This window comes from Lagenorhynchus albirostris, chromosome 17 (assembly GCF_949774975.1).
Source record: "Lagenorhynchus albirostris chromosome 17, mLagAlb1.1, whole genome shotgun sequence".
NCBI classification, from domain to species: Eukaryota; Metazoa; Chordata; class Mammalia; order Artiodactyla; family Delphinidae; genus Lagenorhynchus; species Lagenorhynchus albirostris.
Genome location: NC_083111.1, coordinates 48,692,259 through 48,794,758, shown reverse-complemented (window position 1 = coordinate 48,794,758; position 102,500 = coordinate 48,692,259). Strand labels below are relative to the sequence as shown.

Here is a 102,500-nt window from a genome sequence, read left to right as displayed (position 1 = left end):
TTGAAAATAATTTGTCTTTCCTGGTTTTTGGCTTTTGTTTTGCTTTTAAGTCTCTGCGTGCTAGGATCACAGAAGACTCTGTAAGGATGGTTTAAGTTCTCCTGCAAGGTTTAAGGTGTTATCATGTAAATATTCCAGAGCAGGCTGCCTTGTGGTTTCGGCCAGCCTTGTGCTATGTTGATAAGATTGATTTACTGCTTAAAATCACTTTACTTGGGCTTCCCTGCTGGCGCAGTGGTTGAGAGTCCGCCTGCCAATGCAGGGGATGTGGGTTCGTGCCCCGGTCCGGGAGGATCCCACATGCCACGGAGCGGCTGGGCCCGTGAGCCATGGCCGCTGAGCCTGCGCATCCAGAGCCTGTGCTCCGCGACGGGAGAGGCCACAACAGTGAGAGGCCCGCGTACCGCAAAAAAAAAAAAAAAATCACTTTACTTTATCCAATTTTTACTGTATCCAATTTTTACTGAACTTTTTATGTAAAAATTAGAATCAAAGAAAAAAAAAGGATAAATCTATGCCTTCAACTTCTAACAGGTGGAAGAGTTCTCAGTGCTTTCTGAGAATCTGCTTCCCAGGTTATAATACTCGGTTTGGCTGCAACGGAATTCCCTTTTTCTTAACTTGATAGTTCATTGAATTTCGGAGAAGGTGCGGTTGCAGGCAACCTCTGGCTGGTGAGAACGTTCGCCGGGCTGCCTGTGCCAGAACTGGTTTAGGCTCACGCCATGAACAGGAGACAGTCGCCTAGGACACAGGCAAGCCAAGGCATGTACGCAGGGTGCTGAGGAAGCTGGGAGGTTTCTGCGGCTGCCAAGCCAGAGCGGACACTGCCCACCTTGCAAAGGGCTCGGGAAGAGCCCTGCAGGGGGCAGCAAAGTCAGGCCTGGTCATGCCTGGGAGTGTGCGTGGTGAGGGCTGTGGGCTGCTACAGCATGAAGCCAGAAGCACGCGGTGTGCCTCTTAAGACCGCAGCAAGGTGATCACCAAGGCTCCTGGGCTGGAGCTACAAGGTAGTCAAAGGACTGAGCACTCTGGGTGTGCAACTGGAGAATGAATTTGGAGCTGGGAAGCAGTAAGTTCATAAGCAGCTCAGTCGACCCCTTTGACTTCTCAGCTTTCATATGCACCATTCTACACACATTTCAACGCCTGCCCAGCAAAGAAACTACATTTTAGCAAGAAACAGCTAACCCTCTGATAAGTGAAGTTCTTGCCCTTCCCCCAGGTAAAACACAAACCCCAACGGTCATTGAATCCATTGCTGCCTATATTAATTAGGCCTCAATTTCAGTCTTAGGTCCCACTAAAGACTACACTGTAAAGTTGACCTCCACCTAGTGTTATATAAAATTAAAATGGGAAGGAGAAGTTAGAATAAACACATACATATAGCAGAAAATATGCAAAGCTACCAGCCCTGGTTTCTGTAGTTATTCACGAGGTCAGAGTTGACGTCTATAGCTTCCACCTTCACCCACTTATTCCCTGTTTTCCTTGCCCACAGCCAGAACCCACAGCTCCATCCAGATTCTTTACTGGTAGAATGATTCAATCCTTCCCTTCTGAATGGTCTGAATCCTCAATTGTCCTGCCTTTTTCCAGTTCCTGTAGCTTTCCATTGATCTTTACTGTTGGCATGGAAGTATTGAAGGGAACCTCAGAAAATCTCCTGGGTTCCAGAAAAAATCCTCCTTGCTTCCATTATAAAGGCAACCAATTTCCTGTGGTAACTGAGATCATAACACCAGTAGATTAACATTTTTCACCTGTTGGTTCAGTGGAATAAGGAGTGTAAGATGGCCAGGGGGCAGTCTGTGGTAGGCAGAATTCTAAGATGGATCCCACAATTCCTGCCCCCTGGGGCAAACACCAGTATAATTTCCTTTGAGCACTGTAGCGACCTGTAAATACCACTGGATATCACCTTCATGATTATACAACAATATGGCAAAAGGAATTTTGCAGATGAAATTAGGGTCCCTAATCAGCTGACTATAATTCAACGGGAGATTATCCTGGGTGGGTCCAACCTATCTAATCAGGCAAGTCTTTTAAAAGCAAAAGTTCTATTCTCCAGGATAGATCACATGCTAGGCCACAAGACAAGTCGCAGTAAACTGAAGATCAAAATCATATGTTGGGCTGCACCCCACAGGCCTGCAAGGCTTGTAGTTGCCAGCCTCAAGACTGAAGAAAGAGCCTAGAGACAGCAACAGAGACATCAGTGACTTATTGGACAAGGGATCTTACACACCTGAAGCAAGGTCCTGGAGCAAGACCTCACTGTTTGTGGCAGACAGCAAGCAGGACATCCAGCAGTCTTTGCTACCCGGGGGAGGAGGAGGCTACCATTTATAGGGGGAATTAATGGTCAGGTTGGCTCATAAATCACCAGAGAGACCAGCAGCTGGGGCAGGAAGCAAGCACATAGGCAGTTACTAATTAAGCCCTATAATTAAGGAGATTGGATAGTCATGTGCGTGAAGCAGGTACTGGCTGAACAGGGGATATACAGAGCAAGAGGACAGTCATCTTGAATGGCGTGGTCAAACACTCCACCCTTACATACCCTGTACGACCTTTATAATCTTGGCCCATACTTCTTCTGCTATATCCCCGAGGACAGGTAGGTAGAAGTACAACTGCAACCAAACACCACAAATGCAATACAGACAGTCCAACAGGTGGGCTTTGGAACCAGGAGCTTATCAAGTCAATTTTTCATGGACTCTCAGAGGTTGACAATGGCATTTCGCTGTAGAGCCACCAATCAAACTCATTTCTCAGTGAGGCCACCATTGTCACCCAGTCCACAAACAGATTCCCTTCACTCAGAGTAGGGCAAGCTGCAAGATGTCTAACAGGCACAATATAGGGAAGATCATGACCATTAAGCAAAATACAAGCAGTAACATCATTCTGAGGTAATGCCACCCCTGTCTACGTGTTTTGTCCTGGCCTGCAATACCATACCACCTGCCCACCCTCAGTCTCCACAGCCAGTGCCGAATACTGGAGAGGTGGTGTAACAGTACACAGGGTTAGTATAATGGTGCCTCTCTACAGTAGAGGCCTGGATTAATTACCTTAGTAATCTGAGGTGGGGCTGGGGAGAAGACAGTTGAAATCTGTAAATCCCTTTCTGATCCTATTTCCCAATGGGACATCAAACCCAAACCACTGAAGACTTACCTGCCAGTCCTCAGGGCTATTTATAATATGTTCCCCTGGGGATAGATCCTGTGAAGGGCAAAAATGAGTTGCTGTTCTGACCTGTAGTTGGCAACAGTCCTTCGGTGGTCAGCAGTTGAACTCGAACAGTGTTGACTAGTTACCTCCGGGTTAACATGGCGTCGGCACTGGGATAACTGCTCCTGGGATGTGTCCACGTGTTAAGAGTGAGTTTCCCACCTCAACTGTTGTTTAAGTAGTCTCTTCATAGCCCGGCAGCAGTGGGGTTGTAAGGCAGGTGGAAATGCCCCTGTACGTCCTTTGTATCGGCCCATTCCTGAACTTCATGGCCAATAAAGTAGATTCCTTGGTCACTATCGATGTCCACGGGGATCCTATATGTTGCATACAAATGAATAGTGGTTGTCTGCATGCTCAAAGAATCGGGTAGGTTTTTTGTAATGTCTTCCACCTGTTGTAATGTATCCTAGACTGCATATAGCTGTTGTTCCGTCACACTCTGTCATTGCTCTGCCCCCTTCCGCAGTTGGGACCAGAAGCCCAAGGGCACTCTTGTTATGTTGCTGTTGCCACAGACCTCAACCAAACACTCCCGGGTAACGGGCCATGTTAATTCACAAGTCTGTCTCTGAACTCATATCCCTAAAGCCTGTGTCTCTAATTGTTTAGGGGTGGTAGGTCAGGGGTATGCTTGTATTTTGTAGATAATCCAGGTCCTTGAGTTTTGTCTCTATTCACCAGCCACCCCCGTGCAGTCAGATGAATGAGGAGCACTGGGCTGCTACTTTTAAACTGGGAAAAGACAGGTTCACAGGATATCATCAACATAATGGAAGAAAAAGACATCTCTCATGGAACACAACTACCACCCCCACATGCTAGCAGACGGCCTCCTCCCGATCACCTCCACAACTTTCTGTTTCCCGTCCTTATGTCCTGACATCTCAGCTCCCAGGAGTTTTCTCACCCAGAGACAGCAACAGAGACATCAGGGATTTATTGGACAAGAGAAACTTACACATGAAGCAAGGTCCTGGAGCAACAGCTCACTGTGCGTGGCAGACAGCAGGCAGGACACGGCAGCAGCCTCCACCACTCCGGGGAGAAGGCGGCTACATTTATAGGGTGAATTGATGCCAGATTAGCTCATCAATTACCAGGGAAACCAGCAGCTGCGGCAGGGGGCAAGGAGGTAGGCAGTTACTAATTAAGCCCCATAATTAAGAGGATTAGAGAGTCATGTGAGTAAAGCAGGGACTGGTTGATGAGGGGAGGTACAGAGAGCAAGAGAACAGACATCTTGAGGGCCTGACCATACATCATAGCAAGCATCTTTTCCGACCCAGTGCTATGAGACTAGAAATCAACTACAAGGAAAAAAGTACCCAAAACACAAACACGTGGAAGCTAAACAATATGCTACTAAACAACCAATCGGCCATTGAAGACATCAAAGAGGAAATAAGAAAATACCTGGAGACAAATGAAAATGAAAACACAATCCAAAATCTATGGAATGCAGCAAAAGCTGTTCTAAGAGAGAATTTTATAGTGATACAAGTCTACCTCAGAAAACAAGAAAAATATCAAATCAACAATCTAACCTTACATCTAAAGGAACAACAAACAATACCCAAAGTTAGTTAAGGAAAGATATCAAGATCAGAGCAGAAATAAATGAAATAGTGACTAAAAAAAAAAAAATAGAAAAGATCAATGAAATTAAGACCTGGTTCTTTGAAAAGATAAACAAAATCGATAAACCTTTAGCCAGACTCATCAAGAAAAAAAGAGAAGGCCCCCCAAAATAAAATCATAAACAAAAAGGGGCAGTTACAACAAACACTACAGAAGTACAAAGGATCATAAGAGATTATAATGAACAACTATATGTCAATAAAGTGGACAAACTAGAAGAAGAGGACAAATTCCAATAAAGGTACAATCTCCTGACTGAATCAGGAAGAAGTAGAAAATATGAACAGATGAATGACCAGGAATGAAATTGAGTCTGCAGTAAAAAATCTCCCAACAAACAAAAAATCCCAGACCAGATGGCTTCACAGGTGAATTCTACCAAACATTTAAAGAAGAGTTAACATCTACCCTTCTCAAAGTAGTTCAAAAGATTGCAGAGGAAGGAACTCTTCAGAACTTATTCTACAAGGCCAGCATCACCCTGATACCAAAACTAGACAAAGAGAACACAAGAAAACAAAATTACAGGCCAATATCACTGATGAACACAGATGCAAAAATCCTCAACAAAATATTAGCAAACTGAATTCAACAACACATTAAGAGGATCATACACCATAATCAAGTGGGATTTATTCCAGGGATGAAAGAGATTCAATATCTACCAACCCATCAGTGTGACACACCACATTAACAAACTGAGGAATAGAAATCATATGATCAGCTCAATAGATGAAGAAAAATCTTTTGACAAAATTCAACATCTATTCACGAAAAAAAAAGGCCACCTACTGAATGAAAGAAGATATTTACAAAGACAAATATTGTTTGGTTTCACTTATATGTGGAATCTAAAAAACAAAACAAATGAACAAGCACAACAAAACAGAAATAGAGTCATAGATTCAGAAAACAAACAGCTGGTTGCCAACCAGACTTATCATGGCGATTATTTTGAAATGTATAGAAATATCGAATCACCATATTGCACAAAAGGAACTAACATAGTGTTGTAGGTGAATGAGGTTTCAAAAAGAAACAGACAAACTTATGGAAAAAGAGATCAGATTTGTGGTTACTAGAGGTGGGGACTGAGGGGAGGGGGAAGTGGATGAAAATAGTCAAAAGGTACAAACTTCCAGTTACAGAAATAAGTACTAGGGATGTAATGTACATGATAAATGTAATTGACACTGCTGTATGTTATCTGTGAAGGCTGTTAAGAAACTAAGTTCTAAGTTCTCATCAGAAGGAGAAAAACATTTTTTTCTCTTTTATTTTGTATCTGTATGAGATGATGGAGGTTCACTAAACTTATTGTGATAATCATTTCAAGATGTACTTAAGCCCAATCATTATGCCATGCACCTTAAACTTATACAGTGCTGTATGTCAGTTATATCTCAAGGAAACTGGAAGGAAAAAAAAGTTTCATAAGATCCCATGCTGGCTAGGGTAGGGAGAACAGAAATTCTCCAACACTATTGGCAGGAGTGAAAATTGTCATAATAATTGAGGGTAAGTCACTGATATATCAAAATTTGAAACATGCTTCCTCTTGGACCCAGGGATAATTTGCCCGACAGGCACTCTTGCAGAAATGCCCCAGGACATACCGTGTGTGCAAGGAAATTTCACTGCAGCATTGTTTGAAACAGCGGGAATAGAAAGCAATGTTAAGTCAGTCAGTCACTAGGGTCTAGCTAAATAAATGATGATCTATTACCACAATGGAATGCTGTGCAGCTGTTTACGAGGATGAGGTAAACATACATTTGTCTACATGAAAAGACATTCTTGGGACTTCCCTGGTGATCCAGTGGTTAAGACTCTGTGCTTCCACTGCAGAGGGGAACGGGTTCGATCCCTGGTCGGGGAACTAAGATCCTGCATGCTGTACTAGCGGCCAAAAAAACCCCAAAAAAACAAAAAAAATCCCACCAAAACAAGAACAACAACAACAACAAAGATGTTCTTAATGTTAAATGAAAGATAAAAACATGTTTCAGAACACTAAAAAAGCAGAAGAGTTCTCTTGCTAGTCTGGAAGCAAAACAGCCATGTTGAGATAGGAGGGGCTGCGTGGCAAGGCCCTGAGAACGACCTCCAGGTGCTGAGAGCCATCCCCAGCTGACAGCAAGAGAACAGGGACGTTAATCATGCAGCTGCAAGGCACCAAGTTCTGCTAACGACCACATGACCTGTGCAGAGGACCCTGAGCCCCAGGTGAGATTGCAGCCTCAGCCAGCACTTTGATTTCAGCACAGTGACACCCTGAGCAGAGGACTCAGCTAACCTGCTCCTAGATCCTTGACCCACAGAAACCAGGGGATAAAGACCTTTCTGTTATTTTAAACACATAGTCTCATCTTCCAATTCGGTGGAAACATTGTTGTATCCCCTGGCAGAAGCATTCCCTTATTGGATACTTAGATATCCAAACCAGCAGAGCTCAAAGTTGTCAGGACAGGAAGCAAAAATCTGCAAATGGGTTATAAGATGTAATAGTGAGAGAAGCCACTTGCACTTCTGCCACTTGTATTCTGGCTATAGGAGCGAGAACACCATGTAATGCTTTCTGATCCAAAGCATATACTGCACCTGTAAGACAGAACCCCATTCTTTCAGGATGTTGTCTACCAACTGGTACCATCAATGAGTCCTCAGTAACCATTTCCCCTCTCATTTAGGCCAGTCACTCCCAGGTGATGGGGGATGTGGAAAGACGAGTTAATTCCATGGGACAAGCCCTATCACTGCACTTCTTCGCTGTGACATGAAGTTTCTTGATCAGAAACAATGCTGTTTAGAGACTTACCTGGTGGTCCAGCAGTTAAGACTCTGTGATCCCAATGCAGGGGGGCCTGGGTTCAATCCCTGGTCAGGGACCTAGATCCTGCACGTCGCAACTAAAGATCCCGCACGCAGCAATGAAGATCCCACATGCTGCAACTAAGAACCAGCACAGCCAAATAAATTAAAAAATATATATATATATATATATATATATATATATAAAAGAGACAATCCTGTTTAGAATGTAAAGTGGTGGATAAGGCATTCTTGTGAGTCCATGAATGGTGGTGCTAGCAGAAGCATTAAGGGCAGGGAAGACAGATCTGTATCCAGAATATAGGTCTATTTCCATGAGAACAGACCTCTGCCCCTCCATGATAGAAGTCCAGGGTAATCAGCCTGCCACTAGGTGACTGGCTTGTCCCCCTGGGAATGATGCCATATTAGAGACTCCAGGCTGGCCTCTCTGTTGGCCCATTAGGCACTCAGCAGAAGCACTGGCCGGGCCAGCCTTAGTAAGGGAAATTACATGTTGTCGAATCCATACATAACCTCCATCCTTGCCACCTCAGCCTCTTTGTTTAGGGGTCTATTGAACTAGCACTGCAGTGCTGGGGAAAGAAGCTGACTCACATCCATAGCGAGGTACTTTGTCCACCTCATCATTAAGAGCCTCTTGTGCAGTTGATGGCCTTTGGTGGGCATTCACATGGGACACAAATACCTTCACAGTCTGTGCCAATTCAAAGAGGTCTTAACTAACGTCCTGGTCTCCACTCAATATGTCCTTAATCCCAGTCCCCACTTGTCACAATTTTTACCCATCTTGGTTAACTTCTACCTATCTTCAACATGATTTCATCTAGACCCCCTCTCACCCACGTTTCCTTCCCAGGTTATTCTGAAGCAAATTCCAGGCATCATATCACTTTATCTTGAATATTTCTGTATCTCTAAAATATAAATGCTATTTTGAAATAACCACAATACTACTTCACACCAAACCCCCAAATCATTTTATATCAAATATCTATCAATGTTTAAACGTCCTGAACTACCTCAAGCATCCAAATAAGGTCCAAACACTGAAAAGAGTTCATATCTATTAAACCTTTTAATCCATGTTTTCCTTTTTCTCTTTTGTTGCAGGATATGTGTTGAAGAAACCCAGCTGTCTTTCAAGTTTCCCATAGTCCTGATTTGCTGATTATAATCCTGATATGTCAATTAACATATTCTTCTATCCCCTGTATTGCCTAAAATTTAACGGTTGTATCTGGAGGATAAATCAGATCCAGGTTTGATTCTTTCTTGCAAAACAACTTCTTGGGGAGTGTAATGTGCTTTCCTTCGGGGGCACATAGTCTTCTTCTTATGCTGGAATGTTATCAGTCATTGATGATCATTGCTAGAGCCCTGAAATCATGAAGGGTTGAAAAGAGGGATATCCTATCACTTTCTTCATTTGTTATCTATACCAATATATAGTGCTATAAAATACACACACACACACACACACACACATTCTATAGAGAAATTTTCCTTCATCAACAAGTTGGTTACCCAGAAATACAGTTCATGTAGAGAAAGCAGAACAAATGCTTTGCTTTTTTCCCCAAATTTCAAAGTAACAAGTTCATTTCCTGGCATCCTCTAAGTTGACCAATGAATTTTATTTTAATATCATTATGAACTCATGCATTTAAACATATCTGATGTGTTTCAAACCATTCCAGTTGTTATATTCATTGATGCTTAAATCGTATCATCTCTGCCAGTGAGAACCAATCCACATTGGCTCTTGGATCCTGTTGTCTTTCATAGTTGCCAAGATGTTCCAGGCTCATCTTGTACATTTCCTGCCCCAGAGCTGAAATCACCCATTTCTTCAAGGAGCCTTAGTTCCTTTTAGGAGAAAATGGTATATAGAGATCACAATCTGGGCATTACTAGTTTGGTCATTATTTCTAGGTCTTTTCAGTAAACAAAGCTAGGAGATTCTATTGTTAATTGTTTTATAGGTCTACTTAAGACAAAGTAACTTATGAGTTCATACTGACACTTCCAAGTCAAGCCCAGGATTTACTTAACTTTATCAGTCTTACACCTGTACTTACTTCATCATGAATTCTTTCTGATCACCTCAGCCAGAAGTGATAGGTCTTTCTTTGAATTATACCATCTCTTCAACAACTTTTGTCACAATCAACATATTAATCTTTGATTTGTTATTTTTGTATCTTAGTTTCCCTTCCAAATGGTAAGCAATTTGAGACCAGAGTCCCCGTCTTTTTACTCTTTGTTAAATTAAGATAAAATTTCTAAAGTGCTAGTGCATTTCCTGACACATAAATACCACTTTGTCTTTGAATCCCTCAAAATATGGAACAGGACTATTGTACTAAATTTAAAACATGATTGTCAAAAGGATAAATACAAAATCAGGTTTATCCTCAACTCTCCAGATATAAAGTACCAGAAACCCTGATTTTAGTGGCAATTACGTTAAAGATATTAAGGTTGTTTGAAATAAGTTTTATTTCACAGATATTAAACAATTCTGAACATTTACAACTTATACAAAGACTGGTAGCTTTTATATTTTAAAAAGTGCTACACTAAGAGAACAGGAAAGAAACGGAGACCACAATAACATTCCAAATTATAGGTTCAGGGAATAGGAATATGAAGAAAGTATTTTAATCTTCTACAAAATCCCAAAACCAGTTTTGATGGAAGGAAAATGAATACTGGATCTAAAAACAGTGTGAAATCACACTTTGGTCTGTAAACACATTTAATTTTGTTTTTTCATTCAGATGTACACATAAAAATTATATAAGGGGTCACAAAAATGAACCATTCAAAGGTATAATACAAGAGAGGTAGGGAACAAAAATGAAAGGATTTATTTTGGTAGCTCTTCAATAATGATACGAGACACTGAATTCCACCCCGTAGAGGCATCTCCTTTTGGGTAATCTGAGCAAGTTCCAACCCAGATAGCAATGTCCACTAGTCCGGCACCAATTCCTTCACAGAGTCCTTCCACTGCAAAACAAGGTGAGAATTACAAGTCTCTATAGAACAAAAAGCAAAAACCTTTAGCTCAACTGTATTACTTCAGCAAGCTAGGTTAAATCTACTTAATGTACAGGGAATTAAAAATGCTAATACTTAATAAAGGTCTCATAAAGATAAGTTCTCTTTTTCTTAGCACATAAATATTTTTTAAAGATGTATACATATGCATTCTGTGAAATAAGCTTCACGTGGAATTTTCTTAGAGGTTTTAATCATAAAGGGAGACTTTGTTTAGTTACAGAGATGACCTAAAACAAAAAAAAAGCAATTTATTTGACTAAACAAAGGAAGCCTACACTTTTGTTTTTTTCTTTTTGCGGTACGCAGGCCTCTCACTGTTGTGGCCTCTCCCGTTGCGGAGCACAGGCTCCGGACGCGCAGGCCCAGCGGCCATGGCTCACGGGCGCAGCCGGTCCGCAGTATGTGGGATCTTCCCAGACCAGGGCACGAACCCGCGTCCCCTGCATCGGCAGGCGGACTCTCAACCGCTGCGCCACCAGGGAAGCCCCAGGAGAGACTTTGGAAGTTCCATTGCCTGGGTGCAACCAGACCCATTAAGTCAGCCTTCATGGAGGAGTGTTACCCAGGCACGGTGATTTTTTAAAGTTCCCCAGTTGAACACAAGGTATAGCTAAGGTTGAAAACCACTGCTCTACGGCATTATTGGCTATTTCGCCATTTCATCTAACTCAGTGATTTTCAACCTTGTGATCTTTTAAAAAATACAGCTGCTGGGGTCTTACCCCAAGATTCTGATTCAGTTGATCAGAGATGAGACCCAGGCATCCACATAGTTTTTAAAAGATCTATAAGAAATTCTGAAGTGCAACCAGGATTGAGAATTATGCACAGAAAGCTTGCTATGACCTACCATGATAGTGGACAGAAAACTAATCTTTGGTCTCTAAAGATCTGAGGCACATTCTGTAATGTCCCCATTCTACGTACCAGAAGAAGTGCGATGAATATTAATTGTCGAATTCAGTTCAGGGCTTCCTTGGTCCAAATAAATTATGGCTTCAATAGGAAGAGGTCCTGAACATTCAGCTCCATTGAACGTGAAATACCAACGCTGACAGCATGCGCTTCTGCATTTTAACCGAAGCGAGCCACTGAACAAGACTCTTAGGGCGCTGTTCGAACGCATCTTTGTGAATGTACACTCCTGTCACAAACATAGAAATAGGACTTAATTAGCATTTTCATTTTAATTAAAAAGATGCTTTCAAATTGTATTGTGCATTTTATTTAATGATCCTTTTCCTCAAACTGCATTTCAAAAGCTTAGCTTTTACAGAGGGAAAGCGGTTCTCTGCAAGATGGAAAAGAGACTCTGATATTAGAAACTCTAAGAAAATAGAATTATGGCTTTCTTAGAATTATTCACTCCATTGAGGGTATCTTTCAGTTTTTACCAAAAACAGCCAGTCTTCAGTATTTTAGACCAAAACAGTCTATGTATTGACTTTTCTTTTTATTCCAAAATTATTTCCTATGTTCTGGATACTACAGATACAACAGTGAACAACACAGAATCCCTGCCTAGCACTGCCCATATATATTACTTTGACCTGTTACTTTTTTTTTTTTTAATATTTATTTATTTATTTGACTGCACTGGGTCTTAGTTGAGGCATGAGCAATCTTCATTGCCTTGTGCGGGATCTTTTAGTTGCGGCATGCGGGATCTAGCTACCTGACCAGAGATCGAACCCGGGCCCCCTGCATTGGGAGCACGGAGTCTTAACCACTGGACCACCAGGGAAGTCCCTGACCTGTTTCTTTTTAAGCAACAGAAAACAGTATCAGGAGTAAAGCGTAGGTGGGGTTTTTAGTCTCTACCTACATGACACAACGATAAGACCCAGGTCTTTGCAAAATTTGTTTGTCTATTGGCTCATGGTCCTACTATCTTTTACCCGTAGAAGGCTCCCAAACCCATTCTGACCACTGCTAAAAGGAACTTGAAAACATATTGTATTAATAATCCAGAGTCCATAGGGCAAGTTTTTAGAGAGAACTCAGCCAGCAACTTTTGATGAACTATAAATAAGCAACCAGTCTATCAATGTCAGGTGTTTAAAGAAGTAGGCAACATTTTAACAAAATGCCTTCTAAGAAATCACATGTGAAAATATAACTGGTCACAGTCACCAAACTATGGAAGCTATATGGAAATTCGACCACACAGAAATCAAATGAAGACAGTCTCAAACATTTTTATAGGTAATAGAGCAGACATTAAAGAGCTGAAAGAGGAGCAGGGATAATACACAGATTGCTACTTAGAACCTGAGAGTTTTATGAAAATAAAATCTCTTCTGTTTGCCTGGTGGTAGTAGTGGTTAATATCAAGGAATAATATATTGTGGATACAGAACCATGTACAGAGTTTGTCAACAAAAGAAGAAAGAGGCTTGAAATGGCACCAGCTTCAACTCTGTGCCATCCCAGTGGACTCGCCAGTTACTTTGGAAGCAAACACTAATCAAAGTGTCGGAGTCATTAATCCAAATGCATTGCCAGACAGGCTATTTTGAGTAATTTTTCTCCCTAAATATTACAGAATGATTTTAAGTGGTCATTGTAGTGTATCTCTGGTCCATTCTACTTCGCTTAAGCTTAGCAATTTTAAGCTGGGTCTGCTACCCAGAATAAGGACAAATACCAGTGGACTCCCCACCTCCAGATAATTCCAATCATGTGTTAATTTCTTGGATATTTCTTTCCACCTTTATATCTGGAGCCCCAGCAGAATTTCTTAGACTAATTTAAAATCACTTTAGGACAAGATTGGAAAGTTGCTTACTTGTCCAACACAGACACCTATGCTCTCCCTTTTTGTTTCCATTAAAAAAGAAAAAAAGAGTAAGTTATTTTAAGTATTGTTAGGGTTAAAATAATATGGTGATATATTTATCTCAGAAATAGCTTTATAAAATTAATTCTGAAATGTTATCAATGTTTTCACTAATTCTAAGTTAGAAGTCACACGGTACCCATTCCTTAATATTTTTTGTCTTTTAGTAAAAATAAAATAAAAGCACACTTAAAATTACCACTCAACTGTGAAAACCTTTAAGTTTTACTTCAACTTTAAAATAATTCAGACTTTACTCACCGCAATTTTTCCAAGGTCTATGCCATAATTCAGTGAACTCCACGAACACTGCTTATAGTTAGGCGTCCACGGCTCCTCAAAGACTTCCCTCAGGCATTCCCCCTTTTCTCCTTTGGATCCATCTCGACCTGGGACCCCAGGGGTGCCAGGGATGCCATTGGTCCCAGGGCTCCCATCTCGCCCAGGCACCCCCGCGGGCCCTTGTAAGCACATGCCATTATACTGCATCAGAAAAAAGAACGGGGGGAAAAACTCCCTTCACTTAAGATTCAAAGACTCAGTCTGATCAGAACTGCATTTATTTTGAGGCCTTGGAGTCAAGAATCCCTTCATACCACTTGCCCATGTTCCAGATGAGTTATTTTTTATATATAAAGAACAAATTTTTAAAGTCATTTCTAAAATATTGGGATTTCTTTCCTATTCTTTTTTTTTGCAGACTTTACACACACAAAGAAGAGAAAATGATTTCATTTGCCTGCTTTTTTCTACTGCTCATTAAAAGCATACATAATTTTTAAATGGCTGTATTATAAGGTAGACATAATTTGATATACTGCTCTTTTCTTCTAACCCTACATATTGTAAAGAGACTTGGATTTCAGAATTATACTTTTACAATTTTATGCAAACATTGCACTATTTGGGGATCGTTATTTCTATTTTTTTTCTATCGTTAACATTATTGTAAAGAAAATCTTTATCCACATAGCTTTTTTCTTCTTTTCAATTATTTCCCTAAGATAAATTCTCAGAGATATAATTATAAAATGAAATCTTAACTCAATAGTTATCTTACACTGGCAATATCTCTAAGTTGGATAAGCATACCTGCTTCTCCTCCCTATTTTCACGTGGAGGAAGTGTTGGAACACTTCTGGCCTCCAACCCCACTCAGCCCTCCCCACCAAGAAGGAATAAATAATCTCATTGCAAGTGACCATTAGTCTTTAATAGGGTGGCAGTAATCTAACAAACTCTTAAGTGCTAGGATTATCTCTGTTTTCCTTGAGGGGGTGGTGCAGTAGTATCACGTAGAAGTTGAGTGATAGATTCTAGAGTCATATACTATGGATTTTAATCCTGGCTCCACCACTTATTAGCTATGTGAGACAGAGCAAGTTATTCAACATTTCAATGCCTGTTTCCTTAATTGAAATATGGGGAAAAATAATAAAGATTCTTACCTTGTAGGAGATTTAAGTGAGATAATACATAACATGTACTAGAGCAGTACCTGGCACGTAGTATAGTCAGCCATGATTATTCTCATTATTTCCTCAAGACCATGTGAGATAGTGGCCCAGAGCAAGTGTGTCCACTCCCTTGAGTGGACTAGGACTGGGGAAGAGAGCATTAGCAAACCTGCTGGCTAACACACATAGCCATAAGCCACACACAGCAATATAGTTGCATCGGTGGTAAAGCTGGATCTCCATCTGCCTAATTCTTGTGCCTATCCCTGAATTGGTCAATTATTAGACCCTTCAAACCGCACACCCAATTCATTTAAATTTTTACTTTAACAATCCCTATTTGTATAAATGATCTAACACTATCATTCTCTATAAATATACTGTCCAGTGAGAACAAAAAAAAAATCAAGATTCCTTATATATTAAAATAACTTCAAAGCTTTTTTTTTAACATCTTTATTGGAGTATAATTGCTTTACAATGTTGTGTAAGTTTCTGCTGTATGACAAAGTGAATCAGCTATATGTATACATATATCCCCATATCCCCTCGCTCTTGCATCTCCCTCCCACCTTCCCTATCCCACCCCTCTAGGTGGTCACAAAGCACGGAGCTGATCTCCCTATGCTATTCAGCTGCTTCTACTAGCTATCTATTTTACATTTGGTAGTGTATATATGTCAATGTCACTCTCTCACTTCGTCCCAACTTACCCTTCCCCCTCCCCGTGTCCTCAAGTCCATTCTCTACGTCTGCATCTTTATTCTTGTCCTGCTCCTAGGTTCATCAGAACCATTTTTTAAAATTTTTAGATTCCATATATATGTGTTAGCATACCGTTATTTGTTTTTCTCTTTCTGACTTACTTCACTCTGTATGACAGACTCTAGGTCCATCCACATCACTACAAATAATTCAATTTCATTTCTTTTTATGGCTGAGTAATATTCCATTGTATATATGTGCCACATCTTCTTTATCCATTCATCTGTTGCTGGACACTTAGGTTACTTCCATGTCCTGGCTATTGTAAATAGAGCTGCAATGAACATTGTGGTACATGACTCTTTTTGAATTATGGTTTTCTCAGGGTATATGCCCAGTAGTGGGACTGCTGGGTCGGATGGTAGTTCTATTTTTCGTTTTTTAAGGAACCTCCATACTGTTCTCCATAGTGGCTGTATCAATTTACATTCCCACCAGCAGTGCAAGAGGGCTCCCTTTTCTCCACACCCTCTCCAGCATTTATTGTTTGTAGATTTTTTGATGATGGCCATTCTGACCCGTGTGAGGTGATACCTCATTGTAATTTTGATTTGCATTTCTCTAACAAAGCTTATTTTTTAATTTCACCATCTAGGATTGGATATGGTCATATTATTAAATTCAGTAATGACACTGCCTAGGAAAGATCCTTATGTATCTAATGTTTGCCAGTCAATCTTCTCACATCACCAATTTGATCTTTATTTTGCTAAATGATTTTTATGACTTTGACCAGTGCTATTTTCCTGACTTTAAGAAAAAAAAAAGACACTTCTATTTATTTGCTGCCAGAGAAATAATAAGAAACGTATTTAACAAAATTGCAAAAGTACTCAAAGACACGCTAAAGTATAAAACATTCTAGTTGGCTTTATTTTATACTTAATTTTCATTTTGGTAGATATACTTTAATTTTACTTGGTAGATTTAAATTTAAACTTAGTAGATATACTTTAATTTTCATTTAGTAGATAGGTTACTTTCACTAACAGACATAGGCAATGTTTACACAAAGATTTCAAGTGGGAAGGGAGAAACAATAAAACTTCTGGTATTCTTTGATTTTTTTTCACTGTTATTCCCCTCAGAGCAAAGTTTTATTTTTCTATATATGAGCAGTTCTTAACGGGGACAATTTTGTCCCCCAGAGGATACCTGGCAATGTCTGGAGACATTTTTGGTTGTCACAGCTTGGGAGGGAGAGATTGCTATTGGCACCTAGTGGGTAGATGGCAGGGATGCTACTAAGCATGCTACAGGCACAGCACAGTCCCCGTAACAGAGAATCATCTGGCCCCAAAAGTCAATTGTGCCATGGTTGAGAATTTTTATTCACCTTTTTATCTAAAAACTGCATTTCAGAGACCACATAATTTTACTGAATTCGATTCCACAGGTATTACATCTGCCTTCTTTCACTTCTTTCACTAACCCAGCACACGATTAGTATCAGGTAGGGGGTTCCATAAATGTCTGTGGGAGGAACCCCTGTTTCTTTCACTGGCCACCAGGGGGCAGAGCTTGTTGCACGCTTGAAAGGAAGGCTTTGAAAGATCCTGTACAAAGAAGCTGCTTTATAGAATCTGTTGAAACCTTAATGACTGTGTGGATTCTTTTCCCCCAGCAAAACCAAATCCAATTACAGGATGCACCTGAGCCAGGCTGCACAATAAAGTTTTCCAAGTCGGGCTAGAGTTGTGGGAAACCGCAGGTACTGTAAATCCTTGGAGGGAAAGAAAAAAAGTTGCTAGCTTTATAGGGAAAGGGGGTATTTTGTGTATCATAACGACAGATTCATAAAATGCAGACTGCACATGAACCACATTCATTTGGTACAGTTTTAAACAATTTAGGCACTGAAAATAGAACTGTAGCCCTGAACACACAGTCTGCTTTGTGGAGCAAAATTACATAGCACCACACCAAAAAGTGCAGTGTGGAACGGCAGGAATTTTTTTACAGAGCGTTTGAATCTGGCATAGTTCTAGTTTCCAGGGAGCTTGGCTTATTAGCTCAGTTTACAATGGCAGCTTAACAAATTCGAAACAGTTTTTTAGCAAAAAAATGCCCCCTCTTATGTCCTGCAATGCCTGTAACACTATATTTGTCTGCTTAAAGATTGAAGTTTATCATACACCAAGGAATACAGTGGTTTTGAAAGAATCACTCTTGCTTCAGGGTAGAGACCCACTCTGCCCTTCCCTGGGTTTGTTGACTTTTAGAAGGAAAGAGCTTTAAGTAAACAGGCCTTCCCATAGATTACCCCTTCAGAAAGCACCTGGGCTATTTATTTGCTCTCCTGGTAACTGTCTTCTCCCCTTAGTTCGGCTGTGATGCTCCTACCTGGTGCTCACAGGCTGAAGACCCAGGGTGTCTGGAAGGGCTGCCCATCTGTCTAAACAGAACAATGAAATGGGTCCTTGGAGGGTTAGTGCTGGGCCCCTTCATTTCCCCTTCTGATCGTAAACCCTCTGAACAATTCCTGGCCCAGCTGTGGTCGTCCAACAAAGTAAACTGCAGCCCATACTCCCTAGGAGGATGACCCAACATGACTCACTGTCATCACGTTACAAAGAGTTGGACGGATATTGGGTGAAGATTGTTATTCTCTCCCGCTGGCAGACGTGGCCACCAGCCCCAACAAAGGACACATTGCAAGTCCCTGGCCCAGGCCCACCCAGGAGATCAGATAGCCCAGGGTGTCCCAGGCAGCTCCCTGGCCCACGTTCTAACCTACCCAAGCTCCCCATTCTACTCTCATTGCAGCCCTAACCCTCTCCATCCCTGCGCGGGGTGGGGGTCGGGAATCGATGGGGGCTCAGAGGTCAGAAATTATTGGGCGACTCCCTGTACTCTGGGGCGTCCCACACGACCCGCGGCGCATCTCTGGTTCACGATGGCCCTCTCATACCGGTCTACCTCGCCAGTTCCAGCACTCCACTACCCGCAAAGCCCAGGTCCTTCCTTCCCTGGAGACTCAGGCAAAGCGGGACCCCCAGGCGCACGCTAGACATACACCCCCTCCCCCGTCCCCGCTCGGGGCTCTGTTCCCTCCACCGGACTCACCAGGTCCACCACCTCCCTCTGCCGGAGCACAGCCTTTTGCTTCCCCTTGGGGGTCTCGGAGGCGCTCGACGGCGCCTGCAGCTGCAGCAGCAGGAGCAGCAGGAGGCCGAGGAGCCGCTGCGGGGAACCGGTGGCGGGGCCCTGGAGGCGCATGGCGCGCGGCGGCCCCGGGACGCGCGGAGCAGGCGAGGAGGAGGAGGAGGAGGAGACGACCCGGGAGCCGAGACGTGATCCCAGTCCGGCCCCGCCGCGCTCCGAGGCCACCGCCGGCTGCATCAATGCGCCTTTCAGCCGCACGCTTCCCTCCCGCCCCCCGGACACAGGAGTTTCCCTCCCGTCATAGGTCGGAGCCCTCACCCCGAGCCCGACGCGGGGCGGGCCGACAGCCGGGCCCGCCCCCTCCTGCGGCCGCTCTGCCCGCGCGGACCCTCGGGGGCTGTGCAGGCAGCTGGGATCAGCCCCCCTGCAGAGGCGGGGGAGGGGGTTGGGGTTGGGAGGGGTGGTGCGGATGCGGGTGGCCGTGTTTAGTGAACCACAGGTGGAGGCTTCGAGAACCGAGTGGAGACGGCACCGTTGAAGTGAGCATTGAAGAGGCCCGTGCCTTCACCTGGGTCCAGGAACACCTGGGTCAAACCCTGGCACCGTGGGCGAGCTCTTTTGAGAGATGACGTTTTTGGGGGGCGTAGGAAGGGCTGGGAAGGAGTCATAGATAGCATCAGGTTCTCCCAGGGGCCCATGACCCACATAATTACCTGCTTCACAGAGTGCTAACACAAAGCTCCAGGAACCACATAGTCTTTAACGCATACTCTCTGTCCTCTTGGCAGTACTGTGGAAGTTGATACCTCCTCTGCTTGCCCCATTTACAGACGGGGAAACTGAGACTCGGGTGGTTAGGCAACATTCAGTGGTAGAAGTCCACTTTTGAGCAGTCATTCTTGACCTCTGATTGATAATCAGCTTTTTCTAACCCCCTCTGTCCTCCTTTGTCCATTCTGAAAGAAAGCATCCTCAGAGACCCAGGCCACCCACCAGCTAGGGTCAGGCTAGAGCAGGAGTTCCTTTATACACCACTAGCTGGAGTCAGGACAGGAGTCTTGCCACACCACAACCTCTTGGCAACCACAGAGGTTGCCAACAGAATGGTGATGATGCTGAGGTCGAATTCAGCGCAGCAGGGTTCTCTTTACAGACCCAGCAAGGTTCTGGGAAGTTATGGTGGGCCCAACAGACGGATATGAAAAAGAAGGAACAGTCTGGCAGGGGAGCAGTTAAGGGCAGTTCTAGGAATGTTCACTCCTGGGCCAGTGCCTAAATTCAGGTAAATTCCATTTCTGTTTGTCAGAAGAAACAAACATCCAAATGGGTTCTACAGCCAGGACTGGCCGCATAATATGTGGAGCCCAGTGCACATAAAAATTCAGGGTCCTTTGTTAAACAATTATTAGGAATTTCAAGACAGTGTTAACAGAGAAATACGACAAGCATGGGACCTGTCTTAGTGCAGCCACACGGGCTGCTCACCCATGAAACCAGCCCTGTGTAAAGCTGAACAGTGGCAGCAGTCTACAGGCTGGAGAGGAGAAGAGGGCACCACCAGAGTCTGTCTTCTATCCACAATTCTTGCTGCTGTTACTGCTGCCGCTACTACCACCCAGTGACTTCAGATGGTCCCTTTCTGTGTGAATTTGGGTCGAGATTAGCAATTAGCTAATCCTGTGTTAACATCCATGCATTTTTAATCTACACATTCACATAGTTAATTAAGTTACACTGCAAGATAAGTAAACCAGATACTGTTATCTATATTTCAAAGATAATATAAAATAATGTATAAGTGCTTTACAGCATACAGAGGGCTTTCATATACCCTGTCTCTCAGATCCTAAAATTATCATAAAAGTACTCCCACTATGGGTTTGATTAACTTCACTCTCTCTATGCTTACTTCTATACGTCTGTGGGTTTGCAAAGTCATTTTTCCTACTACCTCTGGAATTTGAGTTTTCTTGGTTTAAAACTTAGACCCATTCTACCATTATAGATTTTTAGTTTACATTGGGGATTATGGATTAAAGTCCTAGGTGCTATTTCCAGAGTGATCTTTCCTGAAGATTTCCAAATGTTCTACATATTTTCTGTTCAAATATTTAACTTCTTTTCCTATCGAACTATTTTTTTTTTAATTTAAAAAAAATTTTTTAGGGCTTCCCTGGTGGCGCAGTGGTTGAGAGTCCGCCTGCCGATGCAGGGGACACGGGTTCGTGCCCCGGTCCGGGAAGATCCCGCATGCCGCGGAGCGGCTGGGCCCGTGAGCCATGGCCGCTGAGCCTGCGCGTCCGGAGCCTGTGCTCCGCAACGGGAGAGGCTACAACAGTGAGAGGCCCGCGTACCGCAAAAGAAAAAAAAAAAAAATTTTTGGCTGTCTCACGTGGCATGCAGGATCTTGGTTCCTCAACTGGGGATAGAGCCTGTGCCCCCTGCAGTGGAAACACAGAGTCTTAACCACTGGACCACCAGTGAAGTCCCACTAGTGAACTATTAATGCATTTCTTATGTCATAAAAACGCCTTTTTTTATAGATTTTTTTTCATACAGTTAGTAACTTTTTAATTTAATTTTATTTTTGGCTGCATTGGGTTTTTGTTGCTGCATGTGGGCTTTCTCTAGGTGCGGCGAGCGGAGGCTACTCTTTGCTGCGGTGCGCTGGCTTCTCATTGTGGTGGCTTCTCTTGTTGCAGAGCATGGGCTTTAGGCGCGCAGGCTTCAGTAGTTGTGGCTCGCGGGCTCTAGAGCGCAGGCTCAATAGTTGTGGCGCACGGCCCCAGCTGCTCCGCGGCATGTGGGATCATCCCAGACCAGGGCTCGAACCCGTGTCCCCTGCATTGGCAGGCAGATTCTCAACCACTGCGCCACCAGGGAAGCCCCCTAGGTGTATCTTTGATGCATCAGTTGATGATAAACATTTCAAAGTATCACATAATCACCGCCTGTCAGTCCAAAATTTCATTTCAGCAGCATTTCTATCTTTGTAAACAGTATCTGTGCAATTATTTGATAATTTTTTCGTATTATCTAAAAAAGTAGTGATAGTAATGATAAGAACTCTTAAACTTCGTATAGTTGAGATACATATAGAAATAAATGGGCTGAAAGTGCCAATTGTTTAGAATCAATGGGACACTTACTAGAATTAAGGTGGAAGGACTTTTGTATTAGTCAAGGTCAAGGTCTAGTCAGAGTAACATAAACCATGCTAGATATTTCAACCAGAGGAGATTTAATACAGGATATTGTATTGTATTTCCAGATGTTGGAAAGCCAGGATGCTGAGGTAAATCAGACAGTTACTGAAGGAAGCAGATGCCACACCTAGGGCTGGAATCCAAAAGAGAAGAGTCTCTGGGGGAGGTCCTAGAAGGTAGAGCTTGGAGGAAGTCCCAACCCCGACTCTAGGGTGCCTAGTTGGTCCTTAGACTTCTGGCTGGAGCGCCAAGTGCATAGTATTTGGACCACCAAGGAGGTCATGGGCAGCTGGTGCTGGTACCTCCGAGGGAGTATAACATGGCTGCTGCCAAGAGAAGCTGGAGGCGAAAGCTGTAGCTATCCTCTGCTGAGTTACTTACTCAGTACTTTTACCTGGTACTTATAAAGTGCTCAATATACATTAGCTATTATTATTTTTATTATAAAAGTAGGGGATTCTGTGTAAAATTAAAGGAAGCCTTGATTTAATAGATGACAACCTACAAAACAATTGTATCATTCAGGATCCAGTTAGGACACAGAAACCACTCCGGGTATTTAAAACAGAAGGAATTTAATGTAGGAAGTTGACCACAAAGGCTAGAAGCTCAGCAGAGGACACGGAAGCAACCCCAGACTGGTCATAGCTATAAGCTGCTACCACTCCTAAGCTGGAGAGACATAGGTGACCAGTCAAAGCTGGGATCATACTGGGCCTGTCCATTGGAAGCTGGAGCCAAGGAAGAGATGAAGCCACTACTAGAGAGGGAAGATGATCAGTACTCTGGCTTCTCCCCTTTTGCCACCCTCCAATTTCTGATGGACCAAACCCAGCTAGAGGAAGAGAAAGGAAGGGAGGGAGGGAGGGAGGGAGAAGAAAGGAAAAGTAGTGATATTAATGATAAGAGCCTGGGAAACAGACAGAAGCTTGGAAACAGCCTGCAGAGGTCAGCCTCCTGGGATACAGAGCAGGGCAGGAGAAGCACAAAGAACGGTACTGAGGGCACACAGCACTGATAGGTCCTGAAACGGCGGACTGAATTCCTCCCTCCACTGGCTCAAGTTCATACATGCACATACAGTCAGCAATAAAATCCAACAGTGTAGTGGCTTCACCTACATTCCTAAATCCCTAGATTACCAGACTGTTCAAATCGGTATTAAATGGTTAATCTCCCCACATCCTGCACTGATAGACATTAAATATACATTTCCCTTACCAGCTCACGAGTGATTGGAATTTTTATAGTCCTAAAAGAATAAAATTTCATGGAAAATTATAGAACCGAAATCATTGATGAAAGATGAGTAAGAGTCCCTTGCCCACGATCGTGGCAAGTACATTCTACATGCATCCTGTTTTATTTGTGCATATGTATACAGCTGGAAACTGGCATCCTTTGCAGTGCTTGAGGGCAAGCCCTGGTCTGTGTTAGACCAGAAGAGTTACACTTCGAGTTACATTTCCTTTATTCTGAGTCACAGCATGCTACATGCTTTCTACTTGGGTAGTCTTGCATTTCCTGTCAAATCTTCTTCCTTTTTCTTAAGTTACCCGAAGCTGTGCACTTTCTTTCCCTCTTCATTATGCCCTGTGTACAGAGGTTTTGAAATCAGCATCCTCTGAACAGACTCTGCATTGTAAGAATTCCTTAGAAAATTCTTCACCGTGGACATCTGTGTTTGAAAATGGTCAAGATTAAAGACGTTTCTGGACAGTTCAGATGAGTCTTTGCAGCCTGTGTCTCTTTTCAGGCACAAAACACTGTCTGTTTTATGACAAAAGAAAGCCAAAGTAAGCAGGATATTTGGAATTACATCTTAAAACATTTAGGTTTACAAAATACATCCAGGTCTCCTGTCTCCATCCACAGATATCCAACCCCATCAGCTAAAACGTGGATTCTGGTTACTTTTTTTCTCCAGCTCCCCTGATATGATTGCTTTGTTGATATAAAGTCAGACCATTGCAATGGAAATTGAAATAAGCCAGTAATATTAATCTCCTCCCTCACCTATCAGAGTTTTTATCAAATGACAAAGCAAGCTGAATGCAGTTTTACAACTCTCAAATCTGTCCAATAGAGGATGCTAAACAGTGACAAAATGGGAATTGACTGGTGACAGGTGAGAGAAAGAGATCAAGAGGTTTGGATACAAAACACGAAATGGGTAAATGTCCAAAGAAAAAACAAAAGTTAATGGAATAGGGTACTTCCGTGGTGGTGCAATGGTTAAGAATCCGCCTGCCAATGCAGGGGACACAGGTTCAAACCCTGGTCCGGGAAGATCCCACATGCCGCAGAGCAACTAATCTCGTGCGCCACAACTACTGAGCCTGCGCTCTAGAGCTGGTGCTCTGCAACAAGAGAAGCCACCACAATGAGAAGCCCGCGCACCACAACACAGAGTAGCCCCCGTTCGCCGCAACTACAGAAAGCCTGTGTGCAGCAACAGACCCAACGCAGCCAAAAATTAATTAATTAATTTTTTAAAAAGTTAATGAATAATTCATTGTCAATTATGGCATAAAAGTTAGTGGTCATAGGACTTACTACCCACTGTGTAGAATTTAAGTCTAGGCAAACTCCCTTCCCATGTTCCTTACCATGATTTGAAAATAACCCTTTGGCAACATTAATAATACTTTGGCAGTATTATCAGAATCATCAGAATTACAGAATTATCAGTGTTATCAGAAACATCCTCTTACCACTTTCGCTTCTAACTCTTGGCTAGATTAATGATTCCTATTTTTATGGACACTGCCCCCCCCCATTTATTTATGGATTCTGTGGAAAGCATGTTTGAAATTTATAGGTGACCCAAAGCTGGAAGAGATTAGCTCAAGTTGTCTGCACTAAAGCCAGATGGGAAAGATCAGCTTTGCAGCAGTTTCTGAGAAAAAGATCAGGGAGGATAGATCTGGGGGTGAGGGGAGCAGGGCGGAATTAGCCACTGGCTAAGTGAAAACCCAAAGAATTGTTATACAGAGGAAAGTCATCTGACACTGAATAATGAGAGAGAATAAAAAGTCTCACTTATTCATTAAACAGATATAAAAGTCTACTCACCCCATCCATATACAAATTTCCTTTGGATCTTAAATTCACCGATTAGATGCTGCCACTAGTTGTGTGTGACTCCCATGCCAGGGGTGATAAGAAATACTCTGGAGCTTGACCTCCTCAGGGTTTCATTGTGAAATCTCTTCATTAGGTAACTGGAGTCTTTGGCACGGACCTTAATTTTTAAGTGATCGCTCCCTCGAGCATCACAGGAAATTTGTACTCGTGTCCTAGTCCTTGCTACCGCTTCCGTTTAGGTAGAATTCTTCTGAGAGCCGGGTCGCATCCTCAGCATCTGCTTGGTATGTCTCCAGGAGCTTCAGCTTCTTGGTAATCCTTTATTAAGTGTCTGATGACATGTCAAGGTTGTGTTTGGAATGTCAGATTCTGGGGCTACCTCCCAGTCCCCTTGCCTCCCCAGCCCATATTCATGCACGTAGACAAAGGCAAAGTCCTGAATTTCTGCTCTGATTATAATTATATGGCTCTGTATTTCACAATTATCAAGGCCAGGATGATGTAGCTACCATAAACAAAGGTAATCTTAGTGGCATTATAACCACTGTAAGAAACAAATCCATTGACAGACATACACTGTCTTGCATGGCGAAGAACTTGCTGGAGTACTGTATTCTCTTCTAGGCAACATGTTTAAGAGGAACATGGGCAAATACAGCACAGGAATGTTTCTAAGTAGAATGAGCATGAGTGTAAGGGGGTTTAGAAACCATCTCAAAGAAGGAACAGTTGAAAAAATCAGAGCATGGTGGCTTAAGAGGAGACAAGATGAAAAAATCTGAAGGGCTGTCACAAAAGGGAGAGAAGAGCCTTGGTCTATTGCACTAATAGGGTGGTGTAAACTTCTCTGAGAGTCATTGCTACGTTCCCGGAAGTGCGAAGAGTGGAAGTGATCATTGAGGATGTTGCTTGCGTTGCAGGAACAGAGGTGCTGTCAGAACGTGCAGTGGGGGAATTCCCTGGTGGTCCAGTGGATGGGACTCCCAGCTTTCACTGGTGAGGGCCCGGGTTCAATCGCTGGTCAGGAACTAAGATCCCACAAGCCTCGTAGTAGTAAAAAAAAAAAAAAAATGTACGTGCAGTGGTACCTCTGTGAGCCCTCCTCTTTGGGGATGGTTCACATAGGGCAATTTCAGTTGATTCTGGAAGACCAAGACTACATTCCGGAAATAGGCATGTGGACAAAGCATCCCCCTACCCCCCAACCTCTCCACCAAATTAGGCTTTCAGAACTGTCTAGCTAGAGACCCAGCCCTCACTTCTTCTGGTCTGCTATTTGCTTTACCTTTCCACTCTATTTTTAAAGTATAGGACTTTATTAGACTGCGGTTTTGAAACTCACCTACATTTTAAAAGCTATTCCTTTCCAGTTCAAGGACAGATAGACTTTGGATTTCAAGACACATGCTGGGCAATACAGATTTATTAATTGAATAACTAAATATAGATTAGCATTCTTCCAGAGGCAGAAACATGAAATGACCCTGTTGTGTGTTCCCTTTCAAGGGTAAGAGCATTCTTTCCTGAGTCCTCCCTGTAGACTTCCTTCCAGTCTCACTGGCCAGGATTGTCTCACATGCTTGTTGCCTAAAACAAATCTCTTTGGCAAGAGAAATTAGCTCTGTGGGGCTAAAAAAGAGACTGTGCCTCCCCTGCAGAGCATGGCTTCTTGGAGGACAATGAACAACATTTGGGTTCTATTAGCAAAAGAAAGAAGGATGAGTGGCAGGCATAGCCGGTTGACTATTGGGTAGGCACCTGAGTGTATCTGCCACAAGATAAGATAAACTGAAACCCTCAAAGTGATAATCTTGCCATTTCCCCCTTCCTGTCAACCTCAGGAAAGTCCTTGCTTTATTTATCCAACCAACCATCAGTCATTTCAGTTCTGGATATCTTTTGGAAATGGGAGATTCCTGGGTGACAGGCTTAGGGCAAAGCACCAGAGGAAGTAAACCCTTAAGTTCAGAGGATGTATCACCAAGTTCCATTCATAGATATTAACCCATGATACCTACTCTCTTCTTGTACTTTTCCTAGTATACAAAGGCCAATCAGAGAACGAGCTCTAATTTTAGGGGAATTGCACCATCTCAGTGTGGTTGCAATGGAATGTTCCTGAGAAGATCCATTTTTATGAGTGTCTTATGCTAAGTCCAAGAAGCTTGCATACATTTTTCTGCTTACTCAGTGTCTTGTCTGTAATGTTTGCTTCCCCCCTCCACAGTAATTCTAATCGCAAAGGAATGTGCCTTTTCCTTCTGGGGTGATCATCTGGGGGGCCCCACTTTCCAAAGAGCCTGTGTAAGCCTGGGAAATGCCACTGACAAGCGAAGGTTTTCTGGTCAGTCATTCTTCCATGGGCATTTTACTGTCTCTTGATAATGTCTCAGATGAAACTTAGGCTCTCCCCTGATGCTCATATTCTTTCCTAGGTTCATTACAGTCTCCATGTTCCTGAAGGATCGGTCCATTGGTAGAAACTCAGTTATTAGACACTGGTTTCCAAATTACTATTAATGATTGCTATCATGCCTCTATTATAATAATCACTATTGTACTTTAGCTCACTAATTGGTTGTTTCCACACCAGTCTTTTTTTCCACTGATGCGGTCGTTATTTCCACGCCAAAGAAGAAAGTATGAGTCCTTGTGATGTTTTCTCCATTTACAGAGTTCTCCACCAATTTATCTATTTGAAAGAGGTATAAGATGATTGCTCCGTTCCTTCTTCTGCTCTGCTTGCTGTAGTTCAGTGCATCAGTAAAAATGATATGTATATGCAGTTTATAAGTTTATAAGTTAATAGTTCTCAGTAAAACACCTGCCTAATTGATCATCACCTTTCATAAAATATCTTTTAAATGTATGTAGATAGAAACTTTGAGTTTTAATTAGATCAAAAACTTTCATGGTAAGTACTTAGAGAGGATAACACACATATGGCAATTAAACTTTAATGTCCTTCAGTGCTGTCTAATTTTTTTATAGCCATATTTTTGGTTCCCCCAAAGATTTCCAAAATGGCAAGGATTGAATCTGACATGTCTTTGTATCTTTGACAATACTTAAAGCAATGTGTGGGGACACATAATAGATGTTAAATAATGTGCATTATATTGAACTGAAATTCTAGCCTTGCCTTCCTATGATTCCAGAGTAGCCAAAACAGATGGGATGAGGATCAATCTCTTCTGAAATCTGTCAACAAAATAAAGTTAAAAATTCGGCTCAACAATGAGAAAACAAATACCCCTATCAAAAAATGGGCAAAAGACCTGAGCAGATACCTCAGCAAAGAAGATTTATAGATAACAAATGAGTGTATGAAGAGATATTCACATCATACGTCATCAGAGAATTGCAAATTAAAACAACAGTAAGGTACCACTACATACCTATTAGAATGGTCAAAATCCAGAACACTGACAACACCGAACGTGGAGCAACAGGAACTCTCATTCATTGCTGATGGGAATGCAAAACAGTACAGTCACTTTGGAAGACAATGTGGTTGTTTCTTACAAAACTAAACATATTCTTACCACATGAGCCAGCAATTATGCTCTTTTGTGTTTACATGAGTTTAAATGAGTTGAAAACTTACGTCCACACAAAAACCTGCACATAGATATTTATAGCAGCTTTATTCATAATTTCCAAACCTTAGAAGCAGCCAAAATGCTCTTCAGTACATGACTCCAAGTAAATGACATTCTAGAAAAGGCAAAACTATGGAAACAGTAAAAAGATCAGTGGTTTCCAGGAGTGGCAGGGTCAGAGGAGGAGGGAAGGATGAATAGGCAGGGCACAGAGGATCTGGTGGGCAGTGAAATTATTCTGTATGATAGTATAATGATGGACACACGACATTATTTATTTGTCAAAACCCATAGAATATACAACACCAGGAGTGAACCCTAATATGAGGTGTGGATTTTGGGCGACAATGGTGTGCCCATGTAGGTTCTTCTATTGTAACAGATGTACCAATCTGGTGAGTGATGGTGATAATGGGAAAGCCTATGCCTGCGTTGGGCAGGCGGTATATGGGAAACCTCTATACCTTCTGTTCAACTTTGCCGTGAACTTAAAACTGCTCTAAAAAAAAGTCTGTTGTTTTGGTTTTTTTTTTTAATTGGGTATGATTGTGTAGAGTAGTATCGTGTTGAATAAGGTCCCCATGAATTTATGGCTCTGGGTCATTTTTTGAACAAAGTCTTCCTAGAATTGCCATTTCCCCCTTTGCAGAAATCACTTTGAATGTGCAAAGCAGATCTGTGTGGAGTGGCATTTCTCTAAGTATGTACAAAACAGTACAGGAACTCAGGGCATAGCCAAAAGCTTTAAACCTGTCATCTAAAGGTTCTGTATCTGTTTCATTTTTTCTCACCAGGCCTCAGATTGGGAAAAGCTTTCAGCTTACCAGTTATTATTCTGCTCTGCCATCCTTCCCCCATGTTTATAGCAGAATCTTCAAGCATTTCACACTGAAGGTTGAAGTCCCTGAAGGCATAAACCACATTTCCTCAGCCAGCTGGTTACTGCTGTCTTCCCTGCTGACTCCTGACCATCAGTGATCCCCAGATGTGCCCACTCTGCACGAACCCTACCATGTCCTCTTACTTTGCAACTCATTTTGCAGTATAAACAAGCTCGAATTCAGTCGTATTGGGTGGAATGATGTAACTCTAGTTGAGATCATCAGAGGTCTGACATATACATTCTTATAATATTTCAATAAACATTCATTGAGCATCATTTTTGTGATAGACACTTTGTGTTGGGGGTTATGTATCACCTCCAAGGAGCTGATTCTTATATCAGTTAAGATGCTTTCAGCAGCAGGTAACAGAAAATTGTGTGGCGTAAACAATAAGGAAATTTCTTTTCTCTATTAACGTGAAGTTCAGAGGGAAGGCTGTTCCATGTGACAACACATGATCAAGGATTCGGATTTTTTCCATTTTTCTGTTCTGCCACTCTTAGGGTTTTGGCTTTGTCCTCACGTCATCACCCACCCCGGGGGGAGAGTCAGTCCAAGTGTCCCTGCTGCATGCAACAATGTTGAGAGGAAGAAAAGGACCATCTCTCATGATGTCTCCTTTTTAGGAGGAAGAGAAACTTTCCCAGCAGCCCCCAGCCCTTTTACATCTCATTGGCCAGAAGGGGGTCACAAACTCAACCCTAAAATAATCCTTAACTAGGGAAAGGTGATAACCACAATAGACTTCAGCAAATCAAGAAGACTCCCCACGTAGACTAGAATTGCTACGTGAGTCAACTGGGGTAGTTGGTAATGAAAACAGATGGGGGAATGAATGTTGAGTTGGTAACCAACAGCTTCTGGTTGAGGACACAGGTATGTATAACAGGATGCTAAAGATGACTGTTCCCTTTTCCTCAGAACTTTGGATGAAGCCCGAGTAGGGGACACATCCCCGCACATTCTACGGGGAGATGCTAGAAATGCCTGTAGTACAACACTTGACCCCTCAGCAGGCCTAGCCTCATACTCACCCCCTTCAGACTATGTACCCTTTGTGTACTCATGGCTCTGGTTGCCTTTGCTCAAAATAATATTTTTGAGATCCACCTATTATTACAAAATCAGTAGTTTGTTTCTTCTTATCACTGAGCAAAATTCCATGGTTTGTTTATCCATTTATCAGAGATTATACCCCATCAGCATTTACCGTTTAGGATGAGTGAGTGAGTGCATCAGCTCCTTTCCAGAGAGCAGGATTTGGCCCCAGGGGCTAGAGCTCTGGGGTGTTCCCACTACAGAGGGATGACCCCCAAGGCCAGGAATGTGCTGAGAGCAGACGACACTGTGCCAGCGAGCTGCTTCCTCCGGTGCAGGGGGACCAGATGCAAGCCCCAGGGCACTCCTGAGGATTCCCTAAGAAGGTGAGAAAGTACAGATTTCCCTCTCCTTATAACTTGTCACCAGGGCTCATTTTGTTCTGAGATTTTTGGGCAAGAATCCAAGTTATACCATGGGCTGCTGCAATGGAATTTTTCCCCTCCTGCCTGACAAAGTCCTGGAAAACAGAAGGCAGAGGGAGACAGGGAGGTTCCCCTACCGTCTCAACCCAGCAGGACACATTATTAGCAAACTCTTGGCCTTGAAGTTAGGAGTCAAGTCCAGTATATCTATTTCAATTCCAATTTTCTGTTGGTGTTACAGTAATCCTAGACCTCAGCACGTCCAGAGCTATGAGCTAAACATTTAATTCCTTTGTATATTTAACTCATGTGGTTATGAGTCACTGTTAATACATTCAACAGATATGCCGGTCTCCAAGCTGAATATACGAAGTCAGGGTTTTAACTGTTTTTCTTAGTGATTTACTCATGTCTGCATACCAGCTGTCCAGCTTGGCTGATCAAAGCCATCTTGAAATATTTAACTTAGAATTCAGTATAGGACTAAAACATGTCAACTATTTCTAAGATCTCTATCCAGAGACACAGATCACGCATCAAAGTCAAGTTCCAAACCAAGTTACAGTAGGAAGTAAAATCAACTATGTATTTTATACATTAATATTAAACATGGAATAAATGAAAATTTACATCATGTAGGAAATTTTCATGCATATAGAAATAAGTATATTGTGTCTTTTACAAAATTAAAAAAAAAAGGAATATTTATCTGGTGAGCAATAATTTTCTTTCTTTCTTTCTTTCTTTCGGCCACACCACGCAGCTTGTGGGATATCTTAGTTCCCTGACCAGGGATCGAACCTGGGCCCCCGGCAGTGGAAGCTCGGAGTCCTAACCACTGGTCTGCCGGAGAATTCCGGGACTGAAGCCTTAACCTGTTTCTGTCTCCAGACAGCCGGTGTCAGAATTGAATTAACTGCTTGGTGGTGTGGAAAATACACCCACGTTGGAACAGATTTTCTATAACCTGCTTTTATTTTTCACCAGTGCTACTTCCTGGACTTCTTTTCCTATGAATATTTAGAGTTACTCCTTGTTCTTTTTTTTTTTTTTTTAAGGGATTTTTTTTTTTTTTTTGCGGTACGCCGGCCTCTCACTGCTGTGGCCTCTCCCGTTGCGGAGCACAGGCTCCAGACGCGCAGGCTCAGCAGCCGTGGCTCACAAGCCTAGCCACTCCGCGGCATATGGGATCCTCCCGGACCGGGGCACGAACCCGCGTCCCCTGCATTGGCAGGCAGACTCTCAACCACTGCGCCACCAGGGAAGCCCCCTCCTTGTTCTTTATAATATTTTCACAGTATTCCATTCAATGGAATGAATTATATAACTAGTTGCATATTTGTAGACACTTGTTTCTGTTATAAATGATGCATCAATCAATATCATTGAATAATATTCTAGTATAAAGCTTATCCCTATCTGAATTTACCTTGATGGTTTATTCAGTTACTTGCTTATAGTCTGACACCCCCTGGGATATGAGCCCCATGAAAGCAGGGGCTTGTCTCTTGTTCCTCATTATATTGCTAGCACCCAGGAGAGTTAATATTATTTGTTGTTATTACTGGGAGCACTTGGACATTTCTAGATCCCTTCCATGAGGCATGAAAGCCGAGGGGAACGTGGTGGGAGGTAGCTACTTCTGCTCTCTCCCTGCCTAGTTCCCTCACTTAGCCACTTAGAACTCTTTTCTGCCTAAGCAGTGCCCTTTTGGAGATTTGCTTCTCTGAAACCTTCAAAGTTTCCAGTCTGAAAATTAGGAACCAGTTCAGGTCTCTGGAATTCCACCCCCCGCCCAGCTTCTTTCCTTTTTACAACTTATCTGGCTGCATGGGGTAGGTGGGGAGCCAGGACACGTTCAGTCACTCACATCCCTAGACCCCTTTGCTCCTGATGGAATCCAATGGATTATTTCCCATCTGTGTATCTTCTTTGGTGATGTGTCTATTAAGGTCTTTTGCCCATTTTGTAAATTGGGTTGTTTGTTCTTTTGAGTTTTAAGGGTTCTTTATATATTTTGGATGACAGTCTTTTATCAGATGTATCTTTTGCAAATATTTTCTCTTAGTCTGTGGCTTGTCTTCTAATCCTCTTGACTGTCTTTCATGGGGCAGAAATTTTTAATTTTAATGAAATCCAGCTTATTAGTTATTTCTTTCATGGATCATGCCTTTAGTGTTATATCTAAGTCATCTCCAAACTCAAGGTCATCTAGGTTTTCTCCTATGTTATCTTCTAGGACTTTTTTGTGTTTTACATTTAGGTCTATGATCCATTTTCATTTCTGTGAAGGGTGTAAGTTCTATGTCTAGGTTCCTTTTTTTTTTGCATGTGGATATCCAGCTGTTCCAGCACCATTTGTTGAAGTATGTGAATTTTTTCCATCTTTACTTTGACCTAGCCAACCCTGATTAGCAACACAGGGTTTCAAGAAAGCAAAACCTGTCTTTTTCCATTTGATTTACCAAAATCTCTATGGCTCGTCTGAGCGGTTCCTCGTTTAGTTTTACCGCCTTCATTTTCAAGACTGCATGCTAAATTTTTGTCTTTGGAGGTCTCTAATAAATGATACCTCCGTCTGAAAGCAACTGAGAGACTGATACAGAAGTCAGACAGATGAAGATAAAAATCCTACTTTTGTTAACATTAAACACCTACCGGAGAATGTGGCTTATTGTGAGAGCCACGTGGGCTCGCGTGTGCTCCTTGCCTCCTGACCCTCCAAAGTTTAGACCTCAGAATGGGTCACCCAAGGGAAAACTGGAGCTTCCAGAACAGACTCATTTGCCTGAGTGTGCATGATGGAGGCTTGATGTGGGGTTTTCTTAGAGGTTCCCAAGCTTACACCCCCCAAACACCCCCCTACATTTAATAGTTATCCATTTTAAACTGGAATGCCAAGAGCACCCTTTGCTTTCCTTCATGAATAGGCTTTTACAACCAGGAAATGATGCTGTTTCCAAATCCAAAGTGATATGGAATACGTGTCTTAGCAAAATATTTTAGAAAACAAAGTTGTATTGTTGTCATGGACCCCTGTTCTTTGTATGAGACACATAATGTTAACTGCTTGGTGTACCTGGAGTCCCGTTCCAGGAGGAGTTTGCCTGCAGCCTGGGGTCCGGACAATGGCTGCCTTTGGGACCTCACCTCCACTGCCTGGAAATGCTAAGGAGGGACTGTAGCACCTGCCTCTTGGGAGGAACACAATCCAACTTGGACACCAGCCTCTAGTTTTGCAGAAACCATAAAACTGAACCAAAACTTACAAACAAAATAGCTCCTGGGAGTTCCTGAGTTCAGGTTTACAGTGTGTACGTAATCTTGCCAAAATATAACTTACCTTTTCTTCTTGGCTTGTTTCTCGAGCTGAACGGCAGACCCAGCAGTGGGAGGCTCTCATGGCCCACAGCTGGGCCTTGTCTTTGGCTGATATATATAGTACTCCTATTGGCACACTTAGTGAATCTTTGGTTTAAGCGTCAGGTGGTTAAGAAGGTTATTTTTGCTCCTGGCAAACATGTTAAGCGGAGAAGTTGACTCACCTGGTCTGGAGGGAAAAGACCATGTCAATTGCTAAAATCAAGACCTAATCCCTTAGCAGTTTAGGCAGCAGGAAGGTACAGACAAGAAACTTATTCCCTTCACAGTCCAGCCTAAATTTGGAACTACTAAGCCAGCTGGGAACGGTTGAGCAAAACTAGGTGGTCCCAAGAGGACCTAGCCAGGCTGCTAGGACAGAGCCAGCCATAAACAGCCAACTTCTTTCTCAGATCCGTGGGCCCCAATCGCTCAGCCCAGGACTCAGGAGCCTGGGCCAACTGCATGGCTCTAAGGGGTGGGTGACTACATGGGGGGAGTCGCTAGAGAAAAGCAGGGGTCTGCCTTCTTCAGAAAGCCACAAACGCCTTAGACTCTCCCTGACTTTCAGATCCCAGACTCTAGCATTCACTTTTGACCAGCTTCTCAACCTGAAACTCATGAACACAGAAACAAGTTGTATGTTGAATTACCTACTGCTGGAGCACTTGAGGTGGTGGTGGTCTGTGTGTAGGGGGGGTGGGAGGGTGGAGGGGTGGTGGATAGAAAGGATTTGCCATTGTGGTTGTTCAGCTGAATTCAGCCTACTGCAGCCTCTCTTCCTTTCCTCGTGTCCCCCCATATCACACTCTGTGGGGCTGGTCCTCTGGTCCTCTGTCTCCCAGTGCTGGATCAAGTCAGCAGGCCTAAGCTTTATTTGTGGGGATGGGAGTAGAGTCTGGGGAAGGGACATTCTCAAAGCCCATATGCTGATTGCCACCTAAAGGTTGTTTCAGGGGCAGAGAGAAGCACAGAAGGGAGGAAGCAAAGGGAGTTTGAACTGGATGAGCTGGTGGCCTTTCCAGATCTCACTGGTGTGGGCTGCTGCCCCTCCCTGGCCTGTAGGTGTGCACATCAGTGATGCAAGGACCCTTGAAGCCAGATGTGGGTGGACCCGCTGTGTCGCCATTAGCTAGACATGTGCTTAGTAGATCTTCTATTAAAAAATTAATTCTTAATTATACCATGTGATATATTAATAGATCTTCCTTATAAACATTTAAACATTACAGATCAGGCTAAAGTCCGCTTTGATCATCACCTATGATGCTGGTCCCCTCCACAGAGATAACCCACATTACCACATTTTCCAGAGTCCCTGCTTATGTAACTAGAGAAAACATACAGCATTATTCTGCAGCCTGGGGGTTGTTCACATACGTGCTGTTACCCTGTAAGTATAGTTTTGCCACTTGCTTTTTTGTGCTGAGCAATATTTTGGAAGGCTTCCATGTCAGCCTTTAGATTTCATGCTAATTCTTTAGATGTTCTTACCTCTTGCATGTGTGAAGTCAGCCCCTTCCGTCACGCTCTATGCTTGCTGAATGGAAGGGACATCATCTTATACTGTCTTTGGTCTCTTCAGGGCGTCCAGGGTATCCAGACTCCGCCCTGCCTCCAAAGTCCCCAAGGCACCCTGTCCCTGAGACAGGACCGGTACCGGTCCACGGCCCGGGGGTTGGGGAGCCCTGCTCTAAGGGACTGAAAATAATTGCATGCCTGCACAGTTGGGGCAAATTATGAACAGTAAGGTACAAAACGACCAAAACCCAGCTTCCACTCACGAGGTGCCAGGAGCAAAGCAGGGGCTGCGCAGGATCCCTGCACACGGCACCACCCGGGGGCGGGCAGACCACCTAAGCCGCCCCTCTGGCCTGACCCACCAGTCCTCCCCCACCCCCCCAATTAAGGGACCAGCCCATCCCGCCTCGGGGGGCAAGCAAGGGCACCTGTTACTGGTTTTCCCTCGCTCATACTGCAGCGTGAGTCTCAGTAAAGCCTTGCCTGAATTTCTCATCTGGCCTCTTAGCAATTTCTATTGATTAAGGACACTGAGAACCCTGGTCGGTAACACCCCAGTTTTGGATGTGCTGCACGCCCCTCTCTTGGTTTTTGCTTTCATAAAGAAAACCTTTGGATCTCTCAGTGTCTGCAGGGCCAGCCTGGAAAGCCCTACCTGGAGTCTCAGAACAGTGACAAAGAGGCAGTGATGACTCAGTTGGGGAAACACAGTCCTCCTGTTTTGTTTTACTGTACTTTTTATTTGCACACAGCCTGCCAACTAGGTCAGCTCTAGAAACACAGTGTGTTATTCTTTTTCACTTGGACTCTGAACTAACAGAGGTGGCAGCTAAGAGGCTGAAAATGCCAGCAAGGGGTTTTGCCAGTGGTCAGCTTGGTTTACAGGCTCTGGAGGTTCCTGTTTTATGAAAGTTTTCATGCGGGCACTGGACTGGCCATTCAGAAGGACTGAAACCACTAGGGAGCTTGTACTCTGCTGGTGACTTTTCCCAGATAAAGTCTGGAGTCTATATATTCAGATTCATATATTTCCTGACCGTGAAACTAATTAGCTCCTAGAATAGGCCCCCAAGGAAATAAACTCAGAACTAGACAGTTTTGCTTTGGTTCACACTGTGGAAGATAAAATGGAGAAGATATTAAGATATTTTATTTCCTTTTGAGTTTAGGAAAAAGTTTTTCTTAATCTCTGTTGATTTCATACCTCTTTTCTCAACATATCCTAAATGTAATAGTATGCAATAGTGTATGTATAAACATAGGTATTAAACGTAGGGTTTAATAAACACTTTGCACTTAGGTATGTTAAAATCCAGTATAGGGACTTCCCTGGTGGTGCAGTGGTTAAGAATCCACCTGCCAACACAGGGGACACGGGTTCAATCCCTGATCCGGGAGGATCCCACATGCCGTGGAGCAACTAAGCCTGTATGCCACAACTACTGAGCCTGCGCTCTAGAGCCCACGAGCCACAACTACAGAGCCCGTGTGCCACAACTACTGAAGCCTGCGCACCTAGAACCCGTGCTCCACAAGAGAAGCCACCACAATGAGAAGCACATGCACCGCAACAAAGAGTAGCCCCACTCGCCACTAGAGAAAGCCCGCACACAGCAACAAAGACCCAATGCAGCCAAAAATAAATAAAATTAATTAATTAATTTTTAAAAACCCCAGTATAAGTGAAACCAAATAAGTAGGAATTATTTAAAATAGGACCGCTGTAAATGAAAATTAACTATGGTATGCATTTGGATGATAGTTTATCTGAAAAAATTTCTCCAAGATGTTTCTATGAAAACTTAAGTAGGTTAACCCACCCTCACCCCCTCCTTTTGTGGTGGAGAATTAGAAAACCTACTTAGAACATTTTCCTGGTTTTCCCTTTTTTTCTTCTCGGGATGGAAAATAAAAACCTCCAATTTGCCTGCTAAAATGTATTCAACTAGCAATCATTTTTTCATTTGTTTTCATTTCTAACTAGTGTTTACAACTTCCAGTTCCGCCTTCTTTTTCTTTTATCACCCTTCTTTCATACTGTTTTCTTTGGTTTCCACTCCTCCCATTATGTTCACAACAAACTTTACTATGCCACTTTCATTACTGTTTAGCTCTGCGTCCCAATGTCTTTTGATACTTTTGGATTAGCCTTTTAATCCTTTCTTCTCTTTTCTCTTTGTTGATTCATTGCTATTGTGAGTTAATGAAAGTGTGACTCTTCTGCACATGATAAATCCCAGTGGCCACTGTAAAAGGTTTAGCATCTGGAATTTTAAGTCTTTGACCTGCGGTGTGAGCAGTGAGGTATTAAAGATTATGCTTTCCATGCAGCAAAGTAACAGCAGGGCTCCTGTGGTTATTAAAAAATTATATCTTTCATTTCCTGAGAGTACCAGTGTTTAACTGCCTTGGCAGCGTTAAAACTTTCCAGCAGTATTAACTGGAAACTCTCACCAGTGGTATAGTTCCGAGAAGTAAGGAAACACTAAAACTGTGATTTTGATGATGGGTGGCAATCACAAGCTGTTTTCCATCCAGTTTTTCAAGGAGAGTGTAGGGCAAGCTTCCTTCTGTACCACGAATAGCCCAGCAGTGATGGATCCCAATGAGGTACTGAGTTTTTTTGAAAGATGGCATTCCATAAAGTTCTGTTGAGGATTTGTGGCTGTCATAAAAAGCAGCGAAATGCTGCTTTATCACATCTTTACTGCTGTTGAGTTCAGCTGCACATTGCTCATGCCAAACTTGTCATTGTAAATGTAAACATATTACATAATTTAGGTTAAAACGTTCTTGGTTAAAAAATGCTACGTAAATTCTTATAAAAATTAATATCACCAGCTCTGAAATAGCAGGCTCTTTTTGCATCAAAGACTCCCGTTCCACGAAAAAGAGAAACTGCCCTTTTCTTTTGAATTAGATGATGGTTTTGAAGTTTGTAATTAAAAATGAATACTTAAAAAAATTCAAGCTTACTGATTACAAATATTATGCCATGGTTGAGACATCATTTGGAATATAGGTGGATATAGATGAAAATTTTTATCCTAAACAAGTCACTAACAAATCAAATCCAGCAGTATATTAAATGATAAACCATGATCAATTATAGTTATTCAAGGCATGAAAGGATGACATTATACATACTAGGAAAAGTACTATGTCACATTTGTAGATTGAAATATTGCTGTCCAGTTGCTCATTAAGCCTGTTTCTTCGCCCTCCCAGGCACACACCTAGACCACATTTCTTAGCCTCCCTTGCACTTAGGTATGGATCCTTGCCTGAGTTCTGTCAAATGGAATGTTAGCTGAAAATGATGTGAGCCAGTTCCGCTCCACCCATATTTTTGTGTGTGCAGTCGGTTACTCTTTGTCTCTCTTCCTCCCCCTGCTGGCTGGGTGCAGAGAATCTGAAGCCCTAACGGATGGCAGCGTCACAAGATGGAAGAGATGGGTCCTTGAATAATCACTTGGAAGGCTACCTCAAGAACATCTGCATCTGTCGTGTGAGTGGTAACAGTTTCTTAAGCTACTAAAATTTTGACGTTTGCTAGAGCAGTTAGCCCCCTTGACTAATACTGATAACAAAAAGGCATTTGATAAAATCCAACACCTACTGCTAATTAAAAAAAATTGTCAAATGGAACAGGATTCTTTATTAACTTGTTAAAAGTATCTACCTTATATCAAATGCAAACATCGTTCTTAATGATGGAGTACTATAGGCATTTTCATTAAAATAAACAAGAATGCCTGCTGCTACCACTATTAATGATTACTGGCTTCAACAGGTGAGAAATGAAATTATCATTATTTGAGATGAAAAGATCATCCACCTAGAAAATCCAGGAAAAATCAACTACAAAATTATTAGGGACTAAGGGACTTTAATAAAGTCATCTGTTACAAAATAAAAATTAAACATTCATATATTTTCTATGACCTTTAAAAAGTAAATTATATATCTTCCAGTATATATAAAAGAGTCATAAAAACAGGAAGATACTACTTAAAAAGAGATAAAATGCTCTGTGAAATTAAAAAATGATAGCCAAAATAAAAATTCAATAGAAATTTAGAAAAGTTTGAGATATTTTCTTAGAAAGAGAACAAAAATTCAGAGATGAACAAAAGGAGAGGGAAGATAAGAAAACTGGAGCATCCATCCAGCTGATGAAAGGGAATTCCAGAGACAAAGAGCAAGCAGAAGGAGGAACTTATCACATACGTAATTCAAGAATATTCCACTGAATTGAATGACAAAACTAAAGCCCATGCTTTACTCGGATTTTGTTAGTTTTTATCTAATGTACTTTTTCTTTTCTAGGATACGTTACATTTACATCATGTCTCCTTAGGCTCTTCTTGGCTGTCACCATTTCTCAGACTTTGTTGATCTTGATAGTTTTGAGGAGTACTGGTTTTGAGGAGTATTTTGTAAAATGTCCATCTGCCTAGATTTATGTGACTGGACAAGTCATGACTAGAATGAAGTTATAGATTTTGGGGAGGAAGATCACAGAGGTCAAGTGCCATTTTCAGCACACAGTGTGAAGGGTACATACTCTCAACATGACTTACTACTGTTGATATCGACCTTCACCTGGTGGAGGTAGTGTTTGTCAAGTTTCTCTGCTGTAACAAATACTCTTCCCCCACACTGTTCCCATAGTGTATTCTTTGGGAGGAAGTCACTATGTGCTGTCCAGACTGAAGGAGTGGAGGGTCTTATACTGCACCTCAAGGGTGGCATATCTTTATAAATCAGTTGGATAAACACCTAGGAGTGTGATTGCCGATCATATGGTAAGACCTTATTTAGTTGTGTGAGAAAACGCCCAACTGTTTTTAAAGTGACTATACCATTTTGCATTTCCATCAGCAACGAATGAGCATTCCTGTTGCTCTGTAACCTCAGCAGAAATTGATGTTGTCAGTTTCTTGGATTTTAACCATTCTAATAGGTGTGTAGCGGTATCTCATTATTGTTTTCTTTGCTATCTTTTTAAGTTATATGAGTTTAATGAACCTATGCCTGGTAATTTAGGAGTAACTCTGGATCTTTTTCTCTTGTCTGATGCTTGTGCCAATTCTTGTTCATGTATTGTCTTTTTGCATACCTATGTTTGATTATATGATGGACATTACATTTGAAAAAGTATTCACAGTGTATGTAAAATGACATTTTCTTCCTCCAGAGAAGATTTTCATCTGTTTCTGCCTGGTGCCTGAGGGTACTAGTCATCCAGAACTACAGTATTCTAATTCCAGGGTTAGAGATTTTTCTAGTCCACCCAGATAACAAAGTAGGGTTGCTTTCCATATAGTTCATCTTACTCCTAGATGTATCCCTTGGAGGTCAAAATTCTGACTCCCTTCTCCTTGTCCTCCAGACTTTGAGGCTGTTAATAGCACTGTTAATGTCTCAGCCAGCTTTTCCAAATCATCAAATGCTCCCTAGGCAAAAGAAGCACCAAATGTTGGGCTTGGCAGTATGAATTTCTCTTCTCCCAGATCTTAACCTGGCAATTTCACATGATCTTATTAGATTTTTCTAATGTTTTCAGGATGATCTTGTTTTACTTCCCACTGTCAGGAGTGAAAGCAGGTCCTGGGTTCCCTTTGCTTTACCCCATATCCCAGGTCTAAAACTGGTTTAAAAAAGTTATGACAAATATAGCTCTATAATTATATTTTGGGAAGAAACTGTGACATAGAGAAAATAAGACAAGTCCTGACTGTCTTCTCCTTCTCTAGTTAAAAAGAAGCTACTGGTAGGGCTTCCCTGGTGGCGCAGTGGTTGAGAGTCCGCCTGCTGATGCAGGGGACACAGGTTCGTGCCCCGGTCCGGGAAGATCCCACATGCCGCAGAGCGGCTGGGCCCGTGAGCCATGGCCGCTAAGCCTGCGCGTCCGGAGCCTGTGCTTCGCAACGGGAGAGGCCACAACAGTGAGAGGCCTGCATGCCACAAAAAAAAAAAAAAAAAAAAAGCAGCAGCAGCAGCTACTGATCTGAACAATTATACCACTTCCTGGGCCAGAACCACTGTGCATAACCACAGAATACTCCACAATCTCATATACAGAGAAAATTTTATTGCTGAAAAGGTCACACAAAGTTTTTGTATACAAAGTTAAAAAATGTGGAAAAGTTAATATTTACAACCTTTTTCATACAGTACATGATAATTTTCTTTTTAAGCTTTAACAGAATGTTAAATAGAGAAAAAAAACAAAAGTATAAGGAAACCTTGTTCAAGGAATAATATTCATTGGAAACAAAATTAAGAAAATTCTTTAATATTTCAAAGTATGTTATATGAAATACATTTTATTCTGTTTATCAGGACTACATTTTTTCCATTTGTTTGGCACTAACACTGCTAGCACATTTCTGAATGTTCAGCAAAATCCTATTTAGCTGCAGAGATGAATTCTACATGATGTCTGAGAAAGATACTGCACAAATACAAAGGGTATGTAGTATTCTAAATGTTAAAAAACAAAAGTTAAAACAAAAGTATAAGCAACTGTAAATGGTCATATAAACATAATCTTGGGTGGTCATGATATATTTAAAAAAGGAAATCAATTGCACTTGGCTTAATTTAAAAGGAATAACATTTCATCTACTAATCCTTCAGGACATTTTATTTTAAAAAATCAGAAGGATCAGCCAGCAGCATAATATTATCAACAGTGGACACTCAGTAAGCACCTTATTTCAGCTGCATAATAGATCTGTGAAATTCCTAAACCAACTAGACTTTATAAAATTCACACATTGAAGATGATAAGGTAGAGTAAATAGATTTTTTTAGTTGAATTCCCATTATAATATCTTTTGGTGTATCAACTATTTTTTATATTATAAAAGAACACTATTTTTCAATTTTCTTAGAAATTCAGTGTAAAAGCTACCAAAGCAGTGCTAAAATAAGGTACTGGAATAACGTAATAAAAATATTTGAAAAGACTTTCCAGGATTTCTAAAAAAAGCTCAAAACATATAAACTTGTTTTCAAATATATAAGAAAAAGATACAAAGGTAAGTTTTAAATACTTCAGCAAAGAAAAATCTTGATTTTATACCATAAAAGTGAAATAGCATAGTACAACTTAAAATACTTTCAACAAGAGTAGAATCTTCATAAATAGAAAAGGAAGGTTCCTCTAATACTCCCTCCTCCCACACAACTTAAAAAATATCATTAACCTGCACATTTCCGTTCTGGGGGTATACTGTTGTCAATTAACCTCTATGTGAAATGAATCATATTCTCAGAATCTATTGTTTCCAGTGTAACAGGAGGCAATGTAGCTTTAAGTGCAGAAGAAGAATATAACAGTGATTCTTATAAGACAGCGTACTGTCACCTCCAGTGTAACAGGAATTCACTTCTTAGTAACGCGATGATCTGGTTTTCAAGTATCTGAGTGACCACCAGTGCCCTGCTCTTTTCCAACTCCTGACGCTGAGTGAACAAGCAGTGATGTGCAGCCTTTGAGGCTGCTTGGCTCTGAAGACCTGGGAACATGCAAGCTGTTGCTCTGCACTGGGCCAGTTTCAGTGACATCACTCTTTGGAGTTACCCTAGGTAAAAGAACAAAAGCTGATGTACATACACACCAAAGCACAAATGTGATGCCAGTTGTCCTCATAATTGCTGTTTCTCTTTCCATGAGTTTTACTCCCAAGCAGTATCCACTTTTATCAGAAATAATTAACTCTTTATGTATACTCTTAACTCCTCAAAGTACAAATAATTTATTTTCAAATACAATTTTTGCTAACTTCAGAAATTTCATCAAGCACCACCCATGTATGGGCTGAGCATGGTGTCTCATGGGGAATAAGACAGCTTGATTCCTGCCTTCAGTTTAGCAAATTTTTTATTGATTTCCTACCATGGATTGGACACCGTGTAAGAGGTTGGGAGCACAAAGATGAGTCTGACCTCAGCTCTGCCTTCGAGGAGTTTACAAATCTAGTGAAAGATAAAGGCATGTATCTAATCATACATAATCCAGTATGCAAAAGCTGTTGGAGGTACATTTGGCCTATTTGGGAGGAGATGAGGTAAGACAACCTTGAGACCTTAAAGTAGTCAGCTGTCAATATTTTGGCTAATTTGATATTTACCTGTGTTTGGATCACCTATGACCATTTGGAAAAATTAATTAAAGATAATGTCAATATCCTTTCATGTTCAGAAAATAAAAACATTTTATAATCATCTTCATATAAAATTACAAATACCTTTTATTTTTTTTTCTGCATCTATTGAGGTGATCATATGGTATTTATTCTTCAGTTTGTTAATATGGTGTATCACATTGATTGATTTGCGTATGTTGAAGAATCCTTGCATCCCTGGGATAAACCATGCTTCATCATGGTGTATGATCCTTTTAATGTGTTGCTGGATTCTGCGTGCTAGTATTTTGTTGAGGATTTTTGCATCTATATTCATCAGTGATATTGGTCTGTAATTTTCTTTTTTTGTAGTATCTTTGTCTGGTTTTGGTATCAGGGTGATGGTGGCCTCATAGAATGAGTTTGGGAGCGTTCCTTCCTCTGCAATTGTTTGGAAGAGTTTGAGAAGGATGGGTGTTAGCTCTTCTCTAAATGTTTGAAAGAATTCACCTGTGAAGCCAGCTGGTCCTGGACTTTTGTTTGTTGGAAGATTTTTAATCACAGTTTCACTTTCATTCCTTGTGATTGGTCTGTTCATATTTTCTATTTCTTCCTGGTTCAGTCTTGGAAAGTTACACCTTTCTAAGAATTTGTCCATTTCTTCCAGGTTGTCCGTTTTACTGGCATAGAGTTGCTTGTAAGTAGTCTCTTAGGATGCTTTGTATTTCTGGGTATCTGTTGTAACTTCTCCTTTTTCATTTCTAATTTTATTGATTTGAGTCCTCTCCCTCTTTTTCTTGATGAGTCTGGCTAATGGTTTGTCAACTTTGTTTATCTTCTCAAGGACCAACTTTTAGTTTTACTGATCTTTGCTATTGTTTCCTTTGTTTCTATTTCATTTGTTTCTGCTCTGATCTTTATGATTTCTTTCCTTCTGCTAACTTTGGATTTTGTTTGTTCTTCTTTCTCTAGTTCCTTCAGGTGGACGGTTAGATTGTTTATTTGAGATTTTTCTTGTTTCTTGAGGTAGGCTTGTATAGCTATAAACTTCCCTCTTAGAACTGCTTACGCTGCATCCCACAGGTTTCGGATCGTTGTGTTTTCATTGTCATTTGTCTCTAGGTATTTTTGATTTCCTCTTTGATTTCTTCAGTGATCTCTTGGTTATTTAGTAATGTATTGTTTAGCCTCCATGTGTTTTGTGTTTTTTACGTTTTTTTCCCTGTAATTCATTTCTAATCTCATAGCGTTGTGGTCAGAAAAGATGCTTGATATGATTTCAATTTTCTTAAATTTACTGAGGCTTGATTTGTGACCCAAGAGGTGATCTATCCTGGAAAATGTTCTGTGCGCACTTGAGAAGAAAGTGTAATCTGCTGGATGGAATGTCCTATAAATATCAATTATATCTATCTGGTCTATTATGTCATTTAAAGCTTCTGTTTCCTTATTTATTTTCATTTTGGATGATCTGTCCATTGGTGTAAGTGAGGTGTTAAAGTCCCCCAGTATTATTGTGTTACTGTCGATTTCCTCTTTTATAGCTGTTAGCAGTTGCCTTATGTATTGAGGTGCTTCTATGTTGGGTGCATATATATTTATAATTGTTACATCTTCTTCTTGGATTGATCCCTTGATCATTATGTAGTGTCCTTCCTTGTGTCTTGTAACATTCTTTATTTTAAAGTCTATTTTATCTGATATGAGTATTGCTACTCCAGGTTTCTTTTGATTTCCATGTGCATGGAATATCTTTTTCCATCCCCTCACTTTCAGTCTGTATGTGTCCCTAGGTCTGAAGTGGGTCTCTTGTAGACAGCATACAGATGGGTCTTGGTTTTGTATCCATTCAGCAAGCCTGTGTCTTTTGGTTGGAGCATTTAATCCATTCACATTTAAGGTGATTATCGATGTGTATGTCCCTATAACCATTTTCTTAATTGTTTTGGGTTTGTTTTTGTAGGTCCTTTTCTTTTCTTGTGTTTCCTGCTTAGAGAAGTTCCTTTAGCATTTGTTGTAGAGCTGGTTTGGTGGTGCTGAATTCTCTTGGCTTTTGCTTGTCTGTAAAGCTTTTGATTTCTCCATCGAATCTGAATGAGATCCTTGCCAGGTAGAGTAATCTTGGTTGTAGGCTCTTCCCTTTCATCACTTTAAGTATATCATGCCACTCCCTTCTGGCTTGTTGAGTTTCTGCTGAGAAATCAGCTGTTAACCTTATGGGAGTTCCCTTCTATGTTATTTGTCGTTTTTCCCTTGCTGCTTTCAAGAATTTTTCTTTGTCTTTAATTTTTGCCAATTTGATTACTACGTGTCTCGGTGTGTTTCTCCTTGGATTTATCCTGTATGGGACTTGCTGCACTTCCTGGACTTGGGTGGCTATTTCCTTTCCCATGTTAGGGAAATTTTCAACTATTATCTCTTCAAATATTTTCTCTGGTCCTTTCTCTCTCTCTTCTCCTTCTGGGACCCCTATAATGGGAATGTTGTTGTGTTTAATGTTGTCCCAGAGGTCTCAGGCTGTCTTCATTTCTTTTGATTCTTTTTTCTTTATTCTGTTCCACAGCAGTGAATTCCACCATTCTGTCTTCTAGGTCACTTATCCGTTCTTCTGCCTCAGTTATTCTGCTATTGATTCCTTCTAGTGTAGTTTTCATTTCAGTTATTGTATTGTTCATCTCTGTTTGTTTGTTCTTTAATTCTTCTGGGTCTTTTTTAAACATTTCTTGCATCTTCTTGATCTTTGCCTCCATTCTTTTTCCGAGGTCCTGGATCATCTTCACTATCATTATTCTGAATTCTCTTTCTGGAAGGTTGCCTATCTCCACTTCATTTAGTTGTTTTTCTGGGGTTTTATCTTGTTCCTTCATCTGGTACATAGCCCTCTGCCTTTTCATCTTGTCTATCTTTCTGTGAATGTGGGTTTTGTTCCACAGGCTGCAGGACTGTAGTTCTTCTTGCTTCTCTTTATTTTATATATATATATATATATATATATATATATATATATACACATATATATATATATATTTTAATGTATTTATCATTTACTTTTGGCTGTGTTGGGTCTTCATTGCTGTGCGCAGGCTTTCTCTAGTTGTGGCAAGTGGGGCCTACTCTTCGTTATGGTGCACGGGCTTCTCATTGCAGTGGCTTCTCTTGTTGCAAAGCACGGGCTCTAGGCACGCGAGCTCAGTAGTTGTGGCTCGCGGGCTCTAGAGCGCCGGCTCAGTAGTTGTTGCGCACTGGCTTAGTTGCTCCGCGGCATGTGGGATCTTCCCAGACCAGGGCTCGAACCCATGTCCCCTGTGTTGGCAGGCGGATTCTTTACCACTGCACCACTAGGGAAGTCTGACAAATACCTTTTAGACAGTACTATAATGTAGTACTAATTGAAACTTAATGGCCTGTATTTTATATGAATCTTAAACATTTCCCTAAATATACAAGCAGCTGTTAACAATTACCACAGAAATGAACATTACTTTTCTATCTGAACAATAAACATCAAAGGGTCTTCTCAATGCTAAGAATTAAACTACGAAATAGCATTTATAGGCAAAACCCAAACTTCCTTGGATTAAGGAAGTGGACATGACATGATCATGTCATTTCAAGAATGCTTTCTTTCCAGATATGTCATGCTTTAATGAAAAATGTGCAATGCAGTATTCAAAAGAGTCATGGTTTAAGATAGCAAAGTCCAAGCTCACCTTCCTTCACTCCGTGCACTTTCAGACACACTGCTCTTATCATTCACATTGGCTGCCCGGCCTTTCCCGTCGGTCTGCTCCCCGCAGAGTTTGGAGCTGGATGCTGCTGGGGAGGCAGGTTCCTCACAGTCCTGTTCTCGTAATTTGGAGGTGCTCGCTCCATCCGCTCTCACCTCTCTCACTGGTGATGTTTCTGGTGAGGTTTGTATTTCTGTCAAAGTTTCCTGTCCTAAGTAATCATGGTTAGTGATTGCTACTGCAGAAGTGCCATGATTTGCTGTAGCTCCTGTGCTGGTTCCCATGGATTTGGAAATGACCTTCAGCTTATGTGAACTTGGTTTGTAGTGCTTCTTTTTGTGTTTAACTTTAGAATTGTGCTTTAAGAAAAACTCACACGACTCCTGTAGTACTCTTCGACTTTCACTGATTGGACTGTAAGAAAATCCAAGGAGAGAGTTTACTTGATAAATGTTAAGTGTTATAACAGAAATCATAAAGCATATCACATATCTTGTGCCAAAAATCCTAATTCATTAAAGTTATGATCTATATGATTTACATTATTTATAAAATCTGGGATTATAAATACTATGAGATATAAGTAGATTGCCATGAAATGAAATCTTTTTGTGCATACACTGTTAGTTGCTTTTGTCAGCATAAAGAGTAGAAAGAAATTAAATAGACAAAATCAGAAGATGAGGGCAAGAAAACTCAAACCAGCATAAAGTAGGGGATTATCTGTATGTGTATCATATATAAATATATTAAATATGAAAGTAAACCAGAGAGAAAGAACACAGAATATAATTAATGGTCTTTGTTTAAATGCAATTGTTTTCTTTCTAACATTCAAGTTTTAGCAAGTTATTCTGAAGTTAGTGTGGGTATATAAATACAGGATAGAGATATAATAATTGTTCAAAAAAATTAAAGTCCAGTTAAATGCAATTCTTCAGACTTCAAAAACTTACTTGTGAAAAGGTTCTGAAATTTTTACCACAAAAAGAGTTCATTAATCAAACCAATTGGGAACAGTTTAAAACACTCTATACTACATTGTTGATTGTACACAATGTATAACATATATAAATAACAAAATTAACTATTTACTCATAAATGTAAATCTACTATATTGTTACAGAATATTCCATAAGCTCAAACTTTTACCATCTTAAGCAAGGCAAATAAGTGACATGTTAAGTCAGTATTATGTGTAATAAAATTTAAAGGTAATGATTGTACATCACATTTGAATCGTACTCTATAGACTGCCTTATATATATTTGACCCATTTCATCTTTCATCATTGATAAAAAAGGATAAAATTATTTAAAATTCTGAACCCAAAACAATGAACTTAATGATAGCAGTAATAATACTAGATATATTATAAGCCATGGAAAGAAAATGCACTTTTTACAAACTTTTCATTCATATTTCAATAGAATAGTACATGTCAAAGACCATCGTAACAAATGCTAAAATAAAGCATATCTCTCCATGAAAAAGATTTCAACTTGAAACAACAGTTGACATAATGAAACTCCAGTACAATGATTTGGTATTTGATCTATTTATTTTAAAACAATGTCAGATAATTCAATAGATTCTTACTCTTTCTTGCGACTTCGTTTAAAAAACCCAGCCCATTCTGTGCATGTCTTTTTGCTTCCAACCCAGAAGACAGCAGAGATGCCAACAATTAATGTCATCAGATATTTTATCATAAATAAAGCCAACTCTGGTCGAGTTTCTGTTTTGGCCTACAAAAAAGTAATGAATAAGAATTTTCGTGATACATTTAAAGTGGAGAAAAGTCTATATAGTCAATGCAAAACTTGAACAAAAAGTATAAATCATTTTGTCTTATTATGAAATGTTTGATATAACATAATATAAAAAGTGCTTTAAGTGTAGTACAGAAGTTCTGAACAAAGAACTTTTATCAAAATATATAGCTAGAAAGGGAAAAATACTTATTAAATATATTTAGGAAGGACCTCTTACATCTTGGCTTGATATCTGGCATTTTTTTCCCCTATAAGTACAGCAGCTTCTTATAATTGCCAAAATATCTGCTTCTCAATATTTATCTTTTCCTTCACTATAATCTATAAAAAAATACATTTAAACTCATTATAACAACATACTATTTTAGAGTCTTTATGCATTGTTGATGTTTTATTACAAAAACTTACAGCAAAATAAGTATCAGTAAAATGTAAAAATGTGGAAATTTTGTAAAAATTAAATCATACTTTTCTTTCAAGCATAAACTTTCAAATATTATTTTTTAAATGTTACAAGTATCAAAATACTATATATTATGCATTATATCTTGATTTTTGCACTTAGTAATATTTCTTGGAGACCATTCTAGAGCACTTCATTCTTTTTAAAGGCTGTTCCATTGTGTGGATGAACTATAATTATTCAGCTATCCCTACTAATAGATATTCAGGTTACTTCCAACCTATTGCCATTGCAAATAATGTTGCAGTGACTATCTTTGTATGTATATAATTTCTCACATTTGTGAACAGAGCTGCTGATAAATTCCCAGAAGGACAGGATCAAAGAGTATGAGCATTTTAAATGCCAGATATTATCAAAATGCTTTCCATAGAAGGTTGAACTAATTGAACAGCAAAGTCTAGAACGTGCATTTTGCCAGTTTCATCAATACAGTGGTTATAAATCCTGTCGTAAGCAGAAATATAATTTTATTATAACTTTAATTTGCATCTGTCATAACATTTTTCATATGTTTAAGAACAGCTTTTTTATTTTCCTTTTTTGTGACCCCTCTATACCTTCTTTTCTCATTTTTATATCAGGTTGTTGGTTTTTTTCTTATTGATCTATAGGAACTCTTTTTAAATAAGGAAATTAGCCCTTCAATTGTGATGTGATGAGTGAATAAATTTTCCCAGTTGGTCTCCTGACTTTGATTATGGTGGGTTTTTTTGCCATGCAGAATCTGGAAAAAGTTTTTTCCTTAGTCAAATTTAGCAATCTTTTCTTTTATAGCTCCTGCATTTTATATCATAAAGTCCTTCCCCACTATAAGATTAGAATTTTCTCACTTTATCTTCTAATATCGTTTCTTTCTTTACATGAAACGTAATCTTAAAAAATCATGTATCTTGGGCTTCCCTGGTGGTGCAGTGGTTGAGAATCGGCCTGCCAGTGCAGGGGACACGGGTTCGAGCCCTGGTCTGGGAAGATCCCACATGCCGCGGAGCAACTAGGCCCGTGAGCCACAACTACTGAGCCTGCGCTCTGCAACAAGAGAGGCCCGCGCACCGCGATGAAGAGTGGCCCCCGCTTGCCACAACTAGAGAAAGCCCTCGCACGGAAACAAAGACCCAACACAGCCAAAAATAAAAATAAAAAAATTTTTAAAAATAATAAAAAATCATATATCTTAAACTTTTTAGTAGTATGTAACAGTTGCCTTCCCCCCCTAGTTTGCCAAAAATACTGAGGAATCTAGGAGACATTTAATACAGCAGTATCACTTTAAGAGAGCTCGCTTATTAATCATATAGTGAAAACAGACAATGGATAACACACTATGGACAGGATGTAAGGCAAATAAAACCATTATCCCCACATATCAGTATGTAAAATAGATTTCACTGTGTTACAGTGCAGTAATTTTCTAGAATATAAATTATGTAAAATAATTCAGCCCACACATTGCTTGATCTGATACACTGTGGTGACATGACAGCGCTCACACTCAATATAATTAGTTAATACCATATATAAATATTCAAGAAAATATATAAAATCTATTAAAAACAAAGTTTCTATTTAAAAAAACTCAACTAAAATGCTTTAAGAGATTTTCTATTTTCAGATATTTATTTTTTTTAATCTTAAAATCACCACTTTAATCCAACCAGAAGCATCAGAAACATATGAAACATATTTTAATTGTGCGTTTTGTCATAAGAAATGACAGGGTGGTTTCGGCATAAATTCTGTTTTTATAAGCATATACAAGCAAAGTATAAGATGATATATACCATTTTATTATAAACCCAAATAAGGTTTTCCCCAACTAACTGAAGAATTAAAAACAACTACTTCTCTCTCTCTCTCTTTTGTTTGGCTGCTCTGTTCAGCTTGCAGAATTTTAGTTCCTCAGTCTGGGATTGAACCCTGGCCCCCTGCAGTGGAAGCACCAAGTCCTAACCACTGTACCGCCAGGGAAATCCTGCAAGTTACTTCTCTTTTTCTCCCTATGACAAGACCTGTTCCTCTGATTCTGTTCTGCAGTACTATTCATTTGCCTTTGCAATCCAATTTAATTTTTAAAAGAATAGCTAAAGGAGGCACTTTACTATTGTAACTGAAGCTAAAACTTCAGGAAAGAACTTTTGGGACACTTACCCTAGTTTCAACTGAGGCGTAGGGAACAACTCCCTCTGTCTATTGGATTTTCTCACCTGAAATCTAATTTTATGGTCATGACTAATTCAAAGATATTTCCAGGGAACATTTGCCATGTTAAAATTAAATAGTGAAATAACACAAATGATAGGTTTTACCTGGTAAGGACATGGGATGTGGTACTGACGACAATGGTCAGAGACCCAAGTTATCTCCCAGGTTATCCTGTTCACTTGCTCATAGACGTAACATCCAAGAAGTGTCACTAATGGCACAAGATACAGGCCACTGAAGACTCCAATTCGAATCATAAATTTCTTTAGTTTCTCTTGGTTCCGGCCATCGTGTTGTATAACTTGTCGAACATGATTTAAGGAAATAATGCCAGCTAAAAGAAGAGAGAGCCCGACAAACACACAAAGGCACAGTGGCAAGAGTACAAAGTAGCGAGAGGCATCCAGGTCATAAAGGCCGACAAAGCAAACTCCACTAATATTGTCTCCTTCAACTTTGTTCATAGCAAGAAGCATAACGGTCAGAAAACCTGGTATTCCCCATGCAACAGCATGAAACCACACTGCTTTCTGTTCAATGGCTTCACAACTCCATTTTCTCCCAGCAGCTAAGAACCAAGTAATGGTAAGAATCACCCACCACACAGTGCCAGCCATTGTGAAAAAATACAAAAACATAAACAAAACGGTGCAAGCCTTATTTTGAGAGCCTAGAACAACTGTGTCACCAAGTTCTAGTTTCTCATCTGCCTTATTGCAGGCTGTGCTATTGCCTAGCAAGAATCCAATGAAGTACATAAGAGATACAATGCTGTAACAGACAGAGTAATATATAATTGGTCTCTCAGGGTATCTGAACCTTCTAACATCAATTAAAAAAGTAAGGAATGTAAACAGAGTTGCACAAAGACAAAATATTGAAACTATTCCAATAAAACTTTTTGCAAACTCTAGCTCATCACTTTTAAAATACATGTTGGGGCATGGAGGTGCACATTGGTCAATTCCCAGAAACTTATAGCCTTGTCCCCCAGAAGTCTTAAGATGCCTTGGACACCAAAATCCAATGTCTCTTTGGACTTGTTCTGTTTTCTTGTGAGGACTGAGAAACTCTGTGTGTTGATCAAAAGTTACAGGAACAGACTCGTCACAGTATTGTAATCTGTAAAGATTTTAAAATAGAATACATGAAGTTGACATTTTTGAGTCACTATTTTAATACTCTGCTTTCCAACTATAAGATATTTCCTTATGCATTCGTAACTGATGGGAAGACAAATGAGCTTAAACAGATTACAGCTTTAGAGCTGGGGAGAAAGTTTTGAAGTTGACTAAAAACTTGTAGGTGTTAATGAGACCCCAACACACTAACAAATATATTAAGTATCAGGCAAGTGAACATGAAAATTCCCTTACTCAGAAAACAATCAATTAATAATTGTTAAATAATTTCTGGTTTCAAGACTAAGTACTTAAGAAAGAATTTATCTTGATTGGTATTCTTTAGACAAAAAAATGCTGGCTTGTCTGTTTAAGCATTTGAAATATGTCTTGGGGAAATAAGTTTTTATTTTCTAGCATCCATGAGCAAAGTAGATCAGCCACATAGTAAGGTGATGACAACTAAAATGACTGAAATGAGATCATTTCCCGGATGGAGAGGACAGAGTTCAAGTGATATCTAAGTTCATAAAGAAGGGCAAGAAGAGGAAGGCCGAGGACCAGCTTAACTCACATCACATTTTGTTGCAGTGTGGCTGTTTGCCTCCCTTGTTTATGGGCAGACCAGAGAGATAGAAAGGGATATTGCTGTTTTGTGCAGAACTTTATCACTGAGTTGTCTCCACACACCAGAATTATTTTGGAGGATCTACATAGTTTAGAAATTAGTGGAGGTTTTTAAGGAGAAAGCGTTTGAAATATGCTTTAGATAAAAATAGAAAATAAAAAAACATATGCCCATAAAAACAACACAGATGTATCTACAAGCTTTTTCAAAAGGTGGTATGTCAGTTTTGTTTTATATCTTTTTAAATAAAGCAATATAACATTACAGATACAGTTTGGACCCTTTTCTGGTCCTATTCTCTTTTCTCTCTCTTCCAAAATATTCATTACTATAAGTTCAGTTTTTATTTCTCCTCATGCAATTTAAAATATTTTACTATGTTATTTTCCAACTACAATGTTATATAGTATTATTTTATAGGTTTTGAACTTTATATAAATGACATTGTGCTATATACATCATACTTTTTTTTAACTTATGCTATAATTTTTAGATTTATCCATATTGACAGATGTGGGTCACCTGCATTCATCTTAAAACTGTATAGTAGTATTCTAGTGTGTAAATACATCACAATTTACTTATCATTCTTACAGTGGACTTTCAGACTTTTTCTCATTTAAAAAAATTATGAATAATGTTACAATAAGTATTCTTGCATACGATTCCTTGTTTGTGAAAAAGTTTCTATAGAAGGGGATCTCCTAAGATGTATGGCATGAGCATCTTCACCTTTACTATGTACTAAGTTGTTCTGGAAAGTGATTAGGTATCTACCAGAAATGTATGAGTTCCACAAGGGTCTGTAGTTTCTTCAGTCTACAGAAAAAGAACAAAAAGGGAGCCACCTTCCTTCCCAGATTTATTATATGAGGTGTCTTTATGTTAGTAGAAAATTTCAAATTACAAGCTCCCAACATCTAGAGAATAGGAGATAAAAGTAATCAATCAAGACAGATGCAAAAAGGTCCATGAATTGATAATAAGGCCCATTTCTCCCCAGTTTAGGGCAAAGGCACCATCACACATTCTCATAGAACTATGCACCCTCATTTGATGTATTAACACAGTTGTAATTTTGCATTTATTTTTATGATTATTGGATTACTCTCTGTTCCTCCCACCCCACTGTGAGTTCCCTGAAAACAAGAACCAAGTCTGGTTTTGCTCACCACTGTTTACAGTGTTGATATATAGTAAGTGCCTAACATATATTAAGTGTGCAGTAAACAGCTGCTGACTTAAATAATGAAAGCCTGTCACTAATATTCTGGAAAATTAATACCAATATTGAAATATCATCAGTAGCTTTCAGCTGAAAACATAATTTACCTGTCACATTCAAGTTCCTCAGGCCATCGGATCCCAAAAGTGTCCATTAATTTTTTGCAGTCAGAATACACTTTCTCACAAAATTTACGACAGGGTGGAACCACATCAATTTGCTCTGTGCAGGTTGGTACAAAAGCTTTGCAAAGGAAAGTTTCAACATTTGGTGAACATTCCAGATTTGCAAGAGGAAGAAAAAGCTATTAAGAAAAACAGTGAGATAAGGTTAGAAAACATTTTAATATAACAAATGAATTTTTTGGTATATACTTTTTCATTTAGTCTCCAAAAGAATCTTTAAATCCCACTCTCAATATAATCAAATTTGAGGAGATAATTTTGTTTAGTTAGACATAAGAACCCTTAATACACAGTGAAATATTATTTTATTCAACTATGCATTTTTCAAGAAGACATGCTAAATCAAAACAAATCAAAAGTATGAGTTGATTGCTAGATGAAACAGATCATACAAATATTTAATATGTAAGTATATGCTGAAATACCTTAACACTTTACTGTGCATTCTAGAGAATAAAGGAATGTTTGGGGTGGAGAGAACAGCATGAAAAAGGCACGAGGATCACAAGAACATGGAGTATTCAGGGCAAGAAGTCCAGTATGACTATAAGATAAGGTCAAAGAGGTGAAGTCAAGGACAGAGTAGAGAGAGATGAGACTGGAGAGGTTCTCTGGACCTGATCATAGACAGCAAAGATGACACGCTAAATTGCTTGGATTTAAAAATAATGAGTGGGGGGCTTCCCTGGTGGCGCAGTGGTTGAGAGTCCACCTGCCGATGCAGGGGACGCGGGTTCGTGCCCCGGTCCAGAAAGATCCCACATGCCGCGGAGCGGCTGGGCCCGTGAGCCACGGCCGCTGAGCCTGCGCGTCCGGAGCCTGTGCTCCGCAACGGGAGAGGCCACAACAGTGAGAGGCCCGCGTACCGCAAAAAAAAAAAAAAAAACAAGAAAAACGAGTGGGATACTATGGGACAGTTGTAAGCAGGAGGTGTCTCTACAGTCTGACAGCTAAGTTTGAATGCTAGCTCCACATTTACTAGTTTTATAACTTTGGCAAGTTACTTAAATTCTCTGTGCCTTAGTTTCTTCATCTGTAAACTGGCAATAATAACAGTACCTGTCTCATAAGATCATTGTGAATACTAAGTTAATAAATGTAAAGCATTTATAACAGTGTCTGGCATACAGGTAAGTACTCAATAATTATTAGTTATTGTGATTACCCTTTAGAGAGTGTGGATAGGTTCTGGAAAAACATGGTGGATTGAGCACATATGTTTATCTCCTTTCCCTCCTCCTTGCTTCCTTAGTAACATAACAATAAAGAAAACAAAAGGTACTAATCTATTAGTAAGTGAACAAGAGAAACTACATTATCATATCTGAGTTTTCCAAAAAACAAAAATGAAACAAAACAACAAAAAAGAAAGCCCTAAACTTTGAGCGACAGAAAGCTATTAGAGGAGTGATAAGTCACTTAATGGGACAAAGCTGGAGTGGAGGGATTCACATGAGAATGAGCTGATTTGCCCTAAAGAATCTGAGAGTCTCAGTTCTTTGAAGCACCAAGTAGCATAAAAGGCTAAAATTGGAGGAATGTTTACAAAATTACTTCCTCACTATGTCACCCCCCATCCCCACCCAGGCAGCCAGATGACCACCGCATTCTACCAGAGTTGTTTCCAGAAGAGACGGCACTAGAGACGTTCTGCACTTGGGTATCAGGCACAGAGCAGGGCAGAAGTACAATCCACAGTGACGAAAGGGGGACTGAGTAAGAGTCTACCTACAGAAACAGGAAGCCCTCATCTTTTTCTGCTCTATTCCCAAAAGGTTGGCAAACAGGCATATACCTACCATCCCCAATCTTTGAAAAAACCCAACAGTCTTGGAGAAAAGACCTCTCTCTACACATTGACAATGAAAAAGCTAGTCAACCTCAAGCTCACCTTACCATGAAGCCCACCGGTGACCAGTCCCATTCATGCACACAGAGCTTTTCAGGGCCCCACAAACATGAATGGGCAGCCGAGGATCATCAGGCATTTGAAGAAAGCATCATGAAAGACAGAGACCAAAACAAGCAAGCAGATAAAAGGAAATTTGGAGGAAATAGAGACTATGCAGGGAACAGAAGAAAACAAATCACAAAACAAACAAAACCCTGAAGAGCTTAAGTGAGAAGCTATCGCTTCCATTACAGAAGAATAAGATGCTATGGAAAATTTAAAAATAGTAAGATAGCTGAAATTAAAAACTCTATAGAAGGATTAGAAGATAAAGCTGAAGGAAGAGATGGACAATAGGAGGATCACTCCAAGTGCCCAACTCCTGACTAAAGGACTTCCAGAAAGAAACAAGGAAAATGCGAATTGGGGTGATAATCAAAGAAGAAATTAAGAACATTTCTCAGAACAAAAGGATACCAGCTTCCACACTTAAAAGGTTGGCAGCACACTGCAATCCTGCTACTAAAACATTTCTGGGTTAAAATGTCAGTCAATGAACTCTCTTTTACAGAGATCTCTCTCACATTCTCCTCTTTTTCCAAACCTCCAGTTCCACACCCCATCCTCTCAGTTGATGATTCTGTTCCTAGTTCACTGAGAAATCAGAAATAACCAGAAGACAACTTCCTTATTCTCTCACAAAAGGTACCAAACCTAACTGCAGCTTATCCGCATTCTCTGCCTTCACTATTTAAACAGCTGAACAGCTTGAACTCCTAACCAACCAAGTCTTCCATTTGTACACTGGATCTCTTCCCACTTGTCTAGTCAAGGACTTTGCTCTGGTAACTGTCCTGTCTCCTATTCTTGCAGTAATTTCCCCCTCTGTGTTACAGTGATTCCCCCATCATACAAACTTACTTATTATCTCTCACCATAAAAAAAAAAAATCTTTCCTTGGGCTTCCCTGGTGGCGCAGTGGTTAAGAATCCGCCTGCCAAGGCAGGGGACATGGGTTCGATCCCTGGTCCAGGAAGATCCCACATGCTGCGGAGCAGCTAAGCCTGTGCACCACAACTACTGAACCTGCGCTCTAGAGCCTGTGAGCCACAACTATTGAGCCTGCATGCCACAACCACCGAAGCCCGTGAGCCTAGAGCCCGTGCTCCACAACAAGAGAAGCCACCGCAATGAGAAGCCCTCGCATCACAATGAACAGTAGCCCCCGCTCACCGCAACTAGAGAAAGCCCGCGTGCAGCAACAAAGACCCAACGCAGCCAAAAATTAAAAAAAAAAAATCTTTCCTTGACTCCACATTCCCACCCCCACCCAGCTATTACTTCATTTTTCTCTTCCTCTTTATAGAAGAAACCCTGAAAACAGTTGTCTTTACCCACTTTCTCCAATTCTGCTCTTCCATTTCCTTTTGAGCCCACTCTCCAATCAGGTTTTGTCCCCATACTTCAATGAAACAGCTTGTCAGAGTTACCAATAAACTTCAGATTGTCAAATCAAATGGTCAATTGAGTCCTCATCCTACTCAACTCTTTAACATTTGACACAGTGGGATCCTGTCCTCCTCCTGAGACACTTTTTTCAATTGGCTTCTAGAATACGAATTTTCCTGAATTTCTATGGATCTCACTGTCTGATCCTTTTCTGATTTCTTCCATTTCTCAAGTCTCAATATTGAGGAGCTCCAGGGCTCAATCCTCAGACCTCTACCCTATGTATACCCACTCCTCAGGAGAAACTAATCCAGAATCATGGTATTAAATACCAACTATACATGAAGGATTCACAAATTTATTTCTGGCCTCCATCTCTCCTGTGAACCCTAGACTTGAATGACCATCTGCCTTCTGGACAACTCCACTTGGCTGTCAACACATTATCTCAAACCCACCATGTCCAAAACACAACTCAAACCCACTACACCCTATCCCCCAAACACTCCCTTAGTCTCCCCATCTCAGTAATGTGGTACCACCATTCATCAAGTTACTCAGGCCAAGAATCTAAACATTCATCCTCTACTCCTCTCTTTCTCTCATCCCATATCCAATCCATCAGCAAATCCTATTGGCTCTCCTTCCAAAATATATTTCAAATTTGACCATTTCTCACTGTTATTAAGTTACTACATCTTAGCCAGTATATATTTCACCTAGACTATTGAAATAGCCTGCTAACAGGTCTCACTACTTACCACTCCTGCTTATCTTACAATTCTGTACCAATCCATACTCCTACCGATGTGATTCTTTAAAATGCAAGTTTGTCCTTGTTCAAAAGACCCCAATAGAAAAAATTTTAAAGTCCTTACCAAGTCCTATAAGGCCCTAAATTTCCTGGCCCTTAGCTATGTCTCCAGTTTCATTTTGTAACTCCTTTTCTTACTCCGTTGCCACCAAACTGGTCTTTTGCCTCTCAACATTCCATGTATATGTCTGCTTCAGGATTTGCATTTGCTGTTCCCTTCATCTAGAACACTCTTCCACCAGGTAGTCACATGGCTTGTGTCTCTGCTCAACTGGGTCTCTGTTCAACGGTTACCTCAGAGAGGCATTCCCTGCCCACCCTACATAAAAATGTATACTGTCATTCTCAGTTCCATTATTATATTTTGTATTTCTTTATAGTCCTTATCAGTACGTGACATTTCATTATGTTACTAGTTTATATGTTCACTAGTTTATTTCTTAATTTCTGCCTTCACCACTAGAATGTAAATTCCAGGAACGGAAGGGATTTTATCTATTTTTTTTTTACTGCTGTATCCACAGTGCCTAGAACTGTGTGTGTGTAGAGTGATTTCTCTATAAATACTTACTGAATAAACAATATCTAGATCAATGAATGAACAATGACAAGGCATGTCCAAAAATTTCAGAGTATCAAGATAAAGAAAAGATCATAAATATTTCCAGATAGAAAAAAACAGGTCACATGCAAAGGAATTAAATTCTGACTATTTGGTAATATCAGATGCTAGAAGGCAATGCAGAAATAATTTCTAAAATTCTGAAGGAATATTACTTTCAACCTAGAATGCTATACCCAACCAAACATTTAGGTGACAGTAAAATAATGACCTTTTTGGCCCTGTAAGGAAGCGAAATTTTTAACTTTCAGATATGCTTTTTTAGGAAGCAATTAGAGGATGTAGTATTCCTAAAACCAACTGAAGGAGTACATGAATAAACTAGGAAGGAAAATGACATGGGACTCGGGAATTAGTTGATCCAACACTAAGCATGGCAAGGGGAAGCCAAAGCACGACAGCTACGCATTTAGACCAGAAAGAAGTCAGAGCATATTGATAGGAGGACAGACAGCTGAAGGAGGAAGATCTCCAAGGGGATGGGAGTGGGGGATTGGAACTGACAGATTATAGGATATTCTGAGCATCTGAGATAATTACTGCTATATGTCTAACAGGTCTGCTGGGATATCTAAAAAAAAAGTAACCATAGGCACACAGAAAACAAAGCAAATGGGGAAAAATGCAATTGCTGTATTAACTACGTGGGTGGGGGGAGGTTTTATGGAAATAAATGCAATCAAAGTACACTACTTGATTCAGCAGTGAAAACAAATTGTATTAAGAGGCTGAGAGGAGAAGTAAAAGTGGTAAAGTAAGAGAAATATATTATCAACTACCATAATGAAGGAAAGACTAAAAGTCTACTGCCTGAAGTTCTAAATTGATGAATCCAAATAACACACTAAGCATATTAGGTAGAATATGGCCCATGTAGCAGAGGAACACCTAAAAGAGTTCAAAGTGGCTGCCACTGGGGAGGAGGACTGGGTGGGGATAGAGAACAGTGGACAGGGATTATTGTTTTTCTGTTAAAAGTCGTTAATAATGAGGGTTTTTTCCCAGCTTTATTCAGGTACAATCGATGTACGATAAACTGAACATGTATAAAGTCCACACATTGATGGGTTTTGAAACCATTACCATAATCAAGGTAACAAATTCATCCATCACTACCAGAAGTTTCCTCTTGCCTCTTGGTAATCCCTCCTCTTATCTCCCCTCTCAGCAACACCCTCTTCCCCCACCTGTAACCTTCCCTGGCAACCACTGATCTGTTTTCTGTCACTAAAGAGTGGTGTTTTCTAGAATTTTTCATAAACTTATACAGTATATTTTCTTTTTTGTCTGGCTTCTTTCACTCAGCATCATTTTGAGAGTCATCCTGTTGTTCTGTGTATCAATACTTCATTCTTTTTAATTGCTGAGTGGTACTCTATTGTACGGCTATACCATAATTTGTTTATCCATTCACCTGTTGATGGACAGTATGAAGTACCTGTGGGACATTTGAGTGTGGATGTCTACTAACAGGAAGTTAAACAAATAGAGCTCTGCAGGCGAGAGACTTTAGGTTAAGGATATAGATGTGGAAGTCATCATTATAAAAACAGTAACTGAAATAATTGAATGTAATTATCCAAAGAGAACATGTAGAGTTAGACGAAAAATTGGATTCAAAAATCTGATTCAGGGGCTTCCCTGGTGGCGCAGTGGTTGAGAGTCCGCCTGCCGATGCAGGGAACACGGGTTCGTGCCCCGGTCTGGGAAGATCCCACGTGCAGCGGAGCAGCTGGGCCCGTGAGCCATGGCCGCTGAGCCTGCGTGACCGGAGGCTGTGCTCCGCAACGGGAGAGGCCACAGCAGTGAGAGGCCCGCTTACCACAAAAAAAGAAAAAGAAAATCTATAGCTGTACAAAAAAAACAGGGGAAGGGTCTCATCAGTGAGCTATGAACACTGAGACATCTCTGAAAAATAGGAGAATGAGGACTTCTATTTTCAGCACTGTGACCAATTAAATATCTCTGGCCACAACACATTCAGATTCTACATAAACTGCAACAGATATACATTAAAATGCATTGCTGAGTACTGCATACACCTAATAAAATAGCATAAAATATGTAAAATGAAAAGCAACAAATCTACAAGAAGAAGTGGACAATTCCATGATCACAATCAGAAATTTCAATTCCTATTTCTTAGTAAATGAAAGGCCAAGCAGACAAAAAAAGATTAATAAGTAAATATGAGATGTGATTACAATACTACAATTAACAAATCTCATTTAAAGGGCACATACAGAAGCCACACCCAACAATTAGAGGACAAGAGCTGTGGAGGACTTTGGACCACCGGAGAATTCACCCTGCCCTGATGGGGCAGTGACTGAGCAAAGACAGGGCTGCCACGGTTGTACACTGTATCTCCCTTATCTGAATGGTGCTGAGGCCTAAACCTTTGCCACCTAACAAGAGCTTGTTGGAGAGCAAACAGTAGGGTACTTCTCTCAATTTTCTCTGTCTGGAGGGGGAGAATGCCCAGCTTGTGTGAGTATCCTCCTCTCGGACTGAGGTGGAATAAAGGGAGGCATGGGCAACTGGTAGCATTTACCTCTTTGTTTCCTGTTCCAAGTAAGCCTAGTTCCTACAAATTTTGAGTGTCTGGTAATCAACTCTTATGATGGAAATAATTAAAACACACTATTTAATTCTTCTAACTCAGAGCCATTCTACAATAGCTATAAATAAATTGATGGTCAGCACTTAAGGACTATTATTGTCCAGGGCAGACGAAATGAAAGTAACACATGTACTTTTTGCTATATTAGAACAATTTTCTTATGGGGCAAACATGCAAGTCACATCCTCTGTTTAATTCTTCTAGAGTGCCAACACTGGTTAATCCAATAACGTTGCTGTTCATGCAATCTGCAGGGATAAATCAGATGCTGAAAACTCAAAATACCTTCAGTGGCCAGGCAGATAAATTCAGAAGGGTATAAGACAGCAGGAGTAGTTGGGGAGCAGCTGCTACTCAGTTCTAGTGGACTGTTATTGGAGAGTGGGAGCACAGAGCTGTTAGGTATTTCAATTTTTCATAAGAAAACAGAACCCGGATTTGTACGTGAAATCTCCAAATGTAAAAAAATTTTAATGTGAACATTTAAAATAATGTACAGGACAAACAAAACATGTCTTCAGATCAGATCTAATGTGGGTCACTAATGTTCAAGCTCTGTTGCAAACTAATAGACATAAAGAAATTTTTTTTAGATTTGGAAGGAACCTGAGTAGACTTTTAAGACTGTTGCTTTTAAAATGTGTGTGTGCATTCTGCCAAGGATTAGTTTCTTTAACTAAGAGGTTACAAAGAAGCTTAATATATTAAATAAATAAAAGCACAGCTGCTCCCGCTGAACAGGAAGTCCTCCCTCTGAGACACCTCTCACCACTTCCCTTCCCCACCAGTGACCTCAAAGCACCTCCAGAGATCACAGTTTGAAAACTACTGAGCTAATCCGTTTTCTCAGATTACAAGTGAGAAAATGAAATCCAATTTCTCATTGAAATTGTTACTGAAATCCCCAAATCTAGCCTAAATTAGAATTAAGTGCCCTTATTCCTGAGCTAATGCTACTAATAATAAATGAGATTTATTCAGCACCTATCATAAACTAGGCACTGTGCTTTCTCATATACCAGTTGTTTTTACAACAATCCTGTGAGAGGGATGTTGTTTTTGCTCGGGCTTCTCATTGCGGTGGCTTCTCTTGTGGAGCACAGTCTTCAGTAGTTGCTGCGCATGGGCTCAGTAGTTGTGGCCCACGGGCTTAGTCGCTCTGCGGCATGTGGGATCTTCCTGGACCAGGGATCGAACCCACGTCCTCTGCATTGGCAGGCGGATTCTTAACCACTGTGCCACCAGGGAAGTCCCTGAGAGGGATATTCTTGTCTCCACTTTGCAGATGAGGAAACTGAGGCTCTTTGAGCACCTTTCATAGGGTCACATAAGTAGTAAATGGCAATCAGGATAGGAACCTGGGTCCAAATGACTCCATATCTGTCCTCTGTAACCCTGATACTAAGTTGCCACCCAACTCTCCCTGAAAATTACCCTTCCCCAAAGCATGAGACAGGCAGGAATGCCAATAAGAATGAAGAGGAAGAAGGATATCAAAAGAGGACTGAGAATCTTCTAACATGAAACAAAACTCAACAAATGTTCACAGGACACATTAATCAAAGACAGTAAAACCTCAAACTATGTTTATCATATTCAGATGATACATGTACCTCCTGAAGCAGGTAATTCTGGAACAGGTAATTTTTAAAATCAATCAATCTATCTATCTATCTAAAAAAATTTTATTTTGGCCACGCCACGCAGCTTGCAGTATCTTAGTTCCCCGACCAGGGATCGAAACCGTGCCCCCTGCAGTGCAAGCTTGGAGTCCTAACCACAGGACACCAGGGAATTCCCTGGAACAGATAATTTTAGAACAAATAATAGCACTTTAAATAATGGATAGTCAGCCTGTTATTGAACTCATCCCAGATGGTTGAAAAAACAGAATGAGCATATTTCCCTAATTGTTTAAATAAAATTCTTGACAGGAATCTTTTATGTTCTTCCACAAAATGTCCTAGGTATCATTCTCAGAAACCAAACCTTGACTGAGATGGAAAGACTACTAACCTGACTCACTGTGACATTTCTTGTGTCCTTAATCTTTTTTTTTTTTTTTTTTTTTTTGCGGTACGCGGGCCTCTCACTGCTGTGGCCTCTCCCGTTGCGGAGCACAGGCTCCAGACGCGCAGGCTCAGCGGCCATGGCTCACGGGCCCAGCCGCTGTGCGGCATGTGGGATCTTCCCGGACCGGGGCACGAACCGTGTCCCCTGCATCGGCAGGCGGACTCTCAACCACTGCGCCACCAGGGAAGCCCCTCTTTTTCTTTCTTTCTTTTTTTTTTTTTTGTGGTACGCGGGCCTCTCACTGTTGTGGTCTCTTCCGTTGCGGAGCACAGGCTCCGGACGCGCACGCTCAGCGGCCATGGCTCAAGGGACCAGCCGCTCCGCGGCATGTGGGATTCTCCCGGACTCGGGCACGAACCCGTGTCCCCTGCATCGGCAGGCGGACTCTCAACCATTGCGCCACCAGGGAAGCCCTTGTGTCCTTAATCTTATACTCAGAATATCATATTATTAAACTAGTATTTAGCATGGTAAGTGCTATGTAAACCCATGAACTGAGCAATGATTCAAACTTTCTAGGCTCTTCAGTCCGTTCCCTCTCTCCTCCCTGAACGACACACCTTCTTCAACTCTCTCAGTAACCCAGAGCCTTCATGGTCTCACACAAGAATTTCTCCTTTTCAAATTTTATTCTCAAAGAAGGCTCAGAAACTCACCCAATAACTAACCACAGCATAAAAAAAAATCAATGCTGCTTTTGAAATTCTAGCATTAATAATTAAAATAGTCCTGTTGATTATACTTTTAACACTCAGAGAAATAAAAGGTAGGAAACTTTAAGAAAATGGTCAGTTCCTGGTAGAAATCCTGTGGTAGTTACTATCAGTACTAGCAAGAACAAGGAAGAAGAGGGCAATTAAGAAGGCAAACTATACCTCCATTCTGAAAAAGAGCAGAGCCAAACTATGATATATAGACAATGAGAACCAAAATACATGGAGTATTTTATATAATCCTTTGCTGGAAATAATGCCAGCATTGTAATTCTGGTTCCAGCTCTGTCATTAACTGCTGGTGTCACCTCTGGCAGATAATTTTCTGTCTTTGAGTCTCAGAGCATTCATCAGTAAAATGAACACGATGAACTACTGGATGGTCTCTAAGGACACTTTATGGCTCAGGAAGTTTATGAAGAGGGTAACAAAGACTTGAATAGCAGAGCTGGACATAAATTTCAAAGCAACTGTAGGTACCACAATGAAATTTTCTCCTTGTTAGTTAACTAACTCTGTCTTGCACTGAGCTTTACAATGAACATTTCCATATCCATCTGCCCAGCAGTCCTATTTTGGGGAATCCCAAAGTAGGTGGGATGCTACAGAAGCTTAAGGACAGATGCAGGGGTGCAACCTGACAACAAAAACATAGGGACATAATCTAAGCTTGGCCACGTGGATGCTCCAGGTATTGAGATTCTTGTATAAAAGAACAGTCAGATTATTTGAGGCAGTTGCAGTGGGATCAATAACACCCACAGTGCCAAAATAAGTGTCCAGGGACAATGGTTCAGGAAGTGTCCACTGGCATTGGCACTGGTGACAGACTGATCTTATGGTATGATCTTAGCTGTGTTCTGGTTCCCTGTGCTTCTCCCTGGTTCTCCAGCCTCTCCATTGATCCAACAAGCTACCCAACATCCACCCATTTTCTGCTTCAGTTAGTCAAAGTTGGTTTCTATTGTTTGCAACCAAGAAGACCAACTGGCATAAAAATTATATAAAGAACAAGTTGTAAGTGACCTTGGTGAAACGGGAAGAATTCTAGAACTGGTTTTCTGGACTAACTGGGGGCCAAAAGCGAGCAAACATTCTGTCAGTATTTAAAGATGGAAATCTGGCAGCCCATGGTATATAGCAGAAAAACAACTAATTGCATTATCCTTATAATCACTTAGATTCAAAGAACTTCTTAGAATTATGTGCCCGGTGAAGACAAGGCTGAGTGGCTGCTGCCAGACAAGCAGAGAAAGGTATAAAGACCATCATGTATTCAAGGACTATGGGCTGAAGTGAGTGCTTCTAGGGGTGCTGTTCGGCTTAGGAAGAGAGCGACATACTGGCATCCCTGAATTCTTGGCTCAAGGTGTGGAGTGAAACAGAAAGATTAAAAAGATGCAGACCACTCCAGATTGGTAGGTGGCAGATTTAATAAGCAAGAAAACTTAAATACGAGGCTTGTCTTGGGATGAGCAGATCTCCGTACCCGCCAGCCAGAATCTTAAAAGTTTATATAGAGGCCTTCACTGGGCTCAGTCACACATACTGTCCAGGTGATCTCAGCACCACTTTACTATCTCAAGGCTGAAGTTGAAAACCAAAGGCACAGTTTGATCCTGCAGGTTGCCAAATTATATCAGTTAAATTTGCTTCCCTTTCACATTGGAGATGCAGTGATATTGTGATAAGAAGGCAGTGGAACGTCAAGATCTGAAGCAGGGATACATGACAAGGTTCAGAGTCCCCACACAGGACTCTGAACCCCCAGTCCTCAAAGCAGACCCTCATCCCTGGTCTGTTGAGGCACTCATCTGAAAGATTTACTTTGTAAGAAGCAAATAAATAGCCTCATACCCCATCCCCACCACGCTTCAATGTCTCAATCTATAAGAAGAGTTCTACCCCATCATGCCCTGGGAGGGTCAAGTCAAAATTAAATCTGAAAAAAAGGATTATACATTATTTGTAAGACACTATACATTTATATTGGTTTGAGGGTGCTGGATTATGGAGGAAAGAACAAAATTTTAGATGGTGCTAATACTGATAGGAGTGTATTGATTCTAGATTCAACATGCTAGCTTCAGAGACTGGGCTTTTTACAGGGGCTTGGTGGGACCCTGTTGGAGGAGATAATCGAGAGGACATGACCCATGAGCTGGACCCTGGCAAACGGAAGTCCCTCATCCCCTCTCCTGTCCTTTGAAGGTATGTTCCACTGGCCTTCCCCGCACTACAAGCTGCCCAAGGCCTCAGCCTTGAGAGTAAAGTGGTGCTGAGATCACCTGGACGGTATGTGTGACTGAGCCCAGTGAAGGCCTCTATATAAACTTTTAAGATTCTGGCGGGTGGGTGCGGAGATCTACTCTTCTTGTGGCCACCCAAGACAAGCCTCATATGTAAGTTTTCTTGCTTATTAAATCTGCCACCTACCAATCTGGAGTGGTCTGCCTCTTCTTCAGTCTCTCCCTGCCCTCTGTGTACGGGGGCCAATTTCAGATTACACAGGGGCAACTCCGGAGGAGAATGCGAACTAACAGATCCCAAACCCAACCCAGTGTAATTTCCCAAGCCCAGGTGTGTCTACTTCAAATAGCTGTATTTCACAATAGCACAATCACCATACTGGCTTCCTGGATAAACATTTTTATGGTCGAGGTGGCAAAACAAAAAACATTAGAGGTCTCCCTCTACCATGATAGAAAATCAAAAGCAATACTGTAGACAGGGCTTTCAGAGATGAGTGACACCATCAAAAACAGATTCAGGGGTAGTAATCGGTGGCACCTGTCCATTTTAACTGGATATGTTGTTAATACATTGTCTTAAGCAACCTTAATCAAATGGCTAAAGTACTTTTCCAGATGTGATCTCTCTACTATAGCAAATCAGTACAGCCTTGGCAACACATATGCAGCTCTTATCTGGCCAATGCTTTTTCCTCCAAAAGGAATTTACTTTCACCTAACAAGGACAGCAACACATCGTCCCCAACTTGCCTTAGAGCAGTCATTCTCAAAGAGTGGTCCCTGAAGCAGCAACAGCATGCCCCACTGGAAACTTGTTAGAAGTAACTTCTCCATCCCACCCCAGATCTACTGATTCGGGAATTCTGGAGGTGGTGTCAGTGATCTGTGTTTTAACAAGCCCTTCAGACGATTCTGATGCACACCAGAGTGTGAGAAGCACCACCTTAGAGTAATATCGGCTCTTCAGCTCTGTGCCTCAATTTCATTTGACCAGAGGCTCTGACCATATCACTATTTCACAGGACATCACGCTGGCCCATCATATTTAGGACATAAAGCTGGTGAGGCCATAGGTATGTACCAATGAGGAGATTAACCCTACATAAATAAAAGGAACCTTCCACTTTGATTCTGCTAATGGTTCCTGGTAGACATTGGACACAATTATGGGACATCTAGAGATCATCAGCCCAAGACCTCTCATAAACTGGGTGTTTTCCAGTCACCTATTTATGACATCAGGTGTAGCCAATATGATTCCCTCTTCAAGTGGCGGGAGTAGATTTTAAAGACACAGGAAAGCAGCATGAGCGTACTACTCACACTCTCAGAATGCCCACTTCTGTCATACTGCACCTTGTCCTTAAAACACACCAGCTAGCTCCCCATGATCTAATGACATGATAATGGAAGGGACCATAGTATAGACCCGGGGTTGCTGGTGCTATAAGGTCCTGAAGAGAAACTCTGGGTTAAAAGGCTAATAGAGAGGGATCAAAAGAAGAAAAATATTTTGATTTTAAGAAATACATAAAGCTAAGCCTAAGCAGAGTGGGCTTGTGGCAGTATCTTGCCTGCACCTTGCCTCCCTTAGCAATAAAGATGCAGGTTATATAGACATTTGTCACTTTCCTGAAGCATGAATCAGAATCTCCCTGGTACATGGAAGAAGCCACTTTACTAGTGACCAGGGCCAAGTGACCGTAAAGCATCTGATTCTGATCTCAGGATTTGTGCTTTCTACTCATGGTGTCACACAGTAACTCTCAAGAAGTGGTAAGAGCTTTATTTCTTACTTTAAAATGTCACCAAAAAGAAAGCCAACCTCTAGTGATAGTAATGAAAATTGAGAAAAAGTGAAGAAGTTTAAAAAAATGATTGAAAAAAAAGTGGTGCGCCTTAGGTAGGCAACAGACTCACTAAAGATCTAAAGGGGTCCTTAAATGTTTACACTTCACAGAGCAAATACTGTCAAAGTGGTTACAAGAGTTGAGTAAATTCTTTGAGAATGTTAATGGACTACTGTATAATCAAGTGGTACAAACTCTGCCACTTATTATCATGAATGTGACCAATCTCAGGCAAGTCAACTTCTTTTTAAAAAATGCAAACCAGGGCCTGGAATACAAGACAAGAATAAAAAACAGAAATTTGCATTATTTCCACAACAGAAAACTTGTTATTTTTAAAGTAGTTCTTAGCGAGCACTACAAATTTTAAACTATTTCTCCAAAAGACCTTTCCTTTAGAAATTAGACAAAGATATATAGTAAGTGGTTGGTACTGCAGAATAATCTGTCCACTGAAGAGTCAATTATTTAATTTAAAACTTGTAACTTAGAGAATGTGGCCAAGATGGTGGAATAGGAAGACTCTAAGCTCACCTCCTCCCACGGGCACACCAAAATTACAGCTTTACAGAGTGACTATTGATGAACACAACCTGAAGACTAGCAGAAAAGATTTTCCACCACTAAGAATATAAAGAAGGAACCACAATGAGACAGGTGGGAGAGGTAGTAATACAGTACAGTCAAGACCCACTCCCCAGGGTAGGCAACCCATAAATGTAAGGATAATCACAATTGCAGAGGTTTTCCCCAAGGAGCCAGGGGTCTGAGCCCTACATCAGGCTCCCTAGCCTGGGGGTCCCACGCTGGGAAGATGAGCCCCTAGAATGTCTAGCTTTGAAGGCCGGCAGGGCTTGCATACAGAAGAGCTGGAGAGATGCAGGAAACAGACACTCCACTCTTAAAGGGCACATGCAAAACTTCACACACTCCAACTCCCAATGCAGAGGCATTAATCTGACTGGGTCAGTCCCTCTTACTGATCTTAGAAAGGCTCCCAGAGAGGCAGAAGGCCGGGACTCCTCCTGGGGAAACAGACACTGGCAGCATCCATTTTGGGGAGCTCATTCTACCACGAGGACACTGGTCCTGGCAAGCACCATTTTGGAGTCTTCCCTCTAGCCTATTAGTGGTAAGTGGGTACCACTACCTCTGGCAGCCACCACACAAGGCAGGGACTTGCAGCCAGCAGGGCTGGGGACCAACCCCACCTACCAGGGTGCTCACAGCTGTTAGCCCTGTCACAACAGAGGGGCCCACACAGCCCACATAGTGGGCACCCCTAGAGCATACAGCTCTGGTGGCCAGAGGGGAGTGTTCTACTGGGCCCCACAGGACGTCTCTTACATAAGACCAATTCGCCAAGATTGGGAAACATAACTTGCCTACCCAATACATAGAAATAAGCACAAGGAATTTGGCAAAATGAGGAGACAGAGGAATATGTTCCAAACGCAGGAACAAGACAGAACCTCAAAAGAAGAACTAAGTAAAGTGGAAATCAGCAATCTACCAGATAAAGAGTTCAAGACAATGATCACAAGATGTTCAACAAACTCAGGAGAAGAATGGATGAACACAGTGAGAAATTTAATAAAGAGTTCCAAATTATAAAGAAGAACTAAACAGAACTAAAGAATACAATAACTGAAATAAAAAATACACTAGAAGAAATCAACAGTAGATTAGATAATACAGAGAATCAGATCAGTGAACTGGAATACAGAGTAGTGAAAATCACCCAAGCTGAACAGAAAAAAGAAAAAAGAATTTTTAAAAAATGAGGACGGTTTAATTTAAGAGACCTCTGGGACAACATCAAGCATACTAACAATTTGCATTATCAGGGTCCCAGAAGGAGGAGAAAGAGAGAAAGGGGCAGCTAATTTACTTGAAGAAAACTTGTAACTTGAAAAACTATAATTCACATTCAGGTACACATTCAACAAACATTAATGAATGAATACATACATATATACAAACTAGAGTAATACAACTTCATTATCTACATGCCACATTCTCAAGGAAAGGAAAAAATCACAACACAACAGTCTTCCCATGGTCTAAAAGAACCATGTCTCTTTGCGGACAGGCTCTCCTGAAGACATAACTAATAATATCCCAGACTGTGGAATAACAAGGAATGACCCTAGGGATTTTGTGCCTATCAGCAGAGACTCCCAGGAGAAATACTGTCCTCTGTTCACATACAGGTCTAACCCTGATTCTGTAGACTCAGAATTAGTCAAGGTACTTTCCCTACTACTGCAGTACAATGTCAGAAAGGAAGGTAAGTTCATAGTTTCTACATTAAAAATCCAACAGTAGCCACTATACACACAACTGATCTGGAATACTTTTCTATATTTATTTCATTTTAAATGACTCAACAGCTTACTTTCAGAATAATTACACCTATTTTCAGAAAGTCTTCCCTGAAAAATAAAGAGGTTAGTCACACTAAACATTTTCTTTCCTTTTGTATGGGGTAGAAGAGTGGAGAATAAGGAGGAAAGGAAGGGGTCCGCTAGACTCATCTAAAAGCAGATGAATATGTTTAAAAACCAATAGAAACAGATTTTTTCTTTAAAGTTTGTTTATACAGTTTTTCTCCATCCCTTTATTTTTAATTGATTAGAGACATTTGACTAGTGCATACTAACAGGTGGAAAGGAAAGGAGTTTTTTTTTTTTTTTTTTTGGCTCACTTCCCTTTAGACTGTTCAAAAGTAGAACAACCACATGCTGTTCCAAACACAATACATGACTTCGCTTTGCCTAGGCCTTAATGAAGGCAATTCAAAAAGAAAAATACAAAATTCTGGTCTCCATTTTCCCTAGATCAGTCTCAGCTCTTTCTGGATGAAATCAGTCTCTCAAGGGACATCAACCTCACAATTTGAGAAACAATGCTCTAGATATGAAACAAAAAGCAACACAATGGAAAACCAGCAACCATTTGTTTTTCCACTTGGGAGAGTTAGACTGTACAACATCCTTTTCATTACAAAGCCAAGTTACTATTCAGAATTGTAAATTAACTCTTTGTAGTAATACAAATGACTTCAGTCTCAGATAATAAAGTAAGGAAAAAATCAAAGTCCCTTATTTCAAGCAATCTCTGAAACAAAACTAAAGGACCAGGATATCTCAGTCAGATCCTTTGGTTTGTGATAAATTTGACTTAAAATTATCTGGAAAGAAAATAACACATAACACATATGGTAACATATTAATAAGAATGCACAATAATGATTTTTATTACATGCTTTATGTGTGTAATCCTTAAGAACATTTTCAAGTACTTTAAACCAGAGTTCAGCAAACTACAGCCTGTGGGCCAAAAGTGATGCACTATCTGTTTTTATAAGTAAAGTTTTATTGAAACATCCACACTCATTTGTATTGGCTACAATTGAAGAGTTGAAGAGCTGTGACAGAGAGTGAATGTCTTGCAAAGCCAAAAATATTTATTATTTACCCCTTTACAGAAAATGTCTGCATTCCATCTGCTCTAAACCACTGGGTCTCAAATTTTAACACTCATAAGAAACACCTGGACAGCTTGTTAAATCAGTTTCCTGAGCTCTACTTTCACAGATCATGATTCAGTAGGTTGGAATGGGGTCCATGAACTTGCATTTCTAACAAGCTCACAACCTGCTGGTCTATGAACTAAAGTTTGACAATCACTGCCCTAAACCATCTCATATAATCACAGATCAGTAATGACCACAAATGTTATAAATTCTATAAACCAGGATAACCATCACACATAATGAAAACTAAGGCATAAAAGAGGAGGGAAATAGATCTCTTGACTTACATGAAATTCTTGGTAGCTAAGAAGGCACAACTGGTTGCCATAATCATCAGATAATTCTTCAGCCCCTCATCCTAACGTTAATTCATAGTAAACACTGGAAATTCAACCGGGACCAGCAGGAGCCAAAGGCAGTTGGGTTGGAAGTGTAAAACACAATCAGTTCTTTAGAGAAACTATAAAACACTTTTTAAAAGTAAAAGCTGAGGTATATTCAGTTATAATTTAGTATCTGACTGGACTATAGATTAAGTACTAAAGTACAATGTTTGAAAAGAAATCTGACACATATAGTTTATAATACAATGGTCCAATCAAAAGATAATTCTTTCACTCCATATAAATAAATATAAACGGTTAAAAAATCTAATCTTTTGAATAAATTCAAAATAAACATGTGTCACGCTAATAATGGCAAAGAACATAGAGGATATCAACTGATGTATTTTATTAGAACTAGGCTCAGGCAGATCAAAGGTGGATGATATGTAAACCACATAAAAATATTAGGGGCTTTCAAAAACAGAAATATAGATCAATGGAACAGGATAGAAAGCCCAGAGATAAACCCAAGCACATATGGTCACCTTATCTTTGATAAAGGAGGCAAGAATATACAGTGGAGAAAAGACAGCCTCTTCAATAAGTGGTGCTGGGAAAACTGGACAGGTACATGTAAGAGTATGAAATTAGAACACTCCCTAACACCACGCACAAAAATAAACTCAAAATGGATTAAAGACCTAAATGTAAGGCCAGAAACTATCACACTCTTAGAGGAAAACAAAGGCAGAACACTCTATGACATAAATCACAGCAAGATCCTTTCTGACCCACCTCCTAGAGAAATGGAAATAAAAACAAAAATAAACAAATGGGACCTAATGAAACTTCAAAGCTTTTGCACAGCAAAGGAAACCATAAACAAGACGAAAAGACAACCCTCAGAATGGGAGAAAATATTTGCAGATGAAGCAACTGACAAAGGATTAATCTCCAAAATTTACAAGCCGCTCATGCAGCTCAATATTAAACAAACAACCCAATCCAAAAATGGGCAGAAGACCTAAACAGACATTTCTCCAAAGAAGATATACAGATTGCCAACAAACACATGAAAGAATGCTCAACATTATTAATCATTAGAGAAATGCAAATCAAAACTACAATGAGACATCATCTCACATCAGTCAGAATCGCCATCATCAAAAAATCTAGAAACAATAAATGCTGGAGAGGGTGTGGAGAAAAGGGAACCCTCTTGCACTGTTGGTGGGAATGTAAATTGATACAGCCACTATGGAGAACAGTATGGAGGTTCCTAAAAAAACTACAAATAGAACTACCATACGACCCAGCAATCCCACTACTGGGCATATACCCTGAGAAAACCATAATTCAAAAAGAGTCATGTACCAAAATGTTCATTGCAGTTCTATTTACAATAGCCAGGACATGGAAGCAACCTAAGTGTCCATCAACAGATGAATGGATAAAGAAGATGTGGCACATATATACAATGGAATATTACTCAGTCATAAAAAGAAATGAAATTGAGTTATTTGTAGTGAGGTGGATGAACCTAGAGTCTGTCATACAGAGTGAAGTAAGTCAGAAAGAGAAAGACACATACTGTATGCTACCACATATATATGGAATCTAAGAAAAAAAAATGTCATGAAGTACCTAGGGGTAAGACAGGAATAAAGACGCAGACCTACTAGAGAATGGACTTGAGGATATGAGGAGGGGGAAGGGAAAGCTGTGACAAAGTGAGAGAGTGGCATGGACATATATACACTACCAAACGTAAAATAGATAGCTAGTGGGAAGCAGTCGCATAGCACAGGGAGATCAGCTCGGTGCTTTGTGACCACCTAGAGGGGTGGGATAGGGAGGGCGGGAGGGAGGGAGACGCAAGAGGGAAGAGATATGGGAACATATGTATAACTGATTCACTTTGTTATAAAGCAGAAACTAACACACCATTGTAAAGCAATTATACTCCAATAAAGATGTTAAAAAATTAAAAAATAAAAAAAAGAAAAAATATTAGTGCCTTTCACGTAGACGCTGCAGAAGATAAAGGTGGAAGGTAAAGATTTGGAGGGAAAATTCTCATTGATGATTTATTAGAATAAGAAACATCTCCTTTTCCTTTATTTAGCCTTCATTGAACATCTACCATGCTCAGAGGCACTGTACACTGTACTAGGCATTAGACATAGAAATGAATAAACATCCCTACTCTCAACAACCTCAAAAGCTAGGGAGAGAGCCATGTAAATAAGTGCAATACAGCACGGTAAGTATATTAAGTATATTATGTACTATCAGAGTGTAGAGTGTAAGCTGATTAAATATGCTTGGGAGAAAGGTGAAAGGAATACTTCGCTAAACACAGAGTTATTGCTTTAACTGAGATGTAAAGAAATTGAGCAGATGAAGAAGGGTAGGTAAGGAACCCAGGAGGCAGTGGATACAATATGTGCAACTGTATGAAAGTAAGAGGGAGTAATATGGATCTGAATTCTACATCTACAAACAGGTCAGCTTGGCCGAAGCAGAGTGTGTAACATGGGAAGCAACGAGATGGGAAGCCGGACAGGAAGGCAGGGTCTCATATAAAGAACCTTAGGTGCTGCACTAGTCAGGTCTTTATTTTTCCAGCTTTAGGGAAATGGTGAAGATTTTAACCCCAGAGTGGACTGCATGGATTTGCATTTTACTGAAATCACTTTGGCACCACCAGAGGGGACAGGCTGAAGCCAAAGGATTTTATTTTTGATCTAAAAATTTTGACAAGACTTTGTATTCAAGGCATGGATGAGAAACAGAAAGGTAGAGCTGATAAGAGGTTAAAAAAAAAAATCTCCCAGCTTAATTTTTATCAAAATGAAGTTTAGGAAGAAGCAGCAAAGATTGAAATTAACACAGGACATTCTAATCCTAGGAAATATTTTCTTTTTTATCTAATAAGGTCAAGGATAAAAAAAACACCCCACAAAAACCGTTAAAGATGACATTATGGTCCATGTTGACAGAGAAGATTGCATCAGATTATAGCGCTCAGATCTTGGACAAATCATAACTTTTCTGGGCTTCAGTTTCTTCACCTATATAATGACAGGTTCAAAGCTTCCTAACCTGGGCTATAAATAGATGTACATTTCAATATAATTGGTTTCCTCTGTAATCCTACTAATGTTATTTAAATTTTAAAATTCTGAGAATGGGTCAATGGCACAAAAGAGGATAAGAAGCTCTGCATGACATTTAAGTCACAACTCTCGAATTATAGAATTTTGGACATTCAATACAGGAACTAAAAGAGAATGCCACTGGCTAAGGAAAAATAAGAACGGGGCAATAGGAAAAGCGTAATACACTGGACCAAAAAGATAATTTATAGGGATTTAAAGTCTGATTTAGGTTGATATTATTTTGCCTTTCCATTTCCCTTTCTTCTTTTGTAAACGTAGGTTAATGCTGGTATTAAATGACTGCTTGATTGCTTTCTTTTATATCCTTAAACCAACTGAAATGTGATTTATGGAATAAAACTTAATAGTAAAGGCTAAGAGAAAGTGTAGATTATATAATGAAGAGATTAGTAATGTCAGCAATCAAATAAAGGAGGGAAGAACAAAAATGCCTTCTTGATATCAAGTCCAGACACAAAACTACCTGGGAAAGAAGCTAGGTAAATGAAAAATAACCTTTTTTGGGTCAGAAACAATTGGTTTTAAAAAGACATGTCTAGAACAAAAACTAGTTCTTATCATCTTATAATTACAGTATTTAATAGCAGGGATGCATCTCTCCCTATCTTCATAATGGTACTCTATGATAAGGAATTCTAAATTATCTGAATTTATAAGGTCAATGTCAGCATTCAAAATGCATGTAGCTACTATACAAAAAGGAGACCAGATTTTTAAAAATTTTTAAGAACTCTGTAAGATATGAGTTATAAAACACTTATCAGAAAAAATGTGAATGAAGGTTATAATTATTCCTTGAAGTTACTCATACTACATACTTTATTTAATCAGATTAAACAATCAAAATGGTTCTGATTAACCAATGGAAGTCTCACCACATCATCTGTTCAGTGTTCAAAAAGACACCTTGCACTGGTTTGAAAAACCATTGAAAGATTATAGTAATATAATTTGCAATATCTTTTAAAAGTACTTCTACTTAGTATTCAAAAGCCTTCCTATTTTAGACATGAGTCTACAATGAGGTAACTGGACAACTATTCAACTAAACAACAATGGAAGACTTTAGAAGCTGCGAAAGCAAGTCTGGTCAGTTTTTAAAGCTGTGTCTATATTAAAACTGCCGGGGGTTTCAACTTTAAGGAACAATCTGAGGGGAAAAAGCCTTTACTATCCTCAGTTTTTCTGGAAAAAAACTACAGAAACATTTGTCTTCTTTCCTTCATGAAAGTTATCCACCTAACAGATCTGTAGGAGAGGACAGGTTTCTACAGGTAACTCTTTCTTCCCACACCTCCCTAGCAATCTGCATATCTCTAAACCAGAGGCAGGTAACTGAGGCACCTGAGGCAATCTTTAGTGTCACTCTGCTCCTCCCCTGACGTGTGTGTTGTTTTTTGTTTTTTTTTTAAACAGTATCTTACAAAGAATACTTGAAGCACTATGCTTAAAGAAAAACTCACTTTTTAGCAAAACACTATCTACAGCCCCAAAATCTTCTAGTCATTGATTTGCTTCAGAAAAACAGGGCCAAGTGAACATAACAACTACTTATGAAAATATATGTAATCCAAGCACTTTTAGTCCAGGCAATATAGATTACACGTTCAATTAGGAAAATTCAGAATTCACATTTCTAGAGGAACTACCAAAATTTACTCAGGAGAGCAAAATATTTGACAGGTGCAAGACATTGCAAAATCATTCATAACTATACTTCATATAAAATGAACCCGATCTTAAGCAAATCCACTAAGCAGGGCCACAGATGTACACTAGCGCAAGTTAATAGGGAGATTTAATTCTCAAAGGGATTTATTCAAAGTAGGACTTATATACAACTCGAAGAAATCCCCTACTGTGTCTGTGTTTTTTTTTTTTTAAAAAAGGTCCTATTTATAGTTTATTCCAGAAAACAGCATAAACTATTTTTCCATAAAGATACGAAGAACTACTCACCTCCATTTCCACAGCCGCAATACTCTGGTCATAATGACCCATCAGATTAGGGAAAAATGTCATGTTGTAGGCCATTTTCATACATCTGGGAACAGTAATTGGTTCACAGGTGAAAAGACTGTGCCCTCGTATGAGGGGTAGAAAAATACATGTCCACAAAAATGTAAACGTTTCCATTCTCTTCAAATTCCTAATTTTACCACATGGCTTGGATTAATCGCTCTTTTCATTCTCAGATTTCCATCCAAAGATAAAATGCTCAAATTCCTCGTTTAATTATTTTACCATTTTGAAGGAAGCCCTTTTTCCTGAAAATGAGTTCTGGGTCAATTACTGTAAAAACAACCAAAAGGGTGTATCAGCAACGTTTGTCATAGACTCAAATGCGTACGTCAAAGTGCAGAGTTAAGATTTTCACCCTAGGTAACTAACACCGGAAAAACGACGGAAAATTTCGTCCCATCGAGATCCTCTTCCACCTGCCTTGGCACAGAATCTATCGCCTGCTGAGGAAGTCTCATCTCTAGGGAACGGATGATAGGAGGCTTGCGCTGTACGGAACACAGGGTAAAAGGGGGGCACTGGATGAGTGAGATGGAGAAAATGGTGGGGATAGGAATAAGTTAAGAAGGGCTGATAGAATTGTAAAACCTAAAAGCCCCTGTTGGCTATCTTATTACGCACAAGAAAACCGAGTCCCGGGGAAATTCCTTAAGATCTCATGAGTTCTTCAATTCTTTAAAGACTCTAAAGGGCGAGTTTTTGTGGCACTCTTCTGGAGACATACTTTTACGTTTTTAAAAATGCCAAGTAGAGGGAGACTTCCAAGATTCCTACTGCGGAGGAGCGAAACTAGTATTCAAGGGCTGGGGGGAGTAGCGATCTCACGGAAAAGGGAAATGAGCAAAGCTGTCCCGCGGCGGCGACGGAGTTTCGGTGGGAGGGAGGCTGTGGGCCCGGAGCCACGAAAAATCGCACGCCCTCATCCCATCCCCCAACACACACCGATGCCCCGACTTCCAGCGCCAGGCAGGGCAACTCTCCCCACCCCCGGGCACCTGCCCCGGGCCCAGCGCCGGGCACCTGCCCCTGGCCCCGCGGGGACCGGCATCGCCTTTCCCCCAACTTCCGGGAAAACTTTGGCCGGTGCGGACCGTCCCACCGCCGCCGCCGCCTTCCCCACACCTGCGGCAACAAGCGCGCGCCCCCCGCCCGCCCCGCACCCCTCGAGGCTCGCCCCCGCTCACCCCGGCACCCGCCCGGCCGCGGCCGCCCGCCCAGTCGGGGCTCAAGGACCCTCACCTCGGGCGGCGGTCGAAGGCACCTTCCTCCCCGTCCCCGTCCAGCCCACCGTACCCCCGCGACCAGAGACGGCTCCCGGGAGTGTCCGGGACTCTAGCCACCTCAGTAGCCGCACCGGGAGCGAGAGCTGAGGAATCCCGCGAGACTGCGCCGCCAGGTCTGGCGGGCAGGTCACGGCTTGCGGCGGCAGCGGCGGGTCTGGCTCTCCGCCCGGGCCCCGCCCACGCTGCGCCGGCCGGGCCTGGTTCTGGGCCGGCCCCGCTGGGCCGGGTTGAGCGGTGTCGCGGTGGCGGGATTCAGCTGTTGGGCCGGGGAGCCCCCTTCACTTTGCCGTTTCTTATGTGCCGTCCAGAGGGGTTCAGCCTAGAATCCCAAATAAAGCTTCTTTTAGAAGAACCCGATTTACTCCGAATTTCAGGAGCCAAGAATTCTTAAACGGGGCCAATTTGCTCTGGAAAGTCAGTTGCCCAAGTGACCTTAGTTGGAGAGTGGGTAACTTGCTGGGTATCTGTCTTAAAAAAACAAAATAAAAAACCCTTTTATTAATTCAGGGAGTCTGGTCACCAACTGGAGGCACAGGTGGCAATGGGATTTCAGCCCTGGCAGGTCCTATGTTTTACTGACGCAGAACCGGAATAGAAAGTTCAACTGCTTTAGGAGTCAACCCAGTTTTTAGTACCAGCTGTGCCACGCGTCATCTCACAGTGTTTACCTATTCATCCCTTCCCTCTAACGTTTGAAAATCACCAGATCTTCATACTGTCACCAAGTTTGGTCTTTCCCAGAATGTCATACATTCTATTTTCCAGTGGAATCGTACGGTATGTAGCCTTTCAGACTGGCCACTGTCACTCAGTACTATTCCTTCATGTCTTCTCATGGCTTGATAGCTCATTTCTTTTTAGTGATAAATAATATTGCATGGTCTGGATGGACCACAGGTTATTTATCCATCATTCACCTACTGAAAGACATCTTGGTTGATTCCAAGTTTTGGCTCTTATAAATAAAGCTGTTATAAAAAACATCTGTGTGCAGGTTTTTGTGTGGAAGTAAGTTTTCAGTTCCTTTGGGTAAGTAGCAAGGAACCAGATTGCTGGATCATGTGGTAAAAGTATATTCAGTTTTATAAAAGAAAAAAAAAGTGCTAAACTGTCTTCCAAAGTGACTATACCATTTTGCATTCACACCAGCAATGCTTGAGAGTTCCTGGTGTTTAACCCCTTGCCAAGGTTTGATGTTGTTACAGTTCTGGATTTTGGCTATTCTAATAGGTGTTTAGTGATATCTCTATTTTAATTTGCATTTCCCTGATGAAATAAGATATGGGCATTTTTTCATGTGCTTATTTGTCATTTGTATATCTTCTTTGATGAGGTGTCTGTTAAGATCTTTGGCCTGTCTTTTAATTGGGTTGTTGGTTTTCTTATGTTGAGTTTTAAGAGTCCTGTGTATATTTTGGATAATAATCCTTTATCAGGTATATCTTTTGCAAATATTTTCTGCCAGTCTGTGGTTTAACGCCTAATTCTCTAGACCTCATCTTTCACAGAGCAGAAGTAATTAATTTTAATGAAGTCCAGTTTGTTAATTTTTTCTTTCATGGATCGTGCCTTTGGTGTTGTAGCTAAAAAGTCATCACAAATCCAAGGACTTCTAGATTTTCTCCTATGTTATCTTCTAGGAGTTTTATAGTTTTGTGTTTAAATTTAGGTCTGTGATTCATTTTGAGTTAATCTTTGTGAAAGGTGTAAGATTTGTGACCAGATTTATTTCTTTTTTTGCATATGCAGTTATTACGGCACTGTTTGTTGAAAAGATGATCTTTGCTCCATTGTATTGCCTCTGCTACTTTGTCAAAGATAAGTTGACTGTATTTATATGGGTCTATTTCTGGGCTCTCTATTCTGTTCCATTGATCTATTTGTCTATTCTTTCACCAATACCACACTGCCTTGATTACTGTAGTTTTGTAGTGAGTCTTGAAGTCAGTAGTGTCAGTCTCCAACTTTGTTCTTCCTCAATTCCTCAATATTGAGTTGGCTATTCTGGGTCTTTTTCTTCTCCATATAAACTTTAGAGTCATTTTGTCAATATCCACAAAATAACTTGCTGGGATTTCATTAAATCTATAGATCAATAGATTTGGGAAGCACTAGTTGGGAAGCACTAGCATCTTGGCAATATTGAGTCTTTTTATCCCTGAGCATCAACTATCTCTATTTATTTATTTCTTCATTGATTTCTTCCATCAGAGTTTTGTGGTTTTCCTCATATTGATCTTATATATATTTTGTTAGTTTAATGCTCAAGTATTTCATTTTTCAGGATGTTAATGTAAATGGTATTGGGGTTGTTTATTTGTTTGTTTTTAATTGGTATTGTATTTTTTATTTCAAATTCACTTGTTCATTGCTGGTATATAGGAAAGCGATGAGATTTGTGTTAACCTTGTATCCTGCAAGCGTACTATAATCACTTATTAGTTACAGGAGTTTTTTAGATGATCTTTCCAGATTTTCTACATAGACAATCGTGTCATCTATAAACAAAAACAATTTTATTTCTTCCCTCCCAATCTGTATACTTTTTCTTTCTTTCTTTCTTTCTTTTTTTGGTCTTATTGCATTAGCTAGGACTTCCAGTACAATGTTGAAAAGGAATACTGTAGTGAGAAGGAACATTCTTGCCTATTCCTAATCTCAGCAGGGAAGCTTCTAGATTTTTAGGATGATGTTAGCTGTAGGTTTTTTGTAGATGTTCTTTAGCACGTTGAGGAACTTCCCCTCTATTCCTAGTTTGCTGAGAGTTTTTATCTTGAATGCGTGTTGGATTTCATCAAGTGTTTTTTTCTGCATATATTGATATGATTATGTGATTTTTCTTCCTTAGCTTGTTGATGTGATGGATTACATGAATTTTCAAATGTTGAATCAGCCTTGTATACCTATGATAAATCTGAAGTCTGCTCTTCTGAAATTAATATAGCTACTCCAGCTTTCTTTTGATTACTGTTAGTGTGGCATATCTTTCTCCATTCCTTTACTTTTAATCTATATGTGTCTTTATTTTTAAAATGGGTTTCTCGTGGACATCGTTGGGACTTGTGTTTTCATCCACTCTGATGATCTCTGCCTTTTAATTAGTGGATTTTTACCATTGATGTTTAAAGTGATTATTGATATAGTTGGATTACGATACTATTTTCTATTCATTGCCCTTGGTCTTGTTGCTATTTTTTCCTTCCACTCTTTTTCTGCTTTTTGTGGTTTTAATTGAGCATTTTGTATAATTCCATTTTCTCTCCTTTCTTAGCATATCAATTATACTTTTTTTACTTTTTTTAAAAAATTAGTTGCCCTATTGTTTGCAATATATGTTTACAACTCATCCAAGTCCACTTTCAAATAACACTATACTGCTTCAGGAGTTGTGCAAGTGCCTTATAATTACAAAGCATTCTTAATTCCTCCGTCCCACCCTTTATATCATTGCTGTCATTTATTTCACTTATACATAAGCTATAATCATTGAATATGTAGTTGCTATTACTGTTTTGAAAGAACTGTTATCTCTTAAATCTATTAAGAATAAGAAAAATAAAAGTTTTGGTTTGCTTTTACTTATTCTTTCTCTAATGCTTTTCCTTCCTTTATTAGATCATGTTTCTGACCTATATAATTTTCGTTTTCTCTGAAGAGCTTATTTTAACGTTTCTTGCAAGGCAACAAATTCCCTCAATGTTCGACTGAGAAAGTCTTTATTTTTCCTTAACTTTTGAAGGATGATTTTGCAGGATACAGAATTCTAGGTTGGTGGGGTTTTTTCTCTTAACACTAAATATTTCAGTCCAGTCTATTCTTGCTTGCATGATTTCTGAGGAGTAGTTGGATATAATTCTTGTTTTTCCTCCTCCATAAGTAAGATTTTTCCCCCCACTCTGGCTTCAAGATTTTTTCTTTATTTTTAATTTTCTGCAGTATGCATTTGATATGCCTAGGTGTAATGTTTGTTTTCTGCATTTATCCCGCTAGGTGTTCTCTGAGCTTCCTATATCTGTGGTTTGGTGCCTGACATTAATTTGGGGTAGATTCTCAGTCATTATTTCTTCAAATATTTCTTCTGTTCCTTTCTCTCTTTCTTCTCCTCTGGTATTCCCATTACACATATGTTACACTTTTGTAGTTGCCCCAGAGTTCCTGGACATTCTATTCGATTTTTTTTTCAATCTTTTGTCTCTCTTTGCTTTTCAGTTTCGGAAGTTTGTATTGACATATCCTCAAGCTCAGAGGTTCTTTCCTCAACTGTGTCCAGTCTACTAAAGAGCCCATTAAAAGCAGTCTTCATTTCCATTACACTATTTTTGATCTCTAGCATTTCTTTGTGATTCTTTCTTAGAATTTCCATTTATCTGCTTACATTATCCATTTGCTCTTGCATGTTGTCTACTTTTTCTCTTACAGCTCTTAGCATATTAATCATAGTTATTTTAAATTTCTGATCTGATAATTTCAACATTACTGCCATATCTGAGTCTGGTTCTGATGCTTGCTCTGTTTCTTCAAATTGGGTTTTTTGCTTTATAGTATGCCATGTAACTTTTTGTTGAAAGTCAGACATGATGTACTGGGTAAAAGGAACTTGGGTAAACAAGGCTTCAGTGCTGTGGTGTTAAGGTGGGGGTGGTGTGGGAAGCATTCTATAGACCTATGATTAGGTCTCAGTCTTTTAGTGAGCATGTGGCCTTGGGCTATGAACTTCACAAGTGCTTCTCAGTTTATACCCCCATTAGGTGGGATAGTATGGCTAGAGTGGGCTGGGATTGGGTATTTCTCTTCCCCCTGGTCAGTTAGGCTCTGATAAAACCCCAATAGATTAGCCTCTGGTAAGATAGTTTCTCTGAAGAGCAGGTCTGGTTAAGAACAGAATGCTCTGACATATTTCAATTTTTTTCCTTTTTTTTCCTCCCTGCCAGAAACGTAAGGGGCTTTTTCTCCAATATTCACTGTGAGAATCTGGTAGAGCTTCAGAAAATAAAACTCACAAAAGTGTGGGTATCCCACAAAGACTGGGTCCCTATGGAGTTTTTAACTCTAGCAGTCTTCTGCACTGAGTCTCCAGGAGTTCATCTATTACAGTTCAGGTTTTTATACCGCCTACTAGTCCCCCTGGAGGTTTCTGCCCAGTAAGCTGTTATTCTCTGTTCTGCCTGTTTGTCTCTCCAATTTTGGGAGCAGCAGTTCGCTTTGTGATCTCAATTCTCTAACAGATCTAAGAAGAGTTGTTGATTTTCAGTTTGTTCAGCTTTTTACTTGTTAGGATGGAGTGATGGCTTCTATACTCTTTACATGCCAGACGAGAAACCCCAATCCTTCATTTTCTAAAATAAGTATTGTTTTAAGAATTTGATTGACAATTCCAACTGCTACTGCCTTAGCAGAACAAAGTTTCTCCAAGAAATTAAATTTTAGAATTCCAAAGCTACAATATTATGTAATTTGGCATTATTATTAATAGAACACTGGTTATATCAATATGAAAATCATGATTATAACAGCATCATTAATTGATTTTGCTGAAATGAAGGGGAAAACATAAATTTCATAGAGTAAGTTGTGTGAATTTTTATTTTATTACTTATCCAAACATCTACAGCCTATCACCAGACTATGCAGACACCCTATCACCAGACTATGCAGACACACACGATATTAATTAAGTTTTTTCATCGCTGATAGCTTGTCCATACTCATTAAACTACAGCTTTATACATTAAAAAATTTTTATCTTAGGATAAATGTAGGAAGACTGAACATATTTTATTTAACAGTTTGTTAGCTTGATTCATGACTTTTAACTATGTAAACATAGAGGCGCAGCTACTATGGAAAACAGTATGGAGGTTCCAAAAAAACTAAAAACAGAGTTGCTGTATGATCCAGCAATCCCACTCCTGGGCGTATATCTAGACAAAATTATAATTTGAAAAGATACATTCACCTCAATGTTTATAGCAGCACTATTTACAATAGGCAAGACATGGAAACAACCTAAATGTCTATTGACAGATGAATGGATAAAGAAGATGAAGTATATATACACAATAGAATACTACTACTCAGCCATAAAAAAGAATGAAATAATGCCATTTGCAGCAACATGGATGGACCTAGGGATTATCATACTAAGTGAAGTAAGTCAGAAAGAGGACAAATACCATATGATATCCCATACATGTGGAATCTGAAATATGACACAAGTGAACTTATTTACAAAACAGAAACAGACTCACAGACATAGAGAACAAATTTATGGCTACCAAAGGGGAAAGGGGGTGGGGGAGGGATAAATTAGGAGTCTGGGATTGGCAGATACAAACTACTATATATAAAATAGATAAAAACAAAGTCCTACTGTATAGCATTGGAAACTATATTCAGTATCCTGAATGGAAAAACCATAATGGAAAAGAGTATGAAAAAGAATATATATACACATATAACTGAATCACTTTGCTGTACACCAGAAATTAACACAACATTGTAAATCAACTATACTTCCATAAAAGAAATAAATAAATAGAGCACGGTGCCCTCCTTTGTACTCTTGCCTGGGGCCTACAAACATGTGGGTAGGCCTGCTTGTGACCACTCACCTGATGCCCAGGCGTTTGGGGGCTGGGGAGCAAACAGCAGTAGGGGGACCTCCACTGGAGGAGTCTGAACTGAGCAGAGGCATAGAAAAGAACAGAGGGAAAGAGAGGAACTTGGGCTGCATGGGCTACTTCCCTCCTGAAGTTTCCTCCCAAACTCTTCTTGGTCTAACCCTTGAAAGCTCTCCCCATGGCTCCAGTCCCTCCAGGTGACACGTGTGAATTTGATGGCTTATTGACTTAATTTAGGGGAGTCTACGGGCACAACATCAAGGATAACCTTTATTTAAAAGCTTTTACTTGATGTTGCCTGTTGAACCCTGCTTTAAAAGCTAATTACTGCCCTGCAACTAGGTTCATGGGTACCATATGACCTAGAGGGGTGGGATAGGGAGGGTGGGAGGGAGGCTCAAGAGGGAGGGGATATGGGGACATATGTATGCATATGGCTGATTCACTTTGGTGTACAATGGAAACTAACACAGTATTGTGAAGCAATTATACTCCAATAAAGATCTATTCAAAAAAAGAAAAAGCTAATTACTGCAGTGTTTGTAGCATAACAATTAACCTTTTGCTGTGGTTGTATCCATTATGGTTGGCCAGAAATAATACACCTTCTAATTACTACCTGCAGTATTACTGGAAAATAAAAATTTTGGTAGTAACATGACACTGCAGGAAAGAGCCACATATTTTCATGACAGTTTGATGTATAAGATTGCCTTGTTGGAGCTCTGGTATTGTCATTTGCAGGTAAAGAGTTTCATAATGCGAACGAAAAACAGCTTCAGCTCTACTAATGCTTCGAGTTGCATTTTGTGCCTGTGATTTTTACCCTACTTGGTTTTGTTTTTAGTGGCTTCACTACCTTCCATCTGGTCATCTTTAATATTTTGTCCCTTTTTCTAGCCAATCAGCTATATTAAGTCAAATACTAGAAACTGTATTTCCCTAAATCTTTTTGCACCTAGAAAAGGGCTTCTGCCTCAAATGTAATGATACAGATGATAACTAATGTCCTTTGATATGCAAAGCCAACTTTATACCTAATTGTGCATCATGGGCTGCTCAGGACTATATGTCATTTTCTAAAATGGACTTAAAACAAATGGGATAAGTATGTGTTGTAGGGTGATAAGTGGAGGAAAATATGGAATTAAATTTTAGAGAAACTGGAATTAAAGAAATATCGCTGTTTCTGCTGTTCAGTAGAAAAGATTTTATAGAGGAGGTGGGCTTTCGGAAGCAATGGAATGTAACATTTTTGAGAGATTTGGTGTTCCAGACATGGTATGTGGACTGGGAAACAGGATAGTTTAAAACAATAGGCCTTGTGTGTTTTCACTGGAAGGCAGAGGCAGATTTACCATGAAGCTAATGACGCTCAAGCCTCAGAGCTCCATTTAATTTTACATTTAAAATCTGACCTTCTCTTAAAAAGAGTCCCTAGGGCTTCCCTGGTGGCGCAGTGGTTGAGAGTCTGCCTGCCGATGCAGGGGACACGGGTTCGTGCCCCGGTCTGGGAAGACGCCACGGAGCGGCTGGGCCCGTGAGCCATGACCGCTGGGCCTGCGTGTCCGGAGCCTGTGCTCCGCAACGGGAGAGGCCACAACAGTGAGAGGTCCGCGTACAGCAAAAAAAAAGAGTCCCTAAAATTTGTAAGCTTCAAGAAACTTACAATCAGAATTCATTCCTCTTGAAAGGAAGAAAACAAGATAGTGGAGGCCGGAGAAATGGAGTAATTCAGGTGGACTTTGAGGCAGTTAATAACAATTAAAAGAGTCTAACTGATTTCCTCTAGGTAAGGGGAAATAACGGGAGGTGAGGTTACTGACCTATGTTCTTATTCATAATAAACCTTGTAGAACTAGTTAACTTTTGTTTGTATAACTTTGGCAAAGCTTAAAACTTTAATTAATTAATTTATTTGAGGGGAAATGGAGTGCTGAGCAGGACATGTACATGCCCGTTCTTGTTGCAGAAATCTTCAAGCCAGGGAAAGCCGCGCCAGTCTTTGGCCCTCCACCCCTTCCTCCAATCTAGAGGCCCTTGCTGCCAAAGGGAGAGTTCATGGGAAAAGGAAGTCCTTCTCCCACATTGCTTGGCCTGGCCCTTCACCTTCTCCATTCATGATGAGGCATTTCTTCCCATTGGGGTGGAGGTGGAGGGTGAGGATGGGGGATGGGGAAGTGGTCTTTATCACCCTCTTCCATTGGGTGGATTTTCTTTCCCACACTGCCTTATCGGAAAGTAGAATCCACACTCAAGGTGGATTCAGCTTCCAAATAAACCTACTAATGAACAACTAAAACCACAATAAAAACTTGGGTCAATTTCAATCTCTTTTTATGGATAATTTCATATAATCACTTTCATTTTTAATTTGAACATGAACTTTTTACTTAAATAACTATACTTTTGCTCAAATTGAATGGATTATAATCTTAAGGATAATATTTTATTTAAAAAAGAGAGGTGATTTAAATAGGAATTTTATGAATAAAATATTTCCATTTTAGTAAAAACTCTGGATAAAATAAATATTGTATTTGAATCTGATGAATAAATCCACTGTAGCAAAAATGACAATAAGAGAATTACATGGGTAGTTCAACAACCAGAGACACCAGAGACTGTAAAATTGTTTCTCTGGGCTTACTGTAATTATAAAACAAATATGAAAGTTACAGAAAGTTTTCCTAAATAAATTTAATTATTTAAAAACAAAAACACACTGACAGGTCTAGGCTTGAGTTGGGTGAGACCAGGACATGGTGGGAGGGATAGAGATGCAGAGGAGAGATAAAAAGATATACTTCTAAGGAGGTTTAAGAAACTGTTGATGTTGGGTCCCTCGTGGCTGGTTAGAATATTAGAGTCTAAGGCAGAGGTTGATGTGCAAAGGGTAATTTTATAGAGCATATATTACTTTTATAAAAACATTTTGTAGGAAAATCTTACAATGTAGTATATATACAACAGAAAAGAAAAACACAGTACTAAAACCAACAATGAGATACCACTATACATCTATTAGAATGGCCAAAATCCAGAACACTGACAACACCAAATGCTGACAAGGATGTGGAACAACAGGAATTCTCATTCAGTTGCCAGTGGGAATGAAAAATTGTACAGCTACTTTGGAAGACTGTGTGGCAGTTTCTTACAAAACTACACATACTCTTACTGAGATAGGATGGGACCTGGGACCCTTTGCTGCAGTGCTTGCACCTGGACAAAGATCTCCTTGAGCAACAGAATACAAAGAAACTACAAGGGACTAAAAATAACTGCGTGCATGTGCAGTTGGGGTAAATCATGAACAACAAGATACAAAAAGGCCAAACCCAACTGCCACTTCTGAGGTGCCAGGAGCAAAAGCAGGACACTGTGCACGATCCCTGCACACACGGCATCACGAGGAGGTGGGCGGACCACCTAAGCCGCCCCTCCAGCCTGACCCACCAATCCACTCCCACCCTCCCCCCATTTAAGGAACCAGCCCACCCCCTGCCACCCCTCGGGGAGCAAGCAAGGGCACCTCATACTTGTTTTCGCTCCCTCGTGCTGCAGCATGAGTCCCAGTAAAGTCTTGCCTGAATTCCTTGTCTGACCTCTTATCAATTTCTATTGATTAAAGCATCCAGGGACCCTGGTTGGTAACTTTCCATACAACCATATGATCTAGCAATCAAACCCCCTTGTATTTACCGAAATAAGTTGAAAATTTATGCCCATGCAAAAACCTGCTCTCTGATGTTTGCAGCAATTTTATTTGTGATAGCCAAAGCTTGGAATCAACCAAAATGTCCTTCAGTAGTGTTAGGGACTGAATGTCTGTGTCCCCTCCCCACTCCCAAATCCATATGTTGAAGCCCTAACCTCTAATGTGATGTTATTAGGAGGTGGGGTCTTTGGGAGGTAAGTAGATTTAGAGGAGGACATGAGGTTGGAGCCCCCATGATGGGATTAGTTCCTTGCAAGAGGAAGAAGAGCACCAGAGCTTTCTTTTTCTACCATGTAAGGATACAGCCACAAGGCAGCCATTTGTGAGCCAGGAAGTGCACCGAATCCACTGATGCCTTGATCTTGCACTTCCCAGGCTCCAGAACTGTGAGAAGTAAACGTTTGTTGTTTAAGCCTCCAAGTTTACAGTGTTTTGCCATAGCAGCCCAAGCTGACTGAGACAGTGGGTGGATGGATAAATAAACTGTGGTACATCCAGACAATGGAATAGTATTCAGTACTAAAAAGAAATGTGCTATCAAGCCATGAGAAGACATGGAGGAATCTTAAATACATATTACTGAGAGAAGACAATCTGAAAAAGCTACAGAACTATAGTATGATTCCAACTCTATGACATTCTGAAAAAGGCAAAACTATGGAAACAGTAAAAGATGGGTGGTTGCCAGGGGTTAGTGGGGAAGGAGGGATGAATAGGAAGAGCACAGAGGATTTTTAGGGCAGTGAAACTATTCTACATGATACTATACTGGTGGATACATAGCATTAGACATCTGTTAAAACTCACTGAAGGTACAACACCAAGAGTGATCCCTAATGTAAAGTATGATCCCTGAGTGATGATGATGTCGATGTAGGTTCATCATTTGCAACAAATTGCACCACTCTGGCGGGGATGTTGATAGTGGGGCGGCTGTGTGTGTGAGGGCAGGGAGTGTATGGGAACTCTCTGTACTTACCCCTCTACTTTGCTGTGAGCCTAAAGCCAGTCTGAAATATAAAGTCTATTAAAAAGAAGAAAAGAAAAAGAGAAAGGAAGAGGAAAAGAAAAAGAAAGGTTCCAGGAAAACTTCCCAGAAGATTGGAATCTTGCTTTTGAGAGCTTGATGGTTAGTCTAAACGGGTAGGTGAAGTTAGGAGTCCCTATCGGGGCCTTAAAAAGCCACAGGCAAGAAGGAGTTGAGATTACAGAATAATATAATTAGTTAGACAAATGGGTAAAATAAAAGGAAGGTCTGCATGCAGACACACAGGCATTCGCACTACTCTGCTAGGGTCAAATCCCTAGCACTGGGATGGGAGTGGAAAGAGATAGAGGATACCCACTCTCCCACGAGAGGTCTCTAAACACACACAGAATGGGAGGGAAATGAGTGCTACCTCCTGCTCTAATGGAAAAATTAGATAAGGCAGAGGAAATTTCTAGAAAAGTGTGTATGTTTTGGTCATTTTTCATCCAGTTTGGCAATTGGAGTTCTCCCAAAGAGCTATACACTAGCAGACTGCAAAAAATGTTAGAATGGATATATTCCTTGGCTTTTTTCCTGTTGGACTAGTTTACCTATGGTTGAAGTGTTGGCAGTCCATTTTATTCAACAAGAAAAACAGTGATTTGAGACATTTTGTAAATATATGAGCTGCAGGGAAACTGTATCATGGAGGAAAAAAACCCGATACATCTTGGACATTAAGCATGATTATTAGATCTGCTTTTGTCATTTTATTTAGCATTTGATTCCCTGGTTAAGCCTTTTTGCATAAGCCCATCTCATATATTTTTCTAAACCTAATTTATGCACATTTTCATTCCTGGGTAGGATGGAAACTCTTATACTGGAAAATTGATTCTCTTTTGGAAAAGGAGGTTTTTGTGTTTTTTTTTTTCTAATTGCTCCCATGCTTTGGGTAATGAGTCTTTTAAAACATTTCTCCTGATCATGGTTCTAAACTTTAAGTATAACAGTGGAATTCCTTAGGAACGGGAAGTAAGAAAAACAACTTTGAGATGGGAGAGGCCTGGAAAATGAATGAGGTATTCTGTGACATCCCAGGCTCTGTAAAGAGAGCCTGGTGAAAGGCACTGGGGGAGTATTTACAACTACCAGGTTTTGTGAAGATATATATAGTTCCTGCAGGCAATCTTCTCCTTTATGTCAGATAGCAAGAGGCAGAGTAGTGTGGCTAACAGCTAGGGCTGTAGCTTTGGACTTCCTGAGTTCAAAACATAGGCTAGACGTTTACTAACTCTGTACCTTAGATAAGTGCCTTCAGTTCTCTGGCGTGGTTTCTATATCTGTCAAATCAGTTCAATAATAATACATTTCTCACTAGGTCTTTTGAGGCTTAAGAATTAATTTACATAAAGCATTAAAACTATGGCCTGGAGAGTAGTAAGATGCCCAATTAATGTTGACCACTAAGTCCATTGAAGAAAGTCCCTGGAGGCCTTCTGGAATACAGGTAGATGATGGTGGCATGACCTATTCTGATTGGGACATCGGGCATTCCCTATCTCTTCCTTTCATCTCAGGAGGTGCTTTTGAGAAACACACAACAACCACTATTGCCCATGAATTTAAAGGTTAAGCTCTCTCATGTATCTGTCATCAGCTACAGGTCAGCTAGGCGACTCTGCTTCCAGAGGTAGGATGGCTATTGGCTGTGATACTTCTCCATATGGCCCGGCATTCTCCAGCAGACTACTCTAGCTAGGGTTTGTTCATATGGGTCTCAGAAATGTCTAGAAGGAGAGTGAAACTCTGCAAGGCCTTTTGAGATCTAGACTCAGAACTGGCATAGTATTGCTTCTGTTGTGTTCTGTTTGGTAAAGCAGTCCACAAGGCCAGCCCAGATTCAAGGGGTGGGGAAATGCCATCTCTCAATGGGCAGAGCTCCAATGTCATCTTGCAAAGGGGAGTGGAAAAAGGGAAGAAAATAATTGCAGCCATTTTTGGCAAACTATCTTCTACAGTGCCCAATTTAATAATTTCTTCTACAGATTTTCCGGCAGGTGGTCATGTAGCTGGAACACCCTCAAAAATGGGCAGGTCACTGTTTTACCAGGCAGCTCTCATTGTTAAAACGCTTTTCTTTATTATGCCTCTGTAGAGACACTGACTCTCACAGAATCTTTGAATCACAGAATTAAAGGTCATCTAGGCAATGAACTTTTTGAAGCCAGATTCCTGTACAGGAAGCCACATGAAGTCTGCAATTTCCACTGATTTGTCCCAGTTCTAACTTTTGGAGCAAAACAGTACATTATGTATGCATTACTTATTTGTTTTCAAAAGATTCTAATTAAGGCCTACTTGGGCATTACATAACAGGTACATACTCTACTCTAGTTCCCATTCGTGCATTTTTTTTTGTTCACTTGTTCATGCATTTAATATTTATGAAACAGATTCCATGGGCCAGGCACTCATCTTAGTACGAATAGCACGGTGTTTCAAAGCACTCATATTTAATGCAAAGTTTCATTCTACCACTTGCCAACTAAGTGATTTGGAAAATTTATTTAATTTCTCTAATTCTCAGTTTCCTCATGTGAAAATTGGGTATATAATATCTCTACCTCACAAGGTTGTTGTGATAATTAAATGAAGTAACAAATATAACGTGCCTGGCCTTTAGTAGGCCCTCAGTTAATGGCAACTATCACTATTATTATTATTATCAAGGGATGATTGTAGCCCTGGATATGTTTCCTGGGATCTCACGGTCTCCTGGGGTCTCAAGTTACTCTCCACTTCTTGGCAATTCTTCTTTCTTTAGAATGAGTTATACTGTACACAGATAATATAGTATGATGTAGCAGTTTGAATAAATGGCCTTTCCAGTCAGACATAACTGGGTATGAATCCTGGCTCAGCCATTTACTATTTTGTGACTTAAATTCTCAAAGCCTCAGTTTATAAATCTGCAGAATGAGAATACTAATAATTTATAGATTTGGTATGAGGAATATATGAGAGAATGTACATAAAACCCTTAGCGTGGTGCCTGATGCCTAGTGAGTCCCTCCACTGCCCACTCTCTACTAGATGGACGCTGTGAATTTTACTTGATGCTTTTTCATGATGCGTAGCATGGCATCATGGAAAGAATCATAAGAAAACTTGGGTCAAGCCACTCTAGCTTTACCTTAATGTGTAAGGGAGGAGATGGATTCTGTGGTCCCCAGGATAGCTTACAGCTCTAATAGCCCAAGATTCCCTTCCTCCAGGTTCTCTTACTCCTTTTATCAGAGGTAGAGTTATGTAGGAGTGTTGGGATGACCATAGAGAGTGCCAGAAAATGGGAATTCAAAGCCCTTCCAAGATTAAATAATCTCATATTGTGAGTCTCAGCTCCCCACGAACATGCCACGCCACGCTCTTGTTGATAATCAAGAATCGTGGTCTAGAAAGCCAAAGTTAGAGAGAAATTACCCCCTTTTGTCCAGGCATCATTCCAGGAGTTTCACACAGTGCTAAAGGGCGTCACAGCAGCTGTAACTCAGGGGACAGCAACTAGACAGAGTCTCTTCTGGAAAGCGGTAATAGCACTGTCAAACGTTACAGGTAAATGCGGAATAAGCTTTCTTATGTTTTCCTTTCTGTGTCCTCTAAAGTGTAGGAAAACAACTGTTTGACTGCCTCTTCATCTCATCTGCATTTTCTCACGTGCATTTCTTCTGATTTTCTTCAAGTGACAGTCTCGTATGCATAACCTATGTGGAAATAACTTAAAATTGAAAGACAACACTAACTGATGACCTGCGGCTAATCTCCCGCTGTTGGCTTAAATGTTGTTCAGAGTTAGAAAGGAAGATTGTAGCAAATTACTGACTTCTACGTTCTAGTGCCTTAGACTGCTTTAAAAAAAAAAAAGAAAAAATTGATCCTAGTCTTAGCAAACGCCGGCCTTAAGGATCACTCTCCCAGATGTGAGGACTAGATTTAACATGAGAGGGACAGGATGGCAGAACTGGGACCCTGTGATTTTTTTTTTTTCTTAATGTAAAGCTCTCCCACTAGTGCTAATAGCATATACACAGGAAAAATTCAGAGCATACACGACTTTGACTGGCTTAAGTGCCATGGACATGTCATCAGGGAATACTAATCACAGCCCACTGGCTGCCTGCAGCCTCACCTTGCTACTGTTGTGTTAGGTTCCATTTAAAGCTCAACATTCCTTTTATGTTTACCCTTTCCTCATGGGGCTCCCTCATAAGTTATCTAAGAAATGTACCATGTTTAACAATGTAGTTGAGCAAATATATATACATATATATATATATATATTTTTTTTTACACTCATGAGAGAGTGTAACACTCTCTCCTTTTACACTCACTCCTGGGTGTGTCTCGTTAGCACTGTTTCTGACTTGAACCAAGACAAGATGCTCCTCCAACACCCTTGCAAGGATGGCTATGTCCTGTGAAATTCCTGTCATTTTCAACTGGAATATGTGTTCTCTAAGCAGCTGACAACATATAGGCCATATCAATGTTATTTGTGTAAAAAATAAGTATCCAGATGTTAGTCTGTTTGTCCAAACCATCAAAAAAGCAGAAAAGATTGTGGGAAAGATAGCTAATTTGAGCACAAAATAATATATTTGGTAATAAATTAAGTATCATATTAGAACTATTATAAAACATTTACAAATCTTTCAGAATATGATAAGGAAAAGGTAAACAGAAACATACAGTGTAATAAAGTGTGACTAAAGCCTCATAGCATGTCATAGTGGTGCCAGAGAAATCACCCCTGGGAACAAAACAGTAAAAAGCAAGAAAACGTCTATCATTGTGTCAAGTCCAACAAACGTTATTGTGGCATAATTGTAAGCTTCTATAACGTATGATAATTAAGTCAGTTTTCCATAATAGTATGGCTTTAATAGTATGGTAATTATCAGTCAAGTTAAAACAAAAAACAACCAAACAGTCTATATATATTATAAGAAGGATAGAAAGACTAAAATCTCTTGCTAGACAAAGAGGCAAAGAATAACATAGGAAAGGAAAATGTTCAGCAAATATATGCATAGAATTATAGCTAAAAGAAACATTGGGAAACGAATTAGACTACCATCTCTCTAAAGACTTACCCTCTCCCTCCCAATAAAAATTTTGGAAATATTTATTTTAGATGATAATTATAATGAATATTTATTTGGTACTTAACATGAGTCAGGCATTTGCTGAATGGTTGCGTCATCTTGTTTGGTTCTACTAATAACTCTCTAATCCTAGGAGGTAAGTACTATTATCATTGCCATTTTTACAGATGGCTTCTAGAGAACAGGTAACTTGCCCAGGGTTACACACTAGTAAGTAGAGAGCAAGATGGAACCCAGGTCTCTCTGACCTTTGACCCTCTACCAGTCATTTGCCTGTTTGCTCTCAGCTCCAATCTAGCCCTTCCATGATCTGCTCTGCATTGCAGGATGCTAAATGTGCACTGTCCAATACAGAAACCACTAGCCACATGTGATTCTTCAAGTTACATTAATTTAAAATTAAACACAATTTTAAATTCAGTTCCTCAGTCATAGCAGGCACATTTCAAGCACTCAATAGTCCCCAAGTGGCTAGTGGTTATTGTATCAGACAGCAAAGATGATAGAACATTTCCATCACTGCAGAAAGTTCTACTGGACAGTGCTGAATTCTAGATCCTGAAAACTACATTTCCTTTCAATAAACTCCCAGTGCCAATGGAAGACACTGATGGGAGGTGGGAGAAGGGGAGAATGGCTACAAACTCCAGTGCCATTAGGCAGTTTTAGTGGCCCACAGCTGCTGCTGGTCAGTGGGTGGCAGCTGTGGCAGCACTGGGCCTCAGTGATGTGTCAGTAGTTCTGGCAACAATAGTGAAGCCTCAGTTATTAGAGAAATGCAAATCAGAACTACAATGAGGTACTACTGCGTACTGGTCAGAATGACCAGCAGCATCAGCATCACTGGGTAACTCCTTAGAAACTCAAATGATCAGATCCACTCAGGACCTCCTGAATGAGATGCTCTGAGGGTGGAGCCCAGTAGATCTGTATTTTCAGAAGCCCTCCAGGTAATTTTGCTACACACTGAAGTTTGATTACCACTGGTCTAAAGACAACTTTTATTATCCATACCTGTAAATCCTCCTAGAGTTCCATAAGTGGGGTCCAAAAACTTCAGTCATTTAAATTGCAGGGTTGCATTATTGTGGGATTAATGAACTGATTGGCATGGGCTTTTTGAGGAGAATGAAAGCCCATAGAGTTGTGCTTTGTCTGAATTCACTGCAGGGCAAATTATGCTGGGGTTTTATGATAAATATATGTCTTCAGAATATATACACTCTATACTGAAATCCATGGCACATTTAATAGACAAAAGGCTAGATTAATTTAAATAGAACTCAAGTTCACGGAGACCATTTGACACCTGTGATGTTTCACAGAATTGGAGGAAGCTTGTTTTTTTTTATTCCTACCTCTGCTTGTCTGATGGCTTCACTTTCTCAAGTTTGATTTTTCTTCTGTAATTCTTCCTTCTCTCCTCCACCTGTGCAAAGATAGTGGATTTCCATATTTTGTGAAAAAGGCCATCGCCTCCTGTATTGGAGAGGTTCCCTCCTCAGTTCCCCCCATGAAGTCTTTGCTTAGCCCAATGCGTTACATTTAGTTGCTTGTGGAACTGTCATCCCCCCACTAAATGGAGGACCTGACCCCTTGTGAGCAGAGACAGTTACTTACACCTCCCTGCATCCCTAGTTTTCATCACAAGGCCTGGCAGACAGCCAGAGTTCAAAATAATGGTTGAATGAATGAAGCAATGACTGAATGTTACAATTTATGAAATATATTCATTTATTCAACATCAAAATGTTTTGCATAGCAAATTTTAATACAAGAAATGCATGCCAGGAATTTTACCTACATGAATTTTAATATGTGAGGAATGCATGTACTTAAAATGCTATGTACTGTGCTGTTTATCATTTGGTTCATCTTAACATCATCAATTTTTCAGGAACTTCCAGCAGATGGCACCAATAAATACTGTCACGGGACTGAATTGGAAATTGGTTGATATATTTCAACATGAACTTAAAAAAAAAAAGGAAGATAAATAAAACTTTAATTCAACTGATAATAATAATTTGCACCTGTTTGGCACTTTCCAGTTAACAAAGTGCTTTTATATCTTTGTCTCAATTCTGTCTCAAATTATGTCAACATATTGAGAAAATTTTATTATGTACTTTAGATTTTTGTTGACATGTCATTAAGTCACAGTAGCAGGACAATTTATGCCAGTTAATGACTCTATTATTAGTTTATATTTATGATACACACCAATCTTTCAAAGATCAAAATTTTCTTTGGAACATTTAGGCATGATCCTATACATGAGAACTGAACAGTAACTCAGACCACTAATAATTTAGTGAACTGTTTCCCTGGCTTATTAAACAGTAATGATTCCTTTCACTTATATGGTGTACTGTGAATACAAAGCACTTGCTGAAATGTAGATCCTCTGATTCTTGCAACAGCCATATGATGTGGACCAAACAAATATTACTTTGTGGGTGAAGAGACAGTAGTTCTCTTCCTCTCCCTCTTTCCCATTCCTCATGCCTCCTCCTGGGGCCCACTGTTGCCCTTCCCAGCTTGACTAGCTCAGGCTTAATATGTCATAAATCCAGTGACGCATGAATTGCAATTAACATTAGCTTCACTTAGAAAATTTCAAGGAAATACTTAGAAAGGTTAAAACTCAATATTTAAGGATATGCCACTATTTGGGAAAAAATAGGAAATAAAACAGGAGCCAAAGAGCCTTTAGCCTATGGGTAATCACTCATAACTTAAGATGTGTATTATCTCAGGCTGCCATAACTAAATACCATAGACTAGGTGGCTTAAACAACAAAAGTTCACATCTCACAGTCTGGAGGCTGGGAAGTCCAATATCAAGGTGCTGGCTGATTCAGCTTCTTGTTAGAACTGTCTTCCCGGCTTGCAGACAGCCACCTTCTCACTGTGTGTTCACATGGCCTTTTCTCAGTCCATGTGCTTGGAGAGGGAGAGGGAGAGGGAGAGGGAGGGGGAGGGGGAGGGGAGGGGGAGGGGGAGAGGGAGAGGGAGTTCTCTCAGGTTTCCTTTTATAAGTCACAAGGGCTCTAATCTCATCATGAAGGCCCCACCCTCGTGAACTCACTTAACCTTATTTACTTCCCAAAGGCCACATCTCCAAATACCATCCCATTGGGGGTTAGGGCTTCAACATATGAATTTGGGGCTGATACAAACATTCAATCTATAACAAGATGTTACTGACTTTAAGACTGACAGTTGCTGATTTGGAATCAACAGATTTTCCCCCATTATTTTCCCTTGTCCCTTTAATACTCAGTTGCTTTCTTCCCAGTGAGCAAGTTTTGCAGAGGATGCCTCTGATTGTTTTGGAAATGGACCATTTTCCCTTTCACACGATAACAAGCCAAGAGCCTAAAGGCACCTGACAGAAAACACAGCCCTCAGGGGAGCACTATCTGTTCAGTACTTTGAAGTCACACAATTAATACACAGTGCATACCCAAGATCTGGAGTATTGCTGAGTATTTATTGATTTAAGTATAAAGCACATACTCAAGGCAAAGCTCATCACCGTTCAGCAAATTGTCTCACTGGTGTTTCAAATTCCAGGAGAACTAAACCGCTCACTCAGGAAGACTTTACGGTGCCATAAATGAGGTAGAACCAGCTGTTTATCATGTTGCGTAATCTTACACACCCTCTCCGCCTTGTTGCTCAAAGCAATTTGGAGCCAGACAGGCCTCGGTTCAATTCCTAACTCTGAAACTTAGTCCTTATGTGGCTTTTATAAACTCTTTGCGTCTCACTTTCTACAAATGTAAAATGGAGGTAATTATCTACCTTATGGACATTCGAAAGATGAGATGAGCTAGCACATGCCAAGTGTTCAGCAGAACGCCTAGCCAGGTAGCAGAGGTTTAATAAATATTTCAAGTTGTTTTACACTATTTTCCTTTTTCTCCTTCAATATTGAGTTTTCTCTATGTCCCAGATATTATATGCCAAGTGTAAGTGGTGAACAAAGCAGATGTCCCCTTTCCCAACAGAGTTTAAAGGCTAATGCGAAAGAGAGACACTAAAGATGTAAAACAAGTGTCAATTACAAATTGTGATTAGGATGCTGAGAGAAAAGAACCTGGTGCCCTGGGAGAAGAGCACAGAGGCCAACTGAGATCAAGCAGACAAAGAAGCTTTTCTGAGCAGGAGCCAGTGACGCCTAAAAGACTAGGAGGAACCACCTGGAAGAAAGGGAGGGAGAATTCTGGGGGAAGCTTCTGAAATGGGAAAAAGCTTGACATGCTCAAGTATCTGAAAGATGAGCAGTGTGGATGCAGCATATGAAGGAGGGAGGAGATGGCTGAGAGTGAAGAGTGAGGCCAGGGACAGAAGCAGGAAAGCCTTGTCATGTAAGAGTGAGGAACAAGAGGGTGAGGAGGGAAGGGAAGGATAGCTGAGATTTACTGGGCACTTGCTATGTGCCAGCACAGGTCCAGGAGTTTTACATTTACGATCTTACAAAAAACTGTAGACAGGAGGTCTGCTATTATGGGCCATGGAAAGGAGTGTTTTTATTTTGAGTGCAATGGGAAACCACTGAGAGATTTTAAGCGGGAGAGATACGATCAGTTTTAAATTTTGCAAAGCCCCTGCTGCTGTGTTGAGGAAGGATCAGAGATGTGCAAGGGTAGAAACAAGTCATTACATATCCAGCCACCCTTTTGCTCGTCCCCCATAACTTGACGAATTGTTGTACATAAAGTGCTTTCCAATGAATGTATAAATTTATTATGGGAAGTTTATTGCAAGTGCAGCAGGAGAGAAAAGCAGAAGTAAAAATGTAGCAACTGCAACATATGATTGTTTTATACCTTGTATACAGCCTTGTGGGTGAAAAGTTTCTATTGAGATAAGAAGTCACGTTTTGAGAGGGTAAAAAAAGGATGATGCTGATTCTTTGGTCTCCTAAGAATGGGACCTTACAGAATAGTAATCAGGTTTACATAAAGAGAGTCAATTGCACTTCTTCTGCAAGTCAGAAAAGAAGTTTTTTTTTTTTAGTGGTATGCGGGCCTCTCCCCGTTGTGGCCTCTCCTATTGCGGAGCACAGGCTCCGGACGCACAGGCCCAGCGGCCATGGCTCACGGGCCCAGCCGCTCCGCGGCATGTGGGATCTTCCCTGACCGGGGCACGAACCCGCATCCCCTGCATCGGCAGGCGGACTCCCAACCACTGCGCCACCAGGGAAGCCCCAGAAAAGAATTTTTTAAATGAGTCAAATCTGGCCGTATAAGGTGCCTACAATGGCACGAGAATCAGTCTAGTGAAATGTACAGTACTTCCGGGATCTAATGTACAGCATGGTGCCTATGGTTGGCAATATTGTATTATATACTTGAAAGCTGCTATGAGGATAAATCTTAAATGTTTTCACCACACCCACACAAAATGGTAATTATGTGAAGTGATGGAGGTGTTAACTAACCTTATTGTGGTAATCATTTTGCAATATATATACGTGTATCAAATTATCACTGTTGTACACCTTAAATTTACACAATGTTATATGTCAATTATATCTCAATAAAGCTGGAAAATAAAATAAATTTTTTAAATAGATAAATAATATAATAAAAAGAAAAAAAAAAGTGTGGTACTTCCCCAAGTGTGTCAATGCCACCGCTGATGGATGGGGCTATCGGGGTGCTGACCAACTTGCTGAGTCTTAGCAGAAGTGCCGCTTCATCAGGAGAAATATTGATTTTAATATCTAACACTGGTTCCTTACACATGCATAATCCAATTTAAAGAATTTAATGGGCATGTCTGAGTTAAAATCAAGGACTGACTACATTGAGATTTCATGGCTTACTT

The 102,500-nt window shown here is 40.3% G+C and overlaps 2 protein-coding genes and 1 long non-coding RNA gene across 9 annotated transcripts; all 3 read right to left on the bottom strand.

Moving 5' to 3' along the window:
* Positions 1–10,375: 10,375 nt before the first annotated feature.
* On the bottom strand, positions 10,376–19,194 carry CTHRC1 (collagen triple helix repeat containing 1). Its single transcript, XM_060127675.1, has 4 exons — positions 18,919–19,194; positions 13,892–14,113; positions 11,719–11,935; positions 10,376–10,737 (listed from the first exon to the last, which is right to left on the bottom strand). Exons 1-4 carry the CDS (start codon positions 19,192–19,194, stop codon positions 10,595–10,597), a joined length of 858 nt encoding a protein of 285 aa, XP_059983658.1. The 3' UTR covers positions 10,376–10,594.
* Positions 19,195–22,701: 3,507 nt separating this feature from the next.
* On the bottom strand, positions 22,702–34,713 carry LOC132507910 (uncharacterized). The gene is made up of 3 exons (XR_009536362.1): positions 34,543–34,713; positions 28,649–28,718; positions 22,702–23,933 (listed from the first exon to the last, which is right to left on the bottom strand). It is a non-coding gene; the product is annotated as an uncharacterized LOC132507910 (long non-coding RNA).
* Positions 34,714–36,819: 2,106 nt separating this feature from the next.
* FZD6 (frizzled class receptor 6) lies at positions 36,820–80,272 on the bottom strand. Of its 7 annotated transcripts, none has more exons than XM_060128079.1 (8): positions 80,140–80,248; positions 79,270–79,388; positions 78,838–79,170; positions 55,468–55,664; positions 52,491–53,508; positions 49,546–49,694; positions 47,929–48,360; positions 36,820–37,193 (listed from the first exon to the last, which is right to left on the bottom strand). In XM_060128079.1, the coding sequence occupies exons 3-8, from the start codon at positions 79,012–79,014 to the stop codon at positions 37,169–37,171; spliced, it is 1,998 nt and encodes a 665-aa protein (XP_059984062.1). In that variant the 5' UTR covers positions 79,015–79,170; positions 79,270–79,388; positions 80,140–80,248; the 3' UTR covers positions 36,820–37,168. The 7 variants fall into 7 exon arrangements, with proteins under 7 accessions (XP_059984062.1, XP_059984058.1, XP_059984057.1 ...); XM_060128075.1 differs by lacking the exon at positions 36,820–37,193 and adding an exon at positions 42,175–43,675 and having other exon boundaries at positions 79,256–79,388; XM_060128074.1 differs by lacking the exon at positions 36,820–37,193 and adding an exon at positions 42,175–43,675.
* Between the last annotated feature and the right edge of the window lie 22,228 nt (positions 80,273–102,500).

Excerpts from the sequence above, each read along its gene's own strand:
- CTHRC1 (XM_060127675.1), bottom strand. The coding sequence starts at position 19,194 with ATGCAGCCGGCGGTGGCCTCGGAGCGCGGCGGGGCCGGACTGGGATCA. Across the intron at positions 14,114-18,918 it reads AGAGGGAGGTGGTGGACCTG|TATAATGGCATGTGCTTACA; the intron begins GTGAGTCCGGTG and ends TTTCTGATGCAG. Across the intron at positions 11,936-13,891 it reads TAGACCTTGGAAAAATTGCG|GAGTGTACATTCACAAAGAT; the intron begins GTGAGTAAAGTC and ends TGTTTGTGACAG.
- FZD6 (XM_060128076.1), bottom strand. The coding sequence starts at position 79,014 with ATGGAAACGTTTACATTTTTGTGGACATGTATTTTTCTACCCCTCATA. Across the intron at positions 53,509-55,467 it reads GAGGAACTTGAATGTGACAG|ATTACAATACTGTGACGAGT; the intron begins GTAAATTATGTT and ends AAATCTTTACAG. Across the intron at positions 49,695-52,490 it reads ACATCCCATGTCCTTACCAG|GCCAAAACAGAAACTCGACC; the intron begins GTAAAACCTATC and ends ACTTTTTTGTAG.